At 41.3% G+C, this 112,155-nt stretch overlaps 3 protein-coding genes across 3 annotated transcripts in view; 2 read left to right on the forward strand and 1 right to left on the reverse strand.

The window, feature by feature from the left end:
- mrps9 (mitochondrial ribosomal protein S9) overlaps positions 1-20,317 on the forward strand; it is a 57,452-nt gene extending 37,135 nt beyond the window's left edge. The window contains exons 6-11 of the mRNA XM_060918171.1: positions 6,397-6,482; positions 8,209-8,284; positions 8,448-8,616; positions 8,775-8,883; positions 19,187-19,356; positions 20,048-20,317. Of these exons, the coding sequence (XP_060774154.1) occupies positions 6,397-6,482; positions 8,209-8,284; positions 8,448-8,616; positions 8,775-8,883; positions 19,187-19,356; positions 20,048-20,139 (702 nt within the window). The 3' untranslated portion in view covers positions 20,140-20,317. The remainder of the gene's footprint in view (positions 1-6,396; positions 6,483-8,208; positions 8,285-8,447; positions 8,617-8,774; positions 8,884-19,186; positions 19,357-20,047) is intronic.
- A 20,502-nt stretch (positions 20,318-40,819) lies between these two features.
- LOC132884333 (high-affinity lysophosphatidic acid receptor-like) lies at positions 40,820-42,007 on the forward strand. The gene has a single exon (XM_060918172.1). The coding sequence runs from the start codon at positions 40,870-40,872 to the stop codon at positions 41,983-41,985; it is 1,116 nt and encodes a 371-aa protein (XP_060774155.1). The 5' UTR covers positions 40,820-40,869; the 3' UTR covers positions 41,986-42,007.
- Positions 42,008-47,956: 5,949 nt separating this feature from the next.
- On the reverse strand, positions 47,957-105,105 carry tgfbrap1 (transforming growth factor, beta receptor associated protein 1). Its single transcript, XM_060918997.1, has 12 exons — positions 104,983-105,105; positions 102,873-103,574; positions 100,954-101,148; positions 79,034-79,188; positions 78,841-78,923; positions 77,512-77,853; positions 68,092-68,149; positions 64,470-64,613; positions 61,116-61,262; positions 60,143-60,302; positions 59,085-59,521; positions 47,957-50,353 (listed from the first exon to the last, which is right to left on the reverse strand). Exons 2-12 carry the CDS (start codon positions 103,558-103,560, stop codon positions 50,159-50,161), a joined length of 2,604 nt encoding a protein of 867 aa, XP_060774980.1. The 5' UTR covers positions 103,561-103,574; positions 104,983-105,105; the 3' UTR covers positions 47,957-50,158.
- Positions 105,106-112,155: the final 7,050 nt, after the last annotated feature.

Raw genomic sequence — 112,155 nt, forward strand, 5'->3', positions numbered from 1 at the left:
GTCAGTTATGAGTTAACATCACAATTACAACTTTATATCGCAGTTACTTATCACACAGTTAGACCAGTGCTTCCATTTCCAATAATTAATCCACAACAAAACCAAGCATATTCATCAGTATGTAAACAAGGAATATAACTTACCTGCAGTCGTCTTTTCAGTAGGAACTGGCCAGAATGTCTTAGGATGAACAATAGAACTCATCTGCATTGTTCATGTGGCTTGTTTAGGGGTAGGGGATAGCATAATAAGCTGAAGCAAAAAGTCCCACTAGCTTACGATTGTGAGATAAAAACAAGTCACAATTTGAGATATGAATTCATCATTTCAGGATAAAAAGTTGCAATTGTGGAATATAAACTTGCAGTTATGAGGTAAAAAGTCACTATTGTGTAATATTAACTCGTAATTGTGAGGTAAACGATCACTATTGCATACTATTGCATACGTACAAGACACTTTTTCGATGGAATAAAAGCATGTATTCTATTCCCTTCTAGCAGGTTTCATTCATTTGGTTTGATGGCATGCAATATTGTTAGCATATCGCTTATCCTACGTGTATTACGTCACTCTACCCAGTGGAGAATGAATGTTGAATATGGTTTGCGATATTGCAAGTTGTCAAGACATGACGTCACACATCGGAGACATAAAACTTCCGCGCTAGCGAGCGAATGTGACCATTTGTAAACAAACAAACATAGCTGCCAGGTTTGCTTTGTTAAATACAGAAGATTTTGAGAGACTTTTGAAAGAGAAAGACGCGTTGAAAACCCCGAAAGGAATGTATAATAATAATAATAATAATAATAATAATAATTGCTTTTTTCATGGTATATCAGGATGTATTCCATTCAGCTAGCATGACATTGAACTCGTCTTCAACTCATTCAGTATCATGGAATGGAATATATCTGATATACCACTCAATGCCAGCCAATATTATTTAAATATTCTCAGTTGTGAAATAAAGTCACTATTGTGTCATATCAATTTGTAATTGTGTGGTTAAAAAGTCAATATTACTTAATATTAATTCTCAGTTGTGAAATTAAAAAGTCACTTTGTGTAATTTTAGCTTGTAATTTAGAGGCAAAAAGTAAATGTAATCTGTCAATTGTGAAGTAAAAAGTTACCATGGTAATAATTCTGCCTCACATTTGTGAGGTAAAATGACACTAACATATATTAACTCAGTTGTGAGGTAAAAAGTCATTATTGCAGAATATGAACTCAAAACTGTGAGGTTTCATAGTCCCAATGTCATGTTAGGCCAGTTGTGAGTTTAAAAAAAAAAAATGCACATCGTTACCACAGGGTATCGGCGGTATTAACTCATGATTGTGAGGTAAAAAGTCAATATTGCTTAATATCAATTCTCAATTGTTAGATAAAAAAAATCACTTGTGTAATATTAACTCTTAGTTGTGAGGTAAGAATCAATATTGTGTAATCAGTTCTCAGTTGTGAGATTAAAATGTCACTGTGTAATATTAATTGATAATTGTGAGGTAAAAAAGTTACAATTGTGGAACATAATGCCTTAATTAAGAAGTCAAAATTGACTATTACATAATTCTAACTCAAATTTGAGTTAAAAAGTCACTATTTCCACATATTAACTGTCAGTTGTGAGATAAAACATCAGAAAAGTTGTGAGATAAACCTCACAACTGTGAGGTTAAAAAGTCCCATGTCATGTTGAGTCAATTATGAGTTTAAAAAAAAAAAAGCGCATTGTTACCACAGGTTGTTGGTGATATTAATTCATAATTGTGAGGTAAAAAGTCAACATTGCTTAATAGCAATTCTTAGTTGTCAGATTAAAAACTCATTATTGCATAATATTAACTCATATTTGTGAGGTAAGAAGTCACTGTTGTGTAATATTAATGCTCAGTTGAGGTAAGGATCAGTATTGCGTAACATTAATTCTCAATTGTGAAATTGAAAAGTCACTACTGAGTAATATTAGCTTGTAATTAAGAGGTAAAAAGTAAATGTAATCTTTCAACTGTGAAGTGTAAAGTTGCATTATTGTAACTCAGATTTGTGAGGTAAAAAGTCACCATGTTCTCAGTTGTGAGGTAAAACATCATTATTACATAATACTTGTATTAACTCACAACTGTGAGGTTAAAAAGTCCCATTGTCATTAGATTAGATTAGATTAGATTAGATTAGAACTTTATTGATCCCTTTGGGAGGGTTCCCTCAGGGAAATTAAAATTCCAGTAGCATCATTATAGGATAAACAGAGAATAGAATAGAAAAAAAAGAGAGAACTTCTAGATAAATTTAAGTCTTTAGAAAACTTCTAGATAAATTAAGTATTTACATATACAAATATATTAAAAAGATATGAAAAAAAGTCCAGCAGGAGAGGTATTGCACATTTATATTGCACATTGTCCAGTATTGCTTTTTTGTCAGGCTAGGCTACTGCTCCTTCCCGTCCTCTGTCCTCCTGTTACCCCCCCCCTCCACCTCATCCCCCCACCCCCCCACCCCCAGAGAGGAGTTAAGTCAATTGTGGGTTTCAGAAAAGGCACCTGGTTATCAGTGGTGTTAACTCGTAACTGTGAGGTAAAAAAATCACTGTTGCCTCATATTAACTCTCAGTTTTGAGGTAAAACATCATTATTGCATAATATTAATTCAGAATTGTGAGGTTCAAAAGTAATTTGTCATGTTAAGTCAATTGTGAGTTGAAAAGGGTTTTTTTTGTTTGTTTGTTTTTTACCGTTTATTTGGAGCCATTAAAAGATGCTCCACCACACACCAATCTGGCTACAATGTACAAACCGCTCGTGTTCTGAATGTGCTCTTAAAAGGTCCATTTAAAATGTAAATGACTTCAACCGACTTTCCTCAACATTAGGGAATTTTTCTTCAGGGATTCTTCAAACATATGTCTACCAGTATACTGTCCTCATGTTGACTCTCGCTGGGTGTGTCAATGTGTAGTATATCATGTAAATGCAAAGGGTGCTCAGCTTCTTTTGGCTACTGACCCCATTGTAAGGGTTAGAATTTTTCATATTGTGCTCATACTGTGCAAAATATCACACAAGTAGTATGTTTAGTAGTGTTTCTAACTAGAAAACATGACCATCATACTTTTTTTAAAAATGAATAAATAAATGAGGGGAGTATTTTAAATCACTGCACCAAACACTGACGGTGTCTGCAATAAAGGCTTTGATTAACATGACAGCATGTTGGACATGACACCGCTGAGGTCTGGTGTAAAATGGGCTTAAGAGGATCTCAAGCCTGAATGAAGGCTAATGAAATTTTAATAATGACCGCCTGACCATTTTAATTATCAATAATCCTTAAATATTCAAGTTTACAGGCATAAAAGTACATTTAAAATATAAAGGTTAGTAATGTGTCCTTTGACCCCTTTCACATCTCTGCCAATCCCGAGGTTGAGAATCTATGTTAAAATTTTTCAAATAATGACTGGCTGGCTTTGTGTCCCTGTCTGCCTGTTTGAGTCTTTCTTTCTCTACGTCCTTCACCGTCATTCGCATGCAGCTTCTCTTTCTCTCTGAGTAATCCATGCAGTTCTGTTGTTGAAATGAACATGTTTAAGCAGGCTGGGTTTATCTTGACGCTTTCTATGTTAGCTATGTACATCAATGGCTGGGTGATTATAAAAATGATATCGATATTGTGATAAATGTCACAGTGTGCTTTTCGGAGATATCATGGTATCATTTATTTTAACAATTACGAACTGAATGAAAGGAGCGGAGTCGTACAGAATCTTTAAAACTGTACAGTGTTAATCATGTTTATTACAGCATTTATTTTTTCCTCCTTGTCAGTATTCAGTTTATTTTTATAGACATTGGTTTGAAATATCATCCATTTTCATAGGTTTTATTTTAAACACAACACTCCAGTTCAAACCTGTACGTTCGTCTTGATGCATATTATGTATCATAGAAAAATCTTTGAGAATTGTGATATGATATTTACGTCACATCAGCTGCCCCTAGACTAAGGAGTGTGTAGAGGAGTAGTTCACTGTCGGGTTTGTTCACTGTAACGCTTTTGCCTCCCAAAATCGCATTTACAGCAGGGAGCAGCACACACTTCAGTAGGCATGCCTGGGCTTTGTGCTATTTTAGATGCGTGCGTGCGCGTGTGTTATAGAGGTACAGCTGTGCAATGAGGATTTGGGAAACGAACCCCAGAGACATCACTGCACTCTAACCAGCTCTTTGTCACCTCAGCTAATTCCTTTTCAAAGTTTCTTTTTTTTCTTCATGTTTCTCCTGCTCCTTCTCCTTTCTCCTCTGCCGTTTATCTCTGGACTCGACCTTGGGCTAAGACGTGACGCCATAGCAGTGCAGATCCATGTGCGCGTGTTGATTAATGTGGCATTGTCCTCGACTTGCCCGAGCCCCCCGAGCCTCTCCCCTTTTGCCCGGCAGTAGCCGAGACCCCTGCTGTTCATTTAAATAGGTATGTCAAATCAGAAAATAACGTACAGCTCCCCAGCCGGCAGAGAGCAATATTTTACTGGGACAAGACGGAAAAGGAAAGAACGCAGATGCAGTATACACATGAACACTTTTTTTTTTAAATCCTGGTTCGTAATGCTGCATTTCAGGACTATTTTTACAGACGTGATTTGTAAATTTAACCAAGTTACAAAGAAAAAGACATTAAATCTTAACACTGAGTACATTTGCGCACACAATCAGATAACTGTTAAAAAAAATCTAATTATGGGAATAATTTAAACTTGATCTGATTAATTAAAAAACTTGGGGCCTACATGAGGCAGACAGGAATCTAATATCTTTCATAATACATGGTGTATGCAAAATGGAGTTCTACTGTTACTCTGCACCAACAAAACTCTATCTGTCTATTACTATCTATAGATCTATCTATTTATCTGATTTGATTTTTGTTACTGCACCAATTATTGTCTGACTATTGGGCTGAAATCCAGGCGCTGGTATCAGATTTCTAGAAATCTGAAAACAGCTTTAATCTAAGGATATCCTGTATTGGTATTATGCTGTTTATACCAGTGATCAAGTACGTAATGTGCTGAAATCTGATAAAGAGCATATTGGTGTGCGTGGAAATAACCTGTACGTGCACAGCAATAATTTGGACAAAGTACAGATATCGTTCTTGCATCACTTCTTGCATCATAGTTCTCTCTTATTCTCTACATTGTAATGCACATGCTATAAGATAAAGATGTTATTTTATTGCAAATTTTTTCAAAAGCTGCTTTAAAGTCCACCTTGTCATGCTGTACAACGTTCCTCTGATTTGATTGAATTTGAAAAGCTCACAGCTCATATCAAATCTGAAACATTCTCTTATTCCCCCCCACCCCTAGTAAAGTGGCCTTGATTGTGCCTGACTCTGCTTTTCCCTAGCTTGGTTGAATTTCTCCAGCTCCTTTTTCAGGCAGTCTTTTTACAAATGTGTAATGTGCATTCCACTCATCTTACCCTGTTTTTTTTTTTTTTTCTCTCCCCTCCCTCTCTTTTACTCTATTTCTTTTCTATTACTCCTCTCTCTCTTTTTTTGCGCTGAAAATTGGTTTTTGCCCGATGTTTGCTTTTTTGGCGAGCGCCGGTGGATTAGATGCACTCTATCAGGATGGAATTAAACAAACAGCTGCGGAATAATTGCGGGGGGAAATGAATTCTCGTGCGGCCGAGGGGAAAGGGCCGACGTGAGCTGCATGCGCGTGCGCGCGCATGCACACACGCGCGCACACACACGCACCCTGCCCCGCTTCGCTTCATCGCCATGACGCCTGACGGGCACTCCAGGCTCGTGGGCGCGATGCCAATTTAGACAAGAATGCCCGAGGACGCCATCCGGCTCTGCATGGCAGCCCCTCCTGCCAGGAGGAGGGAAGGTGTGTGTGTGTGTGTGTGTGTGTGTGTGAGAGAGAGAGAGAGAGAGAGAGGGGTTATGGCCCAAGTGCTCCCCAATTCAATTTCCCCCCACACACAATTAAATCCAGCCAGGGCTGAAGAGACAGAGATGGGATCTGCCTTCATAATGGAGATCCCTGTATGTGTGTGTTAAAAAAAAAAAAAAAAGTAAAAAACAAAAAAAAAAAAAGTGGGGGTGGATTTTATAATTCTTTTTTTGTTTGTGTTTTGTTTTCTTTCAAGGAATTCCTGAATACATTTTTTGTTGTTGTTTTATTCATACTTGCTAAAGGGTCCGTTTCCACTTGAACTATTTAAACGGGTGCGTTTTTTTTCCCCAGCTGTGTCTCACTCGAATGTATTTTGTTGTTATTGTGATGTTTAATAATCTAGCATTTCACATAAAAATCCGGGTTGCTTAGTCCTTTTGCCGGTTCTTATGCTTTGAAATCCTTACCGATTCCAGGATACGTTTGGGAAAGTGTTGGCGATAGAAAAATATCAAGACAAGTTGAGAAGTAAAGGACTTTTTACTCAAGACACCAAACGGATGTAAGTACCGCACTCAAACGTTTCTAATGATGTACAATTTGGAAAAACAATAATACTTTGAAACTTGCAATATGTTCTAATATTTTCTAACCTCTGCATCAGTATGTATATGTGTGGCGGTCTGGGGAAAACACCTCAGGTGGCACTGAGGCTGAATTCTGGCAGTTCTGATCGTTTGTTTATGTACATTTTTAAGTGTTTAAACACTTTTTTAAACCAGATTCATCATATATGGCTTCTGTGACATTTTGAACAGTATAAATGATGTTCAAACAAGAAAAATTTCATGTTTATTTGAAGGTTTAAAAGCAACATTCCTATAGATGACATATCAGCACCAAAACATCCCTGTCGGTCCAGTTTCTAAATCAAACCATGAAATGTTAAGCGATTTCATTCACACTGATGGTTCTCTTTAAAACCTCTGTTTCTCTTCAAAACATTCTACCGTCGTGACTGTCATGAGTAGCGTCTCCAATGGAAAACCTCAGACTTTACATCCAAACGTATACTCGTCTAAGGAATCCAAAAGGCTTCTACGTTAAAAAGAGATTTCGTTAGGTTTGAAGGCTACAGGAGAGGTTTTCAGAATTCAAATTAAGTTGTCAAGATGGTGAAAGACTTAAACAGCTCATACAGCGTACACTCTTTAATTTAAACATGGCTTGTTTGAACATGTCTCCCAGTAACATTTCAGAATCGAAGCACACCAAATCCTTTTTCATAAATAGTGATGCTTCTTATAATAATATGCAAAATAAAAGGAGAGGAGATTGTGAGGGGTGGGTTTCCCCCACACACAATCCCAACTGTAAATCAAGTGACCCCACATGAGGTCGCAACCCCTAATGTGTACTGTATGTTTTCTTATCCTTCTGCTTTTCGAACACACTTTTGGCTTTCTACCAACAGAGAGCATATTTAGATAGATAAGGAGCCAGTTTATCCATCCATTATCTATACTGTTTATCCATCAGGGTTATGGAGGAAGCTGGAGCCAATCCCAGCTGACTTCGGGTGAGAGGTGGGGTACACCCCAAACAGGTCACCAGTCTATCACGGGCCTGGAGCCAGTTTAACAAAATGCAAAACATCTGTAGGCTCTGAACAAAGGCAGCTTAAAGATGTAGTTTTCATGGTCATAGGTATTTTTGTTTTGTTTTTATTAGATTTATAACATGTTAAACATGGAAAATCAGTGTGGTGGAGGCAGAATCTTAAAATCTTAAAAATGCTAGAACTTGATGACTTCTGCTTGATATATGTGCTTAAAAGAGAGGCCTTTCAGTTAAGGAAAGCCTGTACCTTCCAGAATTTTTCACATTCACGTTCCTAGGGGCTGTGACTTACAAAGACCACCTGACCTAGTTGCTTTTCAATAGGCAGCTATATAAAGCTCTATAGGAAAGAGGGTTGGAAATTATGGCCAAAAATGCACATGAAATGATTGATGCACATACATTAGTGTGGTATGTAAGGAAAAACAAGAGTAACTGTTCTTCAGGTGACTGAGAATGCCAATACAGGGATCACACTCGGCAAGAAAAATCCATCCACAACTACACAAAGATGATTATAGTAGTGTTGTAGTAAATAAAGTACTAATTACCAAGATTTGTTCAGTGTTGCACTGGTCTGACAGAAGTGATATAATTAGATCTGTTTGATATTATTTGCACATTATATGAGCATTAAATTAAAGTTGTCTGTATGTGTATGCTTTCAGATCCCTGAGCGGTAGCCGGTGGCTTTTGAAGGAGGAGCTTGAGCAGTTACTGGTAGAGAATATCTCTGATCATGAGGCAAGTGCCAAGCATCCATCATACCATTTTAAAAACACTTTTACAGCTGGTATACTTCCGAAAGATGACACAAGAGGGTGCTGTTGGAAAAGTTCAAGTCAAGTCTGATTGAATGAATGTATTTTTCTTTGCCACTGCGTTGTGCGCGCGTGCATACATGCAGTATGCGCGGTTCTTGCAGCTGGTGGAGAGGCTCTTGTCCATGCCCTACTGCTCTATGGAGGAAGAGTTTCTCCAGCGTTTCCGCCGGAAACTGGAGGTTCAGTCCAGCAAGCAAGAGATTCCCGCACTACAGCACAGTGAGGACGGAGTGGCCTTCAGTCAGTCCGATGGTATGCACACACAACTGTTACTGTTTTCATTGTCAGGACTCCACATGAAACATTTTCACCATCATGACCATGCTCCATCACTCTACATACCAATGATCTTACCAAGAGAGCCTCTGTTCTCTCTTACTCTCCCTCACTACTCTTTCACTCTGCCACAGGAAGGAGAAAATCATCCAAAGCCAACGTCACACTCCGAGATCGAGGCTCTGGCCGTATCACAATCAATGGCAGGAACTACATGCAGTATTTCCCCATTCTACAGGACAGGTGTGTGTGTGTGCGCGCACGCGCACTAAGATTGGGCTCTGGCCTAGACGGGTAGCACAGGGTTAGTAACGTGAGCTGGAAATGGATGTTGTGGCTCATTAGTCAAAGGCTCTTGGTTAATAATCAGAAGGTCAGGGGTTCAAGTTGCAGCACTGAATACAGTTATAGTTTTTATTATGCACCAACATGTAAAAAAAAAACATGCATAGATTGCACCTTGTACCGGATAGCAGGTGTTACAAAGTAGAAGGTGAAGCAAACTGAACCAAGCCTGCCATAAAAAGGGACCATGGACCACACCAAAAAAAATGCTATACAGTATTTACCCCTTAAACAAAAAAAAAAAGAATAGCCCTTAGCTACTATGCTATTCAGAACCTCAACAGGTGCTTTTATCCAACAAAATTGTCAACTCTGATTGGTCAGAAAGTAATTATCTACAATAGCATTTTGTTTTTATGAATGCACTTTTTTTAATTTATTAACGCACTTTCATTTCCATTCTTTTAGTAACGACTTGGGTAGGGATGCACCAAACGAACAGATTTGAAACACACGTAATTGTTGATATGAAGTTTTCTTTACAGAGACTTTTATTTAAGGAAGGAGTCTCTGGTGTCAGCACGGTAATTCAGAACAGAGGTCTTGGTTACATGACGAACTGCACATTTACATCTTATTAACATCAAGAGAGAACGGGGGAAATAAAAAGATGTCGTTCCAGGATCATAAGTGTCATATGAATGGCTAAAAAGTATGACTTGTCATTCTTTAATAAAAGAAACTTCACTGTGGAAGAGGAAATAAACGGAATAAAAGATTTTGATGCGTGCTGTTTTTGGAAAAGAATTCTTCAGGGTAGTAGCATGACACCAGTCTGTGGTTTATCCTCGTATTTTATACAGAGTCGTGGCATTGTAATTTGTGATAAAGTCAGAGTTGTCCTGATATGAACCATTTAATATGGGTACTCTAGCCTGTTCTAGCCTTTGTGCTCTTTAGAATGCTAAAGCCAAAGCCTTTATAAGAAAATGTTCATACACAGCAGTTTTCTCCTCACTATGCTATTGTATTTTCCTTCTTTTTGTATGTCTTGGAGGAAGGTTAATTACACAGCTGAGTGAGTAGTGGGCCTGCTCTTATCACACAGTCCTAACCCATTGAAGAGGATGGGTGATGTTTATGTGGTCTCAGAAGAGTGAGACGCATTGCTCTGCCTTCAAACTTGATGACTCTCAAACTCTTTTTGTGTATACATGCTGGCAGTCAGGGATCATGGTGGAAGAGGTTCTTAGCTCCAGTCCTGGGGAGCTATGCTTCAGATTTTTCCGCAAGTTTTCCTTTTCCCACCAGAGCAGGAAACTTCAAACATGAATCCTTGGAAGTCGAGTTGAGGACCACAGTGCAAATCAAAAGTAAAAAGGACAGAATGTTAGATTACGTGTATGAACCTAGTTCACCGATGACCAGAGGTGGACAAAGCACCCAACTTCATTACTTAAGTCAAAGTACAGATCCCACTGGTCAAATGTTACTCTGATACAAGTGAAAGTTGTACAGTCAAAGTTTTACTTGCGTTAAAGTACTGAAGTATTTGCTTTTAAAAATACTTAAGTATTAAAAGTACATTTTCTGTCAATGCATTGTTGTATTATTGCCACAGCATTTACAAAACCTAATGCCTCTGAAGCAACCGACTGCATTTAGTGACTAACTTGTAGAACCTGTAGAATAAACGCCTGGTATAATGTTACAAAATGAAACACAACTGAACTGAAAAAGAGCCATTATCATTTTCATTTTTTTTTTAAATTGTAACACTCCTCCCCACCCCGACAAACCAGCATGGTTAGTGTTCTGACCCAGCTCTGGCAGTGTGTGCGCACATGTATGTGTATGATAATCAGGGAGACAGTGGAATAGCTGTAAATGCAGCTTGCTCAGAAAATAAAAATGACAGTCCAACCTGCTTCAAACCCAGGTCCACACCTCAAGCTTAATAACTGCCCAACAGCAACACTGTTTTAAGCAAGACAAAAAAAATGCAAGACCATCATCTGGCATCAAAACAAAAAATTCCAGCAATTGTTGTGACAATACTGTCCATCTCACAGGTCTTGCGCGTGTGTATGCATTCATGCACATATGAATCTGCCTGTGGAATCATGGTGGTTTAACATTAAGCTAGCTAGTCAGTGAAGCTCCACCTGACATGCTAGCAAACGCTTTTCAAACTCAAAATCATATTGGGTAGCTAACATTACTAGAAAAGAGAGATTTCTACATTCTGTTTATTTGGTTTATTATGCTAAAACATATTTCTGAAAGCACTTCAGATAAGTTAGCATTATTCATGTTAGCGTAACATTGTTTTTACATGCTAACTAACAGTGTCCAAGTTAACTAGCTATGTGTTATTAGCTGTGGACAAGGCGATGGCAACTTGGTGGGCAAATCCATAGAAAGTCATTTGACTAACCAGACTGCACAGCTATTGCAACATCGTCGCTAGCTCTAAAAGCACAGACAACGTCATTACAAGCTTTCTCTTGGAATAAAACGTCTACATACCTCAATATGCTTCCACAGGTTGGATGGCGAGTTTTTGTAGGCTGTGATGTGCTCCGTTTTAGGCAAACAAAGCAGATATTTAAAATGAAACGACTCTTTATTCCTTTCAGAAAACTGAAACATGGGTTCTAGCTATAGCCAAGAGTGTGTGAATTCCCCAGAAGTACCACCTCCTTCCATTCTGCTATCAACTGATTGTGTTAAATAATGCTGCAGAGAAATCTTTGAACTTGATTTTACACAGTCTATGGATGAGACGTGACCCAAGTGATTTTACTGATCGGTTGTCTCAGTGTCACCTGCGAAAAACCTAATCACATTTTAGAAAAGGGAAAAAAAACATCCACTTTCAGAGCTGCTTTGTAGTAACGAGGACCTTGAGAGAAATGTAGTGGAGTAAAAAGTACAATATTTGTCTTTCAAATGTCAAGTCAAATTTATTTGTATAGCACTTTTAACAATAAAATTGGGTACATAGCCAATCGTGAGAGAAGAATTTATTATTTTTAGAAGCGGTTCAATTACTTCAGGTATTATCTGTTTGAATAGACGTGTAGGTAAGGGATCTAGTACGCAAGTTGAGGCTTTTGATGCCGAGATTAATGAAAGTAATTCAGTTTCTTTAAGGGGAGTAAAACATTCTAATTGATGATCTGATACAGTTATATGGTTAACTACAAGGTCACTTTCATTGTCTAACCTTAAATTAGTAGTTTGAATTTTTTTGTCGGATATTCTCAATTTTGTCATTTAAAAAAATTCATGAAATCGATACTATTATATACTGCAGGTGTGCATGTGTCTATAGTGGACTTATTCCTTGTTAATTTTGCTACAGTATTAAATAGGAATCTAGGATTATTTTTGTTATCTTCTATTAAGGAGGAGAGATATGTTGATCTCACAGCACTAAGAGCTTTTCTGTACTTCAGGAAGCTCTCCTTCCACGCTAATTTGAACACTACCAATTTTGTTTGACGCCATTTACGTTCCAATTTTCGAGTGGTCTGTTTTAATGTGTGAGTGTCATCATTATACCAGGGTGCTAATTTTTTGTCTCTGACCATTTTCCTTTTAAGAGGAGCTACATTATCTAAAGTATGGCGGAATGTTGACTCTAAGCATTCAGTTGCCTGATCAAGTTCTGCAGGGGCTGACAGTGACCCAATCAAAGTTGATAACTTTGGGAGGTCATTTATAAAGCTCTGTGCAGTAGTTGACGTGAATGTACGTTTAATACAGTAGCGTGGTGAGGTGCATATATTATTCAGGGATGGAAAATTTTCCGCCGATCGGCGGATTTCCGACTTTTTCAGACCAAAATGATCGTTTTTGAGATCGATGTAAATCCGTTGAGAAATTTTCGGGGGGTATGATTAACGATCTGTGGTCACCTTATAACGCAGACATCCCAAGTCTCCCGGAACTTCCGGGAGTCTCCTGCATATTGATAGAAGCGAGCAAGAGCGTGCGCGCACAACATTTAAGGTCTGCATCACGCATCTCAGAATGTGCGCACGCGAGGGAGACTGTGTGCAGTGTTGCCAGATATTGCTGACGTTTTCCATCCCAAAATATGTTCAAAACCCGCCAAAATGCACTTAAAACCACCCAATGTGGCAACACTGCCTGTGTGCCTGTTCATGTAGCGCATGCCAGACAAAGAGCATCCTGATTGGGTTACTCAGCAAAATAAGCCAATCAGCTTTCAGTGTGGGCGGGCTTTTATCTCTTTTCTGGAGGACCGACCGGCATAGCAGAGAGAGAGAGAGAGAGAGCGCGCGCCCCAAAAAACGAAAGTACAAAACCCACTTCAGCTCAGATCACACAAAAGAATCTCCCTGTCTAATAAGGGTAGAAAATAATGACAGTTTCGCGTGATGTACTGTTTGCAGCAGTGATTTCAGCATTGCCCATGGTGGCTTAAATGATTGTAAAGGACATGTTGAGGTGAGGAGTGTCATTTCATGTGCATTATAGGTCTACAACAGGCTGTCATGAAAAGACCAAACTTATTGAAGATTTCCGTAAAGTAACAATATCAAATCAAGTTTATTTGTATAGCGCTTTTAACAATAAACATTGTCGCAAAGCAGCTTTACAGAATTTGAATGACTTAAAACATGAGCTAATTTTATCCCTAATCTATCCCCAATGAGCAAGCCTGTGGCGACGGTGGCAAGGAAAAACTCCCTCAGACGACATGAGGAAGAAACCTCGAGAGGAACCAGACAATGTATGAATATACATCATATATATCAAATACACGTCATATATAAGTGTGTATCTTTTTATAAATGAGGTTGGCTTGTCTAATGTAGCATGTTGGGGAGAATCATAATATCATATCTATATTTCTGATAAAATTTTAGGTATGATACCGTGTATAACTCTCCTACTTATTGCTCATTTCATGGGGGGGAATTGCTGGGATGTGCCGCGCGGGAGCGTCTGCCCACATTTTTTTAGGCCGAGATGAACTTATAGTTTTTGATTTAAAAAAAATTTTCCAATTTGTAATGCCCATTGTACATGCCTGTTCTTTAACTCAAAATCACCATCTCGATCTTCAAATTGACCATATGATATATGCATTACATTACACAACATCCTGTCCAGATAAAACCTAGTTAGTACACACAGCAGTTGAAAGGGAAGTGATGAGTGATGTTGAATGTTGCCTGCTTAATATGCAAGAGCTCCTGCTACCATGATAACATCAGAAGAAAGCTTCAGAGAATTATATGACAGAACTTTTTTCTGGTTTGCACTTCATTGTAAAGGATTAGAGTATTCAAAGACATGAATAGCAAAAATGCAGAAATATAATACTGTAGAGCTCGTTTATATTAAAAGGTGCATTGATTTTTTGAAATCATCAAATGTGAATTGATTAAAAACAAGTCTCTTGTACCATATTAATCATTTTCACCTGGTAGTCCACCAAGAAGGGGAATTTATTTCCAAATACATTGCAACTTTTTGCTGATAAAATTAATGGTTTTGGGGTATAAATAAATAAATAAATAAAAAATAGCCAAAAATCATTAGTCCCTGGAACCCCTGGGCCCCGCCCCCTGGGCCATGGGCCCCGCCCTGGTTTTTTCAGACTTTTTAAATATTTTTCATTCTCATCCCTGATTATTACATAGTTTGAATGAGATGAGATAATGATCTGAGAACTTCAGACTGTGGAAGTATGACTATTGTCTACGTTTAACCTGAATGCTAGTATTAGATGAAGGGTGTGACCACCATTATGGGTCAGTCCTATGACATTCTGATTAATCCCTACTGAATCTAAAATGGACACAAACGCTGTTTTTAAAGGGTCTTCTGGGTTATCAAAGTGAATATTAAAATCTCCGACAACTAAAGCTTTGTCTAAGGAAATAACCAGATTTGAGAGAAAATCTGCAAATTCAGAAAGAAACTCAGAATATGGCCCCGGGGGCCTGTAAATAATAAGCAATGGAATTAACTGGGTAGACTTATTTTTCGAGGCTACATACATTATATGAGTATGAAGAACTTAAAATGTGTTAAATTTATAACCAGGTTTTTGTGTTACACCTAGATAATCATTATAAATAACCACAACGCCTCCTCCTCTGCCAGTTTGACAAGGCTCTTGTATATAACTGTATCCAGGAGGACTCGCTTCATTTAATGCTATATTTTCATTTGGCTTAATCCATATTTCAGTTAAACAAAGTACATTAAACTCCTGATCAGTAATGAGTTCATTAACCATTAGTGCTTTAGATGTAAGAGATCTAATATTTAATAGCCCCACCTTTAGATCAAAGGTGCTGGCAGCAGCTGTACAGTCAGTATGATCTAATTTTATATTGATTAGGTTACTGGAGCAAACTCTCTGAAAATTTCTACCTTTTTGTTTAGCCTGGGGAACAGACACAGTCTCAATGTAGTGGACCCTGAGTGATGACTCTGTGCAGCTAGCAGACAGTCGGTTTAGCCTGTTCGTCTGCTCCCTGGCCTTGGCTCTGGATTGTCAGGAATTAACTAGGCCTGTCCTGAGACTATAACCTATGCTGCAGGAAATGAGAGCAGCACCTTCCCGAGTGGGATGGATACCGTCCCGCCCTAACAGGCCAGCAGTGCCCTCAAAATTAGCCTAATTAAAAAATAAAGCCCACACTGTTTTCAGAGCACCACCTGGACAGCCAGCAGTTCAGCGACCATAACCTGCTGTAAGCTACATCGCCACGCCGCATTGGGATGGGGCCAGAACATACTACAGCATCGGACATCGCCTTCACTAATTTAAACACCTCTACAAAGTTACCCTTAGTAACCTCAGACTGACGAAGGCGTATATCATTAGCTCCTGCATGGATAACTATCTTTGAGAACCTGTGCTTGCCTAGGACCCTAAGATTACCTGCTATGTCCGGCACCCTGGCTCCCGGTATGCACCTGACTAAAGCTGCTGGTGCCACTAAAGGCTGAGCTAATTTCACGTGCCGTATGATAGAGTCCCCTATAACCAGAGCTCTTTCAGGTTTCTCAGTGGGTGTGTCACTAAGGAGAGCAAACCTGTTCGACATGTGACGCGGAGAAGAGTGGTGCTCCCATGGACGAGCCTCAGCGGTAGCTTTGGCTCTACGCTTATGCCGCCGAGTTGTCACCCTTTCGCCCCGCTGTAAGGGCTCTAATGCCGGAGTTGGGGGATTACTAACTCCACCTAGGGCGTCCAGACTTTCCCCTACAGAAACTACACTATTCTCACGCTCACTGACCTTCTCTAAAGCCTGGACACGTGCTTCTAGCACTGTAATCTTCTCCGTCAGAGAGCTAACTAATCTGCACTTATCACAAATGAAGCTAATAAAGCTATCGCTAGCGACGGAGGAAGAATGACTAAACATCCTGCACTCAGCACACTGAACAGGCTGAAGGTGTGCCATGATGAAAAGATTCACGTACCTTAATCGAAGATCTGTTGATATTAAAGCATATCCGATGTAGATGGCCTCCGCTTGTGGTCTTTACACAAGAGGAGAGAAAAGGAAAGTTTCCGGTCTCGGTGCTCTTCTGAAAAAAGAGAGAGAAAAAAACGGAAAAAGGAAAGCGAAAGTCGAAAGTACAAAAAGGAAAGCGACAGTACAATAAAAATGAAGAGGATACTGGAAAATTATTTGTAGAAAAAAGTTAAAAAAGATTAGTGATTAACGCCAGGACTCGCAGGAAAAAAGGACTCTGCGCAAACAACTCAGGAACCAGGAAGCGCGTAGCACAGAATGCGCAAACAACTCAGGAACCTCTACTGCACCTCTAGTAGAGTATTGCAAGTCTGTTCTACCCTGTGTTCAATGAAAGATGGGAAATGTGATCAGATACGGTATCTCACTGTGTTATTAAAAAAAAAAACAGGGTTACACACACAACGCTCTTTCAAAAGTTTGATATCTTGGTATGGGAATGATCTCGGTGACCTGCAAAATGAAATGGCCTAATAAAGTTAATAAAATTGAATACGTTTTTGGCAGTAGCACAAATGTTAGATAATGCCCATAATGCAGTAAACTCTAAGGCCATCAAAGGTGGGAATGGAACTGTACACGAATACTTCATTCGGTTTGCACAAATGGGGTGTCCCCACAAAATTAGTCCAGTTGATCAAAAAATGAAAGTTTGTTTTATTGGCTATTCTAAATCTACAGTTAATTATCTTTAAAATAAGGGTAGAATTGGTGCAGCCAATCCAGAGAAGTTAGTGAAAATGTTTAAGTTATCATCATCCTCATAACAGAAAATCAAGTTTGGAGAAAATCAGCTGTAAACTTGATGTGTAAATTGAAATAAATCCATAGCACGCACACTCGGCCTACAAAGTCATATTTATAGGTTATTTCACAGGATAATATTTTGCTAACGGATGCATTGCAGATTAAAGGGAACTGAAGTCATTTTTAAACTTGCTTTATTTCTTAATTAACGTGTTATTCAATTATGTTTTCGGTTTTAGTAACCTTTTATATTGTGACTCGTATTGGCAACTAATTGCAATTAAATATTATACATGTTGAATTTAGTTCATTTGGTCCATGGCAGGCATCGCTTGTCTGCGCGATCTTCATGAGACTTGTGCAAGACTTCGAAATGTAAAGTGTCAGCCAGGTGTCAGTGCCGCCATTTTGAAAACTGTTTTACAAATGAAATATTGCACAAAAACAAGTTTAAATGACGATTACTGCCTGCTTTTTTTTTTTTTTTTTTTCAAACTTTCCTGATTGCTATCAAAATTAACAAAACTTCCGGCTTGATTACATCAGCATTCGAAGGAGGGTGCGTGCGTCTTTTGACCACGTTGGTAGATGTTGGTCAGTTTGATTTCCGCTATACGTTTTACTTCTGTCCTACAATGTCTTGCACAGGTCTCAACGAATCTCGTTTATGTCCATATGTCAAAGCAATGGCCGTAAACAAGATTTTATAGCAAAATTGGAAAAACGATATGTGGCTCATGTTTTTGATGCAAATAACGTTCAAATGGATACAAATACGAGGTGCACTATTTGTTTGTTTTAGAAAGCTTCCCAGGGTGATTGAAAGATTGTAATTTCGAATCCCCATGATGCTTTTGCTGGAACAAAAATTGGCCATTTTGTCTGGGTGGAAGGGATAGCATGCGCAGACTCTCCCCTGGCAGTCACGGAGACATTGGGCTCATGTATGCAGAAGAGGACAGTTAGCACTTTCCTGCAAGTGTGTTACTCTGCCCTGTTCAAAAAGATGCAGTTGATAGGGTTACACGTCTTGGAGAAGGCAAACGTGAGCCTTCATCCTCCCTGGTTGGTAAATTGGTGAGAGAGATTGGGGGGGAATGCAGAAACGACAAAAAAAAAACCCTACTAAGTTCAGTAGAAAATATTGCTTGTAGGTACAGTTAAAAATTGAAAAAGTGCGATTACAAAAAACACTCTGGCAGAATTCATAGACCAGGCTGATAGTGCTGTCATTTGAGGGCTGCCATGGCCTGAAAGTTAGAGAAGCAGCCTTGGACCCAAAGGGGCACAGGTTTGATTCCTGGGACTGGCAGGAAAAATGTGGGGGGAGTTGAGTGAATGAACAGCACTTTCCCTTCCCTTCCCTTCCCTTCCCTCTGTATCATGGTTGAAGTGCCCTTGAGTAAGGCACTTAACCGTTAACTGGTCCCTGGGTGCTGTACCATAGCTGCCGATTGCTCTAGGTATGTGCGCTCATTGCTCACTTGTGTGTGCACATGCATGTGTTCACTGCCTCAGATGGGTTAAATGCAGACGAGGAATTTCACTGTGCTTGAGTGAACATGTGACAAAGTAAAGGCTTCTTCATTTCTATCTCTGTGGTACTTCCAGTGATTGACATAGGGTTCATATTCGTTTATTTAAAAACGGAAGGAAAAAAACCTTTCCAATTTAGGCCAATTTGGGTTTAAATCCAGATATATTTGAAGCACTAAACGGACAGAGATTCAGGCATTGCTTTTACACCCTTACACCAGTCGAGTCCTTAACCTTTTATGCTAAGGCTTCTTTTATCATCCATCTCGTGGGACCAGATGGGCTTTCCTTTATAAGGAACACTTCAAAACATAAAAATCTGATTGTTCCGATCAGATTTTTTTTTCATTGTTTCTTCATTGTTTTTCCTTTGACGATCTTTCTAGAGAGACAATATTGCATATAATGGACAGAAATGAATTGATATTATTTGTCTCTTTTAGAGAGCAGCTGATGTTCCCGCTACACTTTGTGGACATGCTGGGAAGGTTTGATGTGGAGGCCAGCGTGGAGGGTGGCGGTCACTCGTCCCAGGCTGGCGCTCTGAGGTTGGCCATCTCAAGAGCACTGCTCAGCTTTGTTTCTAACGGAGATGTGGAGAACATGAGGCAAGGTGAGCGTGAGACACACAGACACTGCTTTTGTGCACTTTTCTGGCCATAAACTTCAGGATCTTGAAGGTTAAATATTGCTTTTTGCTTGTGTGTTGTTAATACACTTTGTGTGCCAGGCAGTCAAATTTCTGTTGTTTATTAGCAAGGCCTAGAAGTCTGACTTATATACTGTTCTAGATTCTTGAACATATTGTTCATTGCGAGTTTTCTACCAATTGTGTTGGTGCCAAGAAGTGTTCGAATTTAGCACACTTCTGATGTGTACAAGCCTATTTTTAAAGTATCTTGGTTTTCTAGATTAGTACACCGTAAAAAAAAGTTTAAGTGCGAGGTTGTAGTTTGCAATTTGACAGGCAGCTTGTAACAGCAACTGAAGCTAACAGAGTTTTTGTACGACTCTCCACGTCACTCTACAGTGCAAAAAATGCGTCCCAGAATAGTTGGTGTGAAATTTTACGAGTTGACATGTCAGGGATGGTTCAGCTCCAACCTGCCCCCTAGTGGTTATAGCATTTAATTTTACAGAAACACGAGAGGGTGCATTCTCGCTCCCTTTCTGTCTCTCTCTCTCCTCCTCATAGAATCTTTTCAGTTACAGACAGAATAATATCTTTTGATCTGTATTTAGAGGCTGGTAGAAAACCTCCTAACCAACTAACACTTAATATTATTAAAATCTGTTGCTTTCAGCTGGTCTGCTGACATCTGACCCCAGAGTCAGAGAGAGGAAGAAGCCCGGCCAGGCTGGAGCACGCAAGAAATTCACTTGGAAAAAGCGTTAACCAGTAACGGGCACTGTGGATCCAACATCCGTCACACATTTATTCACAGGCTTATTTATACATCCAAGGTCCCAACGCCCTGTAGAATTAAAATCCAACGGACGCATCTCTTGCAGTTTGCATTGTTTGAGAATATAAGAATCACGTGTCTTGCAATAAACTAAATGTTTTCATCTAAGCTTTGTTGAAATTTTGTTTTTGTACCACAAAAGAACAAGCAGAAAGCATCAGTGTATTTCTTGAAGTACAGAAAGTATTAAACCAAGTTAAGCTGAAAAATGATTTCACTTAAAATTCCTGTTTATAGGCAGTGTGTGTGTAAATAAATGATCTACACAGAAGCCAGCAATTATTTCAAGAGATCATTTTGATGGTAATTTTCATGCAAGTTTTGTTTTCGGTAATCAACATTTAAAAGGTTATTTTATTCTTAAAATAGAAATGTAAGGATATATTAATTATGATGGTTGCCAATAATTCTGGAGTTGACTGTATATAAAAGTTTTTATCATATTCTGCCTTAAAGAGACATCCAGAGCCCTAAAGTAAAGAATAAAACACTTGCTGGCATGTTATAGAAAAATAATCAGTGACCTGAGTAATGTGAGACGGCCCAAGATGAAGCAGAGCTACAATGAAGGTGATTACTTTCCAATAACAGCTTCTCCAAAAATGTTTTGCTCCTCTTATACCACAACATATTTTCAACTATTTATTGAAGAATACAAAGGTTGTTTTTTTTTTTTTTTAAATAGTTGCATTTAATGTTCAGGAGCAGTCATGAAACTAGTTAGTTCCTGCTACAAATAAGCTGGTACTATAAAGTCTAGGGGTGCAACTGGATTTGTATACATTATTTAGATTGAATACATAATGCATCCTAAACAAGTATGAATACAGGTATGGAGAGAAGGTTGAGGACTTGAGTTTGTTTGTTTGCTTGTTTTTTGCTGAGGCTGAACGTGCCAAACCTTCATAATAGATGTTGATCTTGCAGGACATGTATATATTTCAGATGGAAATACTGTCCAACCCATGCTTTTTTTTTTCTTCTTTTCTTTTGCAAATTAATCACCTTTAGATCAATCACAGTTGAGAACTCAACAGCTCAGTGTTATAAAGTGTTACACTTTAACTCTACACGGCACAATGTTTAACAAAATTCTACAGTCCTCCCAGAGCCCCCTTGTTCCAACAATGCAGTGCTTTATATCTGTTGCTAATACAGTTTGCTGTAAAATTCATCCATTGTCTATACCGCTTATCCATTGCAAATCATGGGTGAGCTGGAGCTAATACTAGCTGGCACTGGGTGAGAGGTGGGGTACACCTTGGACGGTTTGCCAGTCTATTGTGGGGCTAACACAGAGAGACAGCCAGCCATTCACACTCACATTCTGACCTATGTGCAATTTAACTGCTTTTACATGAACACTTGAGCAATTTATTCCCAGAACAAGTTGCCCTGGTGCAACTGCCCATCTAAACACGATTTTTTGGAGGACACTGGTGTCCACGCTGGTGGACGCAACTTGTTCCGGAACATCTTGTTCCAGGTGCAAATTGTTCCCACTTACCATCTAAACACCATTGGGGACAAATAGGAGGGCTTACGCATGTACAGTAGCATTCATCCGGGTCATTTAGTCAAGTTTATTTGTATAGCGCTTTTAACAGTAGACATTGTCACAAAGCAGCCTTACAGAAAATTAAAGGCTTTAAACATGAGCTAATCTTATCCCTGATGAGCAAGCCTGTGGAAACGGTGGCAAGGGAAAAACTCCCTCAGACGACATGAAGAAACTTTGAGAGGAACCAGACTCAAAAGGGAACCCATCCTCATTTGGGTGATAACGGATAACGTGATTTATAAATAACTAGCTTCTATAACCGTGTCCTATAGAGCAGGGGTTCTCAACCTTTTCTGCTTTGAGGTCCACCTATTCATACTTGTAACGAGTCGGGGCCCATTAAAAAAGATCCCCAATTATTTTGACTCATCTATTCTATTAGAATCTAATAATCTACAGTGGGGCAAAAAAGTATTTAGTCAGCTACCAATTGTGCAAGTTCTCCCACTTAAAAAGATGAGAGAGGCCTGTAATTTTCATCATAGGTACACTTCAACTATGAGAGACAGAATGGGGAGAAAGAATCCAGGAAATCACATTGTAGGATTTTTAATGAATTAATTGGTAAATTCCTTAGTAAAATAAGTATTTGGTCACCTACAAACAAGCAAGATTTCTGGCTCTCACAGACCTGTAACAACTTCTTTAAGAGGCTCCTCTGTCCTCCACTCGTTACCTGTATTAATGGCACCTGTTTGAACTCGTTATCAGTATAAAAGTCATCTGTCCACAACCTCAAACAGCCACACTCCAAACTTCACTATGGCCAAGACCAAAGAGCTGTCAAAGGACACCAGAAACAAAATTGTAGACCTGCACCAGGCTGGGAAGACTGAATCTGCAATAGGTAAGCAGCTTGGTGTGAAGAAATCAACTGTGGGAGCAATTATTAGAAAATGGAAGACATACAAGACCACTGATAATCTCCCTCAATCTGGGGCTCCACGCAAGATCTCACCCCGTGGGGTCAAAATGATCACAAGAACGGTGAGCAAAAATCCCAGAACCACACGGGGGACCTAGTGAATGACCTGCAGAGAGCTGGGACCAAAGTAACAAAGGCTACCATCAGTAACACACTACGCCGCCAGGGACTCAAATCCTGCAGTGCCAGATGTGTCCCCCTGCTTAAGCCAGTATGTGTCCAGGCCCATCTGAAGTTTGCTAGAGAGCATTTGGATGATCCAGAAGAGGATTGGGAGAATGTCATATGGTCAGATGAAACCAAAATAGAACTTTTTGGTAAAAACTCAACTTGTGTTTGGAGGAGAAAGGATGCGGAGTTGCATCCAAAGAACACCATACCTACTGTGAAGTATGGGGGTGGAAACATCATGCTTTGGGGCTGTTTTTCTGCAAAGGGACCAGGATGATTGATCCGTGTAAAGGAAAGAATGAATGGGGCCATGTATTGTGAGGTTTTGAGTGAAGACCTCCTTCCATCAGCAAGGGCATTGAAGATGAAATGTGGCTGGGTCTTTCAGCATGACAATGATCCCAAACACACCGCCCGGGCAATGAAGGAGTGGCTTCATAAGAAGCATTTCAAGGTCCTGGAGTGGCCTAGCCAGTCTCCAGATCTCAACCCCATAGAAAATCTTTGGAGGGAGTTGAAAGTCCGTGTTGCCCAGCAACAGCCCCAAAACATCACTGCTCTAGAGGAGATCTGCATGGAGGAATGGGCCAAAATACCAGCAACAGTGTGTGAAAACCTTGTGAAGACTTACAGAAGATGTTTGACCTCTGTCATTGCCAACAAAGGGTATATAACAAAGTACTGAGATGAACTTTTTTGATTGACCAAATACTTATTTTCCACCATAATTTGCAAATAAATTCATTAAAAATCAAACAATGTGATTTTCTGGATTTTTTTTTTCTCATTTTGTCTCTCATAGTTGAGGTATACCTATGATGAAAATTACAGGCCTCTCTCATCTTTTTAAGTGGGAGAATTTGCACAATTGGTGACTGACTAAATACTTTTTTGCCCCACTGTATTGTAAAGTGTATTAATGGGATGTGACATCACTCCCTGTTACCGATGGGAGCCCAGGAATTAAATAAGTGCAATAAAAACAAACTGTTTTTAATTGTAGGTATTGTATTTAAAACTGTATGGATGTACCAGAAGCCAACATAAAACCATGCATGCAGGGCATTCTCAGTCAAAAGGGATTAATGATCCAAAAGTGGAGTTTGGTCCATTAACACAAGAACTTGATGCCATGTTTGTGTACAGCAAACAAGCAAGTTACTGAAACCAAGAAGTACACTCAAAAGAAGTGGCTATAGAAACCAGTCAATGGAATTAGATCCTTACACATTAACAAAGAAGGATTTTTCCCATGAGTTGGAAAATTATCCATCTGTTGAGTTCCCCGACATCTCAAACTACCTTGTGCTGCAGATATCATTCTACACGGGGACACAGATGAAAACTTGAAAAAGCATGGAAGCATACAACTTTTTATATGCAGCTGGGTTAAAGATCTAGGGATCAGGACACTACAAGATAGACAGCGGTAGACAGATCTTAAGTGCAGGAAGTGTTTATTAGCAGGCGTGATATTTAAGTCAAGTTTATTTTTATAGCGCTTTTAACAACAGCTCGCAAAGCAGCTTTACAAAGAATTAAACATTTAAACATGAGCTAATTTTATCCCTAATTTATCCCTGATGAGCAAGCCTGTGGCGATGGTGGAAAGGAAAAATTCCCTGAGATGACATGAGGAAGAAACTTTGAGAGGAACCAGACTCAAAAGGGAGCCCATCCTCATTTGGGTGATGACACACAATGTGATTATAAATAACTTGCTTCTATAACTGTCCTATATAGTCACAAAGTATAACTGTGAAACCAGGAAATTCATTATAGTTTTAACATGTCTGTTTTGTTGAAGTTATAAACTGTTCATGATAACTGCAGTCCTAGAGTTAGCAAGTCGACTGTAGTCCTCAGACATAAATGCCTTACTGTAAGTGTCCAGAGCCTTCTTCCAAGTCTTTTTTTTAACAAAAGCAAAACAGAAAGCAGAGCATTTAAACAGCGTTATAAACATGGCTAGAAACAAACGACAGTGATGATGATAATGCTTTGCAAAGCCTCCATGAAAACGGCTTCTGTATTTGTGCGTACTGATTTGCGCTCAAATCAGTATCAGGTGTTTCCCATAATGACTGGGTTCCAAGCGCGCACAACGTTCTCCATGAGCGCACGCAGCCGCTCAAGCTGCACCAGACTCAACCACGCAAAGGCGCGACAGTCAAGTGTTCACCTGCTGTGTGACCAAAACTTTTAGCTCATATGTATATCGCCATCAAAATGCCTCATTTTCATCGATAACCCATCACAAAGCATCGCAAGTTGTAGTGTGACCGTAGCTTAATGAGGCGGATGTGACGTCTGATGCAACCCAGCAATTGTACCCTACTAAGAGTAAAAAATTATCTTCAACTTTAAAAAAAAAATTTTTCACGACCCACTAATGGGCCATGGCCCAGTGGTTGAGAAACACTGCTATAGTCACAAAGTATAACTGTGAAAACAGGAAAATCATTATAGTTTTAACATGAAATTTGTTTTGTTGAAGTTATAAACTGTTCACTGATAGAAACTTGAGTGCAAAACTGTTCATGACAACTACAGTCCTAAAGTTAGCAAGTCAACTGTACAGTTGTGGTCAGAAGTTTACATACAGTGACATGAATGTCATGGCAATATTTGGGCTTTCAGTAATTTCTTTGAACTGTTCTTTTTCTGTGGCAGAATGTAAAATTAATAATAATAATAAAAAAAGAAACCACTAGAATTTGGTGCACAAGTTTTAATTTTCTTTGGGTTTTCTGAAATCAACACAAGGTCAAAATTATACATACAGGTTAAAAATATACATACAACACACCTAATATTTGGGTAAAATGTCTCTTCATAGGATTCACCTTGACCAAACTTTTTTTTTTTACCATGCACAAGCTTCTGACAGAATTCTGGTTGGATATTTCACGACTCTTCATGGTAGAATTGGTAGAGTTCAATTAATTTTTTTTTCTTGGCATGGACTCGACTTATAAGCATGGTCCATATATTTTCAATAGGGTTGAAGTCAGGACTTGTTTTAAACTTAATATTAGCCTGCTTTATCCTCCACAACCAGCTCTGATGCGTGTTTGGGTTCATTGTCCTGTTGTAAGTCCCAAGTCGTGTTCAAGTTTCTGATGGTTTATGCTGAAGAATTCTCATCTCATCTCATTATCTCTAGCCGCTTTATCCTTCTACAGGGTCGCAGGCAAGCTGGAGCCTATCCCAGCTGACTATGGGCGAAAGGCGGGGTACACCCTGGACAAGTCGCCAGGTCATCACAGGGCTGACACATAGACACAGACAACCATTCACACTCACATTCACACCTATGGTCAATTTAGAGTCACCAGTTAACCTAACCTGCATGTCTTTGGACTGTGGGGGAAACCGGAGCACCCGGAGGAAACCCACGCGGACACGGGGAGAACATGCAAACTCCACACAGAAAGGCCCTCGCCGGCCCCGGGGCTCGAACCCAGGACCTTCTTGCTGTGAGGCGACAGCACTAACCACTACACCACCATGCCGCCCGCTGAAGAATTCTGTGGTAGTCCAAATTCCTGGGGGTTTTTTTGCTTGTTTTTTTTTTTAATTAAAGATGTATGCTGTACAATCATTCTGCCACAGAAAAAGAACAGTTCAAAGAAATTACTGAAAGCCCAAATATTGCCATGGCATTCATATCCAAGATGACATTCATGTCACTGTATGCCACCTTCTTACCACAGCTGTAGTTCTCAGACATAAATGTATCACTGTAAATGTCCAGGGCCATCTTCCAAGTGCAACTTTCGACTGTCCATATGGGGCTGTCCTCTACAGGAGCAATGTGATGAGACTCCAGCCAGATGTAGGGCATCAGGATGGATCAGGCAGGTCCGAGGAGCAAAAGAGGTCAGCATCTTACTGGTGTCTCAGGATCGACATGTAACTCAGAAGGACAGACAGACGGAGGGGAGGAGAGAGAAAACACAGGTTGTACCCAGTGTCACCTGATGAGTAAGAACAGTATACATTTTCACTGAGTGCAAGCAGGGACTCCGGCAAAACTAACTATGACAGCGTAACTAAAAGGGAGAGCCAGAAGGTAACACAGACATGAGGGTACCCTGGAACATAAAGCAGCCAACCACTACACTGTCAACAAACCCGAGTGAGTGGGGGGATGACAACATCCATACATCCCAGTTTACCAAAACACTCTATGCCTGAGGACCCTCCAGATCTACTCCTTTACCTAATAAAACTATTAACAAAAGGCTTGACTAAACAGATATGTTTTCAGCCTAGACTTAAACACTGAGACTGTGTTTGAGTCCCGAATACTACTTGGAAAGCTGTTCCATAACTGTGGGGCTTTGTAAGAAAAGGCTCTGCCCCCTGATGTAGCCTTCACTATACGAGGTACCAGCAGATAGCCTGCACCTATTGATCTAAGTTGGTATGGTGGGTCATAAAGGACTAGAAGTTCACTAAGGTACTGTGGTGCAAGACCATTCAGTGCTTTAAAGGTCAATAGTAGTATTTTATAATCAATACAAAATTTGATTGGCAGCAAATGCAGTGTGGATAAGACAAGGGTGATGTGGTCATATTTTCTAGTTCTAGTAAGGACTCTTGCTGCTGCATTTTGAACTAACTGGAGCTTGTTTATGCACTTACAGTTGTGTTCAGAATAATAGCAGTCCAACATGACTAACCAGATCAATCACTGTTTTTGGTAGAAATTATATTACTACATGGCAAATAATTTACCAGTAGGTATAGTAGAGTCATAGAAAACCAACAGACCCAACATCCATGATATGCATGCTCCTGAGTCTGTGTAATTGAATAATTAAGTGAAAGGGGCGTGTTCAAAATAACAGTGTGGAGTTCAGTTAGTGAGGTCATTCATTCTGTGAAAAAACAGGTGTCAATCAGGTGGTCCGAATTTAAGGATGAAGCCAGCACATGCTGTACATGCATTTCTCTCTGAAAACCTGAGAAAAATGGGTCATTCCAGACATTGTTCAGAAGAACAGCGTGCTTTGATTAAAATGTTGATTGGAGAGGGAAACCGTATAAAGAAGTGCAGAAAATTATAGGCTGCTCAGCTAAAATGATCTCCAATGCTTTAAAATGGACAGCAAAACCAGAGAGACGTAGAAGAAAACAGAAGACTACCATTCGAATGGATCGAAGAATAGCAGAATGGCAAAGACAGCCAATGATCAGCTCCAGGGTGATCAAAGACGGTCTGAAGTTACCTGTGAGTACTGTGACAATTAGAAGATGCCTGTGTGAAGCTAATCTATCAGCAAGAAGCCCCCGCAAAGTCCCACTGCTAAAAAAAAAAAAAAAAGACATGCGCTGAAGAGGATACAATTGGCCAAAGAACACATCGACTGGCCTAAATAGAAATGGAGAAACATTTTGTGGACTGATGAAAGTAAGATTGTTCTTTTTGGGTCCAAGGGCCGCAGACAGTTTGTCAGACGACCCCCAAACACTGAATTCAAGCCACAGTGCACTCTGAAGACAGTGAAGCATGGTGGTGCAAGCATCATGATATGGGGATGTTTCTCTTACTATGGTGTTGGGCCTATTTATCGCATACCAGGGATCATGGATCAGTTTGCATATATCAAAATACTTGAAGAGGTCATGTTGCCTTATGCTGAAGAGGAAATGCCCTTGAAATGGGTGTTTCAACAAGACAACGACCCCAAACACACCAGTAAGCGAGCAGCATCTTGGTTCCAGACTAACAAAATGAAAGTTATGGAGTGGCCAGCCCAATCCCTGGACCTGAATCCGATAGAAAACTTGTGGGGTGACATCAAAAATGCTGTTTCTGAGGCAAAACCAAGAAATGCAGAGAAATTGTGGAATGTTGTCAAATCATCCTGGGCTGGAATACCTGTTCACAGGTGCCAGAAGTTCTCAGAAACCATGGTCTCGTCTCGTCTCGTCTTCTTCCGCTTATCCAGGACCGGGTCGCGGAGGCAGCAGTCTAAGCATGGAAGCCCAAACTTCCCTTTCCCCAGACACCTCGGCCAGCTCCTCGGGAAGAACACCGAGGCGTTCCCAGGCCAGCCGAGAGACATAGTCCCTCCAGCGTGTCCTGGGTCTTCCCCGGGGCCTCCTCCCGGGGGGACATGCCTGGAACACCTCCCCAGGGAGGCGTCCAGGAGGCATCCGAAAAAGATGCCCGAGCCACCTCAGCTGGTTCCTCTCGATGTGGAGGAGCAGCGGCTCTACTCCGAGCTCCTCCCGAGTGACTGTGCTTCTCACCCTATCTCTAAGGGAGCGCCCAGCCACCCTGCGAAGGAAACTCATTTCAGCCGCTTGTATCCGCGATCTTGTTCTTTCTGTCATTACCCAAAGCTCATGACCATAGGTGAGAGTCGGAACGTAGATCGACCGGTAAATTGAGAGCTTCGCCTTTTGGCTCAGCTCCTTCTTCACCACGACGGACCGGTAAAGCGACCGCATCACTGCGGAGGCTGCACCGATCCGCCTGTCGATCTCACGCTCCATCCTTCCCTCACTCGTGAACAAGATCCCGAGATACTTAAACTCCTCCACTTGAGGCAGGACTTCTCCACCAACCTGGAGAGGGCAAGCCACCCTTTTCCGGTCGAGAACCATGGCCTCGGACTTGGAGGTGCTGATTCTCATCCCAGCCGCTTCACACTCGACTGCAAACCGCCCCAGTGCATGCTGAAGGTCCTGGTTTGAAGAAGCCAACAGGACAACATCATCCGCAAAAAGCAGAGATGAAATCCTGTGGTTCCCAAACAGGATTCCTTCCGGCCCCTGGCTGCGCCTAGAAATTCTGTCCATAAAAATTATGAACAGAACCGGTGACAAAGGGCAGCCCTGACGGAGTCCAACATGCACTGGGAACAGGTCTGACTTACTGCCGGCAATGCGAACCAGACTCCTGCTCCGTTCGTACAGGGACCGGACAGCCCTTAGCAAAGAGCCCCGAACCCCATACTCCCGAAGCACCCCCCACAGAATACCACGGGGGACACGGTCGAATGCCTTCTCCAGATCCACAAAGCACATGTGGACTGGTTGGGCAAACTCCCATGAACCCTCGAGCACCCTATGAAGGGTATAGAGCTGGTCCAGTGTTCCGCGACCAGGACGAAAACCGCATTGTTCCTCCTGGATCCGAGGTTCGACTATCGGTCGAATTCTCCTCTCCAGTACCCTGGAGTAAACTTTCCCTGGGAGGCTGAGAAGTGTGATTCCCCTATAATTGGAGCACACTCTCCGGTCCCCTTTCTTAAAAAGAGGGACCACCACCCCAGTCTGCCACTCCAGAGGCACTGTCCCCAACCGCCACGCGATGTTGCAGAGGCGTGTCAACCAAGACAGCCCCACAACATCCAGAGACTTGAGATACTCAGGGCGGATCTCATCCACCCCCGGTGCCTTGCCACCGAGGAGCTTGCAAACCACCTCAGTGACTTCGGCTTGGGTAATGGACGAGTCCACCTCTGAGTCATCAGCCTCAGTCTCCTCAGTGGAAGACATGGCGGTGGGATTGAGGAGATCCTCAAAGTATTCCTTCCACCGCCCGACAATGTCCCCAGTCGAGGTCAACAGCTCCCCACCCGCACTGTAAACAGTGTTGGCAGAGTACTGCTTCCCCCTCCTGAGGCGCCGGACGGTTTGCCAGAATTTCTTCGAGGCCGACCGATAGTCCTTCTCCATGGCCTCCCCGAACTCCTCCCAGTTCCGAGTTTTTGCCTCCGCAACTGCCCGAGCTGCAGCACGCCTGGCCTGCCGATACCCGTCGGCTGCCTCAGGAGTCCCGGAGGTCAACATGGCCCGATAGGACTCCTTCTTCAGCTTGACGGCATCCCTTACTTCCGGTGTCCACCACCGGGTTCGGGGATTGCCGCCACGACAGGCACCGGAGACCTTGCGGCCACAGCTCCGAACAGCTGCGTCCACAATGGAGGTAGAGAACATGGTCCACTCAGACTCAATGTCCCCCGCCTCCCTCGGAAGCTGGGAAAAGCTCTCCCGGAGGTGGGAGTTAAAGACCTCCCCAACAGAGTGCTCGGCCAGACGTTCCCAGCAGACCCTCACCATACGTTTGGGCCTGCCAGGTCTGTCCAGCTTCCTCCTCCGCCAGCGGATCCAACTCACCACCAGGTGGTGATCAGTTGACAACTCAGCCCCTCTCTTCACCCGAGTGTCCAAGACATAGGGTCGGAGATCAGATGACACGACTACAAAGTCGATCATCGACCTCCGACCTAAGGTGTCCTGGTGCCACGTGCACTTATGGACACCCCTATGCTCGAACATGGTGTTCGTTATGGACAAACTGTGACTAGCACAGAAGTCCAATAACAAAACACCACTCGGGTTCAGATCGGGGAGGCCGTTCCTCCCAACCACGCCCCTCCAGGTGTCACTGTCATCGCCCACGTGAGCATTGAAGTCCCCCAGTAGCACAATGGAGTCCCCAGTCTGAGCACCCCTCAGTACCTCTCCCAGGGACTCCAAGAAGGCCGGATACTCTATACTGCTATTTGGCCCGTAGGCACAAACAACAGCAAGAGCCCTCTCCCCAATCCGAAGGCGCAGAGAGGCGACCCTCTCGTTCACTGGGGTAAACTCCAACACATGGCGGCTGAGCTGGGGAGCTATAAGGAAGCCCACACCAGCCCGCCGCCGCTCACCATGGGCGACTCCAGAGAAGTGGAGAGTCCAGCCCCTCTCGAGGAGCTGGGTTCCAGAGCCCAAGCTGTGCGTGGAGGTGAGCCCGACTATCTCTAGCCGGTACCTCTCAACCTCCCGCACAAGCTCAGGCTCCTTCCCCCCCAGCGAAGTGACATTCCATGTCCCAACAGCCAGCCGCTGTGCCCGGGGGTCAGGTCGTCGAGGCCCCTGCCTTCGACTGCCACCCAATCCACACTGCACCAAACCCCTACTGCTACCTCTGTGGGTGGTGAACTAAATATTAGTTTAGTGATCCACAAGAACGCTAAATCCTAAAGATTTTTTCAGTTTATAAAGTAAATATTTGAGTTTGTAATGAAAAATGCAAACACTGCTATTTTTTTGAACAGCCCAATATTCATTTTTCTTCATTTTCTGTAAAGTAATTAAAATATTAATACATTTTTCTTTGTGTTTTGATGTAGAATATAATGTGCAGTGTTCCCAATGCATGGAAATAAAAACTATTATAAGGATTTTGAGTTTTACTCACGTTTTTAAACACACTGCTATTATTTTGAACACAACTGTATGCAATTTATCATCCAGACAAGACTGCTTCGTGGCAAATTTGTACAGTGGTGCTTGAAAGTTTGTGAACCCTTTAGAATTTTCTATATTTCTGCATAAATATGACCTAAAACATCATCAGATTTTCACACAAGTCCTAAAAGTAGATAAAGAGAACCCGGTTAAACAAAGGAGACAAAATATTATACTTGGTCATTTATTTATTGAGGAAAATGATCCAATATTACATATCTGTGAGTGGCAAAAGTATGTGAACCTCTAGGATTAGCAGTTAATTTGAAGGTGAAATTAGAGTCAGGTGTTTCCAATCAATGGGATGACAATCAGGTGTGACTGGGCACCCTGTTTTATTTAAAAAACAGGGATCTATCAAAGTCTGATCTTCACAACACATGTTTGTGGAAGTGTATCATGGCACGAACAAAGGAGATTTCTGAGGATCTCAGAAAAGGCATTGCTGTTGCTCTTCAGGCTGGAAAAGGTTACAGAACCATCTCTAAAGAGTTTGGACTCCACCAATCCACAGTCAGACAGATTGTGTACAAATGGAGGAAATTCAACACCATTGTTACCCTCCCCAGGAGTGGTCGACCAACAAAGATCACTCCAAGAGCAAGGCGTGTAATAGTCGGCAAGGTCACTAAGGACCCCAGGGTAACTTCTAAGCAACTGAAGGCCTCTCTCACATTGGCTAATGTTAATGTTCATGAGTCCACCATCAGGAGAACACTGAACAACAATGGTGTGCATGGCAGGGTTGCAAGGAGAAAGCCACTGCTCTCCAAAAAGAACACTGCTGCTCGTCTGCAGTTTGCTAAAGATCACGTGGACAAGCCAGAAGGCTATTGGAAAAATGTTTTGTGGACGGATGAGAACAAAATAGAACTTTTTGGTTTAAATGAGAAGCATTATGTTTGGAGAAGGAAAAGACGGCATTCCAGCATAAGAACCTTATCTCAACTGTGAAACATGGTGGTGGTAGTATCATGGTTTGGGCCTGTTTTGCTGCATCTGGGCCAGGACGGCTTGCCATCATTGATGGAACAATGAATTCTGAATTATACCAGCCAATTCTAAAGGAAAATGTCAGGACATCTGTCCACGAACTGAATCTCAAGAGAAGGTGGGTCATGCAGCAAAACAACGACCCTAAGCACACAAGTCATTCTACCAAAGAATGGTTAAAGAAGAATAAAGTTAATGTTTTGGAATGGCCAAGTTAAAGTCCTGACCTTAATCCAATGGAAATGTTGTGGAAGGACCTGAAGCGAGCAGTTCATGTGAGGAAACCCACCAACATCCCAGAGTTGAAGCTGTTCTGTACAGGGGAATGGGCTAAAATTCTTCCAAGCCGGTGTGCAGGACTGATCAACAGTTACCGGAAATGTTTACTTGCAGTTATTGCTGCACAAGGGGGTCACACCAGATACTGAAAGCAAAGGTTCACATACTTTTGCCACTCACAGATATGTAATATTGGATCATTTTCCTCAATAAATAAATGACCAAGTATAATATTTTTGTCTCATTTGTTTAACTGGGTTCTCTTTATCTACTTTTAGGACTTGTGTGAAAATCTGATGATGTTTTAGGTCATATTTATGCAGAAATATAGAAAATTCTAAAGGGTTCACAAACTTTCAAGCACCACTGTACCTTTCGTAGCTACAGACTGAGCATTGCAATGGTTGGACAAGGAGAGGAACTACTGTCATCAACGTAAACATAAAAGTGATTCTCTCCTTCCACTGACATTCTTGGAACATCCTGATGAGACACCGTGCGTTTGCATTGATGTTCTGGATCCTTCATCGCTGTCTTTTTCTTATAAGAGCCATGAAAACTGAAAAATATGAAAGCACGCCTTTCGTCACCGCCCACCATTTTAATTCTGATCACTGATTTGTGCATGCAACACTTTTGTGTTTACCCGTCTCACTTTCAGTGAGCGTGTGAACACGAAAGAAAGTGGGCGCAACTTGTTCCCACTGCCTGTGTAAAAAGCACATTCAAAAAGCCAGTTGACCTAATCTGCATATTTTTAGAGTGCAGGAGGAGAACATGCAAACTCCACACATGAACCCAGAACCTGCTTGCTGTGAGGCAACAGTGCTTACCACAATACATTAAAATCGTCAGTGCTTTTTGGGCTAATAGTGATGGGATTTCTGTCTCCTTTCAGTGAATCACATCATTTGACTCGGCTCACCAGTAAGAACCGACTCTTTTGGCTCTACAACGCATAATCAAGCATCCATCCATTATCTGTAGCCGCTTATCCTGTCCTACAGGGTCGCAGGCAAGCTGGAGCCTATCCCAGCTGACTACGGGCGAGAGGCGGGGGTACACCCTGGACAAGTCGCCAGATCATCGCAGGGCTGACACAGAGACAAACAACCATTCACACTCACTTTAGAGCCAATTAGCCTAACCTGCATGGCTTTGGAGGGAAACCAGAGCACCCAGAGGAAACCCACGCAGACAGCATGCAAACTCCACACAGAAAGGCCCTCGCCGGCCGCTGGGCTTGAACCCAGGACCTTCTTGCTGTGAGGCGACAGTGCTAACCACTACACCACCGTGCTACCCTATAATCAAGCATCATTTTTATGAATTTGAAAAAGTTTGAGATATTCTAACCACTGATTCTTCTTCTTTGTTGACAATCTAAAAGTGATATTGTTTAATGAAATCGTTTTCTATTTTCTGATCATAAAAATAACTTTACCTTGCATTGCATTTTGTCAAACACTGTAAAGTAAGCATTACATTTATTGTGCTTGGTTTGCTGTGTCTGTGCTTCATTAATAAGATTTATTTCCATTTATCCTGACACATGACTACTGTACTATAAATTACAATGCAGGAGTAACAGCATTGATTTCTCAAGACAAAATGAATATATATATATAAATATACATATATATATAGGCTCCAGCTTGCCTGTGACCCTGTAGAAGGATAAAGGGGCTAGAGATAATGAGATGAGATTTTATATATATATATATAATCTCATTATCTCTAGCCGCTTTATCCTGTTCTACAGGGTCGCAGGCAAGCTAGAGCCTATCCCAGCTGATTATGGGCGAAAAGCGGGGGACACCCTGGACAAGTCGCCAGGTCATCACAGGGATGACACACAGACAACCATTCATACTCACATTCACACCTACGGTCAATTTAGAGTCACCAGTTAACCTAACCTGCATGTCTTTGGACTGTGGGGGAAACCGGAGTAGCTGGAGGAAACCCACGCGGACATAGGGAGAACATGCAAACTCCACACAGAAAGGGCTCGAACCCGGACCATATATATGTATATCTCATTATCTCTAGCCGCTTTATCCTGTTCTACAGGATCGCAGGCAAGCTGGAGCCTATCCCAGCTGACTACAGGCGAAAAGCGGGGTACACCCTGGACAAGTTGCCAGATCATCGCAGGGCTGACACAGAAACAAACAACCATTCACACTCACGGTCAATTTAGAGCCAATTAGCCTAACCTGCATGGCTTTGGAGGGAAACCAGAGCACCCAGAGGAAACCCACGCGGACACGGGGAGAACATGCAAACTCCACACAGAAAGGCCCTCGCCAGCCACGGGGCTCAAACCCGGACCATATATATGTATATCTCAACTCATCTCATTATCTCTAGCCGCTTTATCCTGTTCTACAGGGTCGCAGGCAAGCTGGAGCCTATCCCAGCTGACTTCGGGCGAAAGGCAGGGTACACCCTGGACAAGTCGCCAGGTCATCACAGGGCTGACACATAGACACAGACAACCATTCACACTCACATTCACACCTACGGTCAATTTAGAGTCACCAGTTAACCTAACCTGCATGTCTTTGGACTGTGGGGGAAACCGGAGCACCCGGAGGAAACCCACGCGGACACGGGGAGAACATGCAAACTCCGCACAGAAAGGCCCTCGCCGGCCACAGGGCTCGAACCTGGACCTTCTTGCTGTAAGGCGACAGCACTAATCACTATATACAACCCCTGGCAAAAAATATGGAATCACTACTCTTGGAGGATGTTCATTCAGCTGTTTTACTTTGTAGCAAAAAAACCAAATCAGAGACATGACACAAAATTGTTTTATTTAACAGCTGAACATTCTGGCTTTGTAAAATATACCTCAAAAAATTATATGAAATTGTTGTAATTAATGGCACATTTTTTTAACGATCAAGTAGAAGAAAAAATTATGGAATCACTCAATGATGAGGAAAAAATTATGGAATCAAGCTATAACTTGCATTTCTAAAACAAATATCCGCACAAGCCTAAATGTGCAAATTAGTCTGCAGTTAAAAGAGACTGCTTGTAGACCTGAATGAGCTGTTGCACCTGGCTGATTGACAGAAAACATGGCCCCAACAAGAGAGCTGTCAGTTGAAACAATGGAAAGGATTATAAAACTCCTTAAAGAAGGTAATTCAACACGGAGTGTGGTAAAAGATGTTGGTTGTTTCCAGTCAGCTGTGTCTAAAATTTGGAGCAAGTACAAACAAAATGGGAAGGTTGTAAAAGGGAAACATACAGGTAGATCAAAGCGTCAGGACAGGAAACTCAAAGCAAGATGCCTTGAAAATAGACAATGCACAAGAAAAGAAATGAAAAACAAATGGGCAGAAACAGGAGTCAATGTTTGTGACCAAAATTTAAGAAATCGGCTGAAGGAAATGGGATTTACATCCAGAAAAGCCAAACGTTAACCATCATTAACACCTAAACAGAAGAAAACAAGGTTACAAAGGGGTTAAAGAGAAGGAGTCGTGGACTATGAGTGATTGGATGACAGTTATATTCAGTGATGAATCATGAATCTGCATTGGCCAAGGAGATGATGCTGGAACTTTTGTTTGGTGCTGTTCCAATGAAACATATAAAGATGACTGCCTGAAGAAAACAAGCAAATTTCCACAGTCATTGATGATATGGGGTTGGATGTCAGGTAAAGGACCTGGGCAGATGGCAGTCATTACCTCTACAGTAAATGCACAGGTGTATATTGAAATTTTGGACACTTTTCTCATTCCATCAATCAAAAGTACTTTTGGTGGTGATGAAGTCATTTTTCAGGATGATAATGCATCTTGCTACAGAGCAAAGAGCATTAAAACTTTTCTTCAGGAAAGGCAGATCAACTCAATGGCACGGCCAGCAAACAGTCTGGATCTCAATCCAATTGAAAATATATGGTGGAAATTGGGGGGGAAAAAAAGTCCATGACAAGGCTCCATCCTGCAAAGCTGACCTGTCAACTGCTATACGAGAAAGTTGGAACCTGACTGATAAAGAATATTGTTTTTCATTAGTGAAGTACACGCCTCAAAGAATTCAAGCTGTCATAAAAGCCAGAGGAGGCACAGCAAAGTACTAATTGTGATTTTTTTTATTTATGATTCCATAATTTTTTCCTCATCATTGAGTGATTCCATAATTTTTTCTTCTACTTGATCTTGAAAAAAATGTGCCATTAATTACAAAAAATTAATTACATTTTTTGAGGTATATTTTACAAAGGCGGCACGGTGGTGTAGTGGTTAGCGCTGTCACCTCACAGCAAGAAGGTCCTGGGTTCGAGCCCCGGGGTCGGCGAGGGCCTTTCTGTGTGGAGTTTCCATGTTCTCCCCGTGTCCGCGTGGGTTTCCTCCGGGTGCTCCGGTTTCCCCCACAGTCCAAAGACATGCAGGTTAGGTTAACTGGTGACTCTAAATTGACCGTGAGTGTGAATGGTTGTCTGTGTCTATGTGTGAGCCCTGTGATGACCTGGCGACTTGTCCAGGGTGTACCCCGCCTTTCGCCTGTAGTCAGCTGGGATAGGCTCCAGCTTGCCTGCGACCCTGTAGAAGGATAAAGCGGCTAGAGATAATGAGATGAGATGAGATATTTTACAAAGCCAGAATGTTCAGCTATTAAATTAAATAATGTTGTGTCATATCTGTGATTTTTTTTTGTGCTACAAAGTAAAACAGCTGAATTAACATCCTCCAGGAGTAGTGATTCCATATTTTTTTGCCAGGGGTTGTGTGTGTATATATATATATATATATATATATATATATATATATATATATATATATATATATGTATGAATGAATCGGCTCTCAACGTGAAAGAGTCGGTTGAAAGATTCGATACATCACTGTTTCGGGTACAGCTTGTGTTTTTGTAGGTGAATCAGGAGGCTTAGATGCTGGATGAACAGAACAGTTCAGTGAGAGGAACTACAAGAACATCACTAAAGTTCAGTGAGTATTTTAGTGAACGAAAGTGCGCGTGAGGTATTTTAGTGGTGAACAGCTGACGAACCCGGCGCGTGTCCACGTGCAGTGTTTGTGGCGCGCGCATCCTCTTTCCTCACGCCTCAACCGAAAGCAGTCTGCTGATGAAATTACCAGAGCTAGAAATGTCTTGTCCACGTTTTTCTTTTTTCCCTCGTTTACTTTAAAAACACGACAGAAGCGACGCTCTGTTCAGTCTCAAACATGGCAAACTGACTGAACTACCAGTCTGTCGCCTTATCCGAGTCTGAGGTGAGGAAAACCAACCGCAAGCTCAACCGCCGACTCCAAATCACGTCAAGTGCGAACAGACACAGGTGAGTATTCATACTAAAAATATAAAGGTTTAAGACTACCACATCCTACTCTACTACATAGTATGTAAAGTTAGTGAACTGAGAACGTGGGCGTAGTAATTGACTGTATTTACTGCAGTAGTGCAGTTCTGGACCAGGTTCTAGCGAGTAAATCGCTTGTTTTCAAATCTCGCGAGACTTGGTGACACGCTAGTCTATCATAATATAGGCTAGTCTATCTAAAGCCTTTCTTTCACTGTTATGGTTAATATCCTGTTTCCTTAAAATAAACAAATGAGAGTCTAATGCAATGAAAATTTTATTTTCTTGAGGCTGAGGTATGCTGCTTGTCACAACCTCCATTCAGTTAGCACTATTTTTGGATATACTTTTTTCCTCACCCTGAGAGCTCTTGTTGCCATGGAGCTGCTCTCCAGTTTCCTTGGCAGCAAGAGACAGGAATTCAATACCTTCATTCCTTCATGGCATAAAACCTTCCTAGTCTTTATTTGTGTGTGTGTGTGTGTGTGTGTGTGTTTTCAGTGCTCTGATTCTTCTCCGTGATCATCCTCCACAATGCAGCTGTGGATCAGCACCGTCATAGACAGACGGCACTGCATCGCTGTTATGAAGCAAGCCGTTTTTCATGGTATGATCTCACACGTACATCATGTTCCTTGTATGTCAGTGAGATTATAGTCCCTTCAGACGTCTTCAGCCTACAGAAAAATCCAGCTCAGCCAAACTAGGAGACCATCTTATTCAGATGGTCAGTGCTTGTAGAAAAGAAAATGTTTGAATGTCGATGTAGACATGCTATTTTTAAGGAAATAACGCAAAAGTAAGGCTATTAGAAATTTAAGCAAGGTTTATATTGTACAATTCTCAGCCAGATGTAACTGTTCTAGACAAAAATCACACATCGTAAAACAATTCCTTGTTTGTGAATTGTAATTAGTAGTATTAAAACATATAATTGGAAATGCTTATCAATTTAGTGCTATTGCAACTGACTGACATAGATCTGGCAGTGTGAGAATTTTTTTAATGAAAATCTCAGTGTGACCGCTGCTACAACACTCATTGGCATTTGATGATGTGAAACTCGAAACACAGAATAAAATGTTTCTTTGATCAAGTGATGATTTAAAACATTGACTTGCTCACATGAAGTAATATAACATTACCAGCCTACACGCTTGGCCCCTATGGTGAGTTGTAAAGTATGCTAATGGACAGCAAAAATAGTCTGATTAGCTCAAGGTCACTTTGAAGAATGGACATTTCACGTTGTCCTTTTACCGAGCTACAGACCGCAGGTCTAGCGTTGGTGGAACTTCATCGTATAAATCAGATATGGAGAAAGTTATTGCACAGTCTGTTATAGATTTTTGGGAACATCTCGTACAGTGTGGTAAATAATAATTTTAAGAGACCAATGAAATCACACCGTATAAAATGGACTAGACCAGAGCGTCAACGATGAAGTAGCTCACACCGCCGTGCCATGAGAAACCAGACTCATTTATAATTATCCCTTCATGAGAACAATTAGCTCTTCCAAACAAAACAATCAGAATCAAAATCCATTGAAAACTGAGTGAGGAGTAGTGATTTTTGTGAATTGTGGACGGACAGACGCCACGTGATGGCAATAGCTCATTGCCCTACGGTCCTTATATATTATAATAAGGACCTGAGAAAATTTTGCCAACTTACCAGCTTTCAAAGATGGCCTACCAGTTTGACCAGCGTGACCTGTCCTTTGGCTACTGGTAGCTTGTCAGACCAAGTTGAATTTTTTCAGCAGTATTAGATTTAGGTTGGAACTAAAAATAGCTCTTCAGAGGGAAGAAAAGGTTTGAAGAACCCAAATCCTCCAGCCTGAATCCTGATTTAGCTATGGAGCAATGAAAGCACTACAAGATATAATACAATTTTGTGTCACAAATGCCTTTGTTGTGAAGTTCCAGGCTTTGTTGTGGGTGGGTTTTTTTTTTGGTTAATCAGTAGCATCTATTCCCTAATCCTGCTCGATTTTGTAACTTAGAATTACTCTCTTATCTTCTATCATGTAGATGCGGAAGAATGGAATTCCTAGACAAGGAGAAGGAAGCTGACTGGATTAAAGTTGCTCCTAATTTTCTACCATCTTCACCATCATGATGGTCTGCAGCATCAGTTCAGGATGTGGTCTACAAGAAAATTACACACTCCGATATGTAACAAATGTCACTGGGCTTCAGGAAACCACAAACTCCCCTTTACCCATCAGCCTGAAGGTTGTGCTGTCAGTTATAATGGTGGTCATCATCGCCATCGGTTTTCTCGGAAACGCCCTCGTCTGCCTCATAGTTTATCAAAAGCCGGCGATGCGTTCTGCCATCAATCTCTTACTAGCCATGCTGGCTTTCAGTGACGTCATGCTGTCACTATTCTGCATGCCCGTGACTGCTGTTACTGTGGTGTCCAATGATTGGCGTTTCGGACTGGACTTTTGCCGTATCACGCTCGTGCTTTATTGGCTCTTTGTTCTGGAAGGCGTGTCCATTCTGCTGATTATCAGCGTGGACCGCTTTCTCATCATTGTGCAGCGGCAAGACAAGCTGACGCCGAGTCGTGCTCGCCTCCTCATCACTGCTTCCTGGTTGCTCTCCTTCTGCTTGGCGTTGCCTGCTGCTGGCAGCGTGCCAACTCTTAAAGCTTCACGCTGCGTTTTGGGCTACATTGAGTCCCCCAGCCGTGCCTACACACTGCTGCTGGCCAATGCTGTCTTTTTCGTGCCTGTGAGCATCATGCTGGTCTCCTATTTGCGCATCCTAAACACAGTGCGCCGCAATGCCTTGCGTGTCCACAACCACACTTTTCCCAGTCCTAAATATGGAGGAAAAGTGAGTTTACCAGTTCTATGGCGCCCCCCGCAGCTCAGTGTGGACATAAGCTTCAAGACGCGAGCCTTCACCACAATACTTATCCTTTTTGTTGGTTTTTCTGTGTGCTGGCTGCCCCACACAGCGCTCGGCCTCTTGGCTGCTTTCAATCAGAAATTCTACACGAGTAACAAGTTTTACGCAGCAAGTGTGGGGGCGCTGTGGCTTAGCTACATCAAGGCTGTGTTGAACCCTGTTGTGTACTGCTGGAGGATCCGCAAGTTCCGTGAGGCCTGTGATGAATTTGTGCCCAGGAGCTTCAGGATGCCCAGGCTGAGGGCACGTGGTGGGCCCAGAGTTCGTCCCTGCAGCATCTACGTCTGCACTGAGAGTCAGTCAGCCATGTGATGCTTTGCCAGACATGATGTTACTTGCACTTTTAGGCATTCTCAATCATTCATTCATCTTCAGTAACCTGGACAGGGTAACAGTGGATCTGGAGCCTATCCCAGGAACAAGTAGTCTAAAGTGGGAATATACCCTGGATGGGACATCAGTCCATTACAGTGCACCACATGTACCTGCATTCACACGATCATCCACACTTAGGGGTAATTTATCTTCGCCAGTGCTCCTACCAACATGTTTTTTGGAACGTGGGAGGAACCTCTCGCAGACACATGGAGAACAGAGTAGACATAACTCGAACTCAGGATTGAACCAGGGACCCTGGAGCAGTGAGGCGCTACACACAACCAGATGCTTCTAATATGAGCTGTTAAGCTGTTTCCCAAAAAAAATTAAGCTGCTAGAAATTCACCTCTGACCAGGTCTGGGTAACCCAAAACTATCATGTGCAATGGTCATGCTTTTCATTTCAGACCTTATTGAATATTTAACTTGAATGTTTTCAATCTGGAGTTCTATTTTTTTCAGTTTGGAATTATATTTATACCAAACTTACAGTTGGGTAATATCACAAAAAATATCGTACTACAACACTTGAAGGTCTAACTACATTTTAGTTTTGTAATTTGATAATTATATTTCAGCACCAAAAAAAAAAAGATGGAGCCACTTCATGAAAAACTAGACAGTTAAGTGCAAAATGAAGACCGAGTATGAAGAATGAATGTTGCCAGTGGGAAGGTTTACGTATCCCTTTTAAGGGTGATACAGTTGCGGTCAGAACTTTATATACGACATGAATGTCATGGCAGCATTGGGCTTTCAATGATTTCATTGAACTGTTCTTTTTCTGAGGCAAAACAATTGTACAACATACAACTTTAAAAGTAGACTGCCTTTCAGATTTCTCAAGTGAAGGTCATAAAAAGAATTTTCCTTGACACCCAATAATTTTTGTTTAGTGGACCGAAAGCTACTGAATTTGAATCACAGACTTCCAATTTTATTAGGTTTTTTTTTTTAATAGGAAAATTAATGAATTTAGGGCCACATGGCCCTAAATTCTCTGCTATTTTTTACTGTTTCACTATGACCCAATTCAAGATACTGCATTCATGCATCACGTGGTGGGCTTTCCCCATTCGCGCAAGGCATTGTGGGATACAAATTTGAAACAGGAGAGGAAAATGGAGGACGCAATGGAGGACGCAAGTGTGCAACTGAAACATGAAAGACTGACTACAGTAACAGAAATTGAGAAGAAAAGACATTATGTTGCGAAGGAAAGGAAACGCAGGACCAAATTAATAAATATCGGTGGTCAGCGAGCATCTCAGTGTGATCAGCTGTTCGTTTTTGCAACAGAATGACGTAACTGTCAGTGCACGGTCAAGGTAAACCTGTAGATGGCAGTAATGCAACATTGTGAATGCCAGGTGCTGTAAAACCCAAAAGAAGAAGAAGGTAAACCTGCGCATGCACGAACGGACTTCCTCTGTCTGCGTGAAGCAAGTGATTTCATGCATATTATTTGCTCGGGAATCCCCTCAAATTAAATAACTTACCAGCCACAGAATGGCCTGATATTTTGTGAGATATTACAGAAATAAACATATATTTTGGTCTGAAATGACCAAATTTCAGAGGGAACTAAATTTCACCGATTTTATGAAATCGAAAGGCCATCTAGCTTTAAAAGGAAAAAAAAAGAATTTGTTACACACATTTAAATTATTTGGGGTTTTCTGATTAAATTATTGTTGCTGAAAGTTCCACAATGTCTTTTAATTTGCCAAGGCCTCTTAACTTCCTGTTAGTGATCATGACTGATGACAGCTAGTAGTTTCTCTGTGTCAACATAAAAAGGGTTTGTTTGGATTGACCAACACACAGTACAATGGGAAAGTCCAAGGAGCTCAGTGCAGATCTAAGAAAGAGGATCATAGGTTTACACACTCAGGAATGTTTCTTGGAGCCATTTCTAAATAACTGTAGATTCCAATATTATCAGTTCAAAAATTGTACGTAATTGTACAAGTTATTGGGAGATGTCGCCACTTTGCTGGAAGAAGACCCAAACTGTCATCCTCAGCTGAGAGCATTGGTTCAGATGATCAGGAACAACCCAGGAACCACCAAGGCACATGCCTACCATGAACTGGAAGCTGCTGGAACACCTCTGTCAGTGTCTACACTCAAGTGAGTTTACATTACCATGGACTAAGAAGCTGCCATCCAAGAAAGAAACTTATGCTCCAAAATTGACACCATCAAGCTTGATTAAATTCTACAGCTGAGCACATGGACAAAGAAAAAGCCTTCTGGAGGAAGGTTTTATGGTCAAATGAGACAAAGATTGAGCTGTTTGGCCACAATGACCAGAGGTACAGAGAAACACTGTACCAAATGTTAAGCATGGTGGTGGTAGCATCATGCTTTGGGGTGGTTTTCTGCCACTGGAACTGGTGCATTGCTCAAAGTGGATGGAATCATGAAAGAGGGATACCTCAGAATTCTTCAGCATAGTCTCAATTCATCAGAAACTTGGACACAGTTGGATGTTCCAACAGGACAATGACCCCAAACACATTAAGCTTTAAAGCCCGGCGCACATGGGCAACTTCTCGTCGCAAGTGTATTGCGATTTTTGGACGCAAGTTTCCCCTCTCAGGTAGCTGCGCGTTATCTGCGACCAGTGGGTGATTTGGGGAGGGGGATGCAAGTCATGTGGAAATTACGTGACTACTTCACGGGCGGGGATTGGCTTAGCCTTTGGAGGTGATCGCTTTGTTACTGCAAAGACACACACACGCAGCGATATCTCTGAAACAAGTCAGCGACTGGCAATTTTTTTTGTTGTTCTAGAATATCAAGCATGTTTAATACCTGCAATCTGTCGCAAGCAACAAAAAAATCATCGTCGCAAATATCCGCACACGAAGCAATTTCAGAATCAGAAACACTTTTATTGCCAGGTATGCGAACACACGAGGAATTTGACTCCAGTACCACTTAGCTTTCATAGTGCAACACAGATAAAAAGTGTGTACACACAAACAAAACAAAGGAATGGTGCAATAGTAGGGAATAATAGGGAATACAGAGAGAGAGTCTAACTGCAGTGATCTTCAGGGGAAGATTGTTGCTCCAGCAACGACCTTGACCAGGCAGTGCTGGCTGAGAGAGCCGAAGATAAGATTGGAATTTGTTTAGGCTTGAAACGGGCAGACGTGGCAGACTACCCCGCTCGTCCATTCTGGTCACTAAAATGATCCATATCTTTCTGCAAAGCCATCAGCTTCTCCAAGATGGAATCCACAGAGCGGCTCAAGTTCTGAATAGCCACAGTCTGAGTGCCGACAGCTCTGCCCGCCGCTTCAATCATGTCGGGCAGTTTTATGGGGCTTTGAACAGCTGTCACCGTTTTCTGATTTCCTCGATACACCAGTGCAATGCCTAGTCCAATCAGCAAAAGTCCTGTGATCATGGTTCCGAATAGGTAAATATCCTCAATGTCCTCCACAGAAAGAACCGCCAGGCACATGACACACCACTTCTCCCAAGTGTCCCTCGTGTATCCAGCTGCGAACGTTCAGACAGAACAGGCTGGTTCCCCCGAACCCGGGCTTCTCATCGAGAAGATTGTGTCAATTGCGTGAAGAGACCAGTTTATCAAATCCATGACTTTTGATTTGAAGAACAATGCAGAAAGGGTCTCTCAGACAAGACGAGTCAGCAGAGCAGAAGCAGGAAAGCTCGGGAGGAGAGGCAGAGAAATGCAAGATGAGAGGAAAAAAAAAAAAAACACCTCCGCATTATGCTCCTATCAGGAGCACTATGTGGAAACATTTTAAAAACCTCAGCGCAGCAGCTGTCCGTGAAAGCACGGAGAAGAATTAACACAACAATTACACAAAACTTAGAAAGTATGAGAAAGCGAAGTCCCGAGGCAGCCGTCCGCGGCGCCATCTTGGATGGAAAAAATTTTCGCTTGCATCAAAAAATTGCACGACCGAGCGACGGAAAATCACCTGTGTGTGCCAAGCTTTAAAGCTTAATATGTTTGGGATCATTGTCCTGTTGAAACATCCAACTGTGCCCAAGTTTCTGATGATTTGAGACTATGCTGAAGAATGCTGAATTCTCTTTCTTCATGATTCCATCCACTTTGAGCAACGCACCAGTTCCACAGGCAGAAAACCACCGTGCTTAACATTTGGTACAGTGTTTCTCTGTACCTCTGGTCACTGTGACCAAACAGTTCAATCTTTGTCTCATTTGACCATAAAACCTTCCTCCAGAAGGCTGTTTCTTTGTCTCTTTGTGCTTTGTTTTGCTTAAGCAAGTTCTGATCTCAATCCTATCGGAAATGTGTGGGCTATGCCTATCAGGAAACAGGTCTGTGAAAGGAAACACACAAATTTAATTAATTTAACTACCAATTCTGCCAAGGAGAGTGGACAGATTATCCAACCAGAATTCTGCCAGAAGCTTGTTGATGTCTACCAAAAGCGGTCAAGGTGAAACTTGCTCAGGGGCATTTAGTCAAATATTAGGTGTGCTGTATGTATAATTTTGACCTTGTGCTGATTTCAGAAAACCCAAAATAAATTAGAATGTGTGCCCCAAATTCCTGGGTTTTTTTTTGTTGTTTTGTTTTATTATAGATGTTGTACAATCATTCTGCCACAGAAAAAGAACAATTCAAAGAAATTTGAAATTCCCTCCGGGGATTAATAAAGTAATTCTGATATCACTGAGAGCCCAAATACATTCATGTCTGTGTACAGTATGTAAACTTCTGACCTTGATTGTATGTTTTCTCATTATATTATACACTTGTAGACCCTTTGCCTTTAACGAACACCTGTAATACTAAACCTCAGTGTAATATGGTGCTCTGTATAGCCCAGCATCTTGCACATTTTTCTTGACCTTGATATTGCTGGGGAAGCGCACACTGCCTCCGTCAGCTCTGGATCCTGAGAGGCATGGAACAACCTTAAGAATATTTTTGCCTTGTGTTTTGGATTGCTGTTTTCTTTAATAACACACCCAGTTTATTTATTTATTTATTTATTTATTTAACATTTTGGAAATCATTGTTTTATAAATAGAGGTACTTTTTCCTTTTACTACTTCAAATCGATCATGATAGAACCTTTGCCTTTAACTGTAAGCTTAGAGGTAGTACTTACTAAAGAAACAGAGACATGCACATACACCTGATGATACCGATGCTACTCAGGATGTTAATATATAGATATTGAGATCATACCCCAAACACACAAATGTGGGTATAGATGTAAGCTGAAGTATTTTGGCCTTAAATGACCGTCTCCACCCTTGCATATCAATCTTTATAATTAACCTGTGACGTCCAAGATTTAATTTGTAATGGAACTCTGAGTTGACATTTTAGTTTAAACGTCTTTCATTAACACAATGTTCCATTTTCAATTTGTAGCAAAAAAAAAAAAAAAATTGTCCTTTTTCTGGCCAGCTCTCTAACCTTCTCAGCTGTACACTCAACAGAGGCGGTTCAAAAGTTACAGCTGTCGTAGCTCACTAAGCAGCCAGCTGATCCTAGTCTACCATAATTCAGTGCAACTTCGTTACTGCTCCACTGGATTTCACATTAAACATGACGTTGAATATGGTGAGCAAGACAAGAAGTTCTTGTCCCCCTCCCCAGTTGAACATAAATGCAGTGTAACTGCAAGCACATTAACATCCTACCTATAATGACATCAGAGCAGCACATAACTGCTGACCTCTCACTGAAAGAATGAAAATACAGCAGTCAGTCAACAAATTAGCACCAGAATGACTAAAAAGACATCACAAAAATTGCACTATATTGGTTTCTATTACGTTTCAGGGTTTAGTTTTCCTTTATGGTTGCTCATGGACAAGCTGCAAGACACCGATGTAAATATTATAGCCCAAGTTGTGCACAAAAACTCACCAACATAAGCAGTCATGTTTATTAAAATGGACATCTTTACATTTGTACATTCCCACTACACGCCCATCAATTTACAAAGCGACAAACAGTTATAAATACAGTATGTACATGAGTAGATATGCATTTATAAAATAATCAAGTGGATAGAAAGATGCAGACGGAGTCCATCTGCATTATTTAGGGTCAGACTGCTGTAGTTAGATGTACTCGATCAGGGAGAGGAATTTAAACAGTTTGTTACATATAAGACCAGGTTAAGTGTTGCATGACAAAATTCAGGGCCAGGATTATCCATAAAAGCTGTCATCATCATCATTGAAACCATTCTAATAAGATAAATCATAATACTACAGTGCTTTTGGAAAACCAGGCCCTGAATTATAGACGTTGTCAAACAATCATACAAATTTGATATTAAAAGGTGTGATGTTAATTCCATTTTCTTCTTTCTTGCTGTACACATCAAGTTCATGTCCAGTTGTCTATGCATAACACTTTTTTTCTTTGTACAGTGAAATCTGCAAACACTTACATCCAATAAAAGCTGAGCCTGAACCAGTCCATAAGTGGGTGTCTGTCTCTCCATAAGCAGGTTTGTGTCTTTGGTTCCTGTACGTGCACTGGTTTAGTATTGACATTGTAGGCAGTGGTTATACTGTGCTTGAGATTTTAGGGCCTCATTCCGTCACTCCTGCACCTTTTTACACTTTTTCAAAAGCACCCATGCATTCCCAGTCGCCATATGCATGTCACAAAATATATTCAAAAACTTACAGACTGCAAGTCATAATCTTGGGAGACCTGAATCTTATGCTATTCAATACCTTTAAAAAAAATCTAAATTAAATTAGTCACAGCTTCGCATTTATAAGACTCCCAGCTCAAACAAAAGACTTGAGAAATGTTCTTATGAGATGAGAAGTATCTGCAGTTTGTTTGGCCAAAACTGTTCATGGGCGGACAGTTCTCCGACAAGTGTGTTCATCTGCCTTGTTCTCCGGCACGAGCAGCCGTTCAGAAACATGCACTGGCTTCACGTGTCTCTCAGGAAGCATGTTAAGGGAAAGATAGCTAGTGAGTAGGGATTGGGGTTCAGAACAAGAGAAATTACAAATATGGTTCTTGATTTGTGCTTATCACACATCTACGAGGCATGTAACCAAATATGTATACATTATCAGAAATTAGCAATGTGTTCTAAACCGGTACAAATACAGGCACACTTTTTAAAATTAAAAAAAAAAAAAAAGCTTGCCAGAAATCTGTTTGAGACTAGAACTGTGCATTGGACAGGAATCTAATGGGAGGCAATAAAAAGTCATGTGAATAGAAGGTTTTTACGTTCGTGTGGGCCGAAGGACAAAGAACGTGAGCATGATGCATTCACACTGTTCATTCTTTCAACCTAATTGCCTGGTGCTGATTTACCACCCTTAGGTCTTCATGTAAATAACATAGCTTTAAGCAAGCATTTATGATTCACATTCATCCGAATAACTATTTTTAATGTGGACACATATCTTGCAAGGACATCTGTTTCCTAAATAAGCGTTTCCCTGTTGGCACAGACATAAAGAGCAACTTTGGTGTTCTGTCGATGAAAATCTAAAAGCAAAATACATACTTGTCTATAAAGTACAACCATGTGGTTTTTGCTTACAGGAAACCAACTTCTGAGTGTTTGATCGTCAGATATAACGATGTAATGATACAGTGATCCGCTATTAGATCAGAAAGTACAAGTTGTTAACGAACAGAATCGATTGCCAACAAAACTTTGTTAGTGTTATAACAATATAGTATAGCAGACTCAATGGAATGGCTGCTTTTTTTTTTTTTTAAGGTCATACCATTCCACTTTTGTGTTACCCAGTCCAGTCAACCAGCTAAACATGATCTGTGGTACTAATGCAAAAATTGGAAGCAAGGAACATGAATAAATAGCATTTCATCAACATACCGTACATTTCTCAGATTCCCCTCACACACACACACACATTCACTCGAATGAAAATTCTGTCTTTCTCCCAAGCCACACCCATGCTTTAACTCATCTCTGAAGCCAAGTGCTCTCAGCGTTCTCATTCTCGTTCCTCGTCCTCCCTCTCTTTCTGTCCTTACGCCCGTGTCCACCCAGGTGCCCTTAGTCGTCCAGGCCCAGGATCAGCAGATGCCCCCTGCAGTGCGTTTCACCTCCTGCAACGTTCATGTGTGATTGCTGGTGTGGGCGTGGTCTATTTGTCGCTTTGTGGGCGAACCCTTAAGTTTCTGGGTGGCACAGTGTGTGTGAACAGGTGTGCCACCGGGCAGGCACACACAGTCTGGCTCGCTGAAAGTGTTGTGGCACAGGTGGCATCCCTTTTTTTCCGACACAATGATTGGACCTCCTCGACACTTCAGCTGAACAGAAGAAAGATCATCCATTAGTGTTCAACTTCACTGATACCACATCATGATTAACTACTCATTTATGGCCACGTGCTAGACACAGATAGTCCATACAAGACAAGACAATAAAGAAACACCAACATTGCAAACAATGGTCTTTTGATCTGATGACTACTCTCATTGCAAGTTTAGATCATTTTAACATGTACAGAAAATGCTTACGATTCACATCACACACTGCAATTCACATAACAGCATAGCTGCTCACTCCTGGCCTCAGTTATTCAGCTGGATATGGAACTTATTTGTAAATCGTTCACACAAGAAATTTGTTCATGAAAATCCTGTAAATTCAGAAAAGAACTCTTATCCTACTCGTGCTCATGTGTGTGAAAACTGACTCACAAGTGCATAACTAATATCATATGGGAATATACAGTACTGTGCAAAACACGGGCGATTGCTCTAAGACAACGAGGGAGGCTCACCCTCCTCTAAAAATGACAAACATCGTGTAGGATGAATTGTGCTAGGCTTATGTTATAGATGACCTTATAACATTGCTATTTCAGATCCAGAATCATAGAAATATATGTGCTCAACCCAACTACAGTGCGAAATCATTCCGTTATAACTTTCTCCAGTTCGCCTAATGTGTGCGTGAGTTTTTCACCTCGTGACAGCGCGATGCAGCGCAGCCTCAGTGGATTGAGAGCTATGTGCTTGTCAATCTCAAAATGCAAGACGATTATTGGACAAATACTGCGAAAATGCCCGCCCACGGAGTCTCACGGACTCCCAGCCTCAATGGACTTCAACGGCATTTGGGAGCTATGTGCTTTTCAATCTCAAAATGCAAGATGGTTATTGGACAAATACTGCGAAAACACCCGCCCACGGACTCCGAGCCTCACATGGGCGGGACATGGCAGTTTCCGCGAGGAGACTGGTGATTGGTGAAAGCGGCCGGATATTTTCTTTGATTGACAGCTCGTTTCAACAATAGACAGGCAGCGGTACAGTGTTGCCAGATTGGGCGGTTTCCTGCCGAATTAAGTGCATTTTGGCGGGTTTTGAACATATTTTGGGCTGGATAACGTCAGCAGTATCTGGCAACATCAGTTCAGTCCCATGCAGATTCGCAAGTGCTGTGGTGTATTGTAAGAGATCAGCTTACATTTCGATTTCATTCATTACATACGGTTTCTACCAGCTTTTTTAGTTTGTATATATTTTCATTGTAAATAAAGTGTAAATATAGTGTTGTCAAGTTTGCTATCTTAGTTCCAGAAATTTTGTTTATTTGTTTATTACTGAACTTAAACTTGAGGGGGCTAGTCAGCTAGCAAGAAAGCTGCGCACGGATGCCAAGCATTGCTGATTTAATTTTGGCGAAGCCATTTGCCAGTCTTCCTTTCGAGGAAAAAAAGTAAAACTAAAGAGCAGGGTAGACCAACGCCTCAAATTGACTTGGTGAAAAAGGTCGGGAATAATACTCGTTCCTTTCAGCTCTCCTGGTACAAGAAAGTGAATTGGCTAACAGCAAGTGACCCACATCAACAACAGTAAATAGGCTACTTTAGTAATATGCCATGGATGGACCAAAAATATAGAATCTATTTAAAATGTTTATTCTGAGTATATTATATTGGAATATATGTTTTTCTGGATATGAATTAAACACCGCTACAATTTGGAAAACATTTTTAAACAAAAACACAGCTGAGGTCAATTTTTAAACAACATGCCACAATTTTAAAATATAAAATGTTAAAATATACCCCCCCCCCAACACCACCATCATGTATATTGAACAGTAGGCTAATGGGCCAAAAGAACCTGTTATTTCACAGTTTATGACCCTGCTAACAATCAGCCAGATCAGAGGCAAGAGTATGGGCAAAATTTATGTGTTTTTTCTTTTTAAAATCTGGAAATATCGTAACCGACCAGCCTCCCCTGTTTGAAAGACTACCAGCCGCCCCTGGTGCAAAAGGCTTAGACACCTCAATTTTTCCATACAAACCATTTTTATAGTTTTCTGTAAATTATATAGATTTATATAAATATAGTTTATATAGATTTCTATTTTATGACTTCTATATAATGGAGTCAGTACAAAAACCATTTTAGAGTCCAAACGTTCATTTTCCAGCACAAAATTAAATGTTACAGAAAAAAAAAGGTTGTATCTGAGCAGCATATTACACAAGAGACCACTTTTCAGATAAATAAATAAAAAAAAAAATAAAAACAAAACAATGAAGGCTACTGGGTTTTGCTACAAAATGAAGAAGCGAGTGTGACAGTCAAAGTGTCCTGAAGAACTGTGGCTGCTTCTGTAAGATGCTCAGTAAAGCCTACAGCTCATTTCCTTATAAAACTGCACTCACTGTACCGGAGACTACTTTTTTTTTTTTAATAAAAGGGTCGTCTCACACTAAACATTGACACTTTCATTATGGTTTACTGCTGATTATATATATATATATATATATATATATATATATATATATATATATATATATTTTTTTTTTTTTTTTTTAAATGTTGAAACATTTTTAGGTCATTTTTGGTCTACAGCATTTCTTTACATGTGCCCAAGACTTTTGCACAGTACTGTATATAGGAATATACTAATGAAGTCAAATTGCTTATTTTTTTTATGTTTATAGCATTAAGCAGATGCTCTTATCTGGAAAAAAAAAAAAAAGAGAAAAAGTGTTTTGTAGCCTCTATCAACAATAGTGCTCTGAGAGCACAATATCTCCTGCTGGCAACTATGCCATAACACTGGTAAAATGTGACTGAATTGAACGAAATTGAAATATGCGTATTACCAACATATAACACAATCCTGCCAAATTACATGAAATTCCTCCAAAAATTGTGAGGGAAGTTGATTTCAGAAAGTAAGCACACTTTGATGAAATTGCGAAAGTTTGTTAATCATCAAGGGCATAAAACTGGTAAAAATGTGCCCAAATTAAACGAATTTTCAATGTGTACAACTATAATATAAAGACTTTAGACAAGTTTGGTGAAATTCCTCCACAAATTGTGAGAGGAGCTGATTTCAGAAGAACGTACACCCTCATGAAATTGTCAAAAGTACAAGTTATTTAATCAAGGGTCAAAACTCTGGTAAAAATTTTCACAAATGAAATCACAATATGCGTATTACCGTCATATAGCAAGGCCTTTTGCCAAGCTTCAAGAAACTCGTCCAAAAAATTGAGAGGAGTTGAGAGAGGCAAGCAACACCTTCATGAAATTGTGAAAAGTACAAACTTGTTATTCAAGGGCCACAAGTCTGGTAAAATGTGACCGAATTGGACGAAATTACAATATGTGTACTACTGACATATAACAAAGCCTTTTACAAAGTTTGGTGAAATTCCTCCACAAATCGTGAGAGGAGTTCATCTCATCTCATTATCTCTAGCCGCTTTATCCTGTTCTACAGGGTCGCAGGCAAGCTGGAGCCTATCCCAGCTGACTACGGGCGAAAGGCGGGGTACACCCTGGACAAGTCGCCAGGTCATCACAGGGCTGACACACAGACACAGACAACCATTCACACTTACATTCACACCTACGGTCAATTTAGAGTCACCAGTTAACCTAACCTGCATGCCTTTGGACTGCGGGGGAAACCGGAGCACCTGGAGGAAACCCACGCGGACACGGGGAGAACATGCAAACTCCGCACAGAAAGGCCCTCGCCGGCCACGGGGCTCGAACCCGGACCTTCTTGCTGTGAGGCGACAGCGCTAACCACTACACCACCGTGCCGCCCTGAGAGGAGTTGATTTCAGAAATAAAACACGCTCTCATGAAATTGTCAGAGTATAAATTTTGTTAATCAAAGGCTGTAACTCTGGTAAAATGTGACTGAATTTAATGAAATCACAATGTGCGTAGTATAACAATGCCTCTTGTCAAGTTTGGTGAAATTCCTCCACAAATTGCGAGAGGAGTTGATTTCAGAAGGTGAGTACCCTTTCCTGGGACAGACGGACATCGCCAAGGTGAGTACGCTTTCCTGAGACGGACGGACGGAAATTGCTGAAGGGGGAATCCCCTTCAGGTTTTTCGGCCAGCGGGGGATAAAAACACTTCCTTAAGCTAGTAACACCATGTGGCAGCAGGGGCGTGGCCAAGCGGCAGTCTGTGAATGGAGGGCGGAGTCAGGGAAGGTAAGTGGAGGAATCATTGCACCTGATGGGAATTAACCTGTGTTTGTGTGTCTTCCCCAGTGACCGCGCTCTTTAAAAGGAGAGAGAGAGAGAGAGAGAGAGAGAGAGAGAGTGTAGACAAAGGGAGCTCTCTCTCCCCAACCAGAACATTAGTGTGTGCGCGCGCACACGTGGCTGGGAGAGTGTGGAAAGCTGAAAAGCTAAAAACAAAGTTTTTTGTGACGTCAGTTCTAGTCTGCCGTGCTTTTGTGCTCCACCCACCTGGTCAGATACTACACACCACTGAGAACATTTTGGGAAAACCAGTCCTTATTTAATGGCAATAATATAAAAAGTAAAGCAAGTAAACCAAAAGATATAAAGATAAATTAAAAATCAAATCATTCATTCAATTATAACAAAGAAAATGGTGTTGTATAAATGAAGGACGGGCCGGTCAGTCTGCGCAAAGACCTAAACTGTCGACAAATGCCTCAGCTGACAGAAGATTTAGCATGCGCTTATTATTACTACTACTACAAATTAAAATATTTTATTGGCATAGAAGTGAGTCAAAATAACTTCCATTTCTGCCTTTCAGCCTTTACCTTGATTGCTCATTTTGTGCTGCTTGTTGTCTGTGCACTTGAACCTTTATGAAGTTTTGTATCTGGAATGTGCTTTTCATTTTACGCGTGATCAATATATGTACAAGCATGAACAAAAATCAGCATTTTTTTCTAAAGCAACTTTTGTAAATCAGCAGAAAAATTGTGTTGGGTTTGGCTTATGCAAGCATTTACACAAAACTTTTCTAAAAGATTGATAAATGAAGCCCACTGCATGATGACAAGTGTTCCCATTTGCTCACATATTAATATTTTCCAATAATCCCATTTAAAACAATACGTCCACACCTGATATGTCCAGTTTTTGAAAAAAAAAAAAACAATAATAATTATCAGCATTAGTATCTTTGATATACTGGCTTTACAAAGACTGAAAGAAGGTTGAATCTGCATTTTTATTAACTTTCTCGTGAGAACCTCTAAGTAGTGCTCACGAAAACCTGCAGGGGATTTGGGCAAAACTTGTAATTTTTGATCATCAGGTACAGTATCAGTCAAAAGTTTAGACACACCTTTTAAATCAATGGCTTTTCTTTATTTTTATTAATTAAGAGACACTTCATGTTTTAAAGTAACGACGGATGTCATTTCTCTTTACTTAGTTGAGCGGTTCTTGACAATATGGATTACTACAGTTGTGGAATAGGGCCATTTACTGTATTTTTATTATTTACTGTTTGATCTCAAACACATTAGAAAGGCAAGAAACTGCACTAACGTTTGACGAGGCACACCTGTTAACTGAAAAGCATTCCAGGCGACTACCTCATGAAGCTGGTTACGATAACAATAGTGTGCAAAGCATCATCGATGTAAACACTGGCTACTTTGAAGAATCTCAAATATGAAACTAACACTTGTGTTTACCACATATATGGAATTATGTTCTATATGTTCTTTCATAGTTTTGATGTCTTCGGTATTTGTGCTACATTGCAGAAAATAGTCAGAATACCTGTGAATAAAACCTATAAGTGAGTAGCGGTGTCCAGACTTTTCACTGGTGCTGTATGTAACTTATGATGGTAGCAGCAGAATGAATTCAGAAGTCTATAGAAACGTTCTGTCTGACAATTTACGGAGAAATACCTCCAATTTAATTGACCCAAAACACACTGCCAGTTCAACAAAGGCCTTCATCGGGGGAGAAATAGTGAAATGTTTTAGACTGGCCAAGTCTTGCAGTTCACCTCCTGGAGAGGAAACCGCAGGGAGTTTGGTGATGTCAGTGGGTCATCAACTTGATGCACTTAATGCAAGCAAGGGATATGCGACCAAATATTATTTGCCATTTACTTTAATTTACAGATAGACAAGATTATCTGTTCCAATACACACCTAAAAACCTGGTGGTCTGCCACCTAAGGTGCCATGTTCCAAGTTGTTTAACACATCAGGATATAAATGAAAGCTGGAATTCTGATCCGTGGTCTCAATCATCTTTTGATTTCAATCGCAAACGTCTTCAGTAATAAGTGTGATATTTGTAGCCCACATTTAAAACACACTTGGAAGGAACCTTAAAGGAACAGTCCACCGTACTTCCATAATGAAATATGTTCTTTTCTGAATTGAGACGAGCTTATCCGTACCTCTCCGAGCTTTGCGCGACCTCCCAGTCAGTCAGACGCGCTGTTACTCCTGTTTACTCCTGTTAGCAATGTAGCTAGGCTCAGTATGGCCAACGGTATTTTTTGGGGCTGTAGTTAGATGCGACCAAACTCTTCCACGTTTTTCCTGTTTACATAGGTTTATATGACCAGTGACATGAAACAAAGTTAAATTTTTTTAACTGAAACGTGGCGATTTTCTATGCTATGGAAAGTCCGCACTATAATGACAGGCGTACTAACACCTCCTCCGCGCTTCGACAGCGCATTGATACCTTGAGTGACGGTATCAATGCGCTGTCGAAGCGCGCAGAAGGTGTTAGTATGCCTGTCATTATAGTGCGGACTTTCCATAGCATAGAAAATCGCCACGTTTCAATTTTTTTAACTGAACTTTGTTTCATGTCACTGGTCATATAAACCTATGTAAACAGGAAAAACGTGGAAGAGTTTGGTCGCATCTAACTACAGCCCCAAAAAATACCGTTGGCCATACTGAGCCTAGCTACATTGCTAACAGGAGTAAACAGGAGTAACAGCGCGTCTGACTGACTGGGAGGTCGCGCAAAGCTCGGAGAGGTACGGATAAGCTCGTCTCAATTCAGAAAAGAACATATTTCATTATGGAAGTACGGTGGACTGTTCCTTTAAAGTAACCTTTGGACTGGTACTGTAGTTCAGAGGCAACTTGGGCAGGTTTTAAATCAAGACACATGAACTGAAAAGCTGAAATTCTGCCCAATTCTGAAAAATGGGGTAAAGTCATACGATGGGCCTCATTTATCTATCTTTTATGCCGCTTTTCCACTACAAACGCGGCTGAGTTGGGCTGAGCCGTGCCGTGCTGAGTTGGGCTGAGTCGAGCTGAGCGGGGCTATTGGAGTTGCATTTCGACTACAACCGCGCTGAACCGTGCTGGCTGGAAGTGGGTGGACACATTGGGTGGAGTTAGCGAAAGTGGGTGGACGTCACGTGATGTCGTTAAGCGGCGCAAACAGTGACATCAGTGATCTTTCAAGTGGTAGTCTCACAACCCGGATAGTAAACAATAAACATGGAGGACATGGAGTCGTTAGTGTTGCTGGTCTTGGTGCTGTGGCTTGTTGTCACCGACAACGCCAACAGATACTGGCAAGAGCGTATAGATGAGGCGAGGCGCATAAGGCTTCAGAAATTCTCGTAATTCGTAATTCTTCCGGGTTTACGGTGTTTACAGATCCCAGCATGCTCGCGGGGCGTGTGTGGGCATGTGAGGACACTCCTCCTCACCAATCAGTGCACAGGGGAGTGTCTGCTCACGCCCCCAGCCTCACTCAGCTCGGTTTGGCTCGCTTCAGCCCCACTCCAAAACCGTGCGAGTTTTGGGTGCTAAGCAGGGCTGAAGCGAGCCGAGTTGTGCTGTTCTGAGGTAGTCGAAACGCGAGCCGTGTCGGGCTGAAGTGAGCTGAAGCGAGCTGAAAAAGGGTAGTGGAAAAGGGCCATTAGTGAAGTTATGTGTAAAAGTTCATACCAGATTTACAAAATTATGCATGATGATGAAGAATGCCAAATCAGCTATAAATTATCAAGCACGTTCATGGCACAGCCTTGCTGCTTGAAAAGAAGTGAAAAATGACCATAAAAAAAAAAAAAGTACAAAACTTCCACTAACGCAATGCAGCCACTTCAGCATGTCGGCTACCACAGAACATTTAGTCTTCGGTGCCATTTCCTTTGTCATAACTGCATGGCTAATCTTATTCATCTTAAATTTTGGATTTGTTTTGGATTGCTTTTTTTAAGGTCAGTAATATGAAACCACTGAGTTTCACAAACTTTCTAAATTCATGTTTGCAATTGAAATAAACGAGCCGTTTAAATTTGAGGGTGTAATCTTTATTTATAAAAACACGGTAACATGCACCAATTATATTCGAAGCCGAAATCAACGTGAAGCTGATCAGTTGAGGTTTAGATCAGCGAGTCCTTCAACATAAATTTACAAACTCATGAGCACAAGTAGGAAATTGACTCCCCGAGCTAACAGTATTTTCAGGAACACCACATTTCTTGGGTAAATGCTCTTATGAATGAATTTGTCTCTACCTTGATAAATGAAGCCCAACATGTGGCCTGCCTCAGTGCCATCTGAACTCTATTATAACCATATATTTAGTGTCTCAGTATTCAAAGAACAGACAAGGAATAATAAGTCTAAACCTATAGCTTCAATAAAGAGAAATTGGATTTTTTTTTTAAATGCTGAAAAGCTAATGTATCCATAAATGTGTTCCATTATTCATTCAAATTTGTCTGGGTGCACTTGTTTTAACTCCTACAAACTCACCCTGTCATGGTGCAGCTGCAGGTTCTCCGCTCTCGCAAGCCCCAGTGCAATCTGGGAGGTGCGGTGAGCGTGCATGCTGGCCCTCACAGCCCCGCACAGGAAGGGGCGGAGCAATGGCAGAGACCATGCCTCAGGGAGAAGTTCCAAAACCTTTGGAGCATTAAAAACATCAGCATGGTGGTTCAGCAAGTCTACAGCTTCCACAGTCTGTGGCCCTCCAGGCACATCCGGGTCCAAATAAACACGTAGCAGCTGATGGAAAATTTCCCCGCGGTTTTTGTGATCATGAGCCTCAGATGCCCATGTGCAATATTCCTGTGCAGCTGCAGAGTTCTTCAGCTGGTGCACCAAGATATGTAGTGCTTTATCGTGCTCCTCCAGCTTGCCATGTAGTGTCGCTCTCTCCATTAGCAGCAGCTCAGAGTCCTGCAGTTTACCTGCAGAAAACACACAAACAGCAGTGTCAGCGTTCATGACTCATGCCGATCTTTACTCTGGGAAAAATCTATTACACTGCAGTCACAGACAGCTCTTGGCATGAATGGCCACCTTGGCATTGATATTTAACAAGGATTTGATATTTATTATACAAGATATACAATTGACTAAATAAACCAAATAAGTAAGCATCTATTTAATAATGTAAACTAGGAGAAATGCTACAATAAATGAAATACATGATTGTTAAAAAGCATTTTCAGGAAACATTTATGTTCTTGTCCACGGTAATGACACACATGCAAGATATAATACAAGATTATCTCTTCACACAATGGTGAAATACAATTTTTCATCCACTTTTCACCTGATATTACCTGCTCTATTAAAATTAAGTTGATCTTGTTTGAACAATCCTGTTGCAGGAGCACAAAACATGAATTTTTTTATAACCTTTGAATAAAACACGACTGGGTATGCTATTCTAAGAAAATAAACAAACAATGATGATAACATTAGAACAAGTGCATTAATATAAACCTGTGAACACCTTGTGACTGATTAAATTTGAGAATTTTAGCGCACTATGGTGTAATTCTCTCAAACACGCATCTCCTCACCTAGTAGCAGCTGGACTCTATACAGGTTGGACTCCCTCAGCAATCTCTGCAGTTTCTGTCGGGCTGAAGAGAGCTGCTCCTCTGTGGTTGAAGTTCGAGAGACCAGAGTGAGCACTCGGTCGGCATACAGCACAGCTAGGTGTGTGTGGTACTTCTCTTTCTGCACGCAAGCATACACACAAGATGAAGCAAAGCAAAAAGCAGGTGAGAAGTATGTTAAGGAGTTCATGCTTCACTTTGCCTAGGACAAAATTCATTGGCCAAAGTCATTCAGGTGCAATTTTCCCTCATCAGCCATCAGTAGGAAAAGTGAAACACCTTTTAATAATATCTAAAAGCTTGCAAAACCAAAAATATATCTATACAGAGAAATGCATATATAAATACATACACAGTACCATTCAAAAGTCTGGACACCCCTACTAATTCACAAGTTTTTTCTGTAATTTGATTACTTTCTACATTGTAGAACAATACCGAAGACATCAAAACTATGAAACATCATATGGAACATATATGGAATTATACGGTAAACAAAAAGTGTTAAACAAACAAAAAAAGTTTCATATTTTAGATTCAGTGTCGCCACTGTTTTCCTTGATGACGCTTTGCACACTATTGGCATCATCTTAACCAGTTTCATGAGGCAGTCACCTGGAATGCTTTTTCAATTAACAGGTGCCTCATCAAAAGTTAATTAGTGCAATTTCTTGCCTTCTTAATGTGTTTGAGATCAAACAAACAGCAAATAATAAAAATACAGTAAATAGCCCTATTTCACAACTGTCACTAATCCATGTCAAGAACCACTCAACTAAGTAAAGAGAAACAACATCCATCATTACTTTAAGACATGAAGTGTCTTAATTAATAAAAATAAGAAAAAATATTGAATTAGGTGGTGTGTCCAAACTTGAATAGGCTACAGTGAGTAGTTGTTTTTTTTAAATTATTTATTTCAAGCAGCTCCAACCTGTAAATGCCTCTCTAGAACCACATGTTCCAGGTACAGAATTAGAGCCTGGTTGTGCTTCTGTAGGTACGTGATCACTTCGTCTGGATTCAGCTGCCTGGTCTGCCCTTTACAAACCGGTCTCTTAGTGAAGATCCGGACTCCAAGCTATCACAAAAAAGTAAACGGGGGAAGAGAGTGAAAAAGGAGAAAGATTCCATGTCAGTTCCACTGAAAGACCCTAGCACATTATACTATAAACTATGCCCACCTTTATTCATAGCCTACAGCTAAAACTGGCTCCTTATCTACCCAACTTGACATTTACAGAAAGCCTAGGCAAGTTTAGAAATATAATGAAATTGTCCATCCATCCATTATCTATTTCACTTATCCAAACAGGGTCACAGGGGACACTGGAGCCAATCCCACTGGCATTGGGTAAAGCTGCAAGGTACACCCTGAGCAGGTTGCTAATCTATCGCAAGGCTAACACAGAGGCAAACAACCATTTCACACCTCACACCTATGGGCTATTTAGAGCAGCCAGTTGATCTAATCTGCACGTCTTTGGACTGTGGGAAGAAACTGGAGTCCTGGAGGAAACTCACACAGGCACAAGGAGAACCTGCAAACTCTACACAGAAAGGCCCCGGTCAACCAGCTGGTTCGAACCCAGAACCTTTTTGATGTGAGGCAACAGTACCAACCACTGCACCAACCTTAATAAAAACATTTCTACATAATTTTGGTGAAATATATTTTTCATTATCTCCCTCATCAAAAAAAATTCCCATGCAGAGATTGGCCAAGGATGGCTCACGTGACATAAAATAGTTCCACCATTGATTAAGCAATGCATCTTGTGATGTCAAGAAAGGAAAAAAAAAAAGTATATGGTGCAAGTCAGTCATGGTATATCCTGGATATACCATGAACTAATGTCACAATTTCAAGCTTTATGGCTGACTTGAGTCACAGCTGTGGCTCCGCGAGCATTTCTGTGTGTGTAGATCTACGTATCAATCATGCCTAGCGAGTCAGGTGACAGCATAGTTAAATTATTTTAAATTTAAAAAAATAAATTAATTAGTTAAAAAAAATATACAAAAGAATAGCATGGTACATTGCACATGCACAGGTCGAAAGTCGTTCTGATGTAAACAAACATGGCTGCCTCCAGTGACTTTATACCAAGATTCAACAAAACAAAAAAGTTAACACTTAGTTTGGAATTTTTTTGATGAGGGATATTTACAATTTTTCCATGAAATTGAGTCGCATATGAGCTAATAGGCGACAAGGTGTGTAGTCCCATGTATGACAAGATTGAGTGGAATAATTGTTTTTTATATCCATGGTCACTGGATTTTGAAAAACAGTATTTTTATTTTTTGCAATTTCGCTAAATAAAAACATCTGATAATCATATTCGCTTTGGCAGACTTCTTAAAAACCTATCGATAGCTGCACAAATTGACTTTTTGTAGAAAGTGCCGTCTTGCCAAGCTATAGACTAGCTTTAGATGTTTATTTAATTCTTTCTTGGGCATTTCAGTTATGTAATTTTCAAACTTTTGAGATTTTTAACCTGTCTCTCTGCATGCATATTATATGCATATACACATACATTATGGTGTGTGCGCGCACACGCGCCTCACACACTTTAATGCTTAAAGATGAAGAATGCAAACAAACTGGCGAAATGACCGTGGCAATTTGTGAAAAATACTATAATTATTATAAATTTTTTTAACATAATTCTTACCATCAAATACTTTCATTCCATATTTTGTCATTTCTTGTATTTTCTGGGGGTTTGTTTTCAAGTAGTTTTTATTTCATCCTTGGCTGGTTCAGCAAAATGCTTCGCCATTTTATTTTTCTCTACTCACAGTATCTGAGCTGATAGCCTACTAGCAGAGCAGCCAATCGGAGCATGCGACTGCTCATATCCAGTGAATGTGGATAGAATAAAAATCAAAAACATACCATGCACCGAGAGGCACTGGTAGTTATGGATTCTTTGAGGTGACTGGCATAGCACTATATTCTTCAGGGCAGCACCCCTCACAAAATAGTACTATGCCAGTCACCTCAGAGAATCCATAATTTCAACCGGAGCCTCTCAATGCATGGTATATTTGATTATTTTTGACAGTTTGTCAGAATTCAGTTGCAGCGACATTCAGTGGGTTTTCTTAAACTGCCATAAACAATTAAAAACTTTGACTTCGGCATTCATTATTCACCAGAGTGGGTGGTGTTAATTAAGCACATCTCATAAATATTCAATGCCTTGGGCACCAGCAAGTGGTTTTGTACAAGAGGAGGAGAGTTACAACAGCAAGAGTGAAGACAGTGGTGCAGAAGTCTCTGGAAAGAGCATCAGGTTTAGTAGAGAGAGTAAAAGTATTTAAGTTTACTAACTTGCTCAGCAATAAACAACAGTGGTTAACACTGTTGCCTTACAGCAAGAAGGTTCTGGGATCAAGCCGACTGGAGCCTTTCTGTGTGGAGTTTGCATGTTCTCCCCGTGTCTGTGTGGGTTTCCTCCACAGTCCAAAAGACATGTGGATCAGGTTGATCTTTAAATTGCCCAGATGAAAGTTTGGGTCCCTCTGGTGTGCTATAAATCACCCAAGAGAATTCATGGAAGCTAGTTGATGGCTTCCTGGATTGCTGACCCACAACTATGAGGATGGCAGCAGACAGACACACAGATATGGTGCAACATGGCCACTAAAGATAACTCTACTGGTAACTCAGGCTGCACCAATACTGTTGCATTTGTCCTGAATAAATGGTTTTGACACTTGTTGATACTAATAACAAAATGGAATATTTTCTTTAGCTCTGTACATCTTTCCCCAGTTTAAATAGTGGCTGCAGATGTGCATGTTCATGCACTTAGGCTTCCAGGCTCACTATTTAGCTTCTTTGAGTTGGAATTCCTCATTGGCAAGGACTGATGGTGGCTGATCAAGAAAATACACTAGGTAACAGCTCTTCTTTTCATTCACCTAGTGTTGATATTGCCTCACTCCTAGCCTAGTGATGAACTCCTTGTGCTGAGTTTTAAGATGTTTTATCAGGCTGCTTCTATTGTAGAAAGATGCTGTAGTTCCTCATCTTGTTATTTTCACAGAGCACAGTTCAGTGTCAATCATAAAATATGTTCACATGAGTGTCATTTTGTGTCATGTGCAAGAAGTGCAACATGGCACAGTAGGACAGTCATATATATCAGCTGACATTGGATTAGAGCATTTTTACCTGCATGAATAGGTAAATGAGCACACGATTGGACCAATACCCATACTGGTGACAACCATATTGACTGTTACAATTTTACAACAATCAGTATATTCTCACCTTCTGGTCCTTTTGTAAGGCCCAGTCTGCATACTTCCATACAAGATCTGGGTTCTTGCAGGAGCTCAGGAAGTTCACAACATACTCAAACAGATCAGCATGTGTGGAGTCTTGGAGGTCCCCATTGACAACTCGAACCCACAACTATGAAAACACAGGGTGAAGTGTGTGTTCATATACCACTGAAAACACAGGATTTATTTCACATGGAAAAATAACATTCCTCAATAGTATCAACTACAAAAGAACTTGTATCAGTTTTTGATCAATTGGAGGGAACGAAGACTTGTGTCACTACCTGAAAGTGAAGCTTTCCAAAACACTGCTGGAGTAAAAAAAAAAAAAAAAAAAGCTATACGCCACTTGTATTTTTATACAAACTATATCCAGGACAATGAGTAAGATTTTCCAATATCTTCACTAGTGAGGATACTGATGAATTGTTTTGATTAACTTATATAGTTTTTTTTTTGTTTGTGAACATGTCTATATGATAAAAAGAAAATTCACATGTTGGCTTGAAGATATGAAGTTTATCTTCTTGTGTTGAAAAACTCGCATTTTTCATATGAAATACATCCTGGACCTGAGTAACATTTTCCAATATCTTCACTCGTGAGGATATCAATGACATCACTTATAGTATTTTCCCACTAACTTGACACATTTTGTCAAAATGGTGAACCAATTCAAAATTACAATACTTTTTATTAACTCATGCATTTTTTGTGCCCATATAATAAAAAAAAACATTACATGGTGGTGCAAAGATACAAAGTTTATCTTCTCGTGTTGAAAAATATTTCACTTGTTCGCGTCACTCACTCATGAATATATTCACCACTCGAAGATAAACTTCGTATCTTTGCACCACCGTGTAATATCCTCTACACACACACATTAGCTTACACATATAGGATTAGGTAGTTATATTTACCAAAAAAAAGATGATTATTAAACAAAACTCACTCTCAGTCAATACTAATGATGTGCCTTCTGCTTAGTTTTAATATTTTGGAAATCTATTCTCTCACTTTTATCGTGTGAGATTTTCATCTGACTCACTCTCACCCACAAGTGTAAAATCCAATTAGCTTCCCTCACGACTTACTTTTAGATCTGATTCACAGCTGTAAAGTCCACACCACAACAGTCACAGCTGCTTTCTCATCTAAATGCAGTATTACCAAACATGCCTTTTCTTGTTTGTATATTTTTCACCGACTTCATGTGGACCTGAATAATGACATCAGGGTTTCCCATACATAGACCATTGTGTGGCACAGCGCCACACAATGGATTCCTATCGCCACACAATCAGACTCGCGATTTTGAAAAAAAAAAATTCCATTGCGTATTGTTCCATTCATTCATAGTGCTCTTTCTTCTCGTTCACGCGCGCGCGCACACCCAGAGACAGAGAGAGAGAGGCGTGTCCACAGGCCTGCCGTTGCGCATATACCCGGACTGCAAGTAGGCCTGTTAGGCTAATTAAAAATAATGCAGCCTTCCCGATTCGCCTTCCAACCCCTTATTTTAAAAGGTAGCCTACGTCGTCCTTGTGATGAGCTTTATCATAGCCTTCTTGGCTTACAGGAAACGGACATCCCTGAGTCAGGCTATAAACCAATTTTGATGCATACAGTAGCAGCTTGACGCGAGGAACCGGCCTTATTGCATTATCCCGTTTATCCCGCTTCAGCAATGACTTCCCTTACGATAGGGCAGTGGAGTTTTTTTCAGGAAGCCACGCAGAATTAAATGTTCTGATAGGGCATGCAGGCTTTGCACCAATTAGGGTAATGCTTTTTCATTATTGTTATTTGCCTTGGTGTTACCTTAAGTGGTTTATTACATCTAATTATGATATTTTATTTTATTATTTTGTTGTTACATTATACTATTTATTTCATTTTAGTATTGGTTGAGGTAAGTGTTGAGTTCAATATTTAAAATAAAAACCTCCAGCTTGTTTTTTACAATTTATTCCTTGAATGTCAACTAAAGAATGACAAAGATTGCCACCAAAAAGGCAAAAAACTAAAGGTAAAAACCAGAGATGCACCGATTGACCAGCTGCTGATCGGAATCGTCCGATTTTCACGTGATCGGCCATGACCGGCGACCGGCCGGTCAAAATTAAAATATGCCGATTTTCTGCCGATCAAAACTTGTGCATCACAGAGATGAAAGTGGAAATACTCGTAATTCGTAACTAAAAAGACTGCAGCTCCACTGGCAGCTTGAACATGCTTTCTAGTGCGATTGTGTTGCGCTTGCGCAGAACAATGTCAGTCCTGCACGCCTAACGAGCTCCGGCGCGCACGCCGTTAACAAAAAAAAAATTTCACTATATTTGGATATCCAAATATAGTGATTTTTTTTTGTACCAGATATTGGATGTGAAAAGAAGAAAATGTTTGTGGTTGTGTGAATTTCCCATTACAGGAATTAATACGTTAGCCTATTATCAAACATCTAGTTAGATTTGTACAAAGAGAGAAAGAAAAAAAGTCTTTGTTTTACGACCTTGGCTGCACTTGATTCCATTGGAAATTACTCTACAAATACACATTTGACAAAAGATGATAGAACGGCTATGGTATAAGTATGACTGGAAATTATTTTTGTATTTTGATACTGAATGAAGAAATGGGTTGTTCCATAAGGCATAAGTTTTCAGATCTAAACAGGCTTATGAAAGTGTGTTCCATAGCAGTAGGCAAATAATATATGAGGGGGAAGTTGTTTTTGTGCCAGATATTGGATGGGAAAAGAAAAAAATGTTTGTGTGAATTTCCTATTTCAGGAATTAATATGTTAATACCAAACATGAAGAAAGATTTTACAAAGAACAATGTCTTTTTGTTTGTTTTCAACCTTTGAGGTGTTGAAAATTTATTACTGAAAATCTGGCAGAATGTTCTATTAAAGAAAAGATAAAAAGAATAGTCTTTGTGTGTGCTGTGAAGTGGTTTGAAAAAAAAATGAAATCGGAATCAGCCAAAAATCGGTATCGGCAGGTCACACTCCATGGAAAATCGGAATCGGCCCAAAAAATTGCAATCGGTGCATCTCTAGTAAAAACTGAACTTTAACTTCAATTTTGGTGAGTAATTTTCATAAATTTAAAAGACAGGTTTCCCACCAACATCAAGCCCAGCAAACTAATGGCCTGCCCTGTAATGTAAAGTTGGGTCGAGGAATGAAACCAGGCAGGGTTCTGGTAAAAATTGTTTTAGCTGTCTTCTCTTAAAGAACTTAAAAGAATTTAGATTGAACTGAATAATCTCAAATGCTGCTTGTAGCTTTAAAATAGTCCCAGCAGGTGACTCTGAAGAAAAAATACTGTGTGTTTGAACACCACCCGCTGTAAACACTTTGCATACACCCCAATGACCGACTCCACCGACCGCCACGACACCACCGCGCACGATTCCCTCATCAGCACAGTGGAGCACCACAAATTGCTACCTGGTCTGTGGGAAACACTGAATGATTTCAGGATTTGAATACTGGTGTCCGTGTTATAATGGTTAAGTGAGTATTTGAGTACCCATATACATTTTCTCAGTACTCATTATTTTTATGAATATGGGTTCCTGTATACGTATATAAATACCTGTAGAGCAGCAGCATCCTGGCCATGGTAGTGATACAGGAGCCCAAGTGCAAAGTACCTGAAAAGAAATACCATTAGCCTGAAACTCCCACACATGCAATTATTACTGAGTAAGGCCAAGCCACTGTCAAACAGCGACATTTATCGATGGTTTAATCTCAGTGTTGTCATGGCAACAGCAGATTCTTCTACAGCAATCAGTCCAAGGGCAGAAAGGGACAACTCCTGCATAACAATATCTCTACATAAAATGACACTGAATCCCAGGAGGTAGAAGTTCCACAAATGTTCCCTTTAAGCGTTGTGTTGCATTTTGATGAATAATGAGATTTATATTTTACAGGCTTGCTCATTGGGGATAGATTAGGGATAAAATTAGCTCATATTTTAAGTCGTTCAAATTCTGTAAAGCTGCTTTGCAACAATGTTTATTGTTAAAAGCGCTATACAAAAACTTGACTTGATATTGGGAGTAGGAAGCCTCCACAGACACAGGCTCCCTTCTGTGACAATACAGATATAGAAACAGTGTTACACTACACTGGATATATACATAGCCTAAAACAGAATCCAAAATGATCCCCTTTGATAGACCCAGATTAACAGGCATGCATGGGATTACACCGGACTCTTGATCCATCTATTATGGCCTATGAATTGATTATTGCTGGAGCTTGCACCAGCTGTTTACAATTTCTATATTCACAACTGTGGTCAGATGTTTACATACACTCATCATGGACATGAATGTCATGGCAATATCAGGCTTTCAATTATTTCTTTAAACTGTTCTTTTTCTGGGGAAGAATAATTGCACATCATGCATTTTTATTTAAAAAAATCCAAGAATTAAGTTATAATTTATTTTGGGTGTTAGGAATCAACACAGGGTCAATATAGCACAACTAATATGCATAAATGACATCCTTGAATGTCCTTTCGCAAGTTTCACCATGAACAAACACTTTTGGTAAACAATCAAGCTTCTGACAGAATTCTGGTTAGATATTTGACCACTTTTCTTGGCAGAACAACTCAATCTGTGTCTTATTTGGCCATAAAACTTTTCTGTAGAAGGCTTTTTTTTTTTTTTTTGTCCATGTGGTCAGGTAAACTTTAGTCAAGCTTGATGTCAATTTTGGAGCATAAATTTTCTTCTTGGACAGCAGCCTCTCAGGCCATGGTGATGCAAAACTCGCTTGAGTGTAGACAGTAACACTGGTGTTCCAGCAGCTTCCCAGGTCATGGCAGGCCTGTGCCTTTGTGGTTCTGGACCATCTAAACCATTTTCCCCCCTCAGTAGTAGTTTGGGTATTCTTCCAGACTTTGGGGGGTGTCTACACGTACAATTGCTTGAACTGATGATCTTGGAATCTACAGTTTTCTGTCATCAGCAGTATAAACTCCCATACACCACATCACGTCAAAAACTCCCAAGATTTTGCTACTAAGGCCAAGTTTACATTAGACCATATCAGCGGATCATCAGATTAACGTTTTTAAAACGATTAGTGTGCACACAGCAACACCAATACACGATTTGCGTGCACGCAGCAACACCAATACACGAATACGCTCGGCTCCGCAGGCATCCTGTGCTCCAAATCACTCCGCCCTGAACAGCGAGTGCCCTCTGGAGGGTGCACACTCCGGCCCTGCGCAGCTCACAGAGCGCGCGAGTGAACTGCACAAGCAATGATTCGGGACTGAGCCGCTGTGTGTGTGATCCCAGCGCATATCACTTACCACTTGCAAGTGGAAGGACGGCAAGCCTAAAGACAATCATAACTACACAAAGGGCAGTATTTGCATCAGTATTTGCAGTATTTTCATACTTTTATACTCTTTAATGAAAGGTGATACAAGGCGGAAGTCCGCGCCGTTTTTCAGCAGTCGCGTCACATGACCAACGCCAGTGAATCAGGAAGGTGGATGTCACAGTGACGTTGTCCAATGACGACGCCAGCTAGAGCTCAGCACAGCGTATCCGCGTATCTCAATGTTTACACAGCACCGGACCAGACACGATCTAGATTGAATACGTGGACCCTGGCGGATTCCCATTTCCCGGCGTTTTCAGGCGGTTTAATGTAAACGGACAGTGCATCCGCGAAGAAAACGAGACAGATACGGTCTAATGTAAACTTGGCCTAAGGTTGCAGACCTCAAACTAGACTCAGATGAAACCATGGTTTCCTACGATGTCACTTCTCTTTTCACCTGCATTCCCACCACAGAAGCAGTTGAATCTGTTAGAAAACGACTCCTTCAAGACAGCACCTTATTGGATAGAACAAACCTCACCATGGACCAGATTTGCACCCTGCTTGACCTCTGCCTGACTATCGCTTATTTCCAGTTTAATGAAAGTTTCTACAGACAGAAGCATGGATGCACCATGGGCTCACCGGTGTCCCCTATTGTGGCCAATCTTTACATGGAGGAAGTGGAACATAAAGCTTTGACCACTTTTTCAGGAGTTGCTCACAGCCACTGGTTCAGATATGTGGATGACACCTGGGTTAAAATCAAAACCCATGAAGTGGAAGCCTTCTCTAAGCACATCAATGCAGTGGATATCAACATCAATTTCACTCGGGAGGACGTCAGTGGGAATAATCTAGCCTTCTTGGATTGTGATGTACACATTAGACAAGACAGAAGCCTCAGCATCGAGGTCTACCGGAAACCCACACACACAGACCAGTACCTACTCTTCGACTCTCACCACCCACTGGAACACAAATTGGGGGTCATTAGAACCTTGCAACACAGGGCTCAGAACATCCCTACAATGGTAGAGGGAAAAGAGAAGGAGCAGAATCACATCAAGAAAGCACTTCAGAACTGCGGGTATCCCAACTGGTCTTTCTTCAAGAGCAGAAAAAGGAACATAACGGACAAGGAGGATAACAGGAACAAACGCAAGAACATTGTCATTCCCTACATTTCTGGTTTATCTGAGAAACTCAGGAGGATTTTCTACAAACACAACATTCCGGTACATTTCAGATCCAGTAACACCCTGAAGCAGAAACTGGTCCACCGTAAGGACAGAATAGCCAGACACAAACAGGACAACATAGTGTATGCAATTCAGTGCATTGAGGAATGCACGGACTCGCATATTGGGGAAACAAAGCAACCACTTCACAGGCGCATAGCTCAACACAGGAGAGCCAGTTCCTCAGGCCAGGACTCTGCTGTCTACCTTCATCTTAACAACAAAGAACACTCATTTCAGGATTGCAACGTACGCATTTTAGCCAGAGATGATCATTGGTATGAGCGAGGAGTTAAAGAAGCCATTTTTGTCAACCTGGAACGGCCATCACTGAACAGAGGTGGGGGTCTAAGACATCATTTATCAGCCACCTACAATGCAGTCCTTGGCACACTTCCCAGACAACTGAGGCCCTGTCCACACGGCAACGGATTCAGGTGAATCTGATAAAATTGTTTATCGTTTCGGCCTGGCGTCCATATGGCACCAGCGTTTTGGGTGCCCTAAAACAATATTTTTTGAGAACGGGTTCCAGAGTGGAAAAATCTGGCAACGGCGCCGTTGCGAAGTCGTCTGGATGAGTAGAACGGATTTGTTTACGATGACGTCACAACCACATGACTAGAACAAGCAGCACTCTCGCTGTTTTGTATGAACCACTGCATTGCATTCACTTTTGTATACAGCTTTTTTTAAAATAAACAAGTAACTGAACCATTTCTTGAATTTCTTTTTATTGGATAAGACTGCTTTTCAAAATGTTCACACACAATAAGAAAATTAAGCTATATAAAACTATGCACACTAATAAAACTAATTTGTACACACAGAAGGCACAATTTCCTCGCGTAGTCGCAGCCATCTTCTTCTTGTTGTGTGTTTGTTCCTGACAGTGCTTCACACCAGGTAGAAGAAGGGGTTTATGCGCATGCGTCTACTTTTTCTATTGTTCTGGTGTCTCCGATGGGACCGTCTTACAGCGCCCCTAGAGGTGTGGCATGTGTATTGCATCGTTTTCAGCAAGCGTTGCGTTGCCATATGTACCTGACATTTTACTGATCCGTTGCCTATGTGGACGCGATATTTTTTTAATAAAATCTCATTGCCGTTGTCGTGTGGATGTAGCCTGAATGCACACCAAAACCCAGCTGTTTTCAGTGACTCACAGGAGGACAGGGAGAATCAGCATTCCATTGATCATCCTAATGGGCAACCCATTGATCACCCTAATGACTCTCGAGGCCGTTCACACCCAGCCACCAGTGACCCACACCAACAGGATGACTCAATGACACCTTAGATGAGCTTTTCATCCATGAGAGGATAAATACCTGATACTCCCCATTAGTCTGACAGAACTGAAGAAGCCTTTCGGATGAGAGGTGAAACGTCTTCAGGAATCTTCAAGCAAGTCCAGTTGCTCTCTTTTACCACCCACAGTTTACTATGACCTGGATGACTGAGAATCTTCACAGACATGGATCTACAGTTGTTTAGAAATGGCTGCAAGAGATGTTCCTGAGTTGTGTAAATCTATGATCCTCTTTCTCAGGTGGTGTTTACATTAGACCGTATCAGCGGATCATCAGATTAACGTTTTTAAAACGATTCGCGTGCACACAGCAACGCCAATACACGATTCGCGTGCACACAGCAACGCCAATACACGGATACGCTAATCACATGACTAATTACGGCACGCAAGTTGAAATGTGTCAGTGCGGCTCAGCGCTTCCTCCTCAGCGGCTGCGCTCCAAATCACTCCGCCCTGAACAGCGAGTGCCCTCTGGAGGGTGCGCACTCCGGCCCTGCGCAGCTCACAGAGCGCGCGAGTGAAGCGCACGAGCAGTGATTCGGGATTGAGCTGCTGTGTGTGTGATCCCAGTGCATATCGGGCATGCGCAAGTCACTCACCACTTGCAAGTGGAAGGATGGCAAGCCTAAAGACAATCATAACTACACAATGGGCAGTATTTGCATCTTACCATGAACAACATTAAGAATGACAAAGCAAAGCATTATATTCATACTTTTATACTCTTTAATGAAAAACAAAAAGGTGATACAAGGCGGAAACAATAGCAGGAAGTGAAGTCCGCGCCGTTTTTCAGCAGTCGTGTCACATGACCAACGTGGCATGAACAACGCCAGCGAATCAGGAAGGTGGATGTCACAGTGACGTTGTCCAATGACGACGTCAGCTAGAGCTCAGCACTGCGTTTCCTCGTATCTCAATGTTTACACAGCACCGGATCAGATACGAACTGGGTTGAATACATGGTCCCTGGCGGATTCAAGTTGTTCCGCCTATGGAGTCGTTTCCCGGCGTTTTAATGTGAACGGACAGTGCATCCGCGACGAAAACGAGACGGATATGGTCTAATGTAAACACCACCTCAGACCTGCACTGAGCTCCTTGGACTTTCCCCATTCTACTGTGATGGCCAATCCAATGAGTGCTGTCAAACACCTTTTTTTTTTTTTTTTATGTTGGCTCGCAGCTGTAGCCAATCATGATCACCAGTGGGAAGTTAAGAGACCTTGGCGAGTTAAAAGACATTGTGGAACTTTCAGCAACAATGAACCTAAATGAGTGCATACATCACTTTGACCCTGTATGTATAATACCCTGTCCACACTAGGGATTTTGTACCGATACGATACTACTTTCGTACCGCGACACCTGTCCACACTAGCAACTATACTGGTACTGTAGCGGTACGAAACCCACAAATGTATGGGTTTCGTACCGGTACAGTATCGGTACTGTAGCGCTTCACTGCAGTGTGGACAGATGAAGCAGTTCTGTATCGATACAAATATAATGCGCATGCGCAATAAACCATTCCTACTTCTTCCAGGTTATTCATACAATACAATACGCACGTGCTTTCCAGCTGTAAATAAAACGTCAAAATGGCTCAAAACAACCGTGGAGCTACATGGAGCAAAGACGAAGTTATGTGTTTGTTGGAGCTTTGGGGAGACAAGCGATGCCAGGAACAGTTGGAACAGGAGATTCGTTTTCTTTGTTTCTTTCTCAACTGCCTCGCACGTTTTATACGATTCGACTGAATAAATGACCACCAGAAATACAGACTGTACGCTGACAACAAAAAGCACACACACGTTGTTTCATCCGCCATATTCTTGGAAGGAAGTTACTCGGTAACCACGGAAACATTTCGCACACGTGCATTTCAACTACCGTGAAAGAAAACCGCAAACATTTCTCGCTAGTGTGGACAGATGCACTAAACTGTACCGGTATACTTTGTATCGATACAGTTATACCACTATCGTACCGGTATATATGTGAACACAGCTATTTTGACCCTGTGTTGGTTTCAGAAAACTCAAAATAAATTAAAACTTGTAAATCAAATTCTTGTTTTTTCCTATTAAAAGATGTTGTACAATCATTCTGCCACAGAAAAAGAACAGTTCAAAGAAAAAATAAATAAATAAATCACTGAAAGCCCAGAATTGCCATGACATTGATGACCATGATGAGTGTATGTAAACTTTTGACCATAATCGTATGCACTTCACACAGGTAGGGATGATGGCAAGCAGTTTTGTGTTTTTTTTTGTGCGCGCGCCTGATAACTGTTAGTGTGTTTTAAATCAGCAGGTTTTAATTATATACAGTCTACTCCAGAATTATTGGCAGCCCTTTAAAAAAAAAAAAAAAGGGCGCTTCAGTTAACATTCACAAAGCTGCAACTATTCTGGTAAAATCTTCTTTCCAACTATTGTGAATTAAAAAAAAAAAAAAAGGAAACCACTCAGAACAGTCTACATATTTAACCATTAGCGTAGGCTACAACAGCAGAAGACCACACCAAGTTCCACTCCTGTCAGCCAAGAACAGGAACCTGGCTACAGCAGGCACAGGCTCACCAAAACTTCACAGTTGGAGATTGGAAACTGTCACCTGCTTCATTTCTATCCTTCAACTCTCCAGTGTCTACCGGTTCACACTTGGAAATATGCAGAAGATGGTAGTATTGAGGGTTCAGCATATCTTCAAATCAACAAACAGATGTTACTGTCATACCAATAATGCTTTTCAGCTATTCAGAAATCCTCGGGATTCAAACCAGCAATCTCCAGATGACGACAGGACAAATGCTTTTCTGTTGGGCCAGTCAGGAACCCACAGCTACATGAGAAGTCAGATTACTGATCGTATAGCTATAGCTTAAAGGAGATACGCAGAACCTTTACTTTTAAATACATTTCTGAGTGGATAGTGTCTCCATCCTTGACTCTTGTATGCTGCATAAACAGGAAGAAAATATTATATTAAAACGGCTATATTTTATATTATATATATAAAAAAGTTGGCATTTGATTTGAGCTGCCCCGCTGAGCCAGCCAGCCCTAAGTGCATGACGTCACAGCGGTAACTGGTTTTAAGGCCGAGGCCTTTGACAGCTATAGACCAAAGCCATATAAATAAAAATTTATGGTGAAAGTAAGAAATAGCGTTACCGACTTGCTCAACTAAGACTGATTTGACTTCACTGATTGTGGGTTGACTCTCGTTAAAACAGGATAGGCGTTATAACTTATGCAACATACATGTACCTGCATGCATTTTCACTGATAAAACGTAAAAGGCTAATTAAATAAAATCAGATGAACTGAAACAATCACGTTCTGAAGCAAATTAAATAATCTTATACCGGTAACTTAAATACACAATACAAGTTACATGTATGAATCCAAATGCAGCGTAAATGACGAGTGTTGTTTTGTATCCAAATGAGAGTCATGTCTTACCCGTCTGTGTTCTCTCTCCTTATAGGCTGATCTTGTGGCCGATTGTTTTGGAACAATCTGACTTTCAGTTGTTCATTCAGTTCTCTGTTCATTCGCTTCTTCTACATTAGGGCAAGATATTGCTGCTGAGGCAAGCATATCCAGCGGGGAAATCAGATGGCTGGTCCACTCATTCTCCATTTTCTCCATACGGAGTACTCCGCCATTACTGCTCGGCTCAGGCAATTACTAAAACCCGGGATGGAACAGGATGTCACCAGTTTCAGCAACAACTGTGGGGAGATCACTGCCCGAGTGATCGGTCCCATCCTGGGTTTTAGCAACAACCCTCAGCTCACACTCCCGGAAAACTGGTGCAACTGAACTTCCTTTCCTTGTAGTTTTCTTTTCCTTTAATTGTTGGTACTGCACCCTCTTTCAATACAGGCTTATAGCTAACGCTCCTCAACAGATCAGAGGTTTTGTATGAGTCTTCAGTAAAATGAGCAGAGCAGAGGAGAGACCACTTCATAGGTGCCCAATGTGCCTGTCAACTTCTCACAAAACGTGTCCAAATCTTTGCAGTTTGAAGTCAAGTTTGTTTGTATAGCGCTTTTAACAGCAGACATTGTCCCAAAGCAGCTTTACAAAATCTGAATGACCCAAGACATGAGCCAATTTTATCCCTAATCTATCCCCAACGAGCAAGCCCGTGGCAACGGTGGCAAGGAAAAACTCCCCCAGACAACACGAGGAAGAAACCTCGAGAGGAACCAGACCCAAAAGGGAACCCATCCTCACCTGGACAACAACAGACAACATGACTATAACATTAACAGTTTTAACATGAAGTCAGTTTCGTTGACGTTATAAACTCTTCATTGATGGAAACTTGAGTGCAAAACTGTTCATGACAACTGCAGTCCTAAAGTTAGCAAGTCAACTGTAGTCCTCAGCCATAAAAACAAGAGTCCAGAGCGTCTTCCAAGTGTGACTTTCAACTGTCCATCTGGGGCCATCCTCCACAGGAGCGATGTGACGAGACTCCAACCAGACACAGGGCATCAGGATGGATCAGGCAGGTCCGAGGAGCAGAAGATTTGAACATTTTTGGGCCATAAATGCAACATAAATCCACCTTCTGTTGTGTTGCTGCACCTGCCAGCAACACCTCTACGTGGCATGGCGATAAATTAGCTCAAAATGGAAGCTCGAAGTTGCAGTCAGCTCTGTATTTTAGTATAGCGGAAATGGCGATGAGACCGATAGACTTCCTGCAGTGACGTCACAGATGTCAGGGTCATTCACTCAGACCGCTACCTATATGAATCATTTTAATCGTAAAAATTACTATATTAGATTTATTGCTAAATGCTTAAAACTATTCCTATGCCATTCTTGAGGCCTCAAGGCATTTATAAACAAAAAGTGAGGCCATGGTTCTGCGTATCTCCTTTAAGCTTATGGTGGCTGACGTATAAACTTTTCATCTGCATAGCTACAATCTCTCAGCCCATCCGGAGAATGTGGGTTTCAATTTAGTTGATTTTGGAGTATGATAAGTGTTTTGGTTTTACGAATGATGATTATCGATGCACATGATGTCATTTAAGTTCATGAAATGCTTTGCTCATGTAAAGACTTCTGACCTGTGGTGTTTCTCCAGCCAGGGTGCGCTGTCAGCCAGCAGGCAAGAGTTGTCAGAGGCCAGCAGCTCCAGCAAGCCCTCGTGACCCGCCTCGGCATAGAGCTTCAGCAGTGCGGTGTCCACGTCCTGCCTGAAGCCATTGGCACTTTCACTAGCACGCACCTCACGCAAGTAGCTGATGAGGAAACGCTTGCAGTGCTGCACCTTCTCCTGATCACCCTGCGCCAGATGGTTCAGATCAGCGAACTCATGTAGTGGTGGATGGCACCGTGTGAACGACGATGAGGCAGGCAGCAGCAACGGGCACAGTGAGATCAGCTCACGTATGTCTAGCTGCCCCTTCCTGACAAAAACAAAGAAGAAATGCACATTCCCAATCTTGCTCCTCAGACTTCCTGAACTTAAGCACCAACTTGATTTTAGTACAGCAGATATACCCTTATGCACATGTGAATTCTACCCTACTGAAATAAAAGGTTTCGTGTGACAATACAATACATGATGTCTCAATGAGCACAATCACGCTTGTCAGGCATTTCTATAAAGTCACCCTCTGACAATAAGTTGAGCCATATTGTTGTAAGCAGTCACTCAGCCATGCTGAGTGAACAACTGTTTACAGCCGTTACAAGAACTAGTATTCCTCAACATAAAATTTAAACGCAAACTGAAAACGTACAATGTTTTGTTTGTTCTTTAATTAATAATAAAAATAATAATAAAATTGCAGTAGCGCAAGAGAAATAAAAATGTCCGTTTCAAAAATTCCTGCTGACTGTAGTCTGAACATCCGTGTAATGCAACAGATATAAAGTAAATATGCATGCTGTTGCTCTTGTTCATGACTTAATAATATAGTGACACAAAGGTGATTTTAACACCAGGTGTGTTAAAGATTTCTTTCAACCCAGGTCCTGAAATATTCAAATGCAACCCTGATTTCAAACATAAATCAACGCTGCTTTGTGCAGAAGAGCCTTTTACATTATTATTTCAGTCATAACGCTGCCCCATCTCCATCTCTGCATTAAGTGGAAAGCATTAAATGTTAATGCAATATTAAAACACTGGGGGGGGAAAAAAGCATTCCTGCAGCATCTGTGACTAAAAATGGTGGTGAATTCATGATCACAGAAACATGTGGCCCATTTATTCAGCTATCAGAGAAGTTTATGTCCCCCTCATTAAGCACACAGCCATTAGGGTCAGGTACACTGGGGAAGAGACGATTCAGAGAACAATTAATGAATTGCATTTAGTCGATTCTGGAACATCTGGGCTCTGAGTAGCAGCTAACTGCGTTAATTACAGGACAAAATGATGCATTCACCTAAAATGCTCTTTAGCTTCAGAAAACTGAAGCTGGCCAAACTGGATGAATCCCGCCTGCTGGAGAATTCTTTTGTGTAATATCTGGAAAGTGAAAACAAGCATCAGCCAATAGTCCTTATCCAGAAAAAGCCAATACCTTAGACAAACATGAAATATTAACCACGTAACAATGTGTGGTTCAAACAGTATACCTGAAACTTGTCTTTAGGAATGTTTCTCTGTGCACCTTCAGTCAGGGTCAGTGCCTCCTCCACGCGATGTCCTGCCAACAGGTCCTGGATCTGTTGTTCCAGAGGCTGAGGCACCAGCACATACACAGCCTTTGTGGAAGCCAACACCACTTTCCCTGAAAAGGGGTGAGAGAAATTAAAAAAAAAAAAACAGTTATACACACATGCCTAGCTCAGTTATTGGGAATAGATCTAATGAGCAACCACATGGTGTTCATTACCATTCAATATAACCCAGATTACTGAAAAGAAACAAATGTTCCAAGGTAATTATAAAAAGTTAACATGTAACCCAATTCCAAAAAAAAGTTGGGAAGCTGTGCAAAATGTAAATAAAAATAGAACGTGACGATTTGCAAAATCATGGAAACGTTGGATTTCACTGAAAAGAATACAAAGCCAACAGATAAAATGTTGAAACTGAGAAATTCTATTTATTTATGAAAAATAGATTCAAGAGATGTTCATCGTCAGCCCATCCATACACAAGTATGTAGTAAGGCTGAAAAAGTTTCTCCAAGACCTGTGGCGTGACATAAGACAAAATACAAGTCAAAAGGACAAACAGATCAGAGCAATGAGTAATGTACATTATGCAATGGAGAGTGTAAAGTGACCTTGTGCCTGTTTAAAAGTGTCAATTCAATGGAAACTGAACACTGAACAACAAAAACAGCAATGTATAATAAATTATGCAACAATAAGTGTAAAGAGACTTTATGCCAATTGTCAGTACAACGTAAACAGTCCAGAAGTGATTCAGTCCGTTTTCAGGCTCTTGGTGCATGAAGGAGGCACCGAGGTGTTGAGGAGCTTAACTGCCTGGGGGAAGAAGCTGCTGTCGTTGTATCTGGCAGTGGTGGTTTGGCTGCTCCAAAACTTTTTGCCAGACAACAGAGGGGTGAACAGTCCAGCCACAATACTGGTTACATGACAGATAGTGATGGGAGGGGGACCCCAAGGATCCTCTCAGCAGTCATCACAATCTGCGACACTGCAGTTCCCGTACCAGGCAGTGATGCATGTGCAGAGGATGCTCTCGATAGTCCCCTGGTAGAAGGTGGTAAGAATGAGAGGGAGAAGCTGGCCTTTTTCAGCCTCTGCAAGAAGTGGAGACACCGCTGGGCTTTTTTTGGTGACGGTGATGGTGTTGAGTGTCCAGGTGAGGTCATCTGCCATGTATACTCCCAGCAACTTCATGCTGCAGACTGTCAACAGCAGAGCCATCAATGTGGAGTGGAGCAAAGTGCAAGTGGCAGGGCTCCTCCTGAAGTCAACAATCATCTCTTTTGTCTTTTCAGCATTCAGAGACAAGTTGTCATCTTGACACCAACCCACCTCCTCTCTGTATGCAGACTCCTCATTGTTACTGAGGAGTCCCACCACTGTGTCATCTGCAAACTTGATATGATTTGAACTATGCTTGGCAGCACAGTCATGTGTCAGCAGGGTCAACAACAGTGGGCTGAGCACACCACCCCATTAATGCTCGTGTGGCTGAATGGGAAAACTCCCCATAGCCATGCCGTAAAATCTAGTGGAAAGCCTTCACAGAATGGGAAGTTCAAAAAGCACATATGGGTGTGATGGTCTAGGTGTCCACAAACCTTTGGCCACTTTTATAGTGCATGTACATATGTAGTTACTGATGCAATACATCCATCTCTAGTGGATGATCATCAAGTGTTGAAAGTATCAGTACTCCATGCAGATGTAAAGAAAGAGCTCTTAGACAAAACTATAGATGCACTAATGACAAGGGTAGATGCATACAGCTTATACTGGAAATAATTACATTCAGAAATTTGCAAGCAACAAACCAGTCAGAATCACATGGAAGCTTTTTCAGCAACAGTGATTTGCCAACAAGAATTTCACTATTCAGTTCACCCAATTTCTAGCAACTCTTACGACACCACCGAGATATCAAGCAACTCCTTGTCAAGACAAACAGGAGGAGAGGCCTCACATTAATGCTAAATTCTTGGCTAAAAACCTCCATCAGTGATAAAGCTCTGCCTAAAATCACCATCTGTCATTTTAAGGCTTCCAAACCAGTGGGATGTTAAGAACCCATAACAAACCTTCTTGCCCCTAGCCATTAAATTACTGGGTCAACAAAAGTTGGCATTGCAATGCTTGAAAAACCTCATGTCCAATCGTCCGAGACAACTCTGTGCAAGGACGAGTAAAACTTTAATGGTAATCGTCCGATCGGATGACAGAAAGTTAGTGCTGGCAACCTAAGCAACAGGCACACAGGCGCTAAGAGAGCAGGGAATCAGTCTAAAAGTAGCTCGTCTCGTTTAACAGGAAATGTATTAAAAAGTTTTATTCATCAACAATATATAAAAGTACAAAAATATTTTGAGGAAATCATTCAAATTTCCTTGTTTTTGGTTATAATTCAAAGTATGCGCGTGTTTGAGTGTACTGGAAAAGCTCAGCTCAGAGGGGTCCACGTAATGACGTAATTACACCAACTGGCTAAAGGTGACGAGGGTCAAGGACATCGTGTGCCAGCAGCACGGTTGAAGCAGGCAGGTGTCAAACTTGGAACTTTTATATCATGATTGGAGCTAATAATAAATGATATCACTGAATAAAATGTTCCTTACCTCTAACCAGTATAAAATAAATATATTAAAACATTTTTTTGCTGGTTTTTGATGGTTTCATATATTTCGTAATATATTTTCAATTTTCTAAATATTTATCAACATATTGCCATTGTGACACAGGAACCTGTGATTGGTGGACAGCTGACAAAGGGTGTCTCACATTGGTTGTAAATCGTGACATAAAAATCGTAAACACATACGGGACCCACTGATTGGCAGTTCACATACTGAAGCCAAGCGGTGATGTCCGGCGTCTGTTGCTGCTGTTTGAAGAAAACTGCAGCTAAAAAAGCTCTACGACCAGATTACTTGGACAATCTTAGTCAGAAAGAAGTGCAGGATAGATATACACGGAAATAAGAGTTTGTTAGCGGTTCTGATCCATACAAAAATCTTCGAAATGACTGGAGTGACGGTGCAGATTTGTGGCCTAGCATTAGCTCCATGTTGGAATATACATTATTTTTCCTGAAAAGTCCCAACACGGAAAAACAATTTAAAATAAACAAACAAAAACTAAAACTACAAAAGCAAGAAAACCTTTTGTGTAAAAGACTCCTCCCCCATCCCCAACATCAGCTTTTGGAACAGAATGTTGCGAAAGCCAAAAGTATTTACTCTCAAAGGGCTCTGACCTAAACTGTGGGTTTGATGGTATCCCACCCCTCCACGTCTCATCACCCCAAGGACATGTAGCTACGCAGCTATTTGCATTCCATCATTTATACAGTGATATTATTGTTAAAACAATATCTGAAGTGTTATTTTTAAATTAAAATTTTGCTCTAGACTTTCAAACAATATTTAGATTTTATTTTAATTTTATCTAATAGTGAATGGTACAATAATTACAAAAACACTAAAATCGGCACATTCCAGTTGTAGTCCTATAGTAACAATCATTTTTGTAATCACTTCAATAAACAGTTAATGTTCAGTTCCCTTTTCATTAATTCTCGATTCAAAGGCACAGCGGAGTCACACAGGTTGATCAGTGTGTAATGGACAGTCACAATTTTATCCAAAATAGTTTTTCCTGCCTTAGTCGATTTATTTCCATTTCACGTGTGCAGCTTTTGTAAAGTTCAGTGTGTTTGTGTAGAACTCTCTTGAACTGTAGGTTCATTTCTACACTCTGGTTCCACGGTGACATTTTGCACAGGACTGGGTTCCTTTGATAACAGAAACAAAGCTCCAGCATTATTATTATACTCATTCAAAACTTTCCACAGCTTAATATACCCTAAATTATTCATTCCTCTGCTGCTAGAACTTTTCTTTCTGAATGTGTCTGCATATATTTTTGATAAAGACTCATAATAGAGAGCTGCACAGAGATTTGTCCTTATTTATATACTTTAAAACACCAGGTCTGTTTCATCCTGTAAACTATTTAGACATTCTTGTTTCACACATCATATCAGTATTACCACTGTGCCCAATCCCATGCAGCTCTTTAGCTCATATGTAAATATTTTGGTGCAGTACTTGAGCAATTCACAGTTATTCTCTGTAATACTGCTCAGTCTAGACACGTACATACACTGCACAGATTTTTGCTAATTTAAAAAAAAAAAAAATTTGTTTGAGCCAACATTGTTTTCTTCAGGTTCAAATGAGGCAATATCTTCCTTAGAATGCCTAGAGAGAATGTTAAGAGCAAAACATTTATGCAAAACACACTTCCTGCCTTTAAAAAGTTATCAGCTGTACCACCGAGAGCCAAAATAAAGCTCAAAGGAATGTAGAAGGCGCCTGAGAAGTCACAGTTTCTTCGCTCAAGGATGAAGCTATTTGGGAGAGGGAGAATGAGCTCTAATGACCCCACTAATATAACCTGATGGTTTTAAACTGCATCACAATGCCATTCTCGATTCTGATTGGCCAGATGGTGTTGATCAATTGTCTATCTAACTCTGATAGTGGTGCTGGCTGGAATTCAAATCACAGGTTTATATTAAAGGCAGGGTTGGTTATTTATTTTTGAAGGATATTTTGTTATACATCTTGAAATTCTCTTTACATCCTGACAGTAAATGAATAATTCAAAGGCTCTGACAAAAATGAAAAAAAAAAAAATCTGTGGCAGTCACAAAGCTGTAAAAAAATCCTGTCCAAATCATTTCATTTGGTCCACTCATTGCACGTAACTGGAGTCTTCCACAAGGCCAGGCAGACATATTGTGGACATGTCACTGAAGTCAACAGCCGTGAGTACTAACAACAGCCAGGCTTGTAGTACTAGAGTCCGATTCGTGCCCTAATTTTAAGGACTCGTTACTTGACTTTGACTTGAGCAGTGATGACTCGGACTTGTGCATTAACTGCATTCGGACTCATAAATTGGAGACAAAGACTCTGATTTTTTTTATTTACTTTATGTAACGTGCCATAACAATTTGGCATAAGATATTTATATCTACGTTAATTTTTTATACTCATTTCATGCAAGAGAATGCACATTCACCTGTTCATGTGTCATGTTCAGGAACAAACTAACGTTAATGGCGCCAAAATGCCTGGAGAGAATGCTCCTAGGATTGTCCGCTTTACTTATACAGACTTCTTGTGCAGTGGGAAGAAAACACACACACACACACACACACACACGTTCTATATGTAGAAGAACTATCGAGGACTCGACTTAAAGGAACAGTCCACCGTACTTCCATAATGAAATATGCTCTTATCTGAACTGAGACGAGCTGCTCCGTACCTCTCCGAGCTTTGCGCGACCTCCCAGTCAGTCAGACGCAGTCAGACGCGCTGTCACTCCTGTTAGCAATGTAGCTAGGCTCAGCATGGCCAATGGTATTTTTTGGGGCTGTAGTTAGATGCGACCAAACTCTTCCGTGTTTTTCCTGTTTACATAGGTTTATATGACCAGTGATATGAAACAAGTTCAGTTACACAAATTGAAATGTAGCGATTTTCTATGCTATGGAAAGTCCGCACTATAATGACAGGCGTACTAACACCTTCTGCGCGCTTCGGCAGCGCATTGATAGGGAGCTCAGATATCAATGCGCTGCCGAAGCGCGCAGAAGGTGTTAGTACGCCTGTCATTATAGTGCGGACTTTCCATAGCATAGAAAATCGCCACGTTTCAATTTGTGTAACTGAACTTGTTTCATATCACTGGTCATATAAACCTATGTAAACAGGAAAAACACGGAAGAGTTTGGTCGCATCTAACTACAGCCCCAAAAAATACCATTGGCCATGCTGAGCCTAGCTACATTGCTAACAGGAGTGACAGCGCGTCTGACTGCGTCTGACTGACTGGGAGGTCGCGCAAAGCTCGGAGAGGTACGGAGCAGCTCGTCTCAATTCAGATAAGAGCATATTTCATTATGGAAGTACGGTGGACTGTTCCTTTAAAATTTTCTTTAAATGACTTGGACTTGACTCAGACTTGAACACTGGGGACTCGAGACTGGACTCTGACTCGAGGTTTAGTGACTCGACTACAACACTGACAATAGCCATGTTCATTGTTTATATTCGTTACGATAACATTAGGTGCTCTTACATGTGAATTCGACATGAGGTAGTTGGATATGACAACATGCTAGGCTCTCCACCCCCCACGTGCTCTCTCTCAGTAATCAGACCATGCACATTCATATGTTTTGGAGGGAGCACTATAAGGAAGAGGTGGGATTTCTTTTTTTGGTGGAGACTTTCAAAAAATAAATAAATAAATAAATACATACTCAGGCGGCACGGTGGTGTAGTGGTTAGCGCTGTCGCCTCACAGCAAGAAGGTCCAGGTTCGAGCCCCGTGGCCGGCGAGGGCCTTTCTGTGCGGAGTTTGCATGTTCTCCCCGTGTCCACGTGGGTTTCCTCCGGGTGCTCCGGTTTCCCCCACAGTCCAAAGACATGCAGGTTAGGTTAACTGGTGACTCTAAATTGACCGTAGGTGTGAATGTGAGTGTGAATGGTTGTCTGTGTCTATTGCCGCTTTTCCACTACCAACGCGGCTGAGTTGGGCTGAGCCGTGCTGAGTTGGGCTGAGTCGAGCTGAGTGGGGCTGTTGGAGTTGCATTTCGACTACAACCGCGCTGAACCGTGCTGGCTGGAAGTGGGTGGACACATTGGGTGGAGTTAGTGAAAGTGGGTGGATGTCACGTGATGTCGTTAGGCGGCGCAAACAGTGACATCAGTGACCTTTTAAGCGGTAGTCTCACGACCCGGATAGTAAACAATAAACATGGAGTCGTTAGTGTCGCTGGTCTTGGTGATGTGGCTTGTTGTCACCGACAACGCCAACAGATACTGGCAAGAGCGTATAGATGAGGCGAGGCGCATAAGGCTTCAGAAATTCTCGTAATTCGTAATTCTTCTTCTTCCGGGTTTACGGTGTTTACAGATCCCAGCGTGCTCGCGGGGCGTGTGTGGGCATGTGAGGACACTCCTCCTCACCAATCAGTGCACAGGGGAGTGTCTCCTCATGCCCCTAGCCCCACTCGGCTCGGTTTGGCTCGCTTCAGCCCCACTCCAAAACCGTGCGAGTTTTGGGTGCTGAGTAGGGCTGAAGCGAGCTGAGTCGTGCTGCTCTGAGGTAGTCGAAACGTGAGCCGTGTCGGGCTGAAGTGAGCTGAAAAAGGGTAGTGGAAAAGGGCCATATGTGTCAGCCCTGTGATGACCTGGAGACTTGTCCAGGGTGTACCCCGCCTTTCGCCCGTAGTCAGCTGGGATAGGCTCCAGCTTGCCTGCGACCCTGTAGAACAGGATAAAGCAGCTACAGATAATGAGATGAGATAAAGGCATACTCTTGCTGGTTTCTCCAAAATGACCTACCCTACCTTTAATGCACATGTTCTAATAAGTTTTCATTTCTATAGTAATAACTCACACTGGGACTCATAACTGTGTAATTGTTGCTATAACACAAGTGATAACTAAGTATCTTGTTTTATGGATGTTCCACAACATCCAAAGTAACTATATATGTATTAACATGACCGTTCTTTAATAAATACACCAGCGAGTGAGGCTGCATCACACCACCCAGTCGGTGATTATATTCCTAAGAGAACATCCCTGATGGTGTTTTATTCCTTACGTAGCTTACGCAGGAGTTTTGCGTTATTCATTCAAGAAAACAAAAGCTTGTGATTGTAGAATCTGGTTTGTTTTACGTCCCACAGTCCTATAATATGAAAAAAACTGTAGTGAAAAACTGCACATGTTCATGCCCTTTTCATTTATTCTGAAGGCATTATTCATAAGTACACAGGCAAGGATGAGTCATCCGTTTACATAAAGCATTGACTTTCTTAGAATACTGCTGTCTCCATGCTGTATCAGACTAATCCACACAAACCTCCTTACTGAGGCAAATACTTACTAATTATCTTATTAGAGGGTAATGCTCACAAAGGACACAGGGATTAAAGAAAAAAAATCATTACGACTAGTAAGAGGTAAGAAGAGTGCTCGAAACAAATTCAGAACAAAAACAGTAAATTTTGTATATTCAACTTAAAAGAAACCCCATTTTTAAAACACAGTTATGAAGATAGATTATGATATAAACTAAAATAATATTCACGTGAATAATTGAAAATAAGGAGCTCACACAACTAAGATATCCATCTCCGAAAGTCAGTTTCTATGCAGAATTGGTGATTTCATGGAGGCTGCCATTGCAAATATTTTAACCAATCAGAAAAAAAACCCTGAGCATTTCCAGCAACGCTCTGACATCATTTGGGCGCAAGACAAGGAAGCTCCGCATAGCGAGTAAGACTTGAAGCTGCCCCTAGCTGGAGATTATTTCATTAAAAGTTTATATGAAAAAAAAAATTGAAATTCTATTTCTCTAACAAAAAAGTAGAGGGGCAAAGAGAATACTGAGGTCACTGATAAACAGCGAGGGAATAGTGAACAGCTGACCTACTCTTATGTGACTGAATGGGGAAGGTAACTTTTCATATTTATATCCCCAGTACAAGTAGTGCTGCCGTGACAGCCTCATTCTGCAGACTGTAACCTTGCTAGACAACCTACAAACATCTGCATACAATCTGACTTGCCTAAATATGGTAAAAGAGGCAAAGTGTGTGAGTTTTTAAACGTTCCTGGCAGCATAAGCACTCGTTAGCATGCTTAGCATTCACGACTCATTCATGAAAAACTTCAAGACGTCACCAGGCTAGCCTACTGTAATTACCATAGTAGACAGTCCAACCTCCGCGGCAATGCAGAAAGAGGGTAAACAAACACTGCTTTATGCAGCTCGTGTGCTCAGAACATTTTGAAGAAAATTGTTTCACTCAAACAACTTGGATGCACCAGCATTAGGAATACTGTACAAGCCAGCGCTGAATCCAGATGCGGTTCCCACGATCTTCGGCCAAAAAACAGACAAGACAAACAAGACAACACGGTCAGTAGTCCGCAAAAGAGAAGTTCAAATGGTAAGAAAACACTTTTTATTGCTTCCCTAACCTTTTATTAAAGGTCTCCTTGCATCGCTTTTTCATTAATTGCGTGGTGGTCTCTAGTATGAATGAATGCCCTGTGAGCCGGTTTTGGTGAAAAAAAAATAATAAAAAATGCTGTGGTTCTCCAGTTTCAGGCTGTTCTAGTTTGCTGGAGGAGTGGGTGGCAGGAGAATGACAGGATTTCAGCTCTTACTCATTAATATTCATGACATGTAAACGTGTTACTTCTGATTGGCTAACAGCACTGTGACGCTACCTCCAGTGAGTCAGAACAAGCGGATGTGGGTGTCTTACTACGGCGAGAGAGAAGGGAAAAATTCCACGCACTGACATCATTGAGGTGCGACGCGAGGAAATAAGAAAAATTCAACAAATAAAATGAACGAGTGACTTTAAAAAAATGTGGGTGTCTTTGTAAAAACTGTTTTGATTGGCTATTATGGTCTCGACGTCAATGTTTTGACCAATAACAATGTAGATAACATGAATTTTACATCACATTCAACGAGATTTAAACGAGACTCAAGATGGCAACTTACAAATAATGTGTAAACATAGTTGAAGTTTGAACAGCATGAAGGAACATACCCCAACCCCCCGAAATTAATTCTCATCTCATCTCATTATCTCTAGCCGCTTTATCCTTCTACAGGGTCGCAGGCAAGCTGGAGCCTATCCCAGCTGACTACGGGCGAAAGGCGGGGTACACCCTGGACAAGTCGCCAGGTCATCACAGGGCTGACACATAGACACAGACAACCATTCACACTCACATTCACACCTACGGTCAATTTAGAGTCACCAGTTAACCTAACCTGCATGTCTTTGGACTGTGGGGGAAACCGGAGCACCCGGAGGAAACCCACGCGGACACGGGGAGAACATGCAAACTCCACACAGAAAGGCCCTCGCCGGCCCCGGGGCTCGAACCCAGGACCTTCTTGCTGTGAGGCGACAGCGCTAACCACTACACCACCGTGCCGCCCCCCCGAAATTAATTAAAAAAAAAAAATTCTCAATGGATTTGGCATAATATAAAAAAGTTGTTTTTTACTCAGAAAAAGCGGAAAACTCTCGTCCCTGCCTAGCTTGTGACCATGTCATGCATGCTAACGTGGAGAATATGAACATGCTATTCTGTAACAAAAACCTTCGAACAAAAAGTTCATGTTTTACTTGCAGCTTGTGAGGTGGTGGTCGATCGTCTTGACGGCACAGATCCAGGGATTAAATGCAACCTCGAAGCAAAACCACTACTGAAGGCACCGAAGTTTGAAAAGTCACTGTGGTTGAAATGATCAGAACACAGTACTAATGCTGCATTGTACTTCGCTGGTGGTGTTCCAAAGATACATTCCAACCATTTATTCTTCACCTCTTCTATCTTGGGCAAGAAATGCAACGTTGATGTCTTACTACCACAAATAACACAGGCACGAACTTGTTCAGACATGTTTTCAACTTGCTGTTAGGTCCTCTTCGTTAGCTACTGACGAGATGGGCTCTGCTCCGTGTTGCCAGATACTGCTGACATTTTCCAGCCCAAAATATGTTCAAATCCGCCAAAATGCACTTAAAACCGCCCAATCTGGCAACACTGGCTCTGCTATCTCTCCTCGCGGTTAAATCAGAACTTCCTTCCCATGGGCAGTCGCAAGCCAAGGTGGGCGAGGCCATGAATACTAATTTACGAAGTGACGTAAGATCGTATGGCTTTTTCTGATCCGCTCGTTTTTCCGACTATTTTCTTTCATAAGCTAATACGGGGAATGGGGGTAGAATTACATTTTCACATGCAGCATGCATATGCAACTCGGAGTGAACTATGGTATTTCAAAAAGAGCCAGTATTAAATGTTTTTGGTGGAGGGCACCTTTAAGCATATGTTATTTTGAGTTCCTTTGGGCATAAACATAATTGCTGATGCAGCTAAGTAGCTTGATGTTTGTTGGGTGTCTTGCTTTGATTTAGTGTTGTCAGAAAAGCCTTGATAATGACTTATTAAAAACAACTCTATAAATATTGTTCACTTGTGTGTAACTAATTGATATGGTAATGCTTGTTTATCATGATCATCATCATTCGTGTCATACTCAAGGAAAATCAGTGAAGAAACGTCACTGGTGCATTTTGTCGAATATGGCCATGTATTGAAAGTGACGTTACACTTTACGTCATCAAGAGGACCACATTGGAAATAAGTGTATTTTATGCTTTGTGTTGTCCTCTGTGATATTTATACTGTATCTTTTACATGTACTGTATGAATTTTACCAAATAAATTCATACCATACCAGCAGCTTGGGTGTTTCTGGCAATATTTCTGCCTTTTTGCTTACAAGTGCATCCTGCTGTAAATGTTCACATGAATCCTGTATAGTAAAGCAGTGTTTGTTAACTCTCTTTCTGCATTGCCATGGGGGTTGGACTGCCTACTACGGTAATTATGGTAGGCTAGCCTAGGGACGTCTTGATGAAGTTCTTCACGAAGGAGTCGACAACATGCTAACGAGTAGTACAACAGTTTGCGCCCAAACAACGTCACGCATCGCCCTTCCAACAGGCAACATGGCAGCCTCCTGTTGGCATTAGAGCAGCAATACAAAAACGCTCACAACTTTCTCATAAATGGTCAAACATGCCTGAAACTTTTCTTATGAGCTCTCAATATTACAAGCTACCAACCCATGCATGTATTTACTTTATATTTTCTCTTCCTTTAAAAGAAACTGTTGCTACGGTGCTCTCCTTTTTGTGCTTTAAAAAAAAAAAAAAAAAGGCTGAAATTTGTACGTGTGCATGCATATGGACACGAGTGTTTTACTGGGAAATACGCCACTTGTATTTTTCATGCGAGCTACATCTGGGACACAGAGAACCAAAACCGTGACAAAATTCTCAAAATGTCTCTAGTGAGGATATCGATGAATTGTTTTGATAAATTTGGGTACTTTGTGAATGTGTCGATATTTAAAAAAATAAATTAATAATAAATTATCAAATTACACATTGGCTTGAAGATATGAAGTTTATCTTCTCGTGTTGAAAAACTCACATTTTTCATACGAAGTACCGTATTTTCTGGACTATAAGCCGCTACTTTTTTCCTAGGTTTTGAACCATGCGGCTTATACAAAGGTGCGGCTATTCTGTGGATTTTTCTTCCACCGCTAGCGGTGCTCTAACCGGAAGTAGAATCAAAAATAAGATAGACGAAAAATCAATGCAAAGAAGAATTAGCAGATCTTTAGCAGATAGAACATGCACGACAAATTACTAACTGGTAATTATTTTCAAATCCAGCGAAGATGATTAAAGTGACTTGTGGTTTCAAACACAGGAGAAATGAAGGTAAATAAATATCGGTTATTTTCTCTTGGTTCTGTTCCGTTTTAATCAGCAAAGTTGCTGCCGTGTTAAAAGGCACTGTTCGGAAAGAATCTGTTCAGGTACATACATGTACATTTACAGTACAAAATCGTTCTGTACATGCAGTAAATATCTAATTTTTCAACATAGATATCTGCGGCTTATAGCCCGGTGCGGCTTGTATATCTATTTTTAATTTTTTTTTTTTAAATAGAGCGGATGCGGCTTATATACAGGTGCGCTCTATAGTCCAGAAAATACGGTACATTGCAGACCCGAGTGACATATTTAAATAATATTGGCTGGCTTTTTTTTCCTGGTATATCAAATATATTCCATTCAGCTAGCATGATACTGAACGCATCGAAGATGATTATTTACTATCATACAGTGCATACACACACTCTTCATATCAGCATTCTCGAAGGCCAACACTAGCTTAACCGCAAGTCGGCGCCGTCAGCACAGCAGTGAAGTAACCTTCCAGCCGGTGTAGCGTTCATCAGTAGTGTTAGCGAATGCTAATAAAGCAGTCCTGCCAGTGCTATCAAGAGCAAGTAGCACAGGCTAATGACCAAGAAACTAAGATTTCTGTCTCCAGACTCTTCTTCCATACACACTCGCCACAGTATTTTTCACTCATACTGAAGTATTAATTTCCCTGTGTAATTTGCTTAGCTACTTTTAAAATCAACATTGACAGCTACACACAACGGAGCTACCTGACAGCCAAAATTCTCTCAAAATCTTTCATATTTAATAAAGAAACCTAGTGGCCATGTTTGTTTACAAATTGTCACAGTTGCTCGCTAGCGCGAAAGTTTTACGTCTCTGACGTGTCTCTTTTCCAGTTTTTCTATGTCCATTGGTGTGTTTTTCCTCTTGTAAAGATGCGTGAAGAATAATGAAGTTTTGGTAGCCTTTTGGGTGTTCAACACGTCTTTCTCTTTCCTGGCGAACAAAGAAATGATGTGCACATGTGCAACAGAAAAGTTTCTCACCGGATATTCACGGTCCAATGTGTGATGTCATATTGTCTTGACAATGTGCAATATCATAATATTGCATGTTCATTCTCCATTGGTAGAGTGATGTAATACATGTAGGATAAGCAATATAATATTGCATGCGATTAAACCAAATGAATGAAACCCGCTGAAAGGGAATAGAATACATGTTCACTTTTTCCATGGGAAAAAAAAAAAAAAAAAGTGTCCCGTATGTATAATAATTTCCGATATCTTTCCTCCAGTGACGTCACTCCCAGTGGTTTCCTGCTGACTAGATACTCGTCGTCAAAATGGCAAACCGGTTCAAAATTAAAATTCTTTTGATTAACTTGCATGTGTTTGTGTGTGTCCATATAATATAAAGAATATTACACAGTGGCATGAAGATATGAAGTTTATTTTCACGTGCTGAAAATATCTTCTTTCATTCGCTTACTCGAATATGTTCTCCACTCGAAAATAAACTTCATATCTTCACACAACTGTGCACTAGATATACAGATAGATCGAGATAGAGAACAGAAGGTTTATCAAAGCAAGAAACTGCTTAACTCTTAATTGCTTAAGAATTTCTCAACAACAGTTTCCTGTAACAGATCAACCTGAAGTGTTTTATTCCTCTTATACCATGGCAGTTTTCCAAAAATTACATTTTTTTTTATTATTTATTGAAGCACACCATGTTGTACCTTTTTAAAAAAAATCTATTTATAGTTTTGTTGACTGATGTGGAAAGTCTGCAGAACAAGTCAATTTCCTGTTATCACACACATGCTTCATCAGCTATGAACAGTTATGATACAAGTCTCTGTGTAAGTTGAGACCAGGGCAGGAATTTCACGAGGGCCATGGCCCTCGTGCCCTCTCAATTTGGCCTTGTGCCCTTGGAAAAAAATATCTGCTGTAAGGCCACAGTGGCCTTGATGCCCTATAGTTTTGTAGTCTGCCTCGTGACTGCCAATAGGCTTTAACATCACCTGCGTCTATTGAGAAAAAAAAATACGTCTTTTGATGACATTCTGGATTCTTATTGGGCAACTCATCAGTGGTGGATCGGACTCGAGCCTGGCATGAACCGCTCCGATGCGCTATAATGACACCAATCTATCACCGGCCAACCAGGAGACTTAATCAAACGCATCCCCCGCCCACTTGTGTCTGCGTCTGAGACGTTGAATTTTCACAGAAGGAGGGAAGAAGTTGACTGAGGCAAGACTGTGTGATAAGTTAACGAATGAATAAGATAGGAATTTCAACATATAGGGCTTAAGTTCGTTACCCTTAAATAAGCATTGCTTGTACAGTAACGTTATATCGTTACAACGTTGACCCACTTTTAACGTGCCGAGTACCGACTGTAGCCGGTAACAAATGCTAATTAGCTTGCTGTCAAAAGTGCAAAGACCTTAAATTGCTCTTAGAAAATGGTGCAACTTCCTCTGTAGCCGTCAACGGACAAGCACAGACTTGTCTTGAGTTTTGAGCCAATCGCAACAGGGCAGCACTGTGGCCTGAGGTTTACCTCAGTGCTGCCCTGTTGCGATTGGCTCAAAATGATAGTTTAAGTTTGTTTAAATTACAAAAATGAGTACACCCAATGACTGTCTCATATACTCTTCATATACTCATTATATTGCATTAAGTAATGCAATAAAACTAATCTTTAAAAGTGGTATTTACTCAAACTGTTTGCATAGAATGAACTTTCGGGTTAACAGTGTAATAGTGTTGCAGTGTTCTGCAAATTTACAATTTAATATTTCAGATCTTGAGACATGAAAGTGCTATTTTAAAAAATAAAAGGTCAGAAATGTTTTCTTTGTCGTCTATTTAGTTCATTTTATTTCCTCAATAATTTTTCTTGATTGAGAAATCGGTCTGGGCTCTTATGGGTTAATCAGTAGCCTGCATGCGAGTACATGTTCCATTTACAGTCAAACATTTTGATGAACTCCAGGCTCAATTTTGATTAATCAAAAAATCTGTGTAGTAGTACAGTCTGAAGATGCTCTTGCACATTCGGTGTCAATTGAACAAAAATTATGGGAGGATATAGGTTTAATAAGTTTTACAATTTTTACAGTGAGTGATGGATTGATAAGTTTAGATGTGTTCAATATTTTCTTATCTTCAGACATAATAGTGTAGATGTTTCTTTACCTGCTGGATAGTTTCGACTGAGACTCCAATCTTCCTCAGAAGAGTCATTAGTCCTTAAATTAAATTCATTATAGATGTGAACTTAAAATCATTGTTTTATTTTATGGCCTTGGTGCCCTGGCTTTTGGCCTTCATGCCCTCAAAAAATTGACAGCACAAAAGGCCAAGTGGCCTTGCCCCTAAAATGACGAAATTCCAGGCCTGAGTTGAGACTACAGAAATGAAGGTGTATTAAAGCAGGCAAACTTTTTATTCAAATCTTCTGACCAACCAGAATTGAGGACTCAACAGTACTATGGTAGAATATGGATTTTTATATTCGATGTAATTAGATTGTATAATGTCACTGCATTGTCCTTAGAACTGCGACTGAGCCATTTAGGACCCAAGAGCAATTTGGCAAACTTTGCTGCATTTTAGGAATTGAATTTTAAAGAAACCACATGAAAAAAGATTTACAGTACTGTTCAAAAGTCTTAGATACACATGGAAAAAAAATGCTGTAGCCTAAAATAGCTTTTATTAAAAAAAAAAAAATGTAAAACAGCAGTAAGCCATAATAAATTAAAGTCAATCTTTGGTGCAAGACGACCCTTTTAAATAAATAAGTCTCAGGTCCAGTGAGTGCAGTGTTATAAAGAAATGAGCTGTAGGGGTACTGAGCATCTTGCAGAACCAGCCACAGTTCTTCTGGACACTTTGTCACACTCGCGTCTTCATTTTGCAGCAAAACCCAGCAGCCTTCATTATGTTTTCTTTTTCAATCTCAAAAGTGGTTCTTTTACGTAATATGCTGCTCAGGTAAACAATTTTTTTTCTGTAACGTGAAATTTTGTGCTGGAAAACGAACGTTTGGAACACTGAAATGTTTTTGTACTGACTCGATAATGCAGAAGTCATAAAATAGAAATCTATAACCGTTTGTATGAAAAAAAAATTGGGTGCCTAAGACTTTTGCACAGTACTGTACATGACAGCATGACAAGTTTTTTTTTTTTAAATGCTGAACTTCAAAATAATCTTTAAACTGACTTGTCCCCTACCAAGAAAAATATTTTTGCCAATATGTACTCATCTTGACGGCACGGTGGTGTAGTGGTTAGCGCTGTCGCCTCACAGCAAGAAGGTCCAGGTTCGAGCCCCATGGCCGGCGAGGGCCTTTCTGTGCGGAGTTTGCATGTTCTCCCCATGTCTGCGTGGGTTTCCTCCGGGTGCTCCGGTTTCCTCCACAGTCCAAAGACATGCAGGTTAGGTTAACTGGTGACTCTAAATTGACCGTAGGTATGAATGTGAGTGTGAATGGTTGTGTGTGTCTAGGTGTCAGCCCTGTGATGACCTGGCGACTTGTCCAGGGTGTCCCCCACCTCTCACCCATAGTCAGCTGGGAAAGGCTCCAGCTTGCCTGCGACCCCGTAGAACAGGATAAAGCGGCTACAGATAATGAGATGAGATGTACTCATCTTACAAATCAGTAATATATCACAACATGACAATGAACTTAAAGGCCTCTGCATGCTCTTGCGACAAGGCTTTCGCAGATAGCTTTTCGCAGACAGTTGTAATTTATCGTTGAGCGGGGAGTAATAGGCGTGCACGATGTTATTCACTGCCACAATGCAAGGGGGCGCAAAGTCGCGAAATCGCTAGGAGTAGTTGGTGGGTGTGGTTAGTGGAGTGTTTATCTTCCGGTTACGGTACTTATAATGACTAGAACTGGAGTCGTATAGATGTACGTACTTCCTCACTTCCTCGATCAACCGCGCTTCGTGCTGCTCCATCTTCGCTCGTTTTTTAAAAATGGCGGTAGTGAAAACAAACCAAACCAGGAAAGTAGGGAAGCGGAAGTGCGTGTACAGCGGATGTAGAGTGGACCAATCAGAGCCCTCTTGTCTGCGACGCTGTCTGCAAGGCTTCTGCGGTGGTCACAATTTTTGGGAGGTGCGTCTGCGAAGGTGGGGGGGCTACGACGCTATCTGCGAGGACTGGGTTGTCAGCATAAATTGGCCTTAAATCCATGAGTAGTGCAGCGGAGTGCTAAGAATAAAATCAGAGACTGAAATGGTAGAAAAAACAAACTCAAAGTAGGTCACCATTTGTTGACTGGAGACATTAAATAAACTCAGAGTTGCTGCAGTGCTGTTAGCTGTCCAAACTACTCTAAAAGAGACACACTGGTTTACAAGGAGACAGAAATACATGAGTGACAGGACTAATAAATATCGTCATATATTCAAATGCAAGTTAGTAATGCAGTTTGGCTCTACTGCATTGTCCATGGCTCACTCAATCAATGTGCAAAATCAATGTCGGTTCTGCTAGAAGACACACGTCAGCACTTTAGTGAAATCAATACACACCTTCTGAAGCAGCATTAACACCCTCTGAAGCAAAAGACCCTTAAAGGTTTAAACACACACACACACACTTCATCTGTCCAACACGAGTCAAGCCTTTGCATAAAAATCAGAGCACTGAGGGGTGACAGAGCATAATTTTTTTTTTCCTTACAAGAAACAAAACTACCTGAGCCATGGCCAATGGTGGAGGCTTCATTTTCTTATTGACAGGAACTCAACTATGTGTCTGTACTGTTAAAAATAAACTATTTAATTGTTGCTTAAGTTAGAACCACTTAATGCAAGGCAGTTCCTACTGTTCTCTTAAGACAAGCAGTTCACGTCAATGTATCCCTATCCTGGATTAGAATAAGTTCATTTAGGTGGGAGGGAACCCTCTAATTAACAAATACAGAGTATTGTAAGCTTATCCAGAACTGATAACCTAAAGAAAAAACATGAAAATCAGCATTTCAACCATTTCAGGTTTAAGGAGTGCAAGAGTGTGCGCTTATTGCTGCCATTGAATGGCCCTCGTGAGCTCCGGATTACAATACAGAAAGCCGTGTATATGAAATGCTTGGCTTTCGAGTGGCAAGTCATTGTGAGAACACTGCTTCAACGCAAAATGGACGCCAAAAATGCCATTACTTACCGCTAAAAAGCACATTAGCCAATATTAACATTACTGTCTGCATCCAATATTAACGTTACTGTCTGCACCTAATATTAACAGTTTAGCAAGCTAATAAGACAAGAGGGTAACATAATGCAGAAAATCCAAAGGCATAATGAAAAGATAAGGCTGATGGGAACATCAACATTTTCCTCAGACATATTATAAAATTACGAAGAAAAAAAAACTTCTATACGACTAAAATAATAATATATTAACTTACCATCCACCAAAAAAAGTACTTCTGTAGCCTCTACCATTTCTGAAAATGGTCAGAACACCCATCACAACTTGTGAACGCAGAGGCTTTGGAAAATTTTCACTTCTGAAGTCATGAATACAGCAAAAGGGAGGGTGTTTCATATGGACTCTTCTCATGAAGATGATAAACATTACCCCGTTTGAAGGCACCAAATATTCGGGGGCTGCTTGCCGGCAGAGGCAATCATGAAAACTGCATAATGGAAAGCTGAATGTTGGACTAAATTCTATACTTCAATTTCTGGCCAGTTTTTTTTTTTAACCATTTTTGGTGACACCCTTAAAAAAAATTATATAAACATACCAGGGCTTTGAACCGGTTCAAGGAACGAAAACGAAAACCGGGAACTTTTTCTATTTCACATGGAACAGAAACGAAACCAGAAACTTTATTATTTTTTCTGTTCCGGAACAGAAACGCTTATTAAAAATAATGGTAACCGGTTAATACCGGTTTTTATTTCGTTCCTCAAAGTTTCTGTAGCCTACAAATAGTCATTCTTCTCCTGCGCAAGTTTCTATGACCCGCTGGGGTTCACTTCCTGTGTGACATTCGCTGATTGAATGGAGAGAGCGGGAGGGTGGACTACTAGTGAGTAAGTGCATTACTGAGTGTCTGAGCAAAGAAGAGCCTGAACGATGCAACCTCCCTATTGGCTGTTTGTAAAAATGTATCAATTGTTGCCCTTCCCACGGGAATCATCGCGGGCTCGAGAGACGAGACCTGACGAGTTAGTTCGTTGGTAGCAGAACAAAATGTCTGGACACAAATCGGGTTTTCAGAAAAGGAAAGAAAATAAACGGAGGGTTGAAAATACAAAAAAGGAGGCAGAAAACGCAAAACGAGTTTTAAGGTAGGACAAATGGTTACTTTTCTGAGGCAGCCCGCCGTGGCTGCCTGTAGGCTTATTTATTATAGCCCATTTAGTTAAAATAGTTGATATAAAATGTTTATAGTTATGTGATGGTTGTCCTGATTTAGACCGTTTTTTTTTGGGGGGGGGGGGGTTGCGCGATGTTGCACCCGGGTCCAGATTAGGGCAGAACCAGCCCTGGCTACATTTCAGCCGTAGTTTGTTATGTATGTATGTACTTGCATAGATGTGTACTTCCAATATGGCGCCTAACAAAATCTCGCGGCGCGGTGACGTCATGCGGTAGCCCTCTATAGGGCCTGACTAGCCTTTGGTAACACACTAAACGAATTATCTTTCATTTTTGGCACTTTTTCTGTTTGTGTAGATGGGAAGACATACTGAGAATCCAAATCACCAACATTTGAAATAATAATTGTTTTGAATTATTTCTTGTCTTATTTAATGAAGGTTGTAATAGAATTAGCCTACATTTGGCTTAAGCTGGATGAGACAGAGACATAATTTTATAGCCATTTGTTAAACAGCTGACAGGGAACGTAATTAACCGTTCCGGGAACGAAATTTTTTTGTTCTAACCGGTTCGGGAACGTCTATTTAATGGTGGAACCCAAAACCGGAAACGTTAAAATTCCGTTTCTGTTCGGAACAAACCGATAGGAAAAAAATTCCGGTTCAAAGCCCTGAAACATACATACTATCCACATTTATCCAGTGTTCACGATTGAGATATACGAGTTAACTGGCGTTAGCTATAACTGCAAGCTGACCTAGTGGTTAGCATGTCCACCTCTCAACCAGGAGTTCTACTCATGGTCAGGTCATACCAAAGACCATCAGAAAAATGGTACCTACTGCCGTCTAGCAAGGTACGCTGCAGATGCGAGTGGGGTGTCAAACTCTCACAGTTACCAGAGAACTGGCCCCCACTATAACCCTAGCTGTATAGGCAAGAGTTCAGGGCCTATAGAAGCGGAGATCAATGCCACCCAATGTGCCTTAAGGGCTTGGTTAGTACTGGGATGGGAGACCATCTGGGAAGACCAGATCCTGGCATGGGAGGGGCTTTGACTTTTTTTTAATGTTAGCTATATACATGTCTAAATGTTAGCTATACTGAACATACACTGATTTTATTTCACATTCATGAACAAATTCTGCATTTACCTAGACAGATCACTGGGACAGGAGGAAGTTTTTCATAGAAATGTTGAAGGAAGTTCCTCCTTTTTTGTGTGTCCACACTACAAGAACTGAGAATGGTCCTAGTTCTTAGAATAGCGTTTTTAGTAGGAACTAAAGTCACTCAAAAAGGTACTCACTCAGAACAAGAGGAACCACGAGTGACGCAAGTATACGGTGATTGGTCGAACATGGTCAGTGCAGTACCAGCAACCACCATTCTTAAAAATCGGTGTGAAATGTTAGGCATGTAAACAACAGCTCTTAAAATTAGCATGGAAATGAAAAAAAAAAAAACATAGACAAATAGACCAACAGTGAAGTCCAGGCTTTATTGAACATACATATGCGATGGAGGAGATCCATAGCAATTTTCACATATGTGAATGCTAAAGTTCTTTGCTAGCATTTCCTACTAACGTCACACTAGCAAGCCAGCTTACGTCACTTCAGAGTTTCTACCAACGGTGTGAATGCAAACAGAAAAAAAAGCCCTTGAAGGTATATAGTTCTCAGGAAAGCTCCCCAGCAGGTAGTTCCTCTCAGATAAGTCCCTAGAAGTGTTTGGTCCAAAAGCACCTAGAAAGTGAAGCTGCCTTACAAGTCCTGAAAGCCCCGAGAGCAATGTGAGACTAGGGGAAGGGGCTTCCAAGCAGCATTCAATAATACCTGAGAATTCCAGAGGACTTGTCTTTCGTTTTACTGAGGAAGAAAAACACTGCTCTTTTAGTGTATTTTAACTGATAACTCATATGAGCATACATGCTGTTAAACTGCAGCGCTCCTATGCAAAATTAAAGGTTGGCAGGTCTGGTAAACATCACTGTACATCATGTCAGCGTCAAATCATGCAGATTTATTCTTAAAAATCACACAAGCCTAGAGTCTAAGAGAAGAAACGTGTTCAAGAATGTAAATAAAGAAGAATGGAGTCTCAACCTTCAAAATGCTGCAGGATGCGTCCTCCTCTGAATGACAACGTCTGCTTGAGCTGCTGATCCAGCATGCTGTGAACTGTTACAAAGCCCTCGTCCAGAGCCACCACATATGGGAAACATACGGCTGCGCCAATCACATTCTCAGACCACTTGACTGGAGCACGCTGGGAGATGCCCTCAGCGTTAGCAAACATCCCTGAGAGTGTGAGTGAGAGAGAGATGACTCATCACAACTGGTCACCATGATAAAACATCTGATGAAACTTTTCACTTGGGTGTGAACAAAGCTGCTGCACATTGCAGAACACACTTGAAAAACACTGCATTATCCAAATGACTGAGGGCTTCTTAAAACAAGTGCAAACACGTACAGTATATAAACATTTTAACTGAAGAGCCTGGAATAAACCCAGGCAAAGTTTTCACAAAGCTCTACCACTTAATGCATGAGCACTCAAAGGAAAATCCATCCTGAAAGATTCCCATATCAATATTTATATCCCTCATCAAAAAAATTCCTGTGCAGGGATTGGCCAAGGATGGCTCACGTGACATAAAATTGATTAAGTAATGTATCTCATGACATCCAAAAATAAAAAAAAATGGATATGGTGTGAGTCAGTCATGGTATATCCTGGATATACCATGAACTGGTGTCACAATTTCAAGCTATATGGGCGACTCGACTCACAGCTGTGGCTCTGTGAGCATTTCTGTGTGTGTAGATCTACGCATCATGATCATGCCTAACAAGGCAGAGTTAGACCTCAATTTTTTTTCAGGTTTATTTCTAATTCCTTGTAAAACACTTCTGGTTTGGAAATTTTTGATGAGGGATATAAATCAAATAATACCATGCATAATTACACCAGTAATTATGGATTCTCTTCGTGACTGATGTAGTAATATTTTTTCCGGGCTGCATCCCTCAGTAAATAGTACTATGCCAGTCACCTCAGAGAATCCATGATTTCAACCAAAGCCTCTCAGTAGATGGTATATTTGATTATAATATGTGATATTCAATGGCGTAAAAGATTTATTATGAAATTCTAAGTTTACTTGGTTTACACACCATTCCAATATGTTGGTCTAGTTTCACTCAAGTTTCCTACGTTACCCACAGTTCTACTCAACTACCTGCTGAAAGTGGCACCAATGGGAATTTGCTTCATCATTATTCATAAAAACGAGCTGTCCAGCTCTCTGAACCGTTTCTCAAACAGATAGGGTTCCAAAGCGTTCACTTTCATACTTATGCGGATTGTCCATAATTAAAATCAGCATGCTTTTTATAAAATGTAGTAATATACGAATTAAGTATTCTAATACACACTAGGATAAGAAACTCTTTGTGAACATACTAAGGGTAGTAGCTCACTGGGCTGCGACAGCCTGCGACTAGTTGGAGACACAATTGCGATAAAATATGCGAATTAGCTACAATTTTCACTTAGAATCACGCTGAATTAATATTCGCATACTTTACCGCAATTGTTGTGTCTCCAACTAGTCACAGGCTGTCGCAGCCCACTGAGATACACTCGCACTTCCTGTCTCATGGAAACTGACTTGAGAAGGGTTCGTGACGGCTTTGCGACACCAGCGATGCATTTGCGGCTATTTTGAGAGAAATTTTGTCGCACGAATTTTTTGAACATGTTCAAAATTTCAGCGACGAAGGAGCGACACTTTGCGACTCGTGCGAGGAAATCGAGAAGCCCCGCGAATGTTTCAAGACACTTTTGAAACTCTCTCGCGAATGACGTTCGCAATTTGTCGCAAGCTGTCGCAGCCCAGTGAGATACTGGCTTAAGCTCCCTTGATAGCTTGCTGACTACCCTGATAGCTCTCACACCTCCTAAAAAAAAAAAATCTCAAATTAGTGGTTATCCTTTGATATTTTGGGGTTGAACTCACCGAGGCCACCTGGTGCAGCCAGGAGAAACTCCTCCCTGCCAATCCTTTTGACAATGGGCTTCCTCTCCTCGCTGTCGTAGGGGAATAGATCCTGCGAGGCCCCTGAGCCATAGTTCAGAATCACATACCGTGTGGGAAGGGCCAGGCACAGGAAGTAACCGTCCACGCTCAGATCGCATGGCTGATCGGGAGTGGCCACTTCCTTCAGGATCTGGACACGATCCTCATGCACAGTGCAAATGTGTACAGCACGGCGCCGTGCGGATGCCACCACCATCTCCACGCAGAAAGGCTCGGCTGTCACCGGGTTCTCGTTAACACAGAACACAGTCACGCTTTTAAGCTTGGTCCCTCCGGATACCACCGGTTCCAGAGTGACCATATCCACCAGCAAGATGACTCCATCACACAAGACGATGAGGCGCTCCAGAGCCGAGGCAGCTTTCAGCTCAGACGGCGGCTTTTTGAGGCCTAGTTGTTTGTGTAGGAGCTTCTGCGAGCTGAAGGACAGCTGTCCTTTAGCTGTGGTGCGCTCCTCCAGCAGGAAGTGATGGATGAAGCCATCGTTGGTGCCCACGTACAGGTGCTGGCCACAGCATTCAATGCACTCAACACCGATGCGCAGCTTCTCGCCAGCCAACTGTTCCCGTTCCACAGCAGGCACCAGCTCGAAGGCCTTCACGCTCATGCTGCCTTTCACATCTAATCAGAACATGAGAAGAAAGTTACTCTTCAGGATAAATATGCAGTCCTTATTCATTTGCTTATAAGGAATCATTTTAAGCTATACGGCCAACTTCTGTCACAAGTGCTGGTTTGAAACTTCTGCATGGTTTGGTGTTGACAGATCATGTAGAACCTGAGATATACAAGTTTAAGTTCAGCTTTGATTGTCAAAGTGTCACAGGAGAGTACTTGCATTTAGTGACCAAATTCCTCATGTGTGATAAACAGGATTCTGATTCAGATTCTGAATATCTTTGCCTATTCTGGGTCATATACACAAACGAGTCTGCAAATTCAGGTCTACAAGCTGAATCGGCTCGGTCAAAGCAGACAAAGTGGAAGAAATAGAGGAGACAGAGGAGTTGCAGTCAAAACAGTAGAAGAAACAATTTTTAAAGATTTTACAGATGAGCAAAATGAAAGAATACGTAAACAGCCACCTGAAAAAGATGAGTGCTTTTAGGCAAAGTTTCGGGGGGGGGGAGCCTGCAAGGCACGAGAACATAAGCGAGGAGGAACAGGAACTGAAAAGCAAAGCACATGATCAGCACTTCACTTTTAAACGAGATATCAGTCCTAAACTGGGTTGACTAATTTTGTGTTTTGATGGATTCAGATCAGGTTTGAATCAGTATGGTCAACTCATTTTTTCCTTTTTTTGATATCCGAGCCCTGAATAGTCTGAGATCCAATACTGGCAAGCTCGTGTTACTGCAAAATTGATGCATCATGATTCAAGGTATGAAAGATCTCGATTAGAAAATGACATCCTAATAAAAGAGAGCATGTCAAATTCAATCGATACCTGATACAACAGCGACGATCAGCATATTAGTATCGGATCGGTGCAGTACTACTGCTGCTGCTGCACTGGAGAGCTAAAGCCAACTAGCTAGCTACAACTGGATCACTTGCTGTCCATCAACAGATCTGAAAACATCAAGCTGTGGCATGTTTCTCCACTTTACTGATTGAGTGCCAGCTCTATTCCACCGTATCGCTTTAACTCACTGACACTTAAGGAGTGCTAAGGAGTAGTGAAGCAGCAGCTCGCTAAACACTAGCCAGCTAGCTACCAAAATACTAGCCTGTACATAGCTTTCTACGATAACGAAAAAAAATATTTCAACACGTTGTCTCAGAGAACCTCTATAATTATTAAAATACTCCCACATTTCAGTCACGCACTGACTAATTTTACACTCGTTTAGAGTATAGTGGTCTGTGTGACAGCAGTTAAAGCTAACTTCAGCGTTCATTATCACTGAATGAGCGCTCGGCTAATGTAATAATGGTACTTTAACTGAATGAACGCTGCAGTAAATAACTCAATATGAACCCTACAAGAAAGCAACGAGTCCTGAGTGAGAGATTTACACCATACCCCAGCCACAGCCGCTGCGCTAATGTTTTGACAGACGATGTAAACGGCCCTCGGCCTCTCCGTGCACTTTGACCGCTCTCCTAGTCCTCAGCACTGCTGCCTTCTTCCCACCGCTATTATGACAAACCCCGCCTCTTGATTCCTATTCAGGCCGTGTTCTCACGGCCTGAATAGGAACATGTCGAAATATGGATGGGAAAGAAAATATCCCACTTGCTTCCGGTGGTACGTCGAAACATTATCCGGTCACGTGACTTATCGGACAGCCTTCCACAGGTGATTATTATTATTAGGGTTGTTTTACAATCAGGGTACGCAAGCTAAAAATCACATTTAACACTTATTATCTTCAATATCAAAAGGCTTGACTAAATAAACTTGGTTGTTTATTGTAGCCCTGTGATAGCTCTATTTACCATGCAAAAAAAAAAAAATTGGTGATAACGTTATTTTTGGTGAATGTATGGCAATAATTTAGCAAAATTACTCGTGTCATTTAGAAAAAGTGCTTTTTTGACCACAGGTAGCTCCAAAAGGGATGCACTTAAATCACTCTTTATACCATAAAACAAATATTTGGTTCCATATCATTGGAAACATAGTTAAGTTTTAATGTTGAATGCCAGTAAGTTTTCATACTATTTTGATCAAATTAGTATGTAATTGTGTCCAAAAAATGTCTTCTCCGAAACAGCTAATTTTTCAATATAAAATAACATATCTAAAATGATTATTTTCATCCTAAAATGTGATCAAGATATTGGGACATAAATATTAGAGACAACTAACACAAAGCTTACAGCCTTATATTTAAAAGCACTATGGAAGTAGTGGATTCTGAATTGTCAAAAAAAAAAAAGTCCTCTCCAAGAATCACTTCATTTGTTTCTCCCAGCCCTGCTTAAAGCTACACTTAATCTTGTTATAACACAAACTATTACACATGCCTATGTTCATATGTGTATTAATTTCCAAAAGTGCAGATTTGATAGTTTTTTTTTTTTTTTTTAAAAACAGTTTGAATCAATTTGAATTTTGGAGCCCTGTGACACAAAATTTGTACCTTGATTGTAAAACAATCCATTATTATTAGGTTGCAGTGCAAAGCACTGCAACTATTGTTCTTCTACGTATTTCTTCTTCTTCTTCTTAATCTTATTATTCCTACGCAAATTTCGATTTCGATTAACTCAATAACCGTACGTCGCACACAGACAATATAGCAAAACGTGTGGCTCGATCGATGCTATTACTTTTCTCTACAGAATACGATTTTTTCGCGACTACATCGCGAAAAAATCGCCCAAAAAAACCCCATTCATTTCTATGGAATTAATTGAAAAAAAAAAGCACTTTTTCAACGTTTTTCAAACGTCCGCTGCTCTGGCATGCTTTCACCTAGAGACGTGATTCTAACTCTAAAACGTAGGAAAACTTCTCCTCTGTGGATCTGGCATTCAACTTTTCTGCTAGGTTCTACACTTTCGGATCAGTCCCGGCTCAAACGCCATGTGGGTTCTGGGAGAAAATCCAGCTTTTGAATGGGTGTCTATTGCGTTACACACCAGTGAAGCTCGTTAGCTTAGAGTGGAGAGAGGCTGAAAAAAAAGCTCAAACTTTCTCGCTTAAACTGTGTTTTCAGCCACAAATTTCATTCTACAGACATGATTTTCTCAAAAGTAGTAGTAAAACTTGTCCTGATTCACACAATGTGTCTACCTAAACGATAGGATTTACAGTTTTTGAATGACAAGCCTCCAACTGAGAAGAGGGCAGCCAAGACGCCTCATTGACACCCATTATAAACGTGACAGAAAAGTCACTCATTTTTAACTCGCTCTAGTGTCCTCATTTTTAACACTACAGACAAAGAAATTACATCAGTCTATTCAGGAGACCCTTCTAGCGCTCACTGTGAAAGAATTTTGTGAATAGCTGCTTTCGTTGTCGAGTTATTTGTCATTGTTCGAGGCCTGGTCCTTCGTAAAATACAGCAGAAAACTCAAGACCTTGTGTCTTAGCTCATTGACACCCATTATAAACGTGACAGAAAAGTCTCTCATTTTTAACTCGCTCTACTGTCCTCATTTTTAACACTACAGACAAAAAATTACATCAGTTTATTCAGGAGACCCTTCTAGCGCTCACTGTGAAATAATTTTGTGAATTTCTTTTTTTTGTGAGAAAAAAAAAACCAGCCTCGGTCGGCATGACACTTCACCTTAGCCACCCACTTTATTAGGAACACTTCTGTTCGTACATACAAACACTCTTCTTAGAGTTTAGAGTTCATTTTATTTTTAAAAGGGACAGTGCACAAATTAAACATTATCCTTGTGGTAAGGACAGATGTCTGTCCCAGGTTATAGCAGTACATGCTAATTTCCGCCTGTAGTCACTTTGAATAGCTCTTCTTCATGATGACAACCGGAAGTGTACCAACACGATGGGGCGTGTAGCGCCACCTGTGGCTCGGGTGCACAATGCACCTCATAACAATAGCTCGATTTAAACACTGTGCATGTAGGATTGGATTTCTCTGGCACCCCTGCTGGGACCCTTTGCTCGATTACTGACAGTAGCTCGATTTGGATGTGCATGTAAACGTAGTGAATGTGTTTACCTAACCGATAGGATTTACAGTTTTTGAATGAGAAGCCTCAAAGTGAGGAGAGCACAGGTGAGCAGCCTCATTGACTCCCATTATAAACGTGGCTGAAAAGTCACTCGTTTTTAACTCGCTGTAGCGTCCTCATTTTTTACACTAGGGACAAAAAAATACATCTGTGTTCAGGTGACCCTTCTAGCGCTCACTGTGAAAGAATTTTGTTAATAGTTGCTTTCGTTTTCGATTTATTCGTCCTGAGCAAAAAACAGCAGAAATCTGACAAGATCTTGTGGGTCTTGGCGCTCCTGCTCAGGCCTGTCGCCATGCCGACTGGGGCCAGTGAGGGAGCAGAGGGGGGGCTGCTGTCTCAAGCACACACATAAATCATGGCATTGTAGCTTCATAGCAGGTCACACATTCACGGCCAGCGAACATGCGTGACCGAATTGCTTCGCGCACTGCATCCTCTCACAATTTCCCCCGGGGAATTGTCCGGTCTAGTTATTATTTATTCTGCCTTCGAACGAATCGTGCAGAACAAACTGAAAGTCGCAGAGACATGAAACTTGGTCAACAGGTAATACTCCCTCCTGCTCCTCAGGCAATAGCACTAGTGTTTATATTTTGGTCCATAGCTCATGATCCGAATGTCCAACAAACAAAATTCATTTTCTCCTGATTCCCCCTCCAAAAGCCCACTAAATTACAAGTCAATACAAACGACGTAGAGCCTTATTTACTCAAACAGCTGTAATTCATAAATGCATCGGCACGTACAGGAGGTGATTTTCAGGTCATATGCAAAGTTTAGGGGTGTGGCCATGCATGGGGCGGGGTTAAATTCAAATAACTGACTCTCAGGAACAGAGCTGAAATTTGGTGAATCTATGCGCTAATTTGGGGGCGGCACGGTGGTGTGGTGGTTAGCGCTGTCGCCTCACAGCAAGAAGGTCCTGGGTTCGAGGCGAGGGCCTTTCTGTGTGGAGTTTGCATGTTCTCCCCGTGTCCGCGTGGGTTTCCTCCGGGTGCTCCGGTTTCCCCCACAGTCCAAAGACATGCAGGTTAGGTTAACCGGTGACTCTAAATTGACCATAGGTGTGAATGTGAGTGTGAATGGTTGTCTGTGTCTATGTGTCAGCCCTGTGATGACACATATGGCCCTTTTCCACTACCCTTTTTCAGCTCACTTCAGCTCGCTTCAGCTCACTTCAGCCCGACACGGCTCGTGTTTCGACTACCAAAAACCAGCACGACTCAGCTCGCTTCAGCTCTGCTTAGCCCCTAAAACCCGCACCGTTTTGGAGTGGGGCTGAAGCGAGCCAAACCGTGCCGAGTGAGGCTGGGGGCATGAGCAGACACTCCCCTGTGCACTGATTGGTGAGGAGGAGTGTCCTCACATGCCCACACATGCCCCGCGAGCGCGCTGGGATCTGTAAACACCGCAAACCCGGAAGAAGAAGAATTACGAGAATTTCTGAAGCCTTATGCGCCTCGCCTCATCTATACGCTCTTGCCAGTATCTGTTGGCGTTGTCGGTGACAACAAGCCACAGCACCAAGACCAGCAACACTAACGACTCCATGTCCTCCATGTTTATTGTTTACTATTCAGGTCGTGAGACTACCGCTTAAAAGCTCACTGATGTCACTGTTTGCGCTGCTTAACGACATCATGTGACGTCCACCCACTTTCGCTAACTCCACCCAATGTGTCCACCCACTTCCAGCCAGCACGGTTCAGCGCGGTTGTAGTCAAAATGCAACTCCAACAGCCCCGCTCAGCCCGACTCAGCACGGCACGGCTCAGCCCGACTCAGCCACGTTTGTAGTGGAAAAGCGGCAATAGACAGGGTGTACCCCGCCTTTCGCCCGTAGTCAGCTGGGATAGGCTCCAGCTTGCCTGCGACCCTGTAGAAGGATAAAGCGGCTAGAGATAATGAGATGAGATGAGATGCGCTAATTTGTAAGTGGATTTCTGATGATGATGTAATTAATTGAAATATGTCCATCATCAGCCAATCAGCTTTCAGCAGGCATTGCTAACACTAGTTGAACCACCGTGGGTTCTGGGGGCGGGGCTTTGTGTGCATGGGTGGGAATTTTATTTATTTAACCACGAGAGACCTAATTTTGCCAAATTTTGAGAAATCTTACCTTTGCACTTTTAACAGAGATGGTGTAACAGAAGCCTGGACGACAAACTCCAAGCTATTTCATTTACAACATGCAGCTTTCTTCCAAATTAAAAATTGGTTATCCTCTTGGTTCTTTCATTGTTGCTTTTATCCTGTTGTTTTAGATTTATTTTTGTTTGTTTGTTTTTACTGATTCGTTTTTGCCAGATATTTCTTTATGAAGTGGTAGGCTCAATGTAGGCGGCACGGTGGTGTAGTGGTTAGCGCTGTCGCCTCACAGCAAGAAGGTCTGGATTCGAGCCCCATGGCCGGCGAGGGCCTTTCTGTGTGGAGTTTGCATGTTCTCCCCGTGTCCACGTGGGTTTCCTCCGGGTGCTCCGGTTTCCCCCACGGTCCAAAGACATGCAGGTTAGCTTAACTGGTGACTCTAAATTGACCGTAGGTGTGAATGTGAGTGTGAATGGTTGTCTGTGTCTATGTGTCAGCCCTGTGATGACCTGGGGCCTCATGTACAAAGCTTGCGTACGCACAAAAAAGCTACGTATGTCACTTTCTGCGCAAACATTCGTATGTACAAAGATTGACTTGGCGTGGAAAAGTGCGGTACTCTACGCAAACCTCATGGCTGGCGTACGCACATTTCTGGTGCATCTTGGTACTTGGCGACACTTAGAGGCAGAGCAACGCAACTACATTTAGGCCTACTCGGTCAAGAGTCATGACATGGCGATAAGAGGCATCCAAAAATGCATCGGAACATCAGGATGCGTGAATTGAAATGTATGTCAGTCATACGACATTGTCGAGACACATAATGCGAGACTGTTGGGTAAATGCCAACAGATCCATCAACCATCCCTTCCATATTGTAATTATGGGAAATGAGAAACCCCAGCAATATCATTTCGATATTATTCCCATTGACTATTGGTTAATTAATTAAATTAAAGAATGCACATGCAGGACCATGCATTGCAGCTAGCTTAATAGATCTTCCTTGCGCATTTGCCGCGAGGTGTCAGACTGAAATATTATTAGTTGATGTTGCGTGGGGTAGCCTTATCACATAATTACCAAGATCAATATATGAAACGATTTCCAAGTGCGTACAAATCAGACACAACCGCGGTGTGTGGCATGTTACACAATGTGGCGCAGCGGCACGGCATGCCAATAATGGAGCGAGACCTGCCGGAGGACCCAGACCCTGGGCCTCACAACGAGGTGCCACAGCGACGTGGCATACAAACCCGGCAGCGCTTAATAGCCACAATGTGAAAAGGTAAGGACAGACGGGACATGGGACACCATTCATTTTTTAAGATATTCTTTTAATGTGTTATTCAGTTCCTTCAATTCCTCGCGGATTCCCTCGAGGTTGTCGTTAATCGCCTCTATCCCCTTTAAAATTTCCCCCTGCGACTCAAGGACTGCGCATGTCAGCACCCGGCCTGTGGACCCGGCGACAGGGGCAGGCGGTGGAGAAGGGGGGCAGGTGACAGTGGATCCGCTCGGCTGGGGGTCCTCTTCCTGCTCGGGTGGGATGGACTGGGGGCCTCCTGTTGTTCCCTGGCACCCTGCTAGAATACATTTGTCATTAAAATCCTATTGTGGAAAATATGTGCACATGTTTTATTTCTAGTTACATGTGGCTAGGAATATTGGGCCTACTAAGAGAAGAAGACATTTCCTCAAATACAGGGTGTCCCCGAAAAAATGTACACATTAGAGCACTAAAGGTGTTTTTTTGTTTTCAAAACCCATGTAACTCAAATAGACACTCATTGTGGCGCAGGCACTGCGGACGATGCGAATCATACCGTTATCTTGGTATAGGCTACATTCACATTCAGTGGCATGCAATCAGTGACCGTTGCATGTCTCATAGCATACACTTTGAACATCACTTTAATTGGAGGTGACAGAACAATTAAGTGATGTATGTGAATTCTATTACACTGTGCTAAAGGCAGGGATTAACGCGAATAAATGGTAATGTTAAATGTTAATAATAAATGTTAAATGTTAATTTGATTAACGCGAGATTTCTAACATTTAATTAACATTAACGCGTTAGTAAAAGTTGCCATGTCTTTTACCTAACACAGGCCTTACTGCGGGTCTATTTATACTAATTAACATATTCAGTGTGGAATAATTGAGGGAGGAGACGGGGTGGGGAACGGGGCTCGTGCATGTGCGCCGAATTCCACGTTGATTGGGATGTACAACAGGAGAGTGCGTGGAAACCTTCGTACGCACTGATTGATACATCCGGATTTTTTTGGTCGTACGCAAATTTCCCGATTTTGACGTGCGCACATATTTAGTGGGAAATCCACGCAGGTCTTTGTACATGAGGCCCCTGGCGACTTGTCCAGGGTGAACCCTGCCTTTCACCCGTAGTCAGCTGGGATAGGCTCCAGCTTGC

This window comes from Neoarius graeffei, chromosome 4 (assembly GCF_027579695.1).
Source record: "Neoarius graeffei isolate fNeoGra1 chromosome 4, fNeoGra1.pri, whole genome shotgun sequence".
NCBI classification, from domain to species: domain Eukaryota; kingdom Metazoa; phylum Chordata; class Actinopteri; order Siluriformes; family Ariidae; genus Neoarius; species Neoarius graeffei.

Excerpts from the sequence above, each read along its gene's own strand:
- tgfbrap1 (XM_060918997.1), bottom strand. The coding sequence starts at position 103,560 with ATGAGCGTGAAGGCCTTCGAGCTGGTGCCTGCTGTGGAACGGGAACAG. Across the intron at positions 79,189-100,953 it reads CATCCTGCAGCATTTTGAAG|GGAAAGTGGTGTTGGCTTCC; the intron begins GTTGAGACTCCA and ends ACCCCTTTTCAG. Across the intron at positions 68,150-77,511 it reads TGGCTGGAGAAACACCACAG|GTACTTTGCACTTGGGCTCC; the intron begins GTCAGAAGTCTT and ends ATTTCTTTTCAG.
- LOC132884333 (XM_060918172.1), top strand. The coding sequence starts at position 40,870 with ATGATGGTCTGCAGCATCAGTTCAGGATGTGGTCTACAAGAAAATTAC.